Source organism: Muntiacus reevesi, chromosome 4 (genome assembly GCF_963930625.1).
Source record: "Muntiacus reevesi chromosome 4, mMunRee1.1, whole genome shotgun sequence".
Taxonomy (NCBI): domain Eukaryota; kingdom Metazoa; phylum Chordata; class Mammalia; order Artiodactyla; family Cervidae; genus Muntiacus; species Muntiacus reevesi.
In genome coordinates, this window is record NC_089252.1 from 39,852,461 (window position 1) to 39,976,364 (window position 123,904).

At 45.8% G+C, this 123,904-nt stretch overlaps 2 protein-coding genes and 1 pseudogene across 2 annotated transcripts; 2 read left to right on the forward strand and 1 right to left on the reverse strand.

The window, feature by feature from the left end:
• Positions 1-20,543: 20,543 nt before the first annotated feature.
• On the forward strand, positions 20,544-101,234 carry RAB31 (RAB31, member RAS oncogene family). Its single transcript, XM_065932585.1, has 7 exons — positions 20,544-20,743; positions 51,255-51,334; positions 55,962-56,043; positions 70,492-70,563; positions 71,477-71,583; positions 90,536-90,645; positions 97,651-101,234. The coding sequence occupies exons 1-7, from the start codon at positions 20,705-20,707 to the stop codon at positions 97,746-97,748; spliced, it is 588 nt and encodes a 195-aa protein (XP_065788657.1). The 5' UTR covers positions 20,544-20,704; the 3' UTR covers positions 97,749-101,234.
• On the reverse strand, positions 72,149-72,225 carry LOC136167946 (small nucleolar RNA U3; annotated as a pseudogene).
• Positions 101,235-103,794: 2,560 nt separating the features above from the next.
• On the forward strand, positions 103,795-106,562 carry TXNDC2 (thioredoxin domain containing 2). The gene is made up of 3 exons (XM_065934989.1): positions 103,795-103,834; positions 104,193-104,291; positions 104,650-106,562. The coding sequence occupies exons 1-3, from the start codon at positions 103,795-103,797 to the stop codon at positions 106,560-106,562; spliced, it is 2,052 nt and encodes a 683-aa protein (XP_065791061.1).
• Positions 106,563-123,904: the final 17,342 nt, after the last annotated feature.

Here is a 123,904-nt window from a genome sequence, read left to right on the forward strand (position 1 = left end):
CAAAGGATGTTCAAACTACTTCACAATTGCACTCATCTCACATGCTAGCAAAGTAATGCTCAAAATTCTCTAAGCCATGCTTCAACAGTACACGAACCATGAACTTCCAGATGTTCAAGCTGGATTTAGAAAAAGCAGAGGAACCAGAGATCAAATTGCCACCATCCGTTGGATCATTGAAAAAGCAAGAGAGTTCCAGAAAAACATCTACTTCTGCTTTATTGACTATGGCAAAACCTTTTATGGTGTGGATCACAACAAATTGTGGGAAATTCTTCAAGAGATGGGAATACCAGACCACCTAACCTGCCTCATGAGAAATTTGTATGCAGGTCAGGAAACAACAGTTAGAACTGAACATGGAAGAACAGACTGGTTCCAAATCAGGAAAGGAGTACGTCAAATCTGTGTATTATCACTGTGTTTATTTAACTTATATGCAGAGTACATCATGAGAATGCTGGGCTGGATGAAGTGCAAGCTGGAATCAAGATTTCTGGGTGAGATATCAATAACCTTAGATACGCAGATGACACTTACCCTTATGGCAGAAAATAAAGAAGAACTAAAGAGCCTCTTGATGAAAGTAAAAGAGGAGAGTGAAAACGTTGGCTTAAAACTCAACTTCAGAAAACTGAAGTTGATGGCATCTGGTCCCATCACTTCATGGCAAATAGATGGGGAAACAGTGGAAATAGTGACTGACTTTATTTTTTGGGACTCCAAAATCAGTGCAGATGGTGACTGAAGCCATGAAATTAAAAGGCATTTGCTCCTTGGAAGAAAAGCTATGACCAACCTAGACAGCATATTAAAGAGCAGACTCATTACTTTGCCAACAAAGGTCCATCTAGTCAAAGCTGTAGTTTTTCCGTTAGTCATGTATGGATGTGAGAATTGGTGTATAAAGAAAGCTGAGTGCTGAAGAATTGATGCTTTTGAACTGTGGTGTTGCAGGAGACTCTTGAGAGTCCCTTGGACAGCAAGGAAATCCAGTCAGTTCATCCTAAAGGAAATCAGTCCTGAATGTTCATTGGAAGGACTGATGTTGAAGCTGAAACTCCAATACTTTGGCCACCTGATGTGAAGAATTGACTCACTGGAAAAGACCCTGATGCTGGGAAAGATTGAGGGCAGGAGGAGAAGGGGATGACAGAGGATGAGATGGTTAGATGGCATCACTGACTCAATGGACATGAGTTTGAGTAAACTTGGGGAGTTGGTGATGGACAGGGAGGCCTGGTGTGCTGCAGTCCATAGTGTCTCAAAGAGTCAGATACAACTGAGTGACTTAACTGAACCAATATGTGTATAACTGAGTCACTTTGCTCTACAACAGAGATTGGCACAACTTTGTAAGTCAACTATACATCATAAAAACAAACCACGTGTTGTAATCTATATATTTTTCAGTAACATACACTTTTTGTTAGTAGAATTGTTGCATATATAACTTATCCAACGGCGTAATCTCCTGAAAAGTGCTTCATCCTCAGAAGACCTTGGTTCAAGTCCTTCTTGCCATTTGTTAAATATATGATCTTAAATAAGATACTTCCAGGGCTTCCCAGGTGGCGCTAGTGGTAAAGAACCCACCTGCCAGTGCAAGAGATGCAGGAGACACAGGTTCAATCCCTGGTAAGTTTGATCCCTGGGTTGGGAAGATCACCTGGAGAACAGAACAGCAACCCACTCCAGTATTCTTGCCTGGTGAATTCTGTGGACAGTGGAGCCTGTTGGGCTGTTTTGCAGTCCTTTGGGTTGCAAAAGAGTCAGATACAACTGAGCATCTGAGCGCACAAGTTACTTATGGTATGTGTTAAATTTAGTTTTTTCCCTTACAAAACAGCAAAATGTAACTAGTTTCCCTACAGGCTATTGTGAGGGTGAAGAGTGATGTGCAGACTAGTCAGGGTTATTTGTTTTCAAGTGAAGCCCCTTCCCTTCACCTCAACCACAACAGGGGGTGTACTGGCTCTTGCTGCCAAATTCAGGCCAAGGCAGAGGTGACCTGGTCATACTGTAACTAATTGCTACTGTGGACCCATGTTGGCACTTCTATTTCTCTATGACACCAAGAAAGAGGTCCAAGCTAGGCTCTCCAGGCTTAAAACCAACATTATCAATGCTGGGACATCTTGGTGGTCCAGTGGCTGAGACTCCATGCTCCCAGGGCAGAGGGCCCAGGTTCCTTTCCTGGTCAGGGAGCTAGAGCCCAGGTATTGCAGCTAAGAGTTCCCAGGCCACAGTTAAGACCTGGCACAGCCAAATAACTATTAATGACTGAATAATTAAATATTAAAAAAATAATAAATGCTGTCTCCTTTGAGAGTTTCCTAGCCACGTGCCCATGCTCCCTCACAGTAAAGACTGTGACCCTTGGCCATTTCCCTTTCTTCCCTGTGGATGTTGGCGGGGTCATCACAGCTCTTCCCCTCCTCTCTGAAATGGAGGGAGTTGAAGCAATCTTGAGCTTTCTTGGACTGACTTGGACATGTCAATTCTTTGTCTCCTAAGGGTGAGTTTCTCTCCAGCAGACACATTGCTGGCAGACTAAAATAAGGGGTGCCTTTAGGGGGGTCTTGGTGTTGGGGATTGACTTTAACCCCAGTGCACTTCAGTCATGCTCTCCTCTTTATGCATATAAATGCAAATAACCTGTTCATTTTTCTTTGTGTACATGAGAAATAGTATCATATATTTGTATTTTACATATTTATGTTTTATATTGTTTATAAATATATAGTGAATAGTTTTTCTACAGGCTCACTGAAATCCTTATTAACTGTTACTATTCCTTGAAGTATAGCACAGTATTTAAAAGCACATGCTTTGATCTAGGAAAAAAATGTGACTTTCAATCATGGTTTCATCACTGACTGCTGGTCTTGAATATTTTAGGTTAACCTCTGTTTCAGGCTTGGTTTCCCTACGAAATTATCTCATAGGTGGCATAACCAGTGACTCAGAGGTTAAAGCATCTGCCTGCAATGCGGGAGGCCTGGGATCGACCCCTGGGTTGGGAAGATCCCCTGGAGAAGGAAATGGCAACCCACTCCAGTATTCTTGCCTGGAGAATCCCATGGACAGAGGAGCCTGGTGGGCTACAGTCCACAGGGTCGCAAAGAGTCAGACACGATTGAGCGACTTCACTTTCACTGTGCTGAGACATCTGGTTCATATATGCTTGCCTATTATTTTTATTATTTATTTGTATGTTCAGTCAGGCCAGGACCGTAGTCTTCTAAAGAAATGGATGCCTCAGATTCCTATGAGAAACTAACAATATATAAAAGAATAAATCAAAATGTATCACTCAACTCAGATTGTCACAGCAAAGTACAAGAGGTGGGGGACTTAAACAACAGAAATTAACTTTCTCCCAGTTCTGGAAGTTAGGATCGGATTGGGGTTCAGCCAATTCCGATTTTGGTGAGGGCTCCCTTCCTGGCTTGCAGATGTCGCCTTCTCGCTGCCTTTCCTCTCTGTGTGCACAGAGAGAGTGAGCAGAAAGCAACCTGATATCTCTTCTTATAAGGACACTAATCCTAACAGATCAGCACCCCATCCTGTGACTTCATTTGATCTTAATTACCTCTAAAAAAAGAAAAATTACCCTTCCCTGCTGGCTCAGTGATAAAGAATCTGCTTCCAGTGCAGGAGACCAGGGTTTGATCTCTGGGTTGGGAAAATCCTCTAGAGAAGAGAATTGCAACCTACTCCAGTATTCTTGCCTGGAGAATCCCATGGACAGAGGAGACTGGAGGGCTACAGTCCATGGGGTCTCAAAGAGTCAGACACGACTGAGGGACTAACACTTTCACTTTTCACCTCCAGGAAAGCCCTATTTCCAAACACAGTTACACTGGGGATGGGGCTTCAACATATGAATTTGGGAAGGGGACAGAATTTAGTTCATAGTATTAATACAAAAATAACAAAGTTAATCTAAAATTGAATAAACTAGAAACAAACAAAAACTAACTGTACAGTAAATAATTACATAGCCACACAGAAGAAATAATTAATTGAATTAACTTTTGAATCAAGTACTCTGATTGTGTACCCTTAGTAGACAGAAGAAAAAAAAAAAAGAACTGCAGAGAAAATGTGAATTTCCTTAGTAGTTTTGTCATTGAAAAGGTATTGATTTAGTAATATTGGAACTATTTTGTGTGTATTGAAGGATACATGTGTTATGTGTTGTTGGGAATCATGAGAAAGGGAAATATAATTAAGCCATGAGAAAGAAGAGCTGTGGTTGTATTAGTTGTTCACAGGTTTATCTAGGCAAGAATACTGGAGTGAAGTGTCATTTCCTTCTCCAGTGGATCTTTACGGCCTTGGGGTTGAACCAGCGCCTCCTATGTCTCCTGTATTGGGAGGTGGATTCTTTACCATTGAGCCACCTGGGAAGCCCTGGTGTCTAAGTACTATTCCCTATTAAAAGGAATCAGGGCTGCTTAGAGAAATAGTTGACTGCAGGTCTGGGGTAGGAAGTATTATAAAAGTGAATCTGAAACCTTTATTGGGTCAGATAACTTATTAAATATAAAGAGAAAAGATGTCTTAAATGGAGAAGTCTGGTGGCACCACCTGCACTGAGTTAGCGTCACTGATAATGGGATAAATTGACGTCTGTGTCTCATGCCAGGACGCAGTGGGAAGGACAGAGCATTACCTTTGTAGTTTTCCTGCCAAAACACTTAACCTGAATCTAATTAGGAGGAAAGAAGGATTCATAGCCAGATTGTGGAAGATATTCTACAGGACAACAAGCTCTTCAAAAATGCCAAAAATCTGAAAGATAGAAGACAGAAAACTGTGGATTATGTAATAGAGGTCAATTAATATAAAGTTAGTTATCATAATTGGTGCCACCTGATATGAAGAGCCAATTCATTGGAAAAAGACTCTGATGCTGGGGAAGATTGAGGGCAGGGGGAGAAGGGTATGACAGAGGATGAGATGGTTGGATGGCATCACTGACTCAATAGACACAAATTTGAGCAAACTCTGTGAGATAGGGAAGGACAGGGAAGCCTGGCGTGCTGCAATCCATGGGGTTGCAAAGAGAAGGACATGACTTAGCGACTGAACAGTAACAACATGTTAACTACCTCTGGAACAATAATATTACTGTAATTTTATATAAGAATGTTTTGTTCTTGGGAGATACAGGCTGATGGTTAATTTACTTTACTTAAATATATATATATATATATATATATATGTATTTCAGTACTTCCAGACTCTTGGATTTCATGGGCCAAAATAAATTTAAAGATAACAATATACACACACATATAAAACAAAATAAACAGGGGAACTGATACAAAGCTGATGTAAACAATTTAAAAAACTCATCTATTATTCCATCTGTTATGTCATTTAAAATGTCATTTTAATGAAATAATGACCTCAAAGAAAAAGGCATTCTATTATCTCAGAGTGAAAAATTTTTAAGCGGCTACCTTTGTCCATGTGAACACACACATTGTTCTTGTGCACTGTGGACAAATGAAAATGGTGGTGGCTGGTGTGGCCCCTGGACAGGTGATGGGGGCTTCCTGGCGAGGAATCGCAACATCAACATTCTGGCCGGGCAGCTCTGCTTCCAGTCTCCAGGAGAGAGAGGAGGAAGTGACATCCTTCCTCCGGAACCTACCCCCCTGGACAACTTGGAGAGTATGGGTCTTGTGTAGGGGAGCTGAAAGCGGCTGCTCAGGGCTCCTGCTCTGCTCCTGTGCTTCCGAACGCAGCACATCAGAATTTAGCCTGTTCAGTGTTCCCCCTTGGATGAGGTAAGATATGAATCCAGAAAGCAGTAAGCTGGGAACTTGTCTTTCCCCCACTTTTATGAATATGCTTGTGACGTCTGAAGGCTGTCATGTTTTCCTCAGTCATCTCTAGATCTAACACGCCCATCTTTCAAACATCCTTCTTAAGCTGTGGGTTACTTACTTGATTTTTTTTTCACTTTTAAGTTTTCTTTATATAGCACTGAGAAGGTATTCACTCCATCTGTAATTTCTCAAAGTCTAGACTCTGCGATCACTCGAACTGTTTATACAGCTCTAGTTAGTGCTTGTTTGTGTGTGTTGTGTGAGTGTTTCTGTGGTTGCACACACACGTGCTAAGTCACTTCAGTTGTGTCCGACTCTTTATGACCCCACGGACTGTAGCCCGCCAGGCTTCTCTGTCCATGGGGATTCTCCAGGCAAGAATACTGGGGTGGGTTGTCATGCCCTCCTCCAGGGGGTCTTCCCAAACCAGCGATTGAACCCGCGTCTCTTACGTCTCCTACATTGGCAGGGGGCCTCTTTACCACTTATGTCACCTGCAAAGCGCACATGTATGTTACAATTATGAGGCTGAAATGCAGGTTTGTTTTCCTGGAAAATGCTTTGCATCACATGTAGATGTGATGGAGACCCTCATCTGCTCAGCAGTGGGGTTTCCCTATTCTCCGTCTTTCTCTTTCCTAGCTGAGCTCTCTAATCCCTGGCTCCTGAACTATGCAGAAATCAGGTCCTCCTGGATGTCCCAGGGTGATGCTACCAAATGCTCCTCTAGCAGAGCTTCTCCTGACCCCAGTGTTTTTACAGGCCAAAGGTGCCCAGACAGAGCAGTTAAACGAGGATATCTTATATCTGATAATAGACATAAACAACAAGGAAAATGAAAACTAAAAAATCCAAACATCTCCAGTATTACTACTGTCATTCATAAAAGAAAGGATATTTTAATATCCACAGAGTACAAAAGTCACAGTCTTGGGATAACTTAGGAGCCATGCTTTCAGCTGTGACATTGATTGAGGCCACAAGAAAATGCCACACCTGCATTTGGGAGCTCATGCCCAGAACCTCAGCCAGAGACAACCTTCAGTGTCTCCCTGGACACCGTACTTCTTGGGGTTTAGATGAAATACATTACTCAGGTGATGTCTAGTCATGGAAGCACAGTTATGACACAGTGTAAAAAGTGGAAAATCCTCTCAAAAAGGAAGGATGATTTCCAATGGGAGATGAGAGGACAGAGAAAGTAGAAAGGTTCAGGGTGCGGCCTAAGAAAGAGACTTTAAGAAGTAATGCAGTTGAGACCAAAGTTTCTCAAATTTCAGTGTACATCAGCATCACTCACAGGGCTTGTTGAAACACAGAACCTGGGCTCTGATTCAGTGATTTGGGAAGGGGCCTGAGAGCTTGCATTTAGGATGATTTCCCAGGTGATTCTGCTGCTGGTCTGGGGACCAGAGCATTAGAGATGCAGAGACTGGGGCTTAGGCAGAGGTGCAGAAGTAAGAAAGCAGAGTGGGTTGGTGCGGGTAAGACAAGCAGCAGGATTCTGCAGAAGATTCTGCCATGTGAAGGAGCTTGAACTTCTCCCGGACAGGCAATGTGGAGCCATGCAAGGTTTCTGAGCCAAAGAGTAGAATTTAAAACAGAAGCACGTGAACAGAAATGAAGTGCTGACACAGGCTACAGCAGGGACAGACTTTGAAAACATTATGCTCAGTGAGAGAAGCCAGTCACCAAAGACCACATATCCTATGATTCCATTTATGTGAAATATCCAGAGTCAGCAAGTCCATGGAGACAGAAAGCAGATTAGTGGGTACTAGGGGCTGGGGAGAGGAGGCGGTGAGGAATGACTGCTTAATGGGAATGAGGTTTCTCTTTTGAGGTGATGAAAATGTTCTGGCATTAGATCCTGGTGACAGTCATAACACTGTGAATGCGCTAAATGTCACCAATGGTAAGTTTGATGTTACGTGCACATTTATCATCATTAAAACAAAAACAGTGTCATATTTCTTAGAAAATTAGGTTATATCACAATGAAATACTCTAGATATAATTTTAACAGTTACAATATGTAAATTTGTATATATAGAATAGTTATAAGCACTTCTTTTCTCAGCTATTTGTAAGGCCTCCTCAGACAACCATTTTCCTTTCTTGCATTTCTTTTTCTTGGGAATGGTCTTGATCACTGCCTCCTGTACAATGTCACGAACCTCTGTCCTTAGATCTTCAGGCACTCTGTCTATCAGATTTAATCCCTTTAGAATTTATTTGCTTTGAATCTATTTGTTACTTCTATTGTATAATTGCAAAGGGTTTGACTTAGGTCATACCTGAATGGTCTAGTGGTTTTCCCTACTTTCTTCAGTTTAAGTCTGAATTTGGCAATAAGGAGAACATGATCTGAGCCACAATCAGCTCCCAGTCTTGTTTTTGCTGACTGTATAGAGTTTCTCCATCTTTGGCTGCAAAGAATATAATCAATTTGATTTTGGTATTGACCATCTGGTGATGTCCACGTGTAGAGTCTTCTCTTGTGTTGTTGGAAGAGGGTGTTTGCTATGACCAGTGCATTCTCTTGGTGAAACTCTATTAGCTTTTGTCCTGCTTCATTTTGTACTCCAAGGTCCAACTTGACTGTTACTCCAGGTAACTTGACTTCCTACTTTTGCATTCCAGTCCGCTATAATGAAAAGGACATCCTTTTTTTGGGTATCAGTTCTAGAAGTTCTTGTAGGTCTTCGTAGAACTGTTCAACTTCAGCTTCTTCAACATTACTGGTAGGAGCATAGACTTGGATTACTGTGATATTGAATGGTTTGCCGTGGAAACGAACAGAGATAATTCTGTCATTTTTGAGGCTGCACCCAAGTACTGCATTTCAGACTCTTTTGTTGACTATGAGGGCTACTCCATTTCTTCTAAGGGATTCTTGCCCACAGTAGTATATACAATGGTCATCTGAGTTAAATCCACCCATTCTAGTCCATTTTAATGCACTGATTCCTAAAATGTCAATGTTCACTCTTGCCATCTCCTGTTTTACCACTTCCAATTTACCTTGATTCATGGGTCTAATATTCCAGGTTCCTATGAAATGTTGTTCTTTACAGCATCAGACTTTACTTCCATCATCAGTCACATCCACAACTGAGAGTGTTTTTGCTTTGGGTCCATCTCTTCATTCACTCTGGAGTTATTTCTCCACTCTTCTCCGGTAGCATATTGGGTACCTATTGACCTGGGGAGTCCATCTTTCAGTGTCATATCTTTTTGCCTTTTCATACTGTTCATGGGGCTCTCAAGGCAAGAATACAGAAGTGGCTTGCCATTCCCTTCTCCAGTGGACCACATTTTGTCAGAACTCTCCACCATGACCTGTCCATCTTGGGCATGGCTCATAGTTTCATTGAATTAGACAAGGCTGTGGTTCATGTGATCAGTTTGATTAGTTTTCTGTGCCTGTGGTTTTCATTCTGTCTGCCCTCTGACTGATAAGGGTAAGAAGCTTATGGAAGCTTCCTGATGGGAGAAACTGACTGGGGGAGGGGGGAACTGAGTCTTGTTCTGATGGGCTGGGGCCATGCTCAGTGAATCTTTAATCCAATTTTCTGTTGAGGTGTGGGGCTGTATTCCTTCCCTGTTGTTTGACCTGAGGCCAAACTATGGTGGAGGTACTGAAGATAATGGTGACTTCCTTCAAAAGGAAAACTAAAGAGCCTCTTGATGAAAGTGAAGGAGGAGAGTGAAAAAGTTGGCTTAAAACTCAGCATTCAAAAAACTAAGATCATGGCATCCGGTTCCATCACTTCATGGCAAATAGACGGGGAAACAATGGAAACAATGAGAGACTTTATTTTGGGGGGCTCCAAAATTACTGCAGATAGTGACTACAGTCATGAAATTAAAAGACCCTTGCTCCTTGGAAGAAAAGCTATGACCAACCTAGACAGCATATTAAAAAGCAGACTCATTACTTTGCCAACAAAGGGAAGCCTGGCACCCTGCAGTCCATGGGGTCGCAAAGAGTTGGACACGACTGAGTGACTGAACTAAACTGATCTGCATATTAGGGCTTCCCAGGTGACTCAGTAGTAAAGAATCTGTCTGTCAATGCAGGAGACAAAAGAGACTCGGGTTTGATTGCTGGGTCAGGAAGATCCGCTGGAGGAGGAAATGGCACCCCAATCTAGTATTCTTGCCTGGAGAATCCCATGGACAGCGGACCCTGGTGGACTACAGTCCATAGGGTAGTAAAGAATTAAATAGGACTGAGTGTGTACACACACACACATTTGCATATTTGTTGAAAAAAATTTTAAACTTTAACACAAGGGAAATCACATTACATTCATCATCTGAAATACACACACATGCTCACATAGTCATTTCTGATCTTTTTTCTATATATAAAGTTGTAATCCTGAAATGCTTATCTTTTCTTCCAAGGAGCAAGCGTCTTTTAATTTCATGGCTGCAGTCATCATCTGCAGTGATTTTGGAGCCCAAGAAAATTAAGTCTGTCACTGTTTCTGTTGTTTCCCCATCTATTTGCCATGAAGTGATGGCACTGGATGCCATGACATTAGTTTTCTGAATGTTGAGTTTTAAGTCAGCTGAGACTTTCACTTTCATTGAGAGCCTCTAATTGCTCTTCACTTTCTGCCATAAGGGTGGTGTCATCTGCGTATTGACGGTTATTGATATTTCTCCCGGCAATCTTGATTTCAGCTTGTGCTTCATTCAGTCTGGCATATTGCATGATGTACTCTGCATATAAGATAAATAAGCAAGGTGACAGTATACAGCCTTGATGTACTCCTTTCCCAATTTGAAACCAGCCCATTGTTCCATGTCTGGTTCTAATTGTTGCTTCTTGACTTGCATACAGATTTCTCAGGAGGCAGGTAAGATGGTCTGGTATTCCTATCTCCTGAAGAATTTTTCACAGTTTATTGTGATCCATACACTTAAAGGCTTTAGCGTAGTCAATGAAGCAGAAGTCGATGTTCTTCTGGAATTCTCTTGCTTTTCCTATGACCCAAAGGATGTTAGCAATTTGATCTCTGATTCCGCTGCCTTTTCTAAATCCACCTTGAATATCTGAAAGTTCTCTATTCATGTACTGTTGAAACCTAGCTTGGAGAATTTTGAGCATTACTTTGCTAGTGTGTGAGATGAGTGCAATTGTTCATTAGTTTGAATATTCTTTGGGATTGCCTTACTTTGAAGTTGGAATGAAAATTGACCTTTTCCAGTCCTGTGGCCACTGCTGAGTTTTCCAAATTTGCTGGCATATTGAGTGCAGCACTTTCACAGTGTCATCTTTTAGGATTTGAAATAGCTTAGCTGGAATTCCATCACCTCCTCTAGTTTTGTTCATAATGATGCTTTCTAAGGCCCACTTGACTTCACACTCCAGGATGTCTGGCTCTAGATGAGTGATCACACCATCATGGTTACCTGGATCATGAAGAACTTTTTGTATGGTTCTTCTGTGTATTCTTGCCACCTTTTTTTTTTTTAGTATTGTCTGCTTCTTTTAGGTCCATATTATTTCTGTCCTATATTGTGCCCATTTCTGCATGAAATGTTCCCTTGGTATCTCTAATTTTCTTGAAGAGATCTCTGGTCTTTTCCCTTCTATTGTTTTCTTCTATTTCTTTGCACTGATCACTTAAGAAGGCTTTCTTATCTCTGCTTGCTATTCTTTGGAACTCTGCATTCAGATGGGTATATCTTTCCTTTTCTCCTTTGCCTTTGGCTTCTATTCTTTTCTCAGCTATTTTGAAGGCCTCCTCAGAGAACCATTTTTCTTGGGGATAGTATTACTTATATAATTGAAACATATTTTAAAGAAGGAGAAACAGGAGAGTAACAACTCCGGTGTAATCTCACCAAGAATAATTCAGAGGCAGGGGAAAGGGGTTGAGCCTGAGCTTTGGGCCGGGTCTGAGTCTCAGATGTGAGACTCCGGAGGGCACAGGAGTGAGGAAACGAGCCATCTTGAACAGAAGTGATGATCATCCACCACCAACCCTCAAGAGGACACACCATGATTTCCCCAGAGACCTCCTCTAGGATATCCAGCCTCCCTCTGGTACTTCTCTTTGGGTGTTTTCCTCACTGAGGTGTCAGCACGTCCTAGGATTTCATTCATTCATCCATTCATTCAGTTCAGTTCAGTTGTTCAGTCTTGTCCGACTCTTTGCGACCCCATGAACCGCAGTACTCCAGGTCTCCCTGTCCATCACTAACTCCCGGAGTTTACTCAAACTCATGTCCATCGAGTTGGTGATGCCATCCAGCCATCTCATCCTCTGTCGTCCCCTTCTCCTCCTGCCCCCAATCCCTCCCAGCTTCAGGGTCTTTTCCAATGAGTCAACTCTTTGCATGAGGCGGCCAAAGTACTGGAGTTTCAGCTTCAGCATCAGGCCTTCTAATGAACACCCAGGACTGACCTCCTTTAGGATGGACTGGTTGGATTTCCTTGCAGTCCAAGGGACTCTCAAGAGTCTTCTCCAATACCACAGTTCAAAAGCATCAATTCTTCAGTGCTCAGCTTTCTTCACAGTCCAACTCTCACATCCATATATGACCACTGGAAAAAACATAGCCTTGACTAGACGGACTTTTGTTGGCAAAGTAATCTATTCATTACTCAGCCAGTATTTACTGAGCACCTACTGTGTGCCCCAGTGCTTCATCCATGGAGTCAACGTGCAAGCATGCAGCTGTGTGAATCCAGCCAGCAGGGCTGGGTCAGCACAGCAGAGTTGTTCAGGGTTTCTCCCTTTCATTTTCTAAAAACAGATGTTTCTCTCTTCCTGGTCTGCGCTGCAGCCCCCTCTCTCAGTTCCCTTGGGTGGGGAGGAAGTATTTTTGCCTTTTTTTGTTTTCACTTCTCTGGATGATACCCCGAGTTAGGCTGGACACTGCAGGCAGCACAGGTTCTGGAGTGATGGTTTTCTATGAAGTGGTGTCGTCTATGAAGTCTCCCTAAGTGATGACTCCTCCTCCTGGGTCCATACCCTACACGGGAGCCTGGTTGGTTTACTCTGAGTGACTCTTCAGCGCTGATCCACCTCTGCATCAGCCCTTTCTCTCCAATTAGGACACTTCCTGGTCTCTGGCTTCAACCTCACAGGCCATGTCTTTTTTGCTCTGGGCCTGGATCTGTTATCTCCCACTTAATTTTTCTGTCATTATTGCCCACTCCTCACAACACTAATGTGGCCCAAATGGACATGTATGTTCATGGGTTCTGACACTCTGTTATGGCCTTAGAGGTTCAGGAAACAATCTATTTCTTCAAAGGGTCAAAGCCAGAGGTAAGTCTGGACTGTGGCCTCCTGATTCCAGGGCCTCTTTGGTGACCTTCTGCATCTTTAGCTCCTGGCCTCATGTCTGGCACACCGCGGGTGCCTGTTTTACACCTGGGGAAACAGAGTCAAGACCAGTATGTATGTACACTGGGTGGCAGACTCAGGGCAAAGAAAAAAATCAATTAAGTGTTGTATTAATTGTTGCTGTTCAGTCTCTCAGCTATGTCTGACCCCATGGACTGCAGCACACCAGGCCTCCCTATCCTTCACTATCTTCCAGAGTTTCCTCAAACTCATGTCTGTTGAACCGATGATGCCATCCAACCATCTCATCCTCTGTTCCCACCTTCTCCTCTGTCCTCAATCTTTCCCAGCATCAGGGTCCTTTCCAATGAGTTGGCTCTTTGCATCAGGTGGCCAAGTATTGGAGCTTCAGCATCAGTCCTTCCAATGAATGTTCAGGGTTGATTTCCTTTAGGATTGACTGGTTTGATCTCCTTGCTGTCCAAGGAGAAACAGAATCAATAAGATGTATAAATACAGAGAGATTTACTTTAAGGAATCTGTAGGGTTGGCCAGCAGGCTGGAGACTTGGGGTGGAGTTACAGTTCAAGTCTGAAGACTGTCTGCTGGCAGAATTTCCTCTTCCTTGAGGAGATCAGTCTTTCTCTATTAAGCTCTTCAGCTGACTGGATGAGTTCTGCTCCTATAATTGAGGGTTTTCTGCTTCAGGCACAGCCTGCTAATTGAAATCTTCATCTCATCTAAAAATACTTTCACAGAAACATTGAGAATAATTTTTAAATTTATTTTTATTAAGGTAACATTGATTTATAGCATTATATAAGTTTAATGTGTACAACATTTTATTTTATACTTCTGTGTACAACTGTAGCATGCTCACTGCTAGAATGACGTTTGACCAAACACCTGGGTACCATGGCCTTCCAAGTTGACACATATAATTAACCATCTCGAATATTATTGTTGGGTTTGCTGTTTGCTCTTTAGGTAAGAGCGCCAGGGCAGTAAGAATAACATGTGAAGTGGAAAATGTTGTGTTTCATAGACATGATCTCATTTGTTCTCCTTGGGAGGGACTTCCCAGCCTTGCAGAGAATTCTAAGACATTCCATGTTCCATCCTAGTCCCCTCGGCGCTTCCAGTCAACACTCAATGACAGCGAGTATGTAAGCATGCTGACAGCACTGCCTCTCTCATCTTTGAAGCTAATTCTTTTTATTTATTTATTTTGGCAGCATTTCACAGTGTGTGGGATCCTAGTTCCCCAACCAGGGATCGAACTGCGCCCACCTGCAGTGCCCATCTAAGGTGGGGTCTTAATCAACAGATAGCCAGGGAAGTCCCTGTAGCTAATTCGTGATTCTCTATGTCAGCCCTGGTATTTTCCTTCCTGCTTTGCTCATCATGTTTACCCACACACTCCTGTCAAAGGCTCAAACTAAAAACCAAGTACACCTAAATGCAAGATGTGGTAGTTAAATCACTAAGTCGTGTCCGACTCTTTGCAACCCCATGGACTGTAGCCCACCAGGCTCCTCTCTCCATGGAATTCTCCAGGCAAGAATACTGGAGAGGGTTACCATTTATTTCTCCAGGGATCTTCCCAAGTCAAAGACTGAACCTGAGTCTCCTGTATTACAGGCAAATTCTTTACCGTCTGAGCCACCAGGGAAGTCTGCAGTAGTTAAAGTGCTCACTGAATAGCCTGTCTGGGCTGGAATCCTAAGCTGGCCGCATGGGCACAGCTTCACAGAGACCATCTGGCTCCGTTGTAAGGTCAATAGCACCTTCTAGGCAGGAGGAAGTGAGATACTGGGCAGGGTTGCACCTGGTACCTAGCTGGCAGTTGACACTCAGTAAGTGTTCGTGCTCATTGTTAAGGGTCATTCTCCCTTCCAGACTTCCAAGTTCAAAGGGGAGAATCTCACCAGTGACCCTGACCTAATCTTTCAGGTCCCGCTTCCTCCTCTCCTATCCTCTATATAAAAATGTCATAACTTTAGCAGAGACCTTTCAGATTTTTTATCCTTCTCCCCTACCAGAATCCAAAAATAAGCTTGATGAGCGTATAAATTTGCTTATGGAGAATAACAGAGAAAATAAACAAATATTGCTTCAGAGAAACAATGTGTGACACCTCTGTGGCAGAATGACTGTGAGGATACATACATGTGTATGTGCCAAATCACTCAGTCATGTCTGATTCTTTGCGACCCTGTGGACTGTAACCTGTCAGGCTCCTCTGTCCATGGGATTCTCCAGGCAAGAGTACTGGAGTGGGTTACCATGCCCTCCTCCAGGGGATCTTCCCTACCCAGGGATTGAACCCGCATATCCTGCACCTTCTGCATGGCAGGCGGGTTCTTAACCGCTGAGCCACCAGGGAAGCCCGGTGAAGATATATAAACATATATAAAGAAAAACTATGTAAAGACACGCACACAGACATAAAGAAAGAATGTGTGACTCCAAAGGTCAAACAGTGGAATTCAGCCAGTGTGAATGGGCACTGCTCCTTCTGCCCCACTCACTGCAGCATGGAGTTCTAGGTTTTATGATTTGCTGGTTTGATAAGTGGAAAATGATTTCTTGATACTTTAATCTGTATTTTTCCTCACTTCCAGAGTTGAATACTTTCTTCATATATTCATTTTCAACTTGTGAATTGTCTGATCATGCCTGTTCATTTTTTAAAAGACTTTCTTTTTTTAAGAGCAGTTTTTGGTTCATAGCAGAGTTGAGAGGAAAATACAGAGATTTCCCATATGCCCTCTACATTGACACATGCAGAGCTTCCCCCTTATAGACATACCTCAGCAGAGAGTACACTTGTTACAACTGATAGACTACATCGACACATGATAATCATTCAAAGTCTGTCATTTACATTTTACTCTGTGCTGTTCATTCTATGGGTTTTGGATAAATGTATGACATGTATCCATCATTATAGTTTCATGCAGAGTATTTTCACTGTCCTAAAACTCCTCTGTGCTCTGCCTGTTCATCCCTTCCCCTTGACCCCCAGTGACCTTTTACTGTCTCCATAGCTTTGCCTTTTCTTGAATGTGATAATCATACAAATATACAGTCTTTTCAGATTGGCTTCTTTCACTTAGCAATATGCACTGAAATTAGCTCCATGTCTTTCATGGTTTGATAGCTCATCCCATTTTAGTTTTGAATAATATTCCATTGCCTGGATGGATCACAGTTTATTTTATCCATTTGCCTACTGAAGGACATCTTGGTTGCTTACAAGGTTTGGCAATTATGAACAAAGCTGCTATAAATAGCTGAGTACAGATTTTTTTGTGTGGATATGTTTTCAACTCCTTTGGGTAAATACCAACAAGCATGACTGTGAATTGAATGCTAAGAGTATGTTTAACTTTATAACAAACTGTCAAACTGCCTTCCAAAGTGGCTGCACCATTATGCATTCAGCGATGCAATGGCATTCTAGTTGCTCCACACCCTTGTCAGCATTCAGTATTGTCACTGTCCCCGATTTTGGCTATGCTGACAGGTATGCAGTAGCAGTACCGCACAATCCAGCAGTCACGTTCCTTAGTGTGAGTTGTAACAAACCGGTGTGACTTAACTGTTTAACATGCAGAGCCGATTCTTGCATCATCTTATACTCATGGAAACTTATTTATTGCAAACGTCTTTCTAAATCTACCTCACATATACATTTTATATATTACGTAAGTGACATATACCACTGCACATTGTTAAAGATAACTGAGTAAAGATATCCGTTTGCTTAATCATTCCAAATGTGAAGGGATTTCAGTTGTTTCACCCCTTTAATATCATGATGTATGCAGCTGTCCTCTTCCATCTCAGCAGAGATGGCTTTTTGTTTTTCAAATGTATCTGTTTCTTTGTGTGCATGTCTGTTTGTGCACAGTCAGGCTTCTATTTGCTCACTTTTCTGTGTGTTTTTCTATGTTGTTGTCTGAAGGAGGATTTGCTGGATCAAGCAACACGGTCAGTTTTATGACTGTTACTAACTAGATTTAAAAAAAAGAATGGGGCAATTTTTCCTGTCCCTTGGTAGACTTTTACTAAATCATATTTGTTGGTGAATTACTCATTTCTTTTAGAAGAAATCCCTACCCAGAACCTTCTGAGGTGAGGTCCAGGGTGAGTATTCAGGTCAGCTTTCCTGTTATGTGGACACACTGGTCTTGGGGTCTCCCAGATCTCCAGACCCACCAAACAGGAGACTCATTTGAATTACATGAGAGTCCAGAGACCCTGAAGGAAAAAGTCCTACACAGACTGAGGTGAAAAGATTAATTTCTAATCACCTTTCTTTTCTGAGGCACTGCACCATTCCCCCCCCACTGCCCCCAATCTAGTCATTTTCACATCCTGGTGACACAGAGGTGACCCCAGCTTCATCTATAGGCACCTCTCATACAGATAGATAATTCCATTATAAGTTTAGACCCTGACCAGTTGTAAAAGGGCTTTAGTGGCTAATTATGTTTGTCACCAGCAAAGTCCATTAATAATAACTGGGAAATAAAAATAGAATCTGGGTGATGAAATAAAGCCTAACCTTGTTTCTGTGCTGAGTCTAGTCCCCTGGCTCCCAGGGCACTGTGTGCAGAAGCCTGGAGCCAGGCACCTCAGACCCGGGTTCCTGGTGCAAAATGGTGGCGACGCCTCAGCTCAGGGACCTGTGCAGAAGCTCCACCCCCAGCTCTGAGTTGACATGGTGGGCGGGCCGTGTGCAAAGATGCTGCACAGGGCACTGCCATCTGCAGCGAGGGCAGCAGCTGTGCCTGGGTGCCCAAGAGAACCCCGCTCCCTCCTCCCAAAGCAGCCCAGCCCTGCTGTCGGCAGAGCGGGTGTTCTGGAGCATGACCTCCCATGTTTTGATTGAAGAGTCAAGGCTTTCCTTTGCTGCTGAACTGAACCTGGCTTCAGCTCTACTGGCTCCAAGGACACTGGGCAGGACCCTCATGGGGGACAGGAGGGCAAGTGAGCTGCTGAGTCAATGCTAGAGAGCTGTGAGTAGAGCACGTGCAAGCCCAGGCAGAGACCTCCCTGGGAGGTGCACCTGAGCACGTCTCTGGAGGTTGATGGGTTCTACCAGCAGGCAGAGAAGAGGCTGGTTTTGGCGCAGCGTTATCACAAGATGTACTTAAGAGTTCAATTGCATCTTGTAGGTGCCGCTGAGGACTTCACAGCAGCAGAAAAGCATAAATTCAAATTAGCCCAATGACCTTTGGATTTACAAAGATTTCACGGGACACTTCTGCCTATTCCATCTTTCAAAAATTTGATAAGCCCTCAGTTACATACCATTGGATTTTTATTTCTGTTTAAGTTACATCGGAACCTCTCTGCATTTGCAGAGAATTCCAGAGGAGTCAGGCTGGGCCCTTCCAACAGTCATCCTAGACTATGATAAAAACATTCCTAGGGAACAGTATACCTTTAACAAGTGGAGACCTACCCTGGACAGACACTCCCCAAATGCATCTGGGAGCAGCCACTGTCTCTCCTGCCTGGGAGAGCCTGGTGCATCACTTTGGGGTGGTCCGTGGGACCAGGGTTTCCTCAGAGCCAGTTCTTAAGCCCCCAAGGATGACTTGACCCAGGAGAGGGTAAAAATCCATGATGGTGGTCCACAAAGTGTAGGCACTTTGTGAAATGCTTGCCTGGTCAGAATGAGACATGAGTGAGGAGATTTTAATGGGGTGAGTGTGGGGAGAATAAAACATGTAGGTGATTCTCAGGGGGAAAGCCTGGGGGGGGAACCCAGAAACCACACAAGCATGGCAGACACCGAGGCCAGCGCAGAAGCAAGAGGAATGGGAGGAATGAAGGGAGAACAGGGGATCGGATGAGAAATTCTGCCAGCCCACTTGTCTGGGGTGGTCCTGGCCTTAGGGACCTAATGCAGTGTTAATGGAAAAGCCTCCCACCCTGGTTTGGCTAACTTTCAGGAAGTGAGAACTGATTTGGTTGACTTTGGGGAAGTGAGAAGCAAGGCCAAAGGGAAGCACTAGGACGTGGAGATTCAAGTTGTTCTGCCGGGGATGTGAGGTGGCCTTGCCAGAGCTGCTTGACCACGGCTGCTCTGCGGCTATGTGGCACTTATCCTCTGCTCAGTGGATCTGAAGACAGGAGGCCCAGTGCCCAGTGCTGGGAGACTCTGGGCAGGTCTCTTATCATCCTGTCCTTGCTTTAGATACTAAACCAAGGACAGGTATCGATACAATAATCTCCATGCTGAATAAGACCTGTATTTCATCCATGGCTACTTTTTGAAAAATTTAGTCCTGATTTATGTGAGTGGGTAATCCTCCAAGCCTGCCCAAGCCAGGGGAAGCTACGGCACTGGGGGATTCACTGCCAACTGTCAGGGCTTTTCTTTGAGAGAAGGGCACTATTTTGACTCCGGCTTTTTAGAATTTCTCTCTGGAGGTCGTGATTGGACGTTCCCACAGCATGGGGTCACCTGGGTGGTGGGTAGCTTCAACGTGGCCTCACTGGGAGCAAAACCCAGATAATCAAGGTGGGAGGGTGGTTCACTGGAGAACTGCAAGGTCAGGACAGAGGTCTGAGAGTTTGGTTAGGGGATAAAGTTTAAAGAAAGTTGTTTCCAATCTGAAATGCCACACCTAACTCAAGTACCTATGTCCAAAAAGCTGACATTTCTGTAGTGGATGAGGTGCGCGGGCCACTGTGGAGACAAGCCCGCAGACCCCCAAGCCTGCCTTGGAAGGATACAAAAGTTCCGCCAAGCCGCCTGTTTCTGGCCGGGGGCCTGACCCCGAGTTGCAGCCTTTCTGTGCATCAGCTTCCTGCCTACAATGCGCTTCCCCTTTCAGAGGCGGACCAGCCTGCTCTGGGGGGAGGAATAGGCCTTTGCTTCTAGAATCACTTCCGATGACATATGGAAAAGCGAACGTGGGGCTGAGGCTGGCAAGCGACCTGGGGGTACACTGAAGCCCCCTCCCCACAACACGAGTAACTGCGGGAGAGGCGGGCTGCAAGGTCAGACCCTCCTTCCGTCCGACTGCCTCTGTCCAGTGCTCTTAGGCCTCAGAGTGCTCCCCGCAGATCCCGGGTGGACAACATCCCCTTTACCGAGGGGGATGCAGTGTCCAGTCGTGGGCCGCCGCCTCCGCGGGCCAGACTGGTCCTCCCTCCACCCCGTGGCCTGGGAGCCGGGGGCCGGGGGTCGTGTGAGCTCTGCTGAGCTGGGTCCGAGGCCGGGCTGGCCGGAAGGAGGAGGCCGGGTGCCAGGACGCCAGGGGCACGCGGGCGGGGGCCCGGGGGCTGACGCCGTAAGGGGCGGTCCTGGGAGCCGGCGGGCGAAGTTCCCCGCACCCCCGGGAGGAGCCGGCGGCGGCCACGTGACCCTCGGCGCGGCCAGAGGCCCAGAAATAGCAGCTGCCGTGGATCCGCCCGCGGGCGGCGCGAGGGAAGGCGGGGACCGCAGGAGCCGGCTGGCGGGGCGCGGAGCGTGTCGGCCCCGGAGGATGCGGAGCCCCTGCCCGGCCCGGCCCCGAGCTCATGATGGCCATCCGAGAGCTCAAAGTGTGTCTTCTTGGGGTGAGTCCTGCGCCTCCGGGGCCGCGCGCCCCCCTACCCCCAGCGTCCTCTTAGTCACCCTCTTCCCCGCGCCCTCCTCGTCCCCGCTTCCCCGCGCCCCCTTGTCTTCAACTTCCCCCGCCCCGCCCCCCAACCAGCACGCCCCCCACCACGTCCGTGCGCCCCCCGTGTCCCCTGCGCGCACCTCCCTTCGCCGGCCCGCTCCCTGTCCCGGCCCCGCCGGGTCCGGTCCGAGCCTCTCTCGGGCGCTTCCTGGCTCGTCCCCTCGCCGCGCCCGCGTTCCCGGAGCCCTCGTCCTCTCGGCCCGCGCCGGGCCGGGGACCCCTCCGCGGTGACACCAGGCCAGGACCCCGCCTCCGTGGGCTTTCTCCTTCGCCTTTGATAATTTCCTTCCGGCGGAAACTTTAAGTTACTCAGCCAAGGCGCGGAATCCTTTTGCCTCCTGGGGGCAATTAGTTTATTTACTTAAAAAAAAAAGAAAACAACAAAGCTCAACTCGGGGTGAAAAAATGCGCGAGGGGACGACCTGGCGGGAATGTAGAGGGAGAACCGCCGTAGAAAACTTTTCGTGCTGCGGATCAGGGCAGGACGACAGAGTCCTCCCCGGGTGTCCCCACTTCCCCTCCCAAAGTGGGTCCTTCTGAGCCCAGAGAAACGTGGAAGAAGCCGGAAACAAAGACGGACACAGACTGCCCAGTGGTGCGGACCTGCCCCCGGGGAGTGCTCAGGGAATTGAGCTGGCGTTTTGGATCGCTCCCTCTTGGGTACCCACACCGCATTCCGGAATTGCTTCCTTGGGAAGAGCTGGTTTTCAGCCCTGGTTTTAGCAGCTTTTGGCACGGACGCCTAGTGTTCAGCCCTTGGCAGTTCTGGTCTCCCAAGAAAACAGTTTCCGAAAAAAGCAGCAAAGGTTGGACCGGTTCTGTTTATATCAAAGCAGTGCTAGCTGGTCTGTCAAGAGGGCTGTGCAGAAGCAGATAAAGAAGGAATGGTTCTAGGTTAGGACCGGATTGCCCCGGACCCTGATGCTGGGAAGGGCTGAGGGCAGGAGGAGAAGGGGGCAACAGAGGATGAGTTGGTTGGATGGCATCACTGACTCAATGGATATGAGTTTGAGCAAATTCCAGGAGATGGTGAAGGACAGGGAAGCCTGGCGTACTGCAATCCTTGGGGTCTCAAAGAGTGAGTGACTGAACAGCAACAACAGGGGGCTGTCTGGACTCCCTGGAGGCCATTCTGGAACCTGGGGAGGTCAGCCCTCACTGTCCTTTGCTAAAGTCCCATTTACACTAGGTTGTCCGGTTGGCCTTGGTCTCCTGATTCATCCAGGGGCATCAGGCAGAGGCCCTCTCTTCTCTGTGCCTGCCCCTATGTTGGGCCATGGCCTGGATCTGGTGGATACTGTCCTGGCCTCCCTCTGTTGACCTTTGTCGGAGTTGCAGGGGTAGGTGTCACCAACTGCCAGGCTCTCTAACATAAGCCAGACACAAATTCCAGGAATCGTGTGTTTTCCTCCTGAGGAGTCATTTCAGCCTCCAGGAAGCGCTTCAAAGACTCAGAAGATCTGGTCCCCAGGAACCAAGAGGCAACTTTGACGTGTGTTGTGTGTGTCAGAAAGTCAGAAATGATATGCTTGTCCCAGCACATTAATTATGTTCAATTTTTCTGCTTATAGATAAGTCTGTTTCCTTCTACAATCAGGTAGGAAGAGTCCTGATCCAAAGCAGCAAGCCTGGGTTTTTATGCTCTCCTGCTCACTGGTTGTGTAGTTCTGGAAAAGTATCTTGAAGACGGCCTCCATGATATGGACGTGATAGCATCGTCCCGTTTAAGGCAGAGGACTAGAGCAGACGATCTCCTAAGATACACAGCGCCATTTCCTCCTACCCAGGATGATGGTTAGCAAGCCTGGGAGATGAGAAAGCTGGGGGAAGCCCCTGCACTTCTTTTTGCCTTATCTCTAAGGATGGCAGGCACTTGTTCAGTGACTTCCTGGAGACAATGCCTTTCCTTGTGTGCTGGTCCTTTGCAGAGGCCCAAAGGTAGGAGGCTGGGCTTGAAAGAAAAGAACAGCCCCACAGCAGTTCAGGAAGATAAATCTGAACAGATGAAGACTTTGAAGTTTCTATCCCATCACCGTGTATCTGTGGTCTTCTTTTTTTGAGAGGCTCTAGGTTTTATTCTTGTTCAGATCAGAAGCCATTTATTTGAAATCTCGGAAAGGGCCATTGCTCTTGTTATCACACTGAGTAATGTATCTTAAGTCCCCCAGTTTGGCTGGTCCCATCCTGTTGTGTGTGACAGCTAGGTTCTCAGCTGTTTCTCAAGCAGGGTGATGCTCTGGGTGAGATAATGCTGGTGGTGATGGTGGTTTAGTCGCTAAGTCATGTCTGGCTCTTTTGCGACCCCATGGACTGTAGCCCGCCAGGCTCCTCTGTCTATGGGATTTCGCAGGCAAGAATACTGGAGTGGGTTGCCATTTCCTCCTCTAGGGGATCTTCCCTACCCAGGGATTGAACCCAAGTCTCCTGCATTGCAGGCAGATTCTTTTATCACTGAGCCACTAGGGAAGCCCTGAGATCGCACTGGGTGTGGCCAAAGCCAGTCTAACTGCTGGTTTGCTCTCTTGGCAGATCCACATGAGAGAGAATCCTGTGGATCAGCCCCAGGAAAAGAGATTCGGTGCCAAGCTCATGGTTCTCTCAGAATTTTAACAGGAGCCCTGGTTCCTCTGTTCTTTGTATGGGCAGCCTGTCTTTTGTGGATGAAGTCTTGCATATAATCAACACTCAGCTTCCTGTTTTCAGCCACTGCCACACCTTCCTGAAATCTTAGGCCCTTGCAGCCATGCCCGCTGCCAGCATCACTGTCTGTCAGCCCAATTGAGCAGGTGATGGCAGCAGGACCATTTAGCTGCTGCCTTGCTGGCTCACCCGAGAGGCTGAGGGGCTGGTCCTTTAATCACCGAGTGATTATCCCTGTCACTCGGTGATCGCTGGGGGATCTGTTTCCCATTTAAGGCCATGGTTGTGCTCAGCTTGGGTGGTGCAGGCGTACCCCACTCTGAGCTAAAGATCCTCACGTGGGTGAAGATTCCTGACCCGAGGGTCACTTGCAGCAGGTGACAGCGGGGTGTGCCAGGTGGCATGCACCTGTGCCTTTCAGAACCCTGCTGTTAGGCCCTGGGGTTCAGAACCCTGATCTCACTTCTCTTGGTGCGTGCTCCCACATGGAACCACAGCCATCTATGGAGCATTCCCCGAATGCTTTGTGCTCTTGGAAAAACAAAGGACTGAGAGCGTGGGGTGTATTTAAGCTACCTGTTAGAAATTCTTGGCTCTTGTTGTTTCCATGGGAGGACTTGGTCATATTTCTCCTGTGCCTTCTTGAGTTCCCTTCCCTGGGATAAGCCTGGCTGTCTTGGGATTGAGCTGGGCAGCAGACTGTTGGAGTTGGACTCTTAGGACCCATGAGTCTCACTCTTGCCAATTAAAGTGCCAGTCTTCCCGCTTTGTGAATCTCAGTATTATGAAACACGTAGTTAAAAAACAACTCCATTAAAAACAGCAAAGTATGTTTAAAAAAAAAACTAACAAAAACAATATTGAGGCAGCAGCTGTTCCAACCCCAAAAGTGGAAAGCGTCCCAGTTTGCATTTTTAACACACATCACCACGTGGCAAAAAGCAGGAGGGGAGAGAGAGAGAGAGAGAAAGAGGAGGGGAAGGAGGGGTAGGGCCAGGGGATGGGGAGAGGCGCTTTCTTTTCTTTTATTATTTCCTCTGGGTGTGCGCACTTAAAAACTGCTTCCGAATGGAATCCCAAAGAGATTTATATTTGGACTTAGGTTGTCTTGACAACAGTTTAGAGATTTCTGCCACTTCCTCTGCAGCCGTCAGGGACCTGGTGAGGCCTCTCCTCTGGCCTCTGTTCGAAGAGCAGGCAAGTCCCTGGGATTCGCTGTGACATCTGGGTGGTGAGAACTTCACCAGAGAGGGCTGAGGGGTCCCCGGGGGCACCAGAACCCACGAGGCTGCTCACAAGAAGCAGATCAGCCTGACCCATGGACCCTGGCCTGGCTGCTCTGGGTGAGGGTGAGCACCCATTACTGACAGTATTCTGTAAGGTGGTGTGAACATGTGGGGTCCTTGAGGAAGGAACACATGCATAGCATGGGGAGGAACCGCCCAGGCCACCATCAGCGTTGTCTAAGTCTGAGGTTCTGTTGGTGGTGCTGCTGCTAAGCTGTTCAGTCATATCTGACTTTTTGCAAACCCCATGGACTGTAGCCTGCCAGGCTCCCCTGTCCATGGAATTCTCCAGGTAAGAATACTGGAGTTGGTTGCCATTCCCTTCTTCAGGGGATCTTCTAGACCAGGGATCAAAACCGGGTCTCCTGCATTACAGGCAGATTCTTTACCATCTGAACCAGCAGGGAAACCTACTCCTTAAGGTACCAGGATGTGAGGAGATTTGAGCTCAGGCATTAGAAAAGGTCTTCAAGTTCAGTTGTGTTTGACAGGTTAGACTAATGTCTAACTAACTCCACTTCCTTTTGTCTGAGTTTGTATAATTTGTCGCATGTGGTAGAAATTGGAATAGGCTTTCCTTCCCTCGGGGTTCCCTGGTGGCTCAGCTGGTTAAGAATCCACCTGCAATGAGGGAGACCTGGGTTCCATCTCCAGGTTGGGAAGATCCCCTGGAGAAGGGAATAGCTACCCACTCCAGTATTCTGGCCTGGAGAATTCCATGGACTGTATAGTCCATGGGGTCTCAAAGAGTCGGACACGACTGGGCGACTTTCACTCATTTTCCTTCCCTCAGTTATCCGCTGATTATCGACAGCTTCTTTCGTTCCGGGAGCTGAGGGTGGCAGCAGGTGGACAGGACAGCCACGAAAGTCACTCAGTCGTGTCCGACTCTGAGATCCCATGGACTCTATAGTCAGGGATTGCGTGTTACATTGTATTCTCACCTCTTTCATCTGAGACAGTCCCTCTCTTGTTTTCCCACCATGACACTGGCACCTCTGAAGCATCCAGGCCAGTTGTCTTGTACAAAGTCCTGGTCTCAATGTTTCTGTTTTGTTTCCTCGTTGCTTCTTCTGGGTTCAGGTGGGAAGACCATGTAGGTGATGTTGAACGGCCTTATTTTTTTCTGTGCTCATGTATAATGTGGAAACATCTTTCTCGTTTAGCTCTATGACTCTCTCCCAGTGAACACTCCTGGCCTCTCTGACTGTGCAATGGTGTGTCTGAACAGCACAAAGGGCCTTGAGCTTGTGGGTCTGGCGCTTTAGCAGGGACTGAAGGTGTAGACTGAAATCTACTGGGGGTGAGTGAGATGCCGAGCCCGCCCAGTTCTCCCCTCGGGGCTCTGGGCACAGTCTTTTTCCGTGAGCACTGACCACCTCCTAACAGACCAGATGATTTATTTTCCCCACTTGAGTGCTAAAGCTGCTGAGAGTCGCAGGTGTCCTGAGGAGTTTGTTGGCAGAAATACAGAAAAGTGGGATTTAACATTAGAGTCCCCTGGAGAGCTTCTCCCCGCGGAACCTTCGGACCCCAGGAGTCTTTTCTGATCAGTTTCCTTGCTCCTGAGGCCCAGCCGTCTCCCAGTTCACTGGAGGTCACCGCTGTGCCTTCTGCTTACCCTAGATCTAAGCTAGAATGCAGCCTGGGCCACTTTCAGTCTCCTTGGAGGCGTCTGGATGACCGGGCTGGTAGAACCTAGGGGAGGTCACGTCCCTCCTACTTTCTTTCCTTTGAGCAAGATCTGGGGAGCTGGTTCCCTTTGTATCAATAGTCTGTTTTTCTAGAAGAAACAGACACCTGAGTTTTCCAGAATAACTTCCTTTCTGCTCTCATGGAGTCGCTAGCCTAATGAGGACATGCAAATGAGATCCCTGGTCCTGAAAAGTGCCTCTTCACCAGCCAGCATTGGAAGGGGAGGAGGAAGGAGGGATGGAGGGTGGGGGAGGGGATGGGGAGGAGAAGATAAGAGGAAAGACATATGAGTGAGGGAGTGAGAGGATGAAGACCTAGGCTTACGCACACAGACACACACACAGTGTCACATAACATTTGCCCTCTGCTGGCAAGAGAAGAGAGCAAAGCCTTTCTTGTTCTCCTTCCTCCCTTTCTTATCAAACAATTGGCCAGGGCATTTACATTTATAGCAAGCTTAATTAAGAAAGTCTCTTTGTGTGTTTTTGAAGAACATCTCATAGCATCAAAGTTAAATACTTCACAGACCCCTTTCATTTTAGGAGCTAAGATAGTTTCTAAACTTTTTCATAACAAACTTCTGAAAAGCTACTTTTTTTTTTTCATTATCTGAGTTCTTCATTGAATTTTGAACCTAATGATGAGGTTGGGGAGGGATTGGGGTGAGATGGCAGAGACAGGGTCCTCACCAGAATGACACCTTGAACTTCGTCTCTTTGTTAGGACATGGAACTGTACTGCCTTGCCCGGGTCTTGTTGCCTCAGGTACGATGGAAGTCCCACAGACGGCTGCCCTCCTTCATCTCACGGCCACCTCCTGATGGTTCTTCTCTTCCTGTCTTTCATGTTCAGATGACTCCTTCACTTTATGATCAGCATCCAGCCCGCTGTCCTGCTCCCTGGTTTCCTCTGTGCTTTTCAGCCCCACAGTCTTCCATCATTGTGTTTCCTTATTCTCTCCACTTCTCATGGGTGAATCATCAGTCTGTCCTTTATAGAGACATCAGGGTTGAGCTCTTAGAGGAAAATGTTTCTGAGTCTGCTTTCCAACCCTCTGAGCAGGGGGTGTGCTGAGTCCCAGCGAGTGACCTTTTCTTCTGCTGCCAGTATAGACCAGAAACCCGGCCAGCTCACCCTGTGGGGAGTAACGCAGGCATTTCCCGAGGCTTCTTGTTTTAGTTTTTAAAAAGGGATCTGTATAAAGTAAGCGGGGAGTTCACTAATGGGAAGAGTGCTGTGGGGTTGAACAGAGACCCTTACAGCTGTGTGCAGGTATGAGGACTTGCCACAGAGCTGGGATGCTGAGGGAGGCTCTGTCCCTGGGTTTCAAGCCCATCAGGGTCCTTGAGCTGATAGAACTGGAAGGGGAGGTGAAGTAACAGCACCAGGAGACCCCTGAGATGTCACATGACATCATGTCACATGATGCTCAATTGCCAGGTAAGGGAATGGAGCTTGTAGAGCCTTAAAAGGGCCCCAGAAGCACAGTCCAGAGAATATTTTTTTTAAAGAAAGACATTGCTTTAAAAAGATGGAGTGTATTATTTCTAGATCTCCACCTCAGGTTAGGTTAATCTTAGTAAGATAACTAGTAGAATCTTTTTTCAGTAAGGATAGAAATATTTTTGAAAGTCTTGCTAAAGTTATAATAGATATAATTTATGATTTGAACATGTTGCTGTATTGGTGTGAATTGCATGATTGTGCATTTTACTCCTGTCAGCCCTGTGCTTACAATTTGTTAATGGTAGTTATTGTGTCACAACTAACCACGTGCACACCCTTAGTCTTGCTTGAGAGCGCTGTAGTTACAGATGCTCTGCTGGTGTCTTCTCTGTACGTCCTCGACTTCTTCCTTATTAAAATTATCCATGGATAGAAGAAAAACAGTAATTATAAACTTACAAGCACCATAATAATTTGCAGTTGCCCTCAGCCCTGATCACAGCAACAGCGACATCAGTAACAGTTGAGGAAGATTGAACACAGGCCTGGAATTGAAGCCAAAACTTACTCTGTTCTTTCTCAGGCAAGAAAGTGCTTTGAGAGAGTAGCATTGAAATAAACACATTACCCTGTGTAAAGTAGCTAGCTAATGGGACGTTGCGTATAACACAGGGAGCTCAGCCTGGTGCTCTGTGACAAACCTAGAGGGGTGGGATGGGATGGGAGGTAGGAGGAAGGTTCAAGAGGGAGGGGACACATGTAACCCTGTGGCTGATTCATGTTGTTGTATGGCAGAAACGAATACAACATTGTAAAGCAATTATCCTCCAATTCAAAATAAATTTAAAAATTAAAAAGAAAAAGAAAAAAAGGAAAGCACTTCAGAATGCCTTGGATGAAGCGGGATGTCTTGAAATTACTCTAGTTTATGAGTATTTCTGTAATCAGGACAGCTGACATGTACCGAGGGTGACTCACACGCCAGATACCGTGCTGAGTGTTTTGGCTTTCCATTGCTTTGCACCCCAAACTTAGTGCTTAAAACAACAGTTTATTGTTCCTCCTCTCCGACTGCTCTGGGGGCTGACTGGGCTCAGATGGGCAGTCCTTGCTCAGATGGTGGCCGGGGCTGGAGCCGAAGTTGTGGTCGCTTGGGCTGGGCTGGCTGCACCCAGTGGATGACCAGACATCTGCCTTCACGTGGCTTCTCCATGCCGTCACGTGGACTTCCTCACAGTGTGGAGTCTCAGGGCAGTCAGACTCCCTCCACGGTGGCTGGTCATCTCCAGGTCAGGAGTTGTGTTGTGAACTCAAGTTTTCAAACATGACACAGTGAGGCCAAACAAACTGAAATGTCACAGTTTGCAGCAGAGAAAGGGGTATTGCAGGACTGAGCAAGGAGAACAAACAGATCATGCTCAAAAAAGTCTGCACTCCTCAATGGTTTGGGGGGAAGAGTTTTATAGAAAAATTTGGGGTAAGAGCAGGAAGCAGGTTGTGCTCCAGGAATCTTGTGCTCAACCTGAAGTTAGCATCCTCCACTGGGGTGAGAGGATTTTGAGCATGACCTTGCTAGCATGAGAGATGAGCGGTAGTTTGAACATTCTCTGGCAATACTTTGGCTACCTGATGCAAAGAGCCAACTCCTTGGAAAAGACCCTGATGCTGGGAAAGATAGAAGGCAAGAGGAGAAGGGGGCGACAGAGGATGAGATGGTTGGATAACATCACCGACTCGGTGTGTTTGAGCAAGCTCCAGGTGATGGTGAAGGACAGAGAAGCCTAGTGTGGTGTGGTCCATGGGGTCTCAAAGAGTGAGACACAACTGAGGAACTGAACAGCAACAACAGCCTGGGTAGAGCCTTACTTCCTGCAAAAGAGCTCAGAGATATTTTCTGGGCATCCCTTGAGGAGGAACCAGGACCCTGCCCCAAGGCTGGACTACTATTTCCTGTGTGCTTTTCCTTTGTTTCTGCATCTCCTCCCTCCCACAATTAGAAACTGCTTGAGTCTGCCCTTTGGAACGCGGGGAAGGTCTAGGAGGCCGAAGCCTTTTTCCTACAAACAAGAAACGAGGGACAAAGAAAGGCTTTTGTGCCCACGAGGGCCCCACAGGGTCCTGTTCGGCTTCTGTTCCATGAGCTTTGGGTGGATGCTAACAGGCTCCTTGCTCATAGATCACAGAATGTCCTTTCTGTCACATTTCACTGATCGGGTCGGACGGCCAGCCCAGGAGCAAAGGGAGGATTAGACTCCATCTCTTTTTCAGTCTGTTGCACTGGACCAGCGTTTCACCCGCATCGTGCATTAAAGGAAACTGAAGCTCGGGGCCAGATAACAGCACAAAGACTCCCAGCTGATAATAATAATAATAATAATAATAATAATAATAATAAGTGAGCTTTGGAGGATTACAACCAGCTCCGCATGGCCCTGGAACCAGCGCATGCAGCCTCTTTGCTGGGCTGCAGACTTTCTCAGTCATAAATTACTTGTTCAGATTGGCATGTGGCACAGTAGAATGGGGTCACAAAAATAAAGAAATAAAATAATTCATCAAATTGAACCAGGTTTGAAGTACTTCCCTGGATAAGAAAGTGAAAGTGCTAGTCGTTCGGTTGGGTCCGACTCTGGGCGACCCTATGGAGTGAGTATCCTCCCTGAAAGAAAAGGGAAACACACCCAACGTCAGGGTTCTGGCCAGGGTGGGGGAGGTGAGATGACTGGCCTGAATGAGCCGTGAAGATGTGAAGTGGTGTCTGCAGGGAGGCCGGGACGCGTGCAGGACACCCCGTGCTTGCGACAGTGGCGCCGGCCTGCCCTGGGTCCCGCTAGCGCCTCGCAGGGGCAAGTGTGTGGTCTGGCCCCTGAGTTGTTGCATTCGGTCCTCGGTCAGCCCTGCGTGGCAGCCCCTGCCCTTGCTCTGTGGTGTGAGATGAGCTTTGTTAAGTCCCAGGCATCCCGGACATCACAGGGCTGTGTGTGCAGGGGGACCTTGGGCTCAGCTTTTTCCGTTGCCCCTTTTCCAGCTCGTGTTCAGGAAGCCCTGGATTCCAGGCCTTTTTTCCTTCACTCCCTCAGGGGATATGTGTTAAGTGCTATAATTGTTTCAGAAAGTGTTGGTTCGCAAACTGTGATCAACCTGCTGGATGGTGGAGTTGAAGACATTAGGAGTTTCTAGGGCTGCAGTTCAACTGTCTTCACAGCTAGATGGGCCTCCTGCCAGCTGAGCACAGTGGACACTGGGTCACCCTTGGGTCGGCAGACGTGGCTTGCTCTGGCTTTGTCACGTCCTAGCTCGATTCCCCTGGGAGATCACATAGCTACTGGCATCCAGATTCCCGCTTTGTAAGATGCTGGCAGTTTTCACAGACAACCCCTCTGACCCGGCCTGGCGTGTCATGTTGAAAATTCCTCTTCCGAAAACTATTTTACACCTGATAATCTTGAGGCTTAAGAGAGTCTAAGTAGATTCTTTGCACAAAACAATCTCCAATTAAGTTTTATTTAATCTGCTTAGCCATGGGATCTGGCAAGGCATAGGTGATAAGTAATAGCTTTTGATTTACTGTGTGATGTTGTAGAACTTCATCCTTTTCATGAATTTGACCTGATTTGTAACATACTCTTTAATTTAAAAAATAAATAAATCTGACATTAACACTGGATAAGTTTAAGGTACGAGCTCAGTCACTCTGTTGAGTCCGACCCTTTGCAACCCCATGGACTGTAGCCCACCAGGCTCCTCTGTCCATGGGATTTTCCAGGCAAGAATACTGGAGTGGGTTGCCAGTTCCTCTTCCAGGGGATCTTTCTGACCCAGGGACTGAACCCGAGTCTTCTGCGTGTCCTGCCTTGGCAGGCAAATTACCACTGAGTTTAAGATTAGGTGTGTATACACTTACGTGTTGTAATACGATTGCTGATGTAGTCGTATATGTCACATTGCATAATTATAGTACAATTTTTGTCTATCCGTCATACTGTGCCTTAAATCTCAATGGCTTATTCACTACTTGTTACAACTTTGCGCCCTTAACAATAGCAGTCTTCCCCCCCCAACCCTGCTGAACCCCCATCCCCTGGTTACCACCATTTTACTGTTTTTTACAGGTTTAATATATAAGTGGTAGCACCCAGTACTGGTCTTTCTCTGACTTATGTCGCATAGCATCATGTGCTCAAGGTCCATCCATGTGGTCACAGATGAGAGGATGTCTTCCTTCCTCATGGCTGAATAATACTCTCTTGTCTGTATGTACCACATCCTTTTTAATTCATTCATTCATTGATGAGCGTTTGGATTGTTTCCATATCTGGGCTCTTGTGAATAATATTGTGGTTAATATGGGTTACAGATATTTCATTGAAATCCTGTGTTCATTTCCTTTGGGTATAAGCCCAGAAATGGAATTACTAGATCATATGTTAGATCTATTTTTAATTTTTTGAGGAACCTCAATATTATTTTCCATAGTGTTAGACCAATTTACATTCTCACCACAGAGCACAAGGGTTCCCTTTTCACTACAACCTGTTGTCTCTTGTCTTTTTGGTGATGACCATTCTAACAGGTGTAAGGTGATATCTCATGGTGATGTAACATATTCTTTACATTTTTGTACTGAAGTGTCATGTTCTTGCAAAAAAACTCACAGATCTTATAGTATGCATGGATTTTTACAAATTAAACTGACCTATGTAAATGTCCAGATCTCAGAGCAGAATATTCCTGGGAATTCCCTGGAGGCCTTATGGCTAGGACTCTGTGCTTCCACTGCCAGAACCCAGGTTCAATCCATGATCAGGAAACCTTAAGATCTCACAAGCTATAAGGCATAGCCCCCCAAAATTAAAAACCAGAATATTCTCAGTAAGTGTTTATGAATGATTTTCTGCACCTTTACCAACACTGAATATCATCAAAACTTTTTATCTTTGCTGATGTTATAGATAAAAGATGATAACCTGTTCTGGTTTGATTTCTTTAATTATGGATGATTCTGAGAATCTTTTGATGTTTATTGACTAGCTATATTTCTTGTTACCTACACATTCACATCATTTACCTAATTTTTATTGGGTTATTTTTCTTATTGACTTGTGAGAACTCTTTGTATATTAAGAAACCAAACCCTTTGTCATTTGTATTGCACAAGCCTTTCTTCAATTTGTTGCTCTCTAGTTTACTTTATTTTTACTGAATTAAAAATCATATTAATATTTTAAAATCTTTATTTAGTCAAATATGTCAATATTTTCCTTTATGGTTTTGGTGTTTATGTCTTGCTTAGAAAGTACTTCCATATTCTAATGTTGTAAAATTTTAACTTGTATTTTAATTTTTCTCTTGTTCATTCATAGTGTCTTAATTTTTTTTTTTTATCATGTGAAATTTATTTTGGTACAAAGAGTCAGATTGAGATTCAGATTTTTTTTCTTTACTCCAAATGTCTAGGTAGTTATTTTAATGCTGTTTATTGATTAGTTCATCATTATTCACTGGTCTGGTATGTTATTTTTTTTTTATCATAAATGAAGTCCCCGTATGTATTTGGGTCTGTTTATGGACTCTGTATTGTTCTATTAAAAAAATGCACTGATTTCTGAATCTACCAGATTCAGGAAAACTTAGGAATCGTGTGAAGGAAGCTGCTTTTGGGGACTGAATGGTACACGGGTCTTGGGCATCCAGGGCTGCAAGTATGATCTAGTTGATTGGTTTGCTCATGGAACAAATATTAATATTAATGAGCACAAGCTTTCTAGGTGCTGAGTGTATTGCGAGTTTTGTTCATCTGTGCCAATATTCATCTTACCAGGAATGATGATCTGGAACATTGTATATATGGAATTCATTCAGTGGTTAGTGGAAGATGCTTTAATGAGTGAAAGATTTGAGAGGAGCTAAAGGGAAAGAGTGATGTTGTGAAGCTGAGCCTTAGTGGGGTGGTACCCATCTCTCAAGTGCGGTGGCTTCTGTGTTTGAACCAGTTTTAGAAAAATAAGTAGGCGAAATGATGAGTTAACAGTTTCCACCATCTACAGCACTGGGGTATTTTCCATGCTGTGTTTCTTTATTTTTCACCCTTCAGTATGAGTGGGATTACTTCTACTGGAGTTAGTCCAGAAAGTGCTATGTCAGTGGGAAAGTTAGTGATACAGTGAGCTTAATGTGTAACACAGTCCATTTTAAATGATCCTGGGATCCTGGATCCTTCATCTCCCACAAATAGAGCAGGGCTGGAGTCCTTCTTGTGACAGGCTGAATCTTTCTGATGCCTGTGGTGATGGACTGTAGGGCATACTCTCCGGTCAGTGAAGCGATGACCCTGAATCCCAGCGGGTCCAGCACTGCTTGCTGCCTCTCAGGAGGGGCAGAGGCTACTTTCAGAAGGACACTCTTCAGTATCAAGTGTGAATCCAGAGGCACAGGTTCTTCTTCTTTCTAGAAGTCTGATTCCTCCTCTCTGCCAGGAGTCCCAACCTGAACCCCAAGTGTCATCCCATTCTCCTGGGCTCCCATCACTTCCTGGAGTCGCCCAAGAGGGGTATGGACAGAGTTCCTGGGGCCGTGGGCTGCCACCTGCCTCCCAGCTGGCAACCCCTGCTCCTGCTCTGGGGGCGGATCCACATGTCCTGGGTGCTGTGTCCCAGCCTCTCTGCCACCGGCCCCTCCTCTGTCTTTAGACTCACCTTCCCTCCCATGAGCCCTCATAGGTGAATCCACGCACGTGACTGGTGAAATCTCATGGGTGTGAAATGGGCTTATTGCTCTCTGATGGACAGAACTCCCTTTGACTGGAATGTTAACACTTCTGTTGCCCGTAATCCTCAAATATCACGGGATGGAAGACTTCTTTGGGGTAGTTTCCAGGTCACATGTAGGGTGGGCAGGATTCTCAGAGCCCTTGCAAAGTGCCTGAGGAAAGAGCTGCCTCTACCTGAGAACTAAACTGAGTTTTGTCTGGAGTTGGGTGTGGCGCCCAGTCTGAGTTGTAGAAGCCACTGAATTAGCTGAAACAAACGTGGTCGGTGTTTGTGTGTTATTTTAGGAAATTCTTTAAAGTCTTAATTTTGGAGGGAAGCAGATCATGCCTCTGAATAGACTCAGAGAGGCCGAGTATCTCTCGGGCAGCTCGGCTGTGGGCAGGTGACCTAGTTTGAACAGCCTGAGGCCTGAGCCCCAGACCTGGTCTGGGAGCCAGGCGACAGTGGGGAGCTGTGCCCACAGACTCATGGTTGGCCTGGGGTTGAGGCGTGATTTCGGCCGTGACCACGGCTCTCCAGTTTCCTGAGAATCCCGTGAGTAATCCGTGCGGCTCACCGCGCCCCGCAGTGATGCTCTTCTGGTCCTGAGGTCTTAACAGAGCTCACGCCTCACGGTGCCAGGTGATGGAACTGGCGGTCTCACAGCAGCAGCGTGTGCCGGGCGACTTGTGTGTGATCTTATTCTCACAAAATCTATTTCTTCTTTTGAAAAGGGGCACTTTCCCTCACTCTTTGCCATCTCGGTGTAGAGAGTAAACAACATCTTCTTTGCCATTAAGATGTTTAATTTTGAGTCTGGACTTTGGATCTTGAACCCAGAGCTGAAGCTGTGGAAGCTGGCTGCCCACTGTTGTCACCGCTGTCTCCCTGTCGGGTCTGCAGGGGGACCGAGCTGGCCCAGGGCCTCCCCATAGGCGGTGCCCTGTGATGCTGGAGGCAGCGGAGCCTTTTCTGTGACTTGAGAGAGAGTTCCTACTTGCTTATTCATAGTCAGAACTGAAATTTGTTCATTTATAAATTTCTTGACAACTCAGAATAAGAAAATAGTGGCATTCAACCTGGGAGTTCTTGGTAAATATTTACTGATTGTGTTAACATGATATCGGGTGTCCAAAGGCAATTCGACAAATGTTAATAATTAATTAGACTTACTGAAGGCAAAAGAAGTCTCCAGTGGGTCACGCTTTCAGTTTCTAAAAAGCCTTCAGACTCCAGTGGTGATAAATTTGCTTGAAATATATAATCTGTGTTAGAATACACAGATATATTAAAAGCAGAGTACTGTTTTATGCGAATTTCCAAAACTTTCCCCTAAGACTAAAAGGTAGTGCTTTGAAATATTGGATAAGAAGAACCAGAGGTCATTATTTTGTTTTTAAATCTGTGTGGTCTTCACTTTACTCTTTCAAGTGTCTATTAAAATGTATCACCTATTTGCACTTATGAATGTTTTATATGCCAGTTGTAAAAATGGATCAATGGATTTATGTGTCTAGCAGAAGATCAGTTAATTGGTTTTGAATGGTGTGCCAAGGTGACACAGTCAGTTTTATGATTTCCACAGATGATGGATTTTGCTCCCGTGACAAGGTCAAGCACATAAAAAATCCAATCAAATGCCGTAAAAAGCATAGTTCCGTATGCCAGTCTGATTCTGTAGGAGTCTTTTTGTGGCAGGGCTGGCAATTCCATCTCTCCCAGCTTAAGGTCAGCCCCAGACCTGTCTCTGTAGCAGGTGATCACACACAGAGCTTCCTGATACATATAATATAGTGAAAATACATGGATAGTATGGATTTACATTATAGGCTACTTAAATCTGAGAGCGTCTTTATTTCGATTGTAGTCGAGGGTGAGTGGGAGGTGGAGTGGAGTGTAGCTGCCATAATTCAGGAGGGCAAGGGCGGTGTTGGTCTCCCTTGGTGATAGTCTATTTTCCCTCTCCTGCTTGGTATCCCGGCGAGGGTAAATGCTGCTGTTAATTACATGCTGCTCCCAATGGGCAGATGTCTGTCGTCCCCGACTGCAACTCTTGATCAAAAATGGAGTAGCCAACGCGAATAGCTTGTGTTTATTATTCTGGTCATGGAAGACAGCAGGTGTCACAGCAGATCAATCTCAGATTGGTAATAGGTCGTTGAGAAGGCAGAAAATGGCAGGCTAGGACAAATTGACCCGTACCTGTCATATAATCTCAGGGAACGACGGTTGGTTGGTTATGTGTGCTGCAGCTGAAATATATAGCTCAAGGCATCTAAGTCAGGGTCAGGGGGTTCCAGCAGATACCCCACCCCCTTCTGCTTCTTTCAAGGGCCCCTGTTAATGAATGGTCTTAAAAAGAGTTTTGTCTGCCCTAATGGTAACCAGCAAGACAGGATTACCAATGACTTGATCTTGGCAGGCAGCCAGCGTGTAAAGGATGCTTGCTGCCGTGGCAACCCTGCTGGGCCTTATGCGGGGAAGTGGATGCAACTGCTGAAGAAGGGCCAGAGCTGCCCTGTAGGGCAGAGAGTGCAGCCCAGGTCAGATGATGTCCTGCCAGCCCCTGGTGATGGGACACTGGGTCTGGGCAGGTAGAGCATCTGCCCAATAACTAAATGTGGCTAAGTGGCATTTTCCAAAGAAGGTGTAGTCTAGAAAGAATATGGGTTTAAAGAAATGGTATACTGTCATACTTTTATATAGATATACAAGTAAAGCTTATAAATTTAGATTTGGAAATTGTGAGATTTTAGACACAGGGCCAGAATGAATATACCTTATAAATGAATGAGGAATAAGCAGATGATGAGGTCTAACAAGCTGTAAGGATAATTTTCAGCCTGTTTAGAGGGATGTGTGGATTTTTTAATTCTTTAGATACACTGTGTTGGTGAGGATACAGGCTGAGATCCCAAAGTCCAGGGACTTAGGCAGGAGAGAAATCATTTCTTTATTCTTGGTCAGCTCTGGTAGCTGATTCAGGACTGCTCTGATGGATTTGGGGGTCAATTTATTGCCTCTACTTCTATCCCGTTTGCTGGAACCTAGACTCCTGACCACCTCGACAAGCAGGGGTGACCTGCTAAATCTCAGGGCTCTTTTTCCAATGGATAAATGGCAGCAATGATTCTCTCCCATATGCCCCTTTCATGTCTTAACAAGGTCACTACTGGCATATGAAATTTGAAGACAGCGGGTTTATTACTTGACTGGATCTTTGACATGAGCCATCTCTCAGACTCTGGATTCTAAGGAGAGAGAAGCAAGTGGTAAGCTGCTTTGTGGAGCCTCTTAGACTCAGATCCCTCACTTGTATGATGTTGGTAACAGTGTCTGTCCCAGCAAGTATCAATCACGAAGCACAGGTAACATGAGACCACGGGGGCCCCTGCCTGTCATGTGATAACTTCTCAGTAGAAGGAAGTTCTTCCTCTCCAAGAGGACTGGTAAAGGTCATCTACTTCCCCGATGCTTCTGGAAAAACAAGTTGATTTGCTCAAAAGTTGCCTTAATTTGCCTTATTGCACCAGGATTACACCATGTTACTGTAAAAGTGTTTTTACTTCTCCAAATGCAAATTTAAAAATTCTGTGATGAGCTAATGTTCACCCAGAGGCAATTCACACCATCCAGACACATCTTCTGGCCCCACTGCACCAGTGCTAGAAAGAAGGGACAGTAGAGCAGGTGTCTGGAGCGTGAGGCATGCCCTGTGAGCTACAGTCCCCGAGGCAGAGTGGATATTCTCCACCTGGCCTGTAGCCCGGCTCCCTAGCTCTCGAGCCCAGACCCTGTCAGGCGAGCTGCTGGTCCTGGGCAGGCCTCTGGCAGGTGCTGCTTTGGGGCAGGTGTGATTCCTGCTGGGGAATCTTGTGCTGGAAATGTGAGATGGCCAGGGGCACCCTGGGACATGGCAGCTCCAGATTTAGAGGCACATCGCTAAGTGATTTATCACAGGGACTGAAGTCCTGAGGTCGGAATGGATGAGGCTTTAGTGGGAGGACCTGCCGTTTGGGAAGCCACGTTCTTTCCCATCACTGCCCCTCCCCAGCCAGGGTCCCACGTGTGGGCTCCCAAAGCAGCTCCCCCAGTGCTTTGCTGGCTTCACTGGGCTGTGCGAGGGGATGTTGCGGAGCATGGCCTTTAGGCGTGGGCTTCAGTAGTTGCAGCCCCCGGGCTCTGGAGTACAGGCTCAGCAGTTGTGGTACATGGGCTTAGTTGCCCCACCGTTTGTGGGATCTCCCCAGATCAAGATCTCCCCGTGTCTCCCATGTTGGCAGGCGGATTCTTTACCGCTGAGCCACCAGGGAAGTCCCTGAATTGTTCACTTTAAAATGATTAATTTTGTGTTACGAAAATTGCACCTCAACAAAAACAACAAGTGTAGACAACTTCCACATGTGATATGGTTTAAACGTGAGTAGTTAGGAGGCAGAGGGTTTAGATCACGGTATTAACATTTTGCTGTCAGAGCCATGTGACACACAGGATGTCAGCAACGGAGTTGGTTTCCAGCTATGTTCCTATAATCCCACCTTTGTTTCGCTAACTCTGATGAACACAGTCCCACGAAGCACACCCCATAGAGGCCAGAATCTGTGACTTGGGTGATGGCTGTTTAAAATTTGGATAACACAAAGGAGTGTGGGGAGAACATACTAGTGGAAAAAGTTACATTTATACAGAAAAGCTTAAAGAAGAAAACAGAATGTGTATGCTGATTCCTCTAAGTAGAAGCACATCTGTTCCTACTTAAAAATAGATCCAAGGAATCCTTTGTGTAGAATTACAAAGTTCAAAGGCTACAAAAAGGCACAGCCTTCCCAATCTTTGTTGTTGTTCTGTCGCTCAGTCTTGTCTGACTCTTGGCGACCCCATGGACTGCAGCACACCAGGCTTCCCTGTCCTTCTCTATCTCTTGGAATTTGCTTCCAATCTTGGATGGCCACTGTTAAGGTATCTGTGTGATATATTTTTTTTTAAGGATGTGTTTCAGGTTTGTGCTCACACACCTAGATATTTTTTTAAAATAAAGAAGCCATCACAGATCTGTAAACAGATTATTTCAATCTATAGATCTTGGAGCGCTTTCCATACGTAGCAGCTCTTGCAGGTGGACTTCATTCTTTTGAATGGCTGCATGATCGCCGCGATGACAGTTGGCCAGCTCCGTTCTCAGTGCTGTGGGTGTATTACCTTATTTAATCTTTGCCACAGTCCTACTTGGCGGGCCCTGCTACTGCTCCTGTTTCACAGAGGAAGGAACAGAAACACAGAGAACTAGTAAGAACATTAAATCTCATGTGTCAGACCCCAAACACACACTCTGACCACCCCCAAATTCTGCTCCCCTGCGCAGTTAGTTTGTGGGTGGGCGGGGGGCTATCATGAGTTCCGGTTTCCCTACAGGCCACCTCCTAACAGCTATTGTCCATTCTTCCTTTGTCACAGCATCTCCTAGGATGTACGCCCCATGTGTCTCACATGCTGGGTTGTGATCTCTTGGGATCTCTGTTTCCTTGGAGTTCTCTTCATGTTTTCCTCCAGTTAAAAGAGACAGGGAACAACTCAGAAGAGCAAAACAATTATGATTAGGGTTTACAAAATTATTCTCAAATAGCTATCAGATTTGGATCTTTTAGCCCGGAAAAGAGAGCATGCATAATTTCTGTGGCTTGGTGTGCGCACAGGCAGAAATCTCGGAGACTCATCTCCTGTAGGGGAGGCAGGTCCTGGGTGTCCCCCTGGGATGCTGTCTGGTTGAGAACCACTCAGATTTTCTGGGTGCCCCTGTCTGCCCTGCCACGTGGTGAGTGGACTCCAGGGTATACAGCGGGGCTGAGGAAGCCCCCACTCCGGGTGCCAGGGCCCTTGCTGTTTATTTCTTCCTTTTCTTGGCACTGGGTCGTTGTCTCCCATGCTGAGCTCCAGACTGAACAGTAGCTGGTAACCCAGCCCATGGAACAGAGGGTAGGACGTCAGGTACTTGGTTCATGGCATTATCAGATGGGGGATGTTGCAGAGAATAGATGTACGCTGGGCATTGGTGTTTCACCCTTTTTAGAGAAGCTAATAGACACCTGGGACTTCCCAGGTGGTGCAGTGGTCATGAATCTGCCTGCCAATGCAGAAGACTCAGGAGATGTGGTTTGAACCCTGGGTCGGGAAGGTCCCCTGGAGGAGGGCATGGAAACTCACTCCAGTATTCTTGCCTGGAGAATCCCAAGGACAGAGGAGCCTGGCGGGCTACAGTCCATGGGGTCACAAAGAGTCGGCCATGACTGAGCAACTGATCATGCAGGCAAATGGACAGTACAGTAATACTGGCCAGCCTTGTGGCTACTGTTTTGAGGAAGCATGAACATCGAGCTGGTTTGGATCTAGAGTCCAGATCCAACGTCATGAGAAAACTCAAGTTCCAAAATGTTTTCATTCAGTCAGCAGAACGGCAGAATGCTGCCGCTGTCTGCTTGTCCTGGCTGACTCCGTGTTCCTGGTCGCCAGATACAGTTTGCTGTTTAGAACCATTTAGCAGAAAAGGATTCTGTCTTGTAAAAACACAAGCTTGACTTGCGCCGGCACTCAGGAAGCTCAGCTAAATATTCGAATCCTTTTCTGGGATAGAGACAGGCACACAAACGGGATCGTGTCACAGATTTACCCGTGTGTTTCTATACGCGCCAGACCTTGGGCAAATCTCTTTTGTGCTAGATTGGGTAAGGCACCAGATTCGTGGGTAGGAAAGCAAAGTTTGAAATGAGCTGCTTGGGTCATGTGGTCAGGTCACAGTGGAACAGAAGTTTGTGCGCTCAGGTCAGAGAAGGTCTTTAGTCCCATCCATGACCCCTCAAGCTGTCCAAACCACAGAGTGAAGAAACACACTTCCTTTGGTTCTTCTGACCAAATTATTATCTGGCAACTTCTGGCCTGGTTGCCGCAATCAAACTGCAATCTTCCTGCCTGCTTGAGAGAAAGTCCAGTGGGGGAGGCGGGGGCAGCGTGGATGGGTCCCCTGAGTCAGAGCCTGAGTGGGCTGAAGGGTCCAAGTTGAAACCTCAATGGTGAGCTCACCCCAGGAACAAGTCATCATCTTTCCCAGGCCATTGCTTTTTCTTCCTTATTTTGTTTTTTAAAAAAGTCAATCAGTTGTGTTTTTGTAAAGCTAGAATGTAGAAACGGACATTCTCGTTCTGTCACTTGGGATTCTGAGTGCATGTGTAGCAATGCTTTTAAGCCATGACCGTGACCTGAGATGCAGATGAAATATACCCGAGGTTCATGAGTGGCCGAGGGGGTGCTCCGGCTGGAGGCAGCCAAACTTAGCTGCTGATCAGGCCCAGACATCAGGAGACATTTTCCAGCCCCTTATTTAATGGGAGAGCAGCACTTGAAGTTACAGTTTGGTTGTAACTGCCTGCAAAAAACAGTGGGTGTGATGATGTGATGGCCTAGTCCAGGGGCGGGAGGAGTGGGCCTGTAGGTGGTGGGAAGTGACCGGGGTCAGCCGTAAAATCGTTGCAGATGCTTCCTCCTGGGGGTCCAGCTTCGGAAGGGTAGCCTTCTGCTGTGCTTCCCGTGGCCGGTGGGGGAGGTTCCAGTGTGCCCCGTGCTAAGTCACTTCAGTCACGTCTGATTCTTTGTGACCCCATGGACTATAGCCCGCCAGGCTCCTCCGTCCATGGGATTTCCCAAGCAAGAATACTGGAGTGGATTGCCATTCCCTTCTCCAGGGGATCTTCCCAAGCCAGGGATCGAACCTGAGTCTTTTGGGTCTCAGGCAGATTCTTTGCCAGGCGGGTTCTTTGCCACCAGTGCCACCTGTAGCCTCCTGCTGCTTCCCGTGGCCGTCGGGGAGGTTCCACATGCCCTGAGACCCAGTTAAATAAGAAGAAAGACACAGAGCGTCCCACAGAACTCAGAGTAGGAATGCAGTTGGGCCTCAGGAAGGTACCAGAACTGGCTTTGGGCCACTTGGCTTAACTTCTCTCTGCATAGCTGGTTCCGCTTTCTAACCCAGGGAGTTGAAAGGTGACCACCTCCAGCCTCCCAACCACACGATGTGGTTCTAGCCTCCAGGGGCTTCATCCCTGTGTTTCCCGGTCTCTATGTGTCAGGGAGGTGGGAGGGGACACTGAGATCGAGTCCTGCCCCCCAGTGCTGAACTGTATTGATTGTAAATCTGTCTGTGACACGGACGAGGCTATTTGGTTGAACAAAGACGTAAAATCTGGGAGCTGGGGCAGTAGCAGCTTACGCCAGCCTCAGCGACCAGGGATTTCTGTATTTGGTGGCACAGTATTGAGAAGATCCTAGTAGATCATTCTTTAAAAAATTTCTACTCCTGGTTATGTCTTACGAGTTGTCTAATATCTTAGTACAATGTTGCATGTGTGCAGTTTGTAAATAGATACACACCTATCAGAGGATTCTCAGCTCGTTTTCTGCAGTCAGGGATATGCAGTCAAAGCGGCCTGAGACTCATCCTTTATGAGATGTTCACAGTGCGTGGAAGGTGTTTACCCCCAGCGTCTCTGGGAATATTCTCTTCTGGGAACAGTTCCTATCTTGGGAAGCATAAACTACATATTTTCTTTCTTGACCCTAAAATAAACTTCTTAAAGAGTTGTATGTCCACAAATCTTGATTTACCACAAGGACGACTTCACGTTTTTGGTATGTGAAGTTCAAGCACGTTAATCCCCTCCTATCAGCGTGAAGAGGTGGGGGTTCTCCTGGTAGCCGTGATGCGGGCAGCCTTGTGTTTCCTGGTCGAATTTCTGAAACCGAGTGTGCTAGTTTAGCATTTATTCCCAAAGAGCATAGATGGAAAGTGAGGGGGGCAGTATTAATTAGCTTCCCTCCCAGTGGGAAATTCACTGCTGCCTTTCCTGTGTGTTTTGTAAAGTCTCTGAAATGCTCGCAGAGGTGCTGGATGACCGAGGGACTGAACCGTGAGAAAGTCAAGCCGGAGTGATGGCTACGGGAATGGCTCTTCTTGCCCTCTGCAGGCTCAGCCCCCACCTTCTGATGCCAGCCCCCCTCTAATACATCTCCTCCCTTCTGTGACCTCCCCTCCTGAATCTAGCATGGGCATCAAGTCTGGGTGGAATCCAGTTGACCCTCAGACGTATGGGATGATTCCTCACCTGTCATGGGTCAAAAACTATCACTGTTTATGGGGAACAGTGACAGTCAGGAAGGTGGGTGAGTTGCGAGCAGAGGCTGGTATCTCGGCTCATCACTACCTCGCAGGTATGCTGACTGTTTGCGCCTGTCCAACGAGGGAGCGTGTGTAAGCGCTGCAACCTAGTATCATTATCCTTATCATGACTAAGGATCACAGCAGCTAACTTTCTGCATGCCATAGGAGCTCGGCTTGGGGTCAGCAAAGTGTTTAGTGTTAACTCAGGCCAGTGAGTGCTCTGAGGACAGCAGCTGTCAGGCTTGTCAGGGCTGGGATATAGGAAGGATTCCATCTGCCCTCCCTGCAGACCTAAGCGTGAGTGCCTGTCGAGTCTCTGTGGAGTCTTACCTCTGACATGATAGACTGGCCACCACCATCTGTGAAAACACCTGGCACGTAGTAGGTGCTCAGTAAAAAGGCAGCAGATGTGTGCAGTCTCCTGAACGCCTCTGTTTCCTGGTTTGGTTTCCTTCTGGTCCTCTTAAAGTTCCGCCTGGGCTGGGTCTCCTTGGTTCCACTGCCCTTGGGATGAAGCCCAGGCTCCAGGGGCTGGAGGGGAGGAGGGCCATGCCTCCTCACCCAAGTCCGAGAGCCCTTGGGGTCCACGGCTGTGCTTTCCACTTGAAGGACAAATTCACGGTGTGGCGGTACCAGCTGATCCTAAGGATAGCAGAGCGCCCTGGATGGTCACCGAGTGCTGTGGCTCCGACATTTCTGTTTCCAGGAGCCCTAGGCTGGGGGCGGGCAACCTGGTGAGAAAGGGGGACCAAGTCTCAGTGTTCTAAAACCTAACATGGGGGCTGACGTCTGTCACTGTCACCATTTTTCTGCTTTTTAAGAGCAAGTTGTTAGGTCCAGGCCACATGTCTGTGCTAAGTCGCTTCAGTTGTGTCAGACTCTTTGCAACCCCATGGACTGTAACCCACCAGGCTCCTCTGTCCATGGGATTCTCCAGGCAAGAATACTGAAGTGGGTTGCCATGCCCTCCTCCAGGGATCTTCCTGACCCAGGGATCGAACCAGCGTCTCTTACAACTCCTGCAATGGCAGGCAGGGTCTTTACCACTGTGCTACGTGGGAAACCCCCTAGCCTACACACAGGGGACCAAATACCAGGTGTCAGGAATCATTGGGAACCACATTAGAAGGCGCAATTATGATCATTCTGTGTCCTTATTTGCTAGACCTGCAACTTGGGAGGAGTGAATATTGGGTGTTTTGTAAGAACGTTACAGAACAATAAAATCCCGCGTTGGTGCAGGAAGCCTGTGCAGGCCGGCGGGCTCCCCACTGGGTACAGGGTACTGCCATTTGTCTGGAGAACTTGGCTTGCCCAGTTGCCACCCCACACGTGCGATGCTTGAGCGGAAAGAAGGGTGACAGAAGAGCAGGTGGTTCCTCTGGCAGGAAGTGAGATTAAGTAAAACACCAGATTAGAAAAATTTTTAAACAGTTAAGGTCACACTTTGTAAGACTCAGACACACAGAAATGTCTGCCCGGCTGCACAGTCTGTGCGTTGGGATGAAGGGCTCTCTGAAAAAGCCGAGAAGCAGTGGGGCTGCTGTGTCGGAAGTGGAGGGTGATGGGACTTGCCCTTCTTCCCCTTTTAAGAAGCATCTTCCTTGTTCTTTTCCTTCTTTAACTTGTCTGAGGAGTGAGGCAGAGGGAGGACTTCTTTCAGAGCCGGGCTGGTAGAGGGATGGAGCCCCTGGTGCTCACCTTTTCCCACGCCAAATACTCGACTTCAGTTTCCCTAGAACTCCTAGGACATGCCTTTGCCACCTGCAGGATCGAGAGGCCACCACCTGCTCTGGGGCCAGAGCTCTCAATGATTGATGGAATGCTCGACTCTGGAATCCACTAGATCCACCAGTGTTGGAACAACAAGAGGCAGATAGATGTAACGGCAGTAGAACGGGACGGGATTTAAAAATAGCATAAATATTTTACTAGGAACAGTTTTTTGGGGGGTGGATGACATCCCAGAATCGATGCCACCTGTTCTTTTTAAACACCACCCCAGAGTCAGAGAAGACCTGGGGGGCATCTTGTGCTCGGAGACCCATATCCCTGGACAGGCTGCTCTAATTCCCTCTCCTTGGGTGATGCTTCCAGGACTTAAACTTGACCAGTGATAGGAGGAGACAGGGCAGTTCGACTGAAAACTTTTCCACAAACAATAGAAACCAAACTAGAATCTAGATAATGTACTTTAAAACTAGAAGATCCTCAATGATGCCACGAAGATCCATCATGCTGCAGCTGAGTCCCAGCACAGCCAAATACATAAATAAAAATAAATATTAAAAAATAAAATAATAATATTTGCATGTTTATTATGTTCAAGGAAATAAAAATCATGATTTCAGACTGGCATGACATCAAAAATGGTACTGTGAAAATTTTATGGTGGAAAAAATGCAATAACTGATATCAGAAAATCAGTAAGTGGGTTTATCATCATGTTCAATACATCTTTAAAAAGAACTAGTAGATAGGTCGAATAATTCCAAACTGAAACTCAGATGAAAAAAAGATGGAAAATAAAAGAAGATAAAGACGTACATTGTACGGTGAAAAAGTATAGTGTAGACACAGCCGGAGTCCCAGATGGAGAGGAAACAAAGATTCAGGAAATGATAGTGGACATTTCTCCATAGAAAATGCCCGGCTGGGTGCGAGAGGTTTTATGAGCTCAGCTTTTATCATCATCGCTGTGAATGTTTAGTCTGCTCCTGCTCCGAAGAAGGGTTGGGATTATCGGCAATGTGCCTGGAGTCCAAATGCAGGAGTTCCCCAGGGTGCGGGGGCGACAGAGGATGAGATGGTTGGATAACATCACCAACTCAATGGACTTGAATTTGAGCAAACTCTGGGAGATGGTGAAGGACAGGGAAGCGTGGTGTGCTGCAGTCCACGGGATTGCAAAGAGCTGGACACAACTTAGCAATGGAACATCAAATGTTCCCCAAAGATCTCTTCATTCCTGGGGTGTTCTGCTTGGACTGCAGGCCTGAGAGTCTGGTTGGCACTAGCTGAAATCCCCAGTTTGAAAGTAGAATAAAGCTTCCTAAGGAAATAATATTATAAATGGATGTCGCGGTCTTCATTGTAGAGAGCTATAGTGCAGGGGCAAGCTTGGGAAAGAATCATGGTTTGTCTAGAGCATTATGTCAACAGAAAGATGCACGCCTGAGTTTCAAAAGTTTGGAACCCAGCCATCAGCCGTCCTGTTGACGTGTTGGGGTGGCCTGTGCAATCTTGGTCACCCTGACTCTTGATAACCGGTCTGATTCCTTTGAAAGCTGAGGTCTGAATGTGTAAGTGACTTGGGAGCTTCCCAGGCGGTGCTAGTTATAAAGAACCTGCCTGCCAGTGCAGGAGATGTAAGAGACCCTGGTTGGATCCCCGGGTCGGGAAAATCCCCGGGAGGCGGGCATGGCAACACACTCCAGTATTCTTGCCTGGAGACTCCCATGGACAGAAGAGCCTGGCGGGCTGCAGTCCATGGGGTCTCACACAGTCAGACAGGACTGAAGCAGGTTAGCACCCAACCCAGCACAACCTATTAGGGAAAAGACTCTGACCAAGAATAGATACAGACACAGATGTACGTGTGTGTGTGGCTGAGTCTCTGTGCTGTACATCTGAGACTAACGATGAATGGCATTTTAAATCAACTATACTTCAATAATAACAAAGGGAAGAATCTATGCTGACACTTCCTCGGTAGTTGGCACTATGACCCCCTCTCATTCGGGCAAGACCTAGCCGATATGTGTTTAGGAAGGATGACTCTCTTATGGGTGGTGAACCTGGAAGGCAGTAGTAAAGGCCCTCCTCGTGGGTCCGAGAAGTGGACTTCTTTTAAGAAGACATTTACATCTGTTGGGGAGTTGATTTACCTGGTGAGAGCCTTTAGGGGTTTCACGGGACTCGGAAAATTGTGCTCTGACCCTCCAGCCTGCTGTGTGACCTCAGGGAAGCCACGCAGCCTCCTTCCCTGCAGACTCGGGGCTGGATGGGCTGTGACAATGTCCTGTCATCTCAGGAAGCAGAGCCAGCTTCCTTCCAAGGGCATCAAGTCCCCCGGAAGTCACAGGGCCGAGGAGAAGGGGTGAGCAGCCTGTGCCTCCTGGCCCTCCTCTTGTTCCTCTGATGCCTTTATCCACCCAGGAGTTGCTGCATCAGAGCTTTGCAATTTCCTGTGGGACAGGCATGATCCGGGGCGTTTCCCTCCTGCGTGTGTGTGTGTGTGTGTGTGACCGTCTGAAAGAGGTCCTGCAGGAAAAGGAAGTCACCCAGCCCAGTGATTCATGACAACTGCCCTGCATCCTGCTCTGCCATCCTCTGCCATCCGCGGGCAGGGTCTTCCCCTGGTGGCCGGCAGGGGAATGGCAGGCCCGGGAGCAGACCGTCCCCAAGTTGTCACAAAGCCTCTGACCCTACAAGGTGATTTTGTTGTCATTCAGTCGCTCAGTTGTGTCCAACTCTTTGGGACCCCCATGAACTGCAGCATGCCAGGCTTCCCTGTCCTTCACTATCTCCCGGAGTTTGCTCGAACTCATGTCCGTTGAATCAGTGATGCCATCCAACCATCTCACCCTTTGTTGTCCCCTTCTCCTCCTGCATTCAGTCTTTCCCAGCATCAGGGTCTTTTCTAATGTGTCGGCTCTTGGCAGCTGGAACCCTTGGGTAGAGCAAGTAGATGGGCTCTGAAACTTGCACCGTGGAGCAGAGTCCTGCCCATGAGAATGCCCCCTCGGGCCAGAGCCCTGGATGCCAGCCTCTCCCTTAGAGGACAAGGGTTCTGCTGCTGGGGGGAAGCTATCAAGGGGCCATTGTCCCAGCTGGGTATGGGGGAGGCCTGGGTGCAGCCCAGTTCTTCCTGTCCAGAGTCACTGGGGCTTCGAGGACTGCAGGGTGGCAGAGGTCTGCTCTTTCACAGGGCCTTTAAGCTCAGCTGAGATGGGAAGGACGGGGCTGTGGTTTGGGGACACTGAGAAGCGTTAGCTGGAGTCTCTCCTGGGGATGCAGGTGGAAATAGCAGTTGCATCGATCTGGAGTCCGAGAGGCTGGTGTTTCCTTTCCGTCATCACCTCTTTGAACTCTGCACATCGACCTAGCGCTGCCAAGATGCAGCGTCTGGTGCGGCTTTTTCCCGGAGCTCAGAGCCAGCGCCGGCCACGTGCTCCGGGAGGTGATACCTTCTGGACAGTGACCTTCTGATGAGGATCCCAAGCCCGAGGCCCTCCCGCCCTGGGTTTGCTAGGATTGTCCCCTGAATACGGGGGCGAGAGGGGACACCCATAATTCAGATGCTGATGGTGTTTCAAATCTCATTTCATATTTCAGTGTCTGGAGAAAAACACCTTTATCTGAGTTGCAGCAATTTCTCCTTGATCTGTGGGCTTTTAACATGAAACTTTGAAGAGAAGCTCATCACTGTCTTTTCCTTCTTGGGCTAGGTGTGTCTCTTTCCCCTGTCACTTCTCTGTCTTGAGTTTCCGCAGTCCTCCCAGAGCAGATCTTTCCACGCACCCTGCATCTCCTCGCTGTGCGGCCGGTCTCAAAGGGCAGGGGGGGCAGGAGCTTTGTTCTCCTTCGTCCTGCTTTCTGGGAAATCTCTGGACTTCACCCTGAAACTCTTCCTTTGAAATATCCATTTCTGTCATCATGTTTTTAGTTTCTGAGGGTCTGTCTTACTTTCTGAATGATCTTTTAAAAATGCATCTTGCACTTTTCTGTGGGTGTAAATCTCTGGTATTTCTTAGATGAGTATTTCTTTCTAAAAGTTTAAAATGCATCTCCAGGTACTTCCCTGGTGGTCCAGTGGTTCGGAGTCCACACTTCCAATAAGTGGGGCATGGTTTTGATCCCTGGTCAGGGAAATAAAACCCCAGCATGCTGCATGGCTTGGCCAAAAGAAAAAAATAAATAAAAGGAGAATGTTTAAAAGAATAAAATGCCTCCCCAAAGCTCTGTTTGCACAGGAGCTGGTGGGTGGGGGCACACGTGGCCTCTAGTTGGGGAACTCCACGTGTTTATAACTGGGTCTGCGGGGGTGGGGGGACACACTTGCCTCTTCCATCTGGGCTCGCATAGGGCAGGGTGGGGTGGGGTGAGTAGCGCCCCCCCACCACCACCACGAGCTGTGTGCAGGGTCGTGGGCCAGCCTGTGTCTGACACAGGTTTTCTGGAGTCAGCCTCCAGCATCCTCCAGCATCCTCCCGGAACATTCCTTCTCTGGTCCTGTGGCTGGGGCGCCTAGGTGTGATTCTCTGCAGTCTTGCCTCTGATTCCGATATTCTGATTCCAGCGTTGCCTCCAGCTCTTGGTACCTTTGGGGAACGTGGGCGGGACTGACTTGCTCTCCCTGCTGCAGGCCCTTAGGCTCCAGCTCCTTCTTTCACAGTGACCTCACCTTCCCTCCCCAAGCTGTTCCTCTCTGTCCTCACTTGTCTGATGGGTTGTCTTTTCTCCCATCTCTTGACCTGAATGTGTTTTTTTTTTTTATTCCTTAAGCCATTTGACAAGGGATTTGGAAAGGACTGGAGAAAAATGCACTTGGGACTTCCCAGGTGGCACTGGTGGTAAAGAACCCACCTGCCAATGCAGGAGACTAAGAGATGTGGGTTCGATTCCTGAGTCAGGAAGATCCCCTGGAGGAGGAAATAGCAACCACTCCAGTATTCTTGCCTGGAGAATCCCTTGGACAGATGAGCCTGGCCGGCTACAGTCAGGTTGCAAAGAGTCAGACATGACTGAGCAACTTAGCACGCACACACAGAGAAAAATGCATGTGTCTGTTTCCTGTGTGTGAGTGGACCCCTTTCCTAACAGCTTTACAGAATTATTTAACAGAGAAAGAGCTGAGATGAGACCTTTATACAATTGAGCAAAACTGGAGGTTCTTATGCAGCCATCAGATTCTGGAGAGAAAATGATAAACACGCAATAATTAGAATTTATCGTTCTTACAGGATGATACCTAGAAAAATAGGTTACGTCTTTTTATTTTTTTATTTTTATTTTTTTTTAGGTTACGTCTTTTTAGAGTGCTAAAGGTTTGAATAAAATCAGTTTCTACCAAAACAAAGTGATGTGTCGCCGTACTTCTTAAACCCCTCCCCAAATTTCCAAATTTCTGGAAGTAAATGTATTGGAACATGCCAGTTCTAGGTTAATTATTGTGTATAGATGGCACATGTTTCTGAAACTTACTTTTAGCATACTTCTTTTATGAAGGCAATACAACTTCATTGTCAGAAATTCTGGTATGAAATAGAAGGAAATATCCCATGTCCCCCCAGCTGGAAGTAAGCTCTCCTGTACTGGGTTCTGTTTATACTGGGTCAGAATCCATGCCCATGGATTCATGGCGGTGTTCTCGTCTTCTTTCAGGACACTGGCGTGGGGAAGTCCAGCATCGTGTGTCGATTTGTCCAGGATCACTTTGACCACAACATCAGCCCGACCATTGGGTAAGTTCTCATCTGTTCTTCCAATTCACCTTTCACCCTTTCTAAGTACCCAGAGAGGTCACAGTGTCGGAGCCTCGGGGGTGTTCATCCCAGCCAGGGAGACTCAGTCCCGATGATGAAGACTTGGACACATCTCAGGGACTTGGGCGGTGTGTCCAGTCCTCCTGTCCCCTGCAGTCCCCTCCACCCAGCACCAGCCGCCCTCACTGCCGCCTCAGGTTGTTTCCTTGATCTCTGAGTGCGTTACTCTGCAGATCATGCCGACTTTATTTCCAGATGGAAGTCGAGATCTGGGACGAATCCCTGAAGGTCCTGCTTGAACTTGCCTGCCAGGAAACCTGGGAACGCGTCCACTCACAGCAGAGCCGTCTGCATGGCTCGTGGACAGATTGATTTTCCTTTCCTGGCTTAATTCAGTGTCGGCATCTCTGTTCTGATGCGTGGGAGGGGAGGGGAGGGTTGCCCTCCTACCCCCTGCCCTGCCCAGACCCCAGCCTTGGGACGTGAGAGCACTTCCTGTTCGCTTTCTCCTTGCTACAGATGCCTTCACCAGATGTGCTTCTGCTGTGCTGTTTTGCAGGTGGTTAATTTTTCACCATCTTAGTACTTGGCCCAGTGTGTTTTTCTCCATGAAGACAGCATGCATTCTGCAGAAAGCAAGGTTTGGTTTTCCTCAGCAGGGAAACAACGGGTATATAAATTTGGGGAACTGGGTAGGATGGATGAGGTCAGGGCAGCGGCCTCCATCAGCCTTGAGTGGAGAAGATTCACGGCAGGGCACATGGCAAGCTTCTGACTCACAGCCATCGAGTCCACTGGGAGTCCACCCGCCTCCCACGGTGATCACTGCCTTGGGAAAGACCTCAGGCTGTGAAAGGGCATCGTTTCTGCACTGAAAGTTCATCCTTGTCACCCGGTGACTCATGAAAAACCCTGACTGTTCAAGCAGATTGTTGGCATCATGAACAGACGTGTGCACCTCTCTTTCTAGTTTGACCTTTACAAGGACATCATGTTTCTTCTCTGCCAGATTTCTGCTTCCCGCAGGTAATGAAGCCAGTTCAGCATTGCTCACCCCCACCGCTCGGGAAGCGAAGACGCCTGAGAGTCTGAAGTTGAAAGCTAGCAAGGAGGCCGAAAAAAAAAACACAAGAAAAACAAAAACCCAACCAAAAGAGCAACGGTTGTTAGTCTTCATTTCAAACAGTAATCGTCTTTCTCCTAGTGGCAGGAAATCAGGAACAGAGAGAAGTGTGTGCATGTGTGCACACGTGTGTGTCTGCATATATAGGTATGTGTGTGTGTGTGTGTGTGTGTGTGTGTGTGTGTGCTCAGTCGTGTCTGACTCTTTGTGGCCTCATGGACTGTAGCTTGCCAGGCTCCTCTGTTCCTGGAATTCTCCAGGCAAGAATCCTGGAGTGTGTTGCCACGCCCTCCTCCAGGGGATCTTCCCGACTCAGGGATCAAACTTGCATCTCTAGCATCTCCTGCATTAGCAGGCAGATTCCTTACCAGTTGAGCCAGCAGGGAAGCCCCGCATATAGGTGAATACATACATACGTATGATATGATATGCGTTGCTACTTTCACTAGAGCTGTTTCTCGCGGGCTCACTGTGTGTCAATGGGGACCTCAAAGCTGTCATTTCCTCATTTGACCCTGATGCAGCCCATAGATCACGCAGGGTGGATTTGGGGCCTATTTCACAGATAAGCAAATTGAGGGACTGTGACCCTCATCCCCCAGGGTGGCCTTGGGACTCTGTCTTCTCCCCTGACTGTGCCATCAGATTCTTTCTTGACCAGGGTCAAGACCGTCTCTCCGGTCTCAGGCTTACCTCCGTCTTATCTGTAAAGTGAAAAGCGTAGCCTGGGTATATTTTTTTCCCTAGCTCATAAAACTCTTAAGATTTTAAAGGCATGAACTTAGTTTTCTAAACCTGAGAACTTTTTCTGAGCAGAGTTGCTGTATTATTTACCCCATTGCCAAGAATATATTGAAGAACGAATGAAAATATAATTTGTTGTTTAGTTGCTAAGTGACTTGTTTAGTCGCTAAGTGACTTGTTGTTTAGTCGCTAGGTCGTGTCTGATTTTCTGCGACCCCATGGACTGTAGCCTGCCAGGCTCCTCTGTCCTTGGGATTTCCTAGGCAAGAATACTGGAGTGGGTTGCCAGTTCTTTCTCCAGGAGATATTCCTGACCCAGGATTGAACCTGCATCTCCTGCATTGTCAAGCAGATTCTTTTCTACTTTACCACCGAACCACCTGAGAAAATCTGACTTACATCAATGTAAAGACAAAAATAAGCATCAAGACAAAATGTTGATGTAGCTGTCTACATACAATTTTAAAAAGCATTTTTGGAAAATGTTCCATAAGCCAAGTTAAAGGGCAAAGGTTAAACAGGAAAAAAATTTTTTTAAATACATTGTTACAAAAAGTTGGTATAAAATAGTCAAAAAGGACACAAGAAGCGGGATGACCATTCCTGCTAAAAAGTAGGCAAAGGTCATGAACTAAAGATTCACAAAAGGAAAACAGCTGAACAGTAAACACTAAAATGATGTTCAGACTTAATGATAGCCATGACCAAAAACCAGAAATGAAATACCATTTCCTATGTGTCATCCTGGAGCAGATTCGAAAGGCTCTTGTTTGGGGAAAAAGTCATCTCATACATTTCAGTGGGTGTATAGGTACATACAAGCTACCATTCGGTGAGCATAGCAATGTGGAGAATATATGCTTCTAAGAAGTCCAAAGAGTAGTTGTACGAGAACACGAAGATTCAGGTACAAGGATATTCATTTAACCATTGTCATAATAGTGAAAAATAGGTGACCCTGACATGGTGTGTAATATGCAGTCACCAGGTAATGATGCTGACCTATAGTCACAGAAATAGAAAGATGTCCACGATATATCAACGAAATCTATGTACCATCGACTTGGGGGATAAAAGTTGTGTCAACACCATTTGGAAGACAATACCAATTTATTAGCAGTGATTATGGCTGGGTAGTGAAATTTTGATTTTTGGAGTATATTTGCTCTGACGAGTAAGCTAGGACGTACAGTTTAAGAACTCGTAAAGAAATGAAATGCCATGTGGCAGATGCGATTTTGATCATGTTAGGTTATATCACTTAGAATATAAGTGATATTGCTTAGAATATCGCTTAGAATTTCCATCTAATGCAATTGTGTGTTGATAATTAGAGCTCGCTGACTATTCACCTTGGTGTTGAGTACATTGTGGGGACAGTCATGGGACCTGCAGGGACTAATATCTTCCTCCCTGGAACTTCTGTGGTCTCCCCTTAGTCTCAGGGAAGAGTAGAAATTGAGGGCATTTTACCAGGATGAGCACTGAGTGGTTGCAGGCTTGGACTCTCGTTGGACCGGGAGGGCCCTTGGGGTCCATGAAAGTGAGGGAAGACATCCTAATGCTTTACCCCTGCAAACTCCAGTGTGCATCCTGAGAAGAACAGAGGAAGACACCTTTATTGTCCCTAGAAAGTGAATTTGGTTCAGTGATCATATCTGACATAGAGTCTAAATTTCCATTTTTCCAGTTGTCCTCAAAACGTCTTTGGAGTGCTTTTCCCACTAATCCAGGGTTCAGTCAAGGTTCATACAGTGCATTTGGTGGGTTTGTCTCTTTCCTCTCTCTTTATCTAGATCCTAGAACAACCCCCCATCTTTGGTTTTGTTCACTTTTCATGACATTGACTTACACCAAGCATCCGGACCTGTCATCTGGTAGAATGTTCCCTATTCCAGATTTACTGGATTGCGTCCTCACAGTTATATTCACATTAAACATTTTTTGGCAGGAACTCTGCACAGGTGAACAGGTGATGCATGTACTGACCACACCACGTCAGGAGGCTCCTTGTGTCTGCTTCTCCCACAATCAGAGGCTTGCTGTTGTTTAATGAATGGGAAACTTTATCACACAGGAAAAAAACACCAAAACCAAGGCTACTCAACATTCCTTGTGTTAGACTTTTACATCTTTTCTGAGCACTGAGGAAAAGCTTAAGAGGAACTATGCAAAAAAGAAAGTATCAAGTGTTTCGTTATCTACTGAGAGTTTCAAATCCTCCGTTTTTCGTGGGAGAAAACAAGTATTTGTTCGTCTACCCATCTTTATCCCTGCACTTGCACAAGCAGGATGAGGGTGAGACAGTCTTGTAGTGGTTGCTGCCAGTGCTGGGGTCATAGAGCAGGGAGTATGCACCACTGTTTACACCTCTGCAAGGCCCACACTCTCATGTGCCTGGATACAGCCGCTGTTTTCACTCTTAATTGTGGTGATGATACATTTTTAAAATCTAAGGTTTTCTGTCCTGATTTCAGACATCTAATGTGTTAGGACTGTTGAAGATAAGTGTTTTGAAACACAGTGTTCTGAATACACTTTTTGCCTCCCCCCACCCAAGCACCCTGTTGGACTAACAGAAGAGGTGGGATTTCTTCTTTGGGGTAACAGGTCCTCTTGCCTCTCCGTGGCCCCTAGAGGAGAGCCGATGGGGTCCTGCCAAGGCCCCGCCATCACAGGAGTCTTTGTGAAGGTCGCAGGGGTGATCGGTAATGTGCCAATGTCGCTTCTCTTTTTCAGGGCGTCTTTTATGACCAAAACTGTGCCTTGTGGAAATGAACTTCACAAGTTCCTCATCTGGGACACTGCTGGTCAGGAGCGGGTAAGGACATGCTGCTGTTGGCACCTGGGGAAACGATGCCAAACAGCACTGGTTTCTTTGTATTTGGCAAGACTTGGTGACTAGTGATAGAAATCCAGCTTCAAATGAGTTAAGCAGGAAAGGAAAGGCGCTCTTTAGACATGAGGAATAGGAAGGGGCCGAGTCCCATCCCTGCCAATGTGCCGGCAAAGCTGCCCAACTCTATTCCATGTTCTTCGCTTGCTGACCTTGAAATTGACTTCTTTTTAGGCGGACCCCCTGGCCATCAGCAACCCCAGAAATAGAGCAGCTCTTCCCAGGCCTGCCCTGGGGGCTCCTCCTCTACGTGGTCTGAGCCGCGTGCCCAGGGGATGTGGCGCCCCTGCTGGCGAGGCTGGGGAGTGCACCTGCCCCTGGAGGTGGCTGCCTCAGTTCCGCCTGAGCCCGGTGGCCTGGGAGCTGGACAGGCTTTGTTCCCTGAAGTCTGGGATCCCATCCTGGGAAACGGGGGAATGGGTACTGGGTTACCAGGAACAATGGATGACGGCTTTCTTATTCCTGTTGTTGTTGTTCAGTCGCTAAGTTGTGTCCAACTCTTTGTGATCCCCCTTGGACTGCAGCATGCCAGGTTTCCCTGTCCTTCATTATCTCCTCCCATCTCTGATTCCTAATTCTTTTTATTTCCTGAAAATATTTATGGAGACGATGACTCAAGAAGCTCACATCTCTAGATTTTAAAAAGTGAAGTAATAGATACCTACAGACTGTCTCGAGCAGGGAATGTGTGTAATAACTAGGGCATATGTTATCAGAGTTGAGAGGAGTGGCCTGGATGGGTGAACACAGGGCTCACCAGTACCTTCTCTTAACCAATCAAAACTGGCCCCAGAGCTGGTTGTCGCAGAGTGAGACAGGTTGAACTTGCCCTGGTCTGTTCCTAGCTCAGATGTCACCATCGCTGCCCACCCCATTTAGAATGTTGGCACTCCCTCACTCCCCACCCCAACTCGCTCCCTTCTTCTCCACAGCCCTTGCTGTGTGTGTTCAGGTGCCCACTTGTCTTTGGGACCCCATAGACTGTAGCCTGTCAGTCTCCTCTGTCCGTGGGATTTCCCAGACAAGCATCCTGAAGTGGGCTGCCATTTCCTTCTCCAGAGGATCTTCCCAACCCAGGGACTGAACCCATGTCTCCTGCATTGGCAGGCGAGTTCTTTTTTTTTTTTTTGGTGGCAGGCGAGTTCTTTAACCACTGCACTACCAGGGAAGCCTCTTCACAGCCTTCACCACCCTCTAATACGCGCCTCAGTTCGCTCATCGATTCTGTCAACCGTCTCCCTCTCACAGGAGAATCCAGGACTCAGGATAATCCATCGTTTTCATTATCAGCTCCTCACACAGCAAGTGTGTGTGTATACGAATTTCATTTTCTATAAATCCCCTCTTAAAATGAACATTCCAGTGTTTGTAGATGAAGCTGTCTCAGAGGTTTCCTTTCCTTTAATGAGGATGAATCTTCTGGCTTCAAATGCTACCTACCCTCGTTAGAACATCTGCTACTTCTCTGTGGAATTGAGAACTCAGATTAGCACACAGGAAGCCCTTCTTTCTCTCTGACCATGGGCCATACCCACTCCCAAAATTAGGGGGCTGGAGTCCAAGGGAAGTGACAGCGTAGGGGTCTCTTCTCTATGTCCTTGTATGTTCTCTTGTAGCAATCGGCTAGATTTCTGTTTTTGGAGTTGGGGGTTTGTTCCTTAAGCAAAGAGGTTTTCTTCTTCCCCATTTTACTTTTGCTCATGAAATAGTTGCTTTTTTAAAGTTGCTTTTTAAAAAAAAATTATTTATTTGTTTTTGGCTGTGCTGGGTGTTCCTTGCTGTGCTCATGGGCTTTTCTCTAGTTGCAGTGAGCAGGGGCTTCTCTTTACTTGTGGTGCACTGGCATCTTATTGCAGTGGCTTCTCTTGTTGCAGCTCCTAGGCTTTGGAGCACAGGCTCAGTAGTTATGGCCCGCAGGCTTAGTTGCTCGGCGGCATGTGGGATCTTCCCAGACCAGAGGTCGTAGCTGTGTCTCCTGCATTGGCAGGCAGATTCTTTACCACTGAGCCACCAGGGAAGCCGCTGCGGCGGCTCTTCCCGAGTGTCATAAGTCAGTTTTACACAGAGGCAGCGTTGCGGCTCCTCCTGCCGCTGCATGTCCTCTAGGCTGTGCCTCAGTCTTGTGCTCGGGGCCTTCTGTACACTAATGCGTGTGGCCCACTCACGGCACTCGGCTGGGGACTGTCTATCGCCATTTACAGGCGAGGTCACCCAGACTCAGAGAGGTTGAGTAACCTGGTCAAGACCACACAGCTAAGAAGGTATAAAGCAGAAATTTGAATCAAGCAGTGAGGATCCTGTGACTGATAGTTCTGTTTTGATGGAAAAAAATCGCACAAAACCACACAATTAAAATTATCCCAAATCCCATGGCCCAGATATTATTTCTACTGTTGACATTAGGTGGCCATTCTCCAGATAGCTCACTGTGTGTGTGTGTGTGATTATTTCTTATCAGTGGAATCCTGATTCTTTATAACCTGCCGTTTTCATGTGTGTTGAAGTGTCCCTTGAGGGAGATTTCTGTGTGATTGAAGCAGGGCTCTTGATACTGACTGACCTATTCTAATAGTCATGAGATCAACTACTTTGGGTGAAATTTGGCTCTAACGTGACTATCAGAGTTTGGAGTCTGGCCCACTTAGCATTTCAAAGCAAAATCACCGTAACATTTCTTTCATAGGCCTGTATTTTTAATTATTCTAATTGCCTTTCTAAAATTTATCTCTTAGGTTGTACATACCTGTGATTATATCACTGTGTCTATAATTTAAAAAACATAAACCTCATATTAGGGCTTCTTCTTATACTCCAGGAAAGAGGGCTTGGGTTTGGGTGGTCATTTCAAGTGAATCCAGGTTTGTGGAGCGTGAGTGGACAGAGTCCACCTGACCTCGTGGCTGTGGATCCCTCTGGCCCTCGACAGCTTGGCGTGTTACCCCCGGGCTGACCTTGTCTCGTCCCTCCATGCAGCCTGCTCTCGCTCCAGTGATGGCAGTTTTTCAGTCGTTTTGGCAGCTTCGTGCTGGACTTAATGGTGCTTGTAATGACGTTGCCTCATGTTTGAGCTAAAAATAAATTCCCTGCTGTTGCTGGTGCGGATTGCAGTCGGTTCTCTCATTAATCGTTGGAGTCCAGTGCATTTTATTTTCCCTCATCATTGTAGAAATCTACTGCTGTTCTCCTTAGTTTTCACAATGCTAAACCCAATCTCTTTGGATTTATGAGTTGACCGTATCAAGACAGATTTAACTGCTCAGCCTGGTGCTCTGCATGTGATGATTCCTCAAAATGGGACCACGTCTGCGTCTGCCTGGCACACATAGCACTCCTGTCAATGTCCTACTTACTATGGTGCTGAGTCTACACTAGATGTGGCACAGATTCGTACTCTCCAAGGATGATTTTTCCCTCTGAGCGCTGAAGATGTAAAAGGATCCTGGTCTCCTCTTCTTATAGAAGAGTGCATTCACTCTTTTTTGTTTGTTGTAAATTTTATTGAAGTGTAGCTGATTTACAGTGTTGTGTTAATTTCTGCTGTATAGCAATGTGGCTCAGTTATACACACGCACGTATATATTCTTTCCATTTTCTTTTCCATTATGATTTATCATAGGATATTGAATATAGTTCCCTGTGCTATATACAGTAGGACCTTGTTGTTTATCCATCCTGTGTGAAATAGCTTGCATCTGCTAATCCCAGACTCCCAGTCTATCATCCGTCTTCAGCCCTCTGCCCCTCTTGGTTACTACAAATCTGTGCTGTGTGTCTGTGAGTCTGTTTCATAGATAAGCTTACTCGTGTCCTGTTTTAGGTTTCACACATAAGTGATAGCATATGATATTTGTCTTTCTCTGTCTGACTTACTTCACTTAGTATGATGATCTCTAGGTTCATCCATATAGCTGCAGGTGGCATTGTTTCATTCTTTTTTTATGGCCGAGTGATATTCCACAGTATATAACTACTGCATTTTCTTTATCTTTTCCTGTGTTGATGGACACTTAGGTTGTTTCCATGTCTTGGCTGTTGTGAATAGTGCTGCTATGAACATAGGGGTGCATGTTTCTTTTCCAGCTAGAGTTTTGTCTGTGTATTAGAGTGCATTCCTTCTTGACATGTCGTATTTAGCTTTTAGTTCAGTCCTATATGATGGTTATCCTCCGATTCTTGCAGTGGCAAATGGTAATCCATCGAGTGCCTCTGTAAAAATAATGGTTAAAAAAATGTAACCATTTCCAGTTGATTGTTGAATCCAGTTTTTTAAAAGCTTACTGTTTTTGAGATTTGTGAATTGACTGCGCTGCTCCCCAGGGGGGTGTTTCAAGAGAAGAGTGCCCTGTTGGGGCTCAGAGGCGGCTTCTGGGGTGTCCGTCTGTCCTGTTCGCGGGGGTTGTCCTGTTGGTTTCTGCTTCATGCTGACCGGTGAGGTGGGGCAGCGGTAGGTCAGCAGAGCCTGTAGCAGGATGCTCTCAGGGACTGGAGCTCAGAGAGAGCCCCAGGGAGAGAAGGGAATTTACCTGCTGAGCTCTGTCGTCCCAGCTCCCATTGTCAGGATTTGTGAGGGGAAATGAGACTCCTGTGCCAGGGTGTCAACTCATTGCTTCCTTCTGAGTTTCCTATGATTTCCTCCTTTGTTCTTTCATTTCACCTGGGGACCGATGTATCCTCATTGCTACTGAATGTCACAATGTGAGATTTACCTTTCTAGATGTATACTTCCAAATCTTTCTGTGACTGCTTTAAAACACAACCACAATCTGTAGAATAACTCTATTAAATATGTCAGCATCCTGGGAAAATGTCAGGCTCCCTTCTCCTGGTCTGATCCATCAGAGCAGCATTATTTTAAGAATCTAACATGGGGAAGAAATGAACATCATCTTATCCTTTTGTTTCCTTTGGTTAGAGGCATCATTGTAGTTGTCTGTCTTTCCTAGTGGGCTTGTTATTTAGTTGCTAAGTTGTGTCTACTCTTTGTGATCCCATGGACCATAGCCCCTCAGGCTCTTCTGTCCATGGGATTCTCCAGGCAAGAATACTGGAGTGGGTAGCCATTCTCTTCTCTAGGGGATCTTCCTCACCTGGGGATAGAACCCGAGTCTCCTGCATTGCAGACGGGTTCTTTACTTGCTGAGGCACCTGGCAAGCCTGCTCATTCCCCTCCTTGGGCTCGTTTCCTCCCATCTCCCATAACTTGGAAGCTTGGGTAATGGGATCATAGATGCTAGCATGCAGCTGAGAAAGCCGTGGCCTCAATATCGGGTCTGAATGGGTCCTTGAGTAGGAAAAGAGAATCGAAAACAGCAAGTTCAAGGTCAAGTTCAGGCTCTTTACAAACATCAAAAGAAACTTCTGCTCCGTTTCCTTCTTTCTTAGGGCCCTGAAGTTTGTGGTCAGGAAAGTGTTTCACTATTCACAGGCTGTGGCTAAAGTCAGAGGAAAGTTTGACCTTCAGGCGTCCTTGAAGAAAGAGGCCTCTTACAGGCTCTGAATGAGCTGCTCTTTGTTTTCTCCCCGGCTTGCCCTATAGCCCCTGGAGAGCAAGGCCAGCTCCCAGCGCTGCTGGAGGGCGGGGGCTTCACCCTCAGCACCTCTTCACAGACTTCCATGGCAGGGGTCTGCCTTCAGTGGGAGGAGGTAGGGTCCATGCAACGCCCCTTCTTAGAGAACAGTGCTTCCACAGTGTGGACTGAGGTCTGAATTAGGGAACTATGCCCTCCCTCCATTGCCCCCCACCCCCGCAAGAAGGCTCTCAAAGGAAAAGTGGGTGAAGGTTGTGTGTGAAGCTGATGGCTCAGAGGCCCGCAGATGTGCTATTAAATGAGAGTAGCAACTGTCGATGGGGCCCAGGAGCCTCAAGAGTCACCTTTTAGTGACAAGTCACCCAGAGGGGCAGAGACCCGGCGACAGAAACTGAGGAAGAGTGTGACAGTGGTGTTTGGGCTGGGGCAGAACTGGCTGCTCACCGACCTGGCTGCCAGGGTTTGTTCTGTGTGGGGGTGTTAGCGTCATTTAGGAAAATAAGATTTTAGGTGCAGAATTGTCCTGCGGGGAGTCAGAATGTTGCCAACAGGAGAGAAAGAGGAAAGACACGTCCGTGTACTGGAAAAAATAAATCCAGTAAGTCCTTCAGGAAACACTGCAAAGTCTCTGCCCTCCGTGGGTGGGATGGGAACGCTGGGAAGGGGGAGGGGGCGGGGAGTGGGGACTCAGGGGCAGCGGTGGGGTGGGAGGGTTTCAACCCTGAGCTGGTCTGAAGGGACCCAGCCCCTTCCTCTGGCATCCTTCCCACCACCACAGACCTTCTCCCCCCCAGAAAGCATCTCCCCCTCCTGGGGACTCATGTGGCTCCTCTGAATGAAGACTCTTGGCTTCTAGTGCTTTTTCTGTCTTTAGTCTGGGATGTGATGCCATAAGGTCTTCCCAGGTGGCGCTAGTGGTAAAGACCCCACCTGCCAGTGAAGGAGACGTAAGAGATGTGGGTTCAATCCCTGGGTTACGAAGATCCCCTGGAGGAGGGCATGGCAACTCACTCAGTATTCTTGCCTGGAGAATCCCATGCACAGAGGAGCCTGGTGGACTACAGTCCATGAGTCGAACACGACTGAAGCGACTTAGCATGCATCCACATGATGCCATAAGTGACTTCTCATTGTGAGGCAGGGTCTGCACCTCTTGGCTAAAGGCCAGTCTCCTCCTGTGACTCTCAGGGGACCTGGGGCAGAGAGCCCAGTGGTGGGGCGGTAGGCAGGACTTTGGGGCCTGGCTGGGGTTGTGCTTGTTAAGAACCTGAGATGCCCTTTACCTGGTCGGCCTTCTCTCCTCCCCCGCTTTCCCTCTTTTCCTTTTACACAGCTGATTTCATACGTCTGGTTAAAATACAAGCAGTAAATGTCATTCCTAACAAGGAAGTTAGACAAGGAAATACCGACTTTGTGTAGCATGGAAAAGCATGTCTGTGAGCCCCTGTAGGTCCTGTTATGGGGACAAAGGCGTGTCCTCCGAGCGGGAGCTTAATCTTCAGAGCAGCCCCTCCGAAGGAGCCACCTCCTCCGTCCACTCTGAGGAGAGTGAGTGCTTCTGGAGGACAGGGATTTGTAGTCGTCTTCACCGTCTCTGTTTCCTGTGGCTGTTGTAACGCACATGTGAAGTGAAGTCGCTCAGTTGTGTCCGACTCTTTGTGACCCCATGGACTGTAGCCTACCACGCTCCTCCATCCATGGGATTTTCCAGGCAAGAGTACCGGAGTGAGTTGCCATTTCCTTCTCCAGAGGATCTTCCTGACCCAGGAATCGAACCTAGGTCTCCCGCATTGCAGGCAGATGCTTTACTGTCTGAGCTACCAGGCAAGTCCTTAACACACATATAGTGCCTTCTAACAACCTGGGTTCACACCCTCCCAGGTCTGGAGTGTGGGCTGGCAGGTTTATTTTTGGAGGCTCTGAGAAGAGTCAGCCCACAGTCTTTGCCTTGTGGCCTATTCATCCATCTTCAAAGCAGAGCATCTTCAAACTTCTCTGACTCCCCCGCCTCCCTCTTCCATCTGAGAGGACACACGTGGAAGACACTGCGTGATGCCACTGCCCCCACCTGGTAACCCGGTGTAACCTCCCTTCCCGGGACCAGCTGCCCACCTCCAGCTGCCCTGTGCTGTCACAGGTCACAGGTCCAAGCGTGAAGCTGTGGACATCTTGGAGGACTATTGTCCTATCTGCTGACCCTCTGTCCCCATCGCTTAGAACGGCCCTGTCATGTACCAGATGTCCAGTAGATGGGTGTTGAATGAATGAGTAAAGTTAGTGCCAGCCCGTGTCTTCATTACACCTCTGAAAGTGATGCTCCATTTCAGAGAAGAAGCTGAATAGTGGAAAAAGAGTGGGATTTGGGGTCAGAAGACCTACATTTAAGGACTTTTAAGAGCTGTATGTCTGTGGGCAGTTTGCTTAATCATCCTGAGCCTTGCTTTTCTCATTTGTATAATGGGACACCCCACCACCACCACCATCTAGCCTGCCCATCCACACAGGGTTATTGGCTCTTTCGTTGCTGAAAGTTTGTTGAGTTCCTGCTGCTGCCCAAACAGGGGGTCACAGAAGGTTCTGGGTGGAGTTGGCGCTGAGAAAAGGTGTGAATGGAGGAGGGGTGAGCTCTGTGGATGTGATTCCTGAATGCTGAGGAATTCCTTTGGCATTGGCACTTTAAAAGAAAAAAAGAGAAGGGGAATAAAAATTCCCTTTCATTGCAAAATATAATGTATACAGTTAACATTTTAAAAGAGTTCTTTCAGGAAACGTGAAAAACAAGTGATGGGTTTGCCTGTAATGGCATTATTCAGAAATAGCCATTTTGATAGGTTTTTCTATTCAACTTTATGTATCTATTATTGGGTTTTTAGGACATCTGAGTAGACATATTAAATAGGCCTCTGCTTTCTGTGCAGAGAGAGGGTCTGTGTAAAACTCAGAAACCTGAATGGCACAGAAAGTACATTCAGTGATGGTTTTTCCATTCAGCCTCTGCCAGCTGGGAATGTCGGGAATGTCAGGAATGCCCTTCCCCCTCTTCCCCCTTTGTTTGAATCCTGAGGGACCTCGGGACGTGTTCTGGCTTCTGCCCCAGACTGCCCACTGCCCTGGCATTCTGGGGGAGGCGGAGGATTTCTGCTTGTGTGCTGCCCCTGCCCCCACCCCGGGACAGACTGGCGCTGGCCCCTGCTATGTGAAAGCATCTCACAAGGGACCAGCGCTCTCTGAGATCCTCAGACAACCAAGCCCTGCAGCTCGCGGGCCTGATGCCAGTGCTCTTGGCTGGGGTGACTCTCACCGGGGAGGCAGAGCCCAGCTGGGGTTGGTCCTTTTTAGGAAACTTCATGTATTTTCCATCACTGCTCCTTCTTGACATGCAGAACATTGCTGCCGTGGAATTTATGATGCCACAAACCTGCGTGTAAGGAATTTTGCCCGAAGTCGACTGGGTGGTCTAAAGGACTGGGTTTCCTGGAATGGTACTTTCCACTGTGCACTGACTGTGTGTGTGTGCGTGCACACACAGGATGCTGTGGGATGGGATGAAGGGAGCCTTGTGGTGCAGCTGAGGCAAGAGCAGGGTGAGAGTTCCATCCAGAATCTGTCTGACCTTGACCATGAGTGTCCTCACAGAGCTGGGAAAACCTTAGCTGTCACCACCCACCTACCCCCACCCCAACCCAGACTGGTACTGAGCCAGGTGCAGGTCAGCACCCTGTCTTGAGTCGAGATCTCTTCATCCTGTGCCCCTAAAGTGGTTCTCAGGATACTCACTAGGTCCCTAGATGTTAAGAAATATTACTTGAATAAAGGTGGAAAATAAAGAATTCTGAGGGAAAGCAAAATAAATACGTTTCTTTACTATAGAAAATTTCAGAACCTTTCATGTACCAATAATACGTTGTGAACTCCATGGAAGCATTATAATATGTTATTGTTCAGTTGCTAAGTTATGTCCTACTCTTTGCAACCCCATGGACTGCAGCACACCAGGCTTCCCTGTCCTTCACTGTCTCTTGGAATTTGCTCAAACTCACGTCCATTGAGTCGGTGATGCCATCCAACCACCTCATCCTCTGTTGTCCCTTCTCCTGCCTTCAATCTTTCCCATCATCAGGGTCTTTTCCAATGAGTCAGCTCTTCACATCAGGTGGCCAAAGAATTGAAGCTTCAGCTTTACCATCAGTCCTTCCAATGAATATTCATGGTCGGTTTCCTTTAGGATTGACTTCTTTGATCTCCTTGCTGTCCAAGGGACTCTCAAGAATCGTCTCCAATACAAGGTTTGAAAGTTTTAGTATGTAGTGGTTCCTGAAACTTACTTGGCCAAGAAACCTTTCTCTCCAAAAAGCACTTCGAGGGCATCCCCCCCGTGGGAAATACTGAGCCATCTTGCCTTCTATGCTGTTTCATATTTTTCAGAAACTTGAGTTTAATTGCTGCCCAGTATTCCAGCAATTAAACCAATTAATTATGGTTTCTTTGAGGCCACCTCTGATCACCCCCTTCAGAAGTGAAACTGTTGAGTCAAAGTGAAGAAATGTTTCAAGACTTTTTTTTAAATTTTAATTTTATTGGAGTTGTTGATTTACAATGCAATGTTAGTTTTAGGTGTATCGCAACGTGATTCAGTTATATTCATTCGTTTTTAGATTCTTTTCTCATGTAGCTTATCACAGAATACTGAATACTGTTCCCTGTGCTATACAGTAGGTCCTTGTTGGCTATCTCTTTTATATATAGTAGTGTGTGTGTGTTTATCCCAAGCTTCTGATTTATCCCTCTCCCTCACATTTACTCTTTGGTAATTGCAAGTTTGTTATCAATATCTATAAGTCTGTTTTGTAAGTCAGTTCATTTGTATCTTTTTAAAAAATTAAATTCCACATATAAATGATATGATATGGTATTTGTCTTTCTGTGTCTGACCTACTTCACTCAGTATGATAAACTCTGGGTCCATCCATGTTGCTGCAGATGGTATTATTTTGTTCTTTTTTTTAATAGCTGAGTAATATTCCATTGTGTACCCCAGGGATCAAACCTTCATCCCTTAGTCTCCTGCATTGGCTGGTGGATTCTTTACCACTGGTGCCACTTGGGAAGCCCATATATATACACCACATCTTCTTAATCCATTCCTCTGCCAGTGGACTTGTAGGTAAGCCTTTGCAAATACATTGTCCAGATGCTTTCCAGAAAGGCCATGCCCATGTATCCCTCTGCTGGTTGCTGGAAGTGGGCGGCACCTGTGAAAGCTGAGGGTCTAACACACTCAGAGGAGGGCAATCCCTTCCCCTCACCCTATAGACATCCAGCAATTACAACACAGTCACACACACACGGACATAAACAGTCATTTCTTTCGAGCGAACACATTGTCTGTTCACAGCGCCCTGTGCTTCTTCTAAATGATTAAATGTCACCTGAAAGTTATCTGAACTATTTAACGTGGCATTCTAGATATAGTTAGGAGGAAGGGATTTCGAATTGGCCTCTATTGTGCTGATTTTTCGGAGAAGGCAATGGCACCCCACTCCAGTACTCTTGCCTGGAAAATCCCATGGACGGAGGAGCCTGGTAGGCTGCAGTCCATGGGGTGGCGAAGAGTCGGACATGACTGAGCGACTTCACTTTCACTTTTCGCTCTTATGCATTGGAGAAGGAAGTGGCAACCCACTCCAGTGTTCTTGCCTGGAGAATCCCAGGGATGGAGTCGCACAGAGTCGGACACGACTGAAGTGACTTAACAGCAGTAGCAGCAGTGCTGATTTTTAAATAACCTTTCAAGGTGAGTTGTTTTGATAAGTTTTGTCAACCTCCTGTGATTGTGCACTTTGTTTCTAGAAGAATCTTTTACTCAAGTGTTTCATCAGTCTTAACTCTGATCTCATGGATATGGAATGATGTCATGTTGAATACTGAGGCTGTTTGTGGTGCTTTTGTTTTATATTTGTGGGGGAAGTATACACGTTTTAGGCAAGAGGTGATTCATCTTTCTGTCCTCCACAAACATCCTTTGGTCAATGCGTTATTGGGTTTTAGAACTGAGACTCGAACTTTAGCTCATTAAAACCCCCAAGTCCCTGGCAATAAAGTTGAAGTGGCTTCACCCCCGGATTTATTTCAAAATGATTCTATTTGGAGGAAGGAAAGAGCAAGTAATGCATTATATAGAAAGCTCTAATCAATAATTCATGAGACCTGTAGACCAGTGACTCTTCCAGATTCACTTCATGGTGTTACTGCTGAGAACTATTTTAGAATATCCATAGTTTGTGTCTGAGTTCACAAGTATCTCGATTTTTGGGATGGACATTTGGTACTGCCTCTCCTCCTTCAGGTGTTTAAGTGGACTTTTCTTAGATGGAAGCTGTTTTGGAAAAATGGGCATTTTATGTAATTGGACTGCAGGGACACTTTATTCCTTTCCATTAGCAAAGCAGGAATGTCTAGCAAACACATGGCTTTTTCCTCCTTTATGGCAGGAATTCTGATTTTGGTTTCTGCATCTGGAGTGGGTTGCCAAAAAAGGGACTAAAAATAGATGTTTGAGGGCTGACAAGGATAGCCCAGAGCTGGGTAGTCAGTGCTGATGGAAAGCTCTGTCCTCAGTGAGTCATGGTCAGTAGCCAGGAACTCCTGTGTCCATCCTGAGCTCCATGTAACACGTGCCCCCTTCTGAAAACCACACGGGAGCAGGGCAGCTTCTCATGGAGCGGAGACTTGCCCGAGGGCCAGAGGCTGGGACAGGGACCTGCTTCCTTGTACACTCTGGTGAGGCCGTGCTAGCATCCTGCAGTAGCGGGGAGCCTCGGGGCTGGACATGCGTCCAGCTTCCAGATAGGATCATTTCAACTTGGCCGGTGTTGGTTCAGTGAAAAGCATTGCACAGGAAGTAAACGAATGATGGTTTTATTGTTTGCCAGGAAAATGTCCGTCCTTCCTCCCCTCCCTGCTACCCCCCACCCCAACTCTCTAGTAAATATGGCTGCTTTTATTTTTATTATTTTAAATTTGATTTTTATCTCATATTGGAGATTTACAGTGTTATGTTACTTTCGGTGTACAGCAAAGTGATTTTTATACATATATATAAATCCACATAAGAGACATGGATTTGATCCCTGGGTTGGGAAGATCTGCTGGAGTAGGAGATGGCAACCTACTCCAATATTCTTGCTGGAAAATCCCACGGACAGAGGAAGCTGGTAGACTATGGTCCATAGGGTCGAAAAGAGTCAGACATGACTGAAGCGACTTAGCAAGCACATATCCCTCTGAATCTACTGTTTTATGTGTAGTAGTGTGTATATGGGGCTTCCCAGGTGGCGCTAGTGGTAAAGAATCCATCTGCCAATGCAGGAGACACAAGAGATGCAGGTGTGATCTCTGGGTTGGGAAAAGCCCCTGGAGGAGGAAATGGTGACCCACTCCAGTATTCTTGCCTGGAAAATCACATGGACAGGGGGACCCTGGCAAGCTACAGTCCATAGGGTCACAAAAAGTCAGACATGACTGAAGCAACTTAGCATGCATGCACGGTATGTATATGTTAATCCAAAACTCCCAATTTATTCCTCCTAGCTTTCCTGTTTGGTAACCATAAGTTTGTTTTCTATGTCAGTGAGTCAGTTCATGTTTTGTAAAGAAGTTCATTTGTATTATTTTTTTAGATTTCACATATAAGTGTTATCATAAGATGCTTGCCTTTCTCTGTCTGACTTTCTGTAAGCAGTTCTTTTTATTTTTTTCTCCTTTAAATATTTATTTATTTATTCATTTACTTGGCTGCGCTGGGTCTTAGTTGTAGGTTACAGGATTTTCGTTGTGGTATGCTGGGTCCCTAGTTGCGGCATGTGGGATCTAGTTCCCTGACCAGGGCTCGAATCTGGGCTCCCTGAATTGGGAGGGTGAAGTCTTAGCCACTGGACCACCAGGGAAGTCCCTCGGTAGTCACGTCTTTAAATACATTGCTGTGGATGAGTGAGTGCCTCCCTCCCCAAAGCCACACCAACTCCAGTTATGATGTCTTTTTTAATACTTAATAAATAGCTCATCATTGGTTTTGTTTTCATTTCTTTTATTATCATTGAACATGTTTAAAAATATTTATTGGCAAGTTATAACTTCCTCTGTGATTCATCTATCTATCTATATCCTTTGTTCATTTTTCTATTGAGCTGTTATGTTTTTCTCATTGTCTTTCAAAACTCCTCCATGATGTATTCTTCAAATATATTCAAATATGTTTAAAGGTATATTCTTCAAAATAGACATAAAATCTGTGTGTGTCCCCAGGATAAGTATCTATCCTACTTGGGGATAAGTGGTTCTGGTGACCAACGATGGATGATTGCTTTGTTTACATTTGGAGTGAAGCTCATCATCTCTCTCACCGTTTGTTGAGAATTTGCAGGAATTGCCCAGCCCCGAGAGCAGAGGCCGAGGTGCCCCAGCTGCGGTGTTCCGCCCTAGAGGCTGGCCCCAGATTGTGTGATCTGTGTCCTTAATAGACATCTTCTTATTGTTGTATCATCCTAATGAGATTGTCCTGGTTCACCATATCAGATAAACAAAGAGCAGTAAAGAAAATTCCTAGAATAGCCACACTGATAATAACGTTTACTTTTGGTCAGGCCTAAGAGTGAGTTTCATGGTCTGTGAACCACAAGGGTATGAGCTGTGGTGGAGGAAAATGTATTATTTGAGTCCTGGGGAAGTCCTAGGGGGCGAATCCAGGCATTCTATGGGGCTGATATAGGACGATAATTTTATGGTGATGTGGGATTGTATAAAATATGCTTACTTTGGCCTAAAACTGTCCCTTGTTCCTCATCAGTTCCATTCACTGGCCCCCATGTACTATCGCGGATCTGCGGCAGCTGTCATAGTGTACGACATTACCAAGCAGGTAGGAACGCCCCCTTTAGAACTTTGGTGCCATTTATGGCCTCTCTCTGTTCTAGAAAAACCGAAGCAGGGACTTCACTGTCTGAGTCCTGCCTGGAGCCTGGGATGAGGTTGCACAGTATGGTGCAGTGGTGGTTGCTGGGAATGAACACTAAATGCTGAGTTTGTCTTGTCTATATGCAGCAAGTGGAAAAGGAGATGGGAGCCCACACAAGTATTCTTACCTGGAGAATCCCATGGACAGAAGAGCCTGGTGGGCCACAGTCCATAGGGTCGCAAAGAGTCAGACACGACCGAGCAACTAAACAACAACAATATGTAGCGAAGCCTTTCAAATATATTTGCTAAATTAAGGAACAGTCATCATTCATTTTTAAAATTGATTGTTAGTAGGGGTAAGGTCATGCCTGCTAATACTGTTCTCCAGAATGTTTAATTTTTTTAAGAAAAGGAAAAGTATTTTTCAGTTTTGCATCTTTGGTTTTTGTTGTTGTTTAGTCACTAAGTCATGTCCAACTTTTTTGCAAAAAAAAAAAAAGATATATATATATATATATGTTTTTGCTTTTCTGATAAATCATGAACAACATTGTTTCAGTCCTGTAGCTTCATCTTATTCATGTTAAGGCAAGGCTGTAATTTAAAATTAATGTTATTTGTAGAAGGAAATTACTAACATGATTATCTTGACTTCATCAAGTTTATGTTTTAGAAAAGGAACCTTTTACAGCCTATGTGAGTAAAACTTAGCTAATACTAAATTTTGTGCCAAGATTGGACTAGTATGTTCACCTCTGTGTGTGTGCCCCCTGAAAATATTTTTCTTCAGTGGATTATATTGGGTTTGTATTTCTATGTGGTTGAGATATTACGTTGATGGGTCTTTCCCAAGGTTGACTCCACTTTTGGTTTAGGATTCATTTCATACCTTGAAGAAATGGGTGAAAGAGCTGAAAGAACACGGTCCAGAAAACATCGTGATGGCCATTGCTGGGAACAAGTGCGATCTCTCGGACATCAGGTGAGAGGAATTTAAAAGATGTGTGTGGGGCTCATGTCTTCCACCTTGAATGTCTGTACTTGAAACGCTGTCATACCCATGTAGTTAAGTCTGTTCTGTCATCATTTAACCCATGTCATCCATTTGTGGTCGTCAAGGTGTTATTTATTCAAGCAGAGTAGAATTGAGGGGAAATAATTGTGAAATGCAAATATGAGGGAGCACTCACTCATGAATATTACCATCAAGCCTCCTGTAGAGAGCACAGTTACACTCCTGACTCTACGTGTCTTTGGGCTAAATGGTTTCATTATTTTTTTAAATAAATAGATTAATTTATTTTACTTGGCCTCACCAAGAGGCTTGCAGGATCTTAGTTCCCCAACGAGGGATGGAACCTGGACCTAGCAGTGGAAGCTCGGGGTCCTAACCTGTGGTCCACCAGGGAATTCCCTTATTATTGTTTATTGTTACCTTTTCTGTTGTTTTTGTCATTATTACTACCATTACCATTTTAGTAACATTTTCATATGGGAAGGAGTGTTAGAATTCTTTACATTTTCCATAACGTCCTGTTCGTTTTCTTTCTAGACTTTAATTTACATGATCAGAGAAACTTCTCTAGTAACAAACTATAGAAATGATCCTTGAAAGTATAGTCTTTAGACTTTAATTTAAAGGATGTGGCCGGGTCAGTATGAACTCACTGTTTTGTTCCAAGATCTGAATTTGGTGCCTCATGTGTGAACACTTTGGCTTCCCCCAGAGAGAGTGGAGTGTCTGCCTTGGCTATTTCTGGGCAGTCATTATGAGTAAAGAGCAGATAGGAAAATAGGACCCTAAAGCACATGTGTGTGTGTGTGTATGTGTGTGTATACACATATGTTTTTTTCTTTTCTGAAAAATCATGAATAACATTGTTTCAGTCCTGTAGCTTCATCTTACTCATATTAAGGCAAGGCTGTAGTTTAAAATTAACGTTATTTGGATATTGAACTTCTGCTGGAGGAATGTTTGTAGGAACCCAAACTATGTAGATGAGAGCTGTGATGGTGGCTTTATCTAGCCTGATAAGCAAACTATTTCTACTAAATAAAACTGAAATAAAAAAGGAAACGGTGAATTTGCATTGTCTCCCTCCCCTGGTTAATTTAATTATCAGCAATGCGAGTACTTGATTTTCATAAAGACCACGACCCACGCCTCAAGTTTTGCTAATCTAGACATGATGAAACCAAAGTGTGATGAATGATGAAAACAGACCTTGTGGAAACCCTGAAGGTAGTCTCTGCCAGGTTGCTATGTTTCTTTGGGATTTCAAAAGCTTTATATCACATTGCATCACGTTGGTTTGTAATCACACCCATAACCACCACTTAATTGTTTGTTTTTCAGGGTACAAAGCTTTAAACTCTCTAGACTTAGTTTAGGTCTCTGCCTTCTTTACTGTAATCCTGAGACAGCCTGATCATCTAGAATGCCCAGCCGAATGGCTTTCACTTCTGTTGTTGGAAGGAGGTGGGGTGGGCAGATGGAGGCGGGCTCTGCTGAGAGAAAGCCTCTTTTAGCCGACACAATGGATTGTGGTAAAGGTGTGACTTTCCGTGAACTAAGCCTTGAAGATCGTGGGAGAACTGATGGGTGACAGTTTAGGCAAAAAATGATTTAAACGTGAATGAAGTTAGGACTCTTGATTACAGAGAATTGAAACCCAGTTGAAATTAATTTCAGCAAAACATGGAATTTGTTGCAAGGTACTCATGGCTCAGACAGTAAAGAATCCACCTGCAATACAGGAGACTCGGATTCGATCCCTGGGTCGGGAAGATCCCCTGGAGGAGGACAGGGTAACCCGATCCAGTATTCTTGTCTGGAGAATTCCGTGGACACAGGAGCCTGGTGGGTTATAGTCCATGGGGTCGCAGACAGTTGGAAATGACTAAGCGACTAACACTTTCAGTTTTCACTGGTATCCACATGGTGAAAAAATAGAGGTGCCTTTAGCTCTGGTATTTGGTTTGTTCCATTTTTGGTCTCTAGAAAGATCCTGGCCTGATGCTCTATCTATTTCTAAATTGCCGTGGAAGGATTGCCCCACTTCATAACACAGCATTTGTGGCCAAGGAAGAGGATGTGATTGGGACGTGATTTACATGAATATAAAACTCTGAAAGACAGTTGGGCAATTTCTTTTAAAACCAAGCATGAAATGATTGTGTGTTTAGCAATCGCACTCTTGGGGCATTTATCCCAGAGAAATGAAAATGTGGGTTCACAGAAAACCAGCACGTGAGTGTTCATAGAAGCCCTGTTAGTGGCAGAATCAGTCTGCCTGTCCTTCAGTGGACACAGCAGGCGAGTCACACTGTGCAATACTTCTCAGCAATGTAAAGAAACAGAACAGATGCAAGCCACCTGGACGAACCTGCAGGGAAATACAGCCGAGTGAGTAAAGCCAGTACCAAGGGTTTCATGGTGTACGATTCTACTTGTATAATGTTTGGGGAGTGAAGCCATTTTTGAAACAGAGGGGGATTAGCAGCTATGGTTGGGATGACTGTGGGGGGCGGGAGGAGGAAGGGCCTCATGGACATCCTTGTGATGCTGGAACTGTCTCCTCTCTGTGGGCGGGGGGGGACACGCAAACCCACACGGGTGATAAAACTGTGTAGAGCTTAATTCATACAGAGGAGCACCAGTAAAACCAGGGGAATCTGAACGAGATGGAGTGTGGGTGTCAGGATTCTGGGTGATCTTACAGTTTTGCAAAATGGTGCCGTTTGGGAAAACAGAGCAACGTGTACAAGGACTCTCGGTATTATTTCTTGTAACTACGGGTGAATCCACAACTACTCCAGTAGAAGTTTCAATTCACCAAAAACTGGATTTAGATTAAAAAAAAATTAAGTAAATCTTAGGCAGTGGTGTGTGTGTGCATATGTATATGTGCACATACCTGCATATTATATATATTGTATACGATGAATTAAAGCTTTGTAAACACACTGAGCCAAAGAATGAATTTAACCACTCCCCGCCCCCCTTCATGCACACACATGCTGTACAAAACAACTGAGGAATTATATAAAAACTCCCATTTAGGAAAGCCTGGAGGGGGAAGCCTGGTGGGCTGGTCCTTGCCCGAAGGATAAACTTTCTCCCTCTAGACAGAAATAGTCTGGTAAGTGATAGGCCTGTGAATCTAGCGGGCACCTGCTGTTGATTCCTGTCCATGGCAGCAGAGTCGAGTTCTTGGTCAGCCAGTCCAGCTGCTCCGGATTCCGCCTGCTGGTACGACTTTTCTGGGGCATTAGCCAAGTATACACTCGAGACCTTATTTAAAGCTTGACCTTCTTTTACTTTAATCTAAATTACTTGGCTTCTTCTGTAATTGCCAGAGACTACAGTTTGGTTTTCACTGGGGATTGGAAAAGGAGCGTATATAGATTTGGGGTGTGTGTGTGTGTGTGTGTGTGTGTGTGTGTGTGTAGGAGGAACCAGGCTCACTAACAGATTTTGGTTGGTTGTGTAAGCCTTTTAATCCTTGTGCTGAGCTATGCCTGGCATAGTTTGAAAGTGCCCTGGAATTGAATTGGGATTAACTCCCTGACTCGACTCAGCCCACTGGAGGCCCTGTGGGAAGTACATGGAAAGAGAAGAAAGTGTCTCCTTAGAGCTCTTTCCTTTGTTTGGGGAGCCAAGAGGGCCACACGGTGGGAGAGAGGGAAAGTGCCTAGTGAACAATAAGAACTATGTTAATAAAGTTCCACGTTCCGGTGCAGGAAGGACAAAGGGATTCGGGAACAGGTGAGCCCACAGTCACGGAGGTGATGGGGAAGGCTCATGGATACCACGTGTCGCACACTGGGCTGTTCAGGAAGAGCCGGGTAGGAGGCGATTCTGGGAAGGGAAGACAGTGGACAGAGGCATGCACGAGCGAGGGCCTTTGACAGGTGTCATGGGGGCCTTTGACAGGTCTGCGCTTGGGAATGGGGAGAAGATGGTGGGTGGTACGTGGACAGTCTGTAAACAGCTTACAAGTATGTGGAGCGTTTGGGTTGATGCGTGTGGGGTCCTGCCTCCTGCTTGGGTCTCTCATACCCGGGGCTCCATTGTCTATCAATCACGACTCTGTCTTCTCCTGAGCCTCTGTGGCCTCAGCTTCTCAACACAGAGCTTCATGGAGTCACCAGTAACTAAAGCTGGGGAGCTTACCTGCCAGCCTCAGGGCAGGCATGGGGGCAACTATGGTTCCTGCTGTTTCCTGGGTAACAGCCAGACCGAGGGCCTGGGCTGAGGGCTGGATGGTGCAGACTCGGCCCCCCATGCAGCTGCCCGAAACACACACCAGCCCCATCAGAAGTCACCAGGCACCAGTGATTTCAAGTTTGGGGAGAAAGTCAAGGGCTTTAGCAGATAAGAAATATATTTGGAAATACATATTTTTGACTAAGAATACACAAATTGCTTTCACTTCTTACATGTGACTTTAAAGCTCATTCCAATCTTCACAGTGGGCCAAAAATGGTCTAAGTGTTTCTTTAAAATTATACAGACCAAATGATAGGACTTTAGATGTTGGGTGATAAAAATCCAATTTATTCCAAATACCGAAAAGCACAAAAGCCAGTGAACCAGTACAAAAGCCAGTACGGTAGTCAAAAACCGCTACTGTACAAGGTGTGGAAATATGCTGCAAGTTTTAAAACCCATCCAGGGAATTCCCTGGCAGTCCATTAGTTAAGGCTCTGAATTTTCACCGCCCTGGGTTCAATCCCTGGTCGAGGAACTAAGGTTCCACAAGCCTCAAGTTGCAATACAAACAAGTAAATGAGTGAATGAAATCAACGGACCCAGCATTTTCCTTACTTGAGATAAGAAGGCGTAGAGTCTGCCCTGTTACAGCGTGTGCTCTGAGCCCTGAGATGCATGATTTTCTGTGCTGTGTGGGGGCCAAGCCTGCATCCCTCATCCAAGCAGGAGGAAGGAGCTGATGATTGTCCTTCTCAGGCAATGGTCTGGGATTGCTTTCCATTTCAGTTATAAAGTACTCAATGAAGAGACGGGAGAAGGGGGCGGCAGAGGAGGAGATGGTTGGATGGCATCACCAACTTGATGGACATGAGTTTGAACAAACTCTGGGAGATAGTGAAGGACGTGAAAGCCTGGCGTGCTGCAGTCCGTGGGGTTGCAGAATCTAACAGGACTTAGAGGCTGAACAACAGCAACAACTTAATGAAGAGCCTATAAAACATTTGCGTGTATCTTAAAGGATCATATGAATTTTAAAGAACAAAATGAACAGTTCTGAACCTACGAGTTCTCCAATCACATCCCCTTCTCTCCCTGCAGAAGTCTCTGCTGCTGACTTCTGCGATAGCCATCATTTTTTCCTTTGTACTTTGCCGCCCATGTTTGCCTTTCTAAACAATAGGCTTAGGCTTGCCTGCTTTTGAACTTTGCACAAATGAAATAACCTGTGTGTCTTAGATGATGTCTTGTCTCTAACCCTGGGAGATTCCTGACAAAAGTTAACTGTACTTTGCCTGTTTCCAGTACATGGTTCTGTTTGAACTGAGTCCCCATCCTGCAGTGGTGGGTATTTGCGTGATTTCTGGCTTGTTGTTACTGTGAACAGTGCTTCTTGAATATTCTTGCACGTCTCTTAGTGGCAAGTGTAAGCATTCCTCTAGGCTCGAGTGTGTGAGGGCCTAATTGCTGAGTCATGAGCTCAGTTTTACCGAGGTGAACCAGGGTTCTCCAAAGGGGACACAGGCTGTGCAGGAGACACCTGGTGCTTTCTGCCCTTAGTGCTGCAAGACGCCAGGGCGAGGAGAGAGAGCTGACAAGAATTTCAGTTTGCTTTTCCCCAGTTACCAGCCAGGTGGCACGTTTTTGTTTATTGGCCATTGAGATTTCTCCTTGTGTGAAGAGCCTGTTCAAGTCTTTGCCATTCTTTTCTGTTGGGATGTTTGCCTTAATCTTACTTATTCATAGCATGTGGTGGCTCAGGGGTAAAGAATCCACCGACCAATCAGAAGACAGATGTTCCATTCCTGGGTTGGGAAGATCCCCTGGAGAAGGGAATGGCAACCCACTTCAGTTTTCTTGTCTGGAGAATCTCATGGACAGAGGAGCCGGGGGGTCTACAGTCCATGGGGTCGCAAAGACTTGGACACGAGTGTTAACAACATTTGTCTATCTATCTGTTATCTATCTTTGATAGTATATGCTGAAATATCTTCTTCAAGTTTATGTCTTGTATTTTCACTGTCTTTATGTTTTTACATCATCGGAAGTCTGTAATTCCTACCTAAGAGAATTAATCAATTTTTTTTCCTTTATACTTTTTTTGGCATGGAGGGTGGAGGGAGGATGAGTCATTTAAGAAATCTTTCCACACCCCTAAGATCAAGAAGATAGTCCCTGTGTTGATTATCTTTGAAAAGCTTTGCAGTTTTGTTTTCCCGTCTGTCCTTAAGTCACTTGGCCTTGATTTTGTACATGCTGCTTAGGTTCTCCTATGTAGACATCCAGGTGTCTCAGGACTGCTGGTTGTAAAGTTCGTTCTCTCCCCTCTGCAGTCTCTCCATCTCAGTCCTAGGTCGTGTGCCCTGGTGCACAGGTGTGTTTCTAGGGCTCTCGGTTCTGTTTTACCAGCCTGCTTAGTCATCGTCACACCTATACTCCTCTGATTTAATTATCACAGCCTTATCGTGAGTCTTGATAAATGGTCTTGGACTTCTGATATGATCTGGAATCTCTGTAACCGATACTTGTTGGCCAAAGGAGGTTTCATGAGAGTGTGTGGTGTGACTGTAGATTTGTGTGGTCTGCTGGAGATTAGGAGAGAGTTGGGGTCCAAATCTACATGTGTATATTGGGGAGTGCTTATTTTTATAGCTAATCTTAAACTTAGTAGCGTGTGTGTTCAGTGGTGTCTGACTCTTTGCCACCTCCTGGACTGTATCCCACAGGCTCCCCTGTCCATGGACTTCTTCAGGCAAGAATACTGGAGTGGGTTGCCATTAACTTCTTCAGGGGATCTTCCTGATCTAAGGATCAAACCCTGGTCTGCCCATTGCAGGCAGGTTCTTTACCATCTGAGTCACCAGAGAAGCCCAGTCACCAGGGAAGCCTAAATAAACTATTTTAGAATAGTCTTATTATTACAGAAATGTTGCAAAGTTAGTATACAGTTCTCATATACTCCACATCTAGTTTTCCCTATGTAAAAAATATTTGTTTATTTATGACTGCACTGGATCTTCCTTGCTGCATGAGGACTTTCTCTAGCTGTAGAGAGCAGGGGTTACTCTCTGGGTGCGGTGCAAGGGCTTCTCAATGCAGTGGCTTCTCTGGGTGCAGATCGCAGGCTCAGTAGTTGTGGCACACAGGCTTAGTTGCCGCACAGCGTGTGGGATCTTCTCAGACCAGGGCTCAAACCAGTGTCCCCTGCATTGGCAGGTGGATTCTTATCTTCTGTGCCACCAGGGAAGCCCCATTCCCCTACTTTTAACATCTTACAATGATTACTGTGCTACATTTGTCACAACTGAGCAACCTATCAGTTCAGTTCAGTCACTCAGTCATGTCTGACTCTGTGACCCCATGGACCACAGCACGCCAGGCCTCCCTGTCCATCACCAACTCCCGGAGTCTCCCCAAACTCATGTTCATTGAGTTGGTGATGCCATCCAACCATCTCATCCTCTGTCATCCCCTTCTCCTCCTACCCTCATTCTTTCCTAGCATCAGGGTCTTTTCACATGAGTCAGCTCTTCTCATCAGATGGCCAAAGTATTGGAGTTTAAGCTTCAGCATTAGTCCTTCCAATCAACACTCAGGACTGATCTCCTTTAGGATAGACTGGTTGGATCTCCTTGCACTCTGGGGGACTCTCAAGAGTCTTCTCCAATACCACAGTTCAAAAGCATCAATTCTTCAGCACTCAACTTTCTTTATAGTCCAACTCTCACATCCATACATGACTACCAGAAAAACCATAGGCTTGACTAGATGAACCTTTGTTGGCAAAGTAATGTCTCTACTTTTTAATATGCTGTCTAGGTTGGTCGTAACTTTCCTTTCAAGGAGCAAGCGTCTTTTAATTTCATGGCTGCAGTCACCATCTGCAGCGATTTTGGAGCCCAGAAAAATAAAGTCTGTTTATTTTCTTACTGTTTCCACTGTTTCTCTATTTGCCATGAAGTGATGGGACTGGATGCCGTGATCTTTGTTTTCTGAATGTTGAGCTTTAAGCCAACTTTTTCACTTTCCCCTTTCACTTTCATCAAGAGGCTCTTTAGTACTTCACTTTCTGCCATAAGGGTGGTGTCATCTGCATATCTGAGGTTACTGATATTTCTCCCAGCAATCTTGCTTCCAGTTTGTGCTTCTTCCAGCCCATCATTTCTCATGATGTACTCTGCATGTCAGTTAAATAAGCAGAGTGACAATATACAGCCTTGATGTACTCCTTTCCTAATTTGGAACCAGTCTGTTGTTCCATGTCCAGTTCTAACTGTTGCTTCCTGACCTGCATACAGGTTTCTCAAGAGGCAGGTCAGGTGGTCTGGTATTCCCATCTCTTGAAGAATTTTCCACAATTTGTTGTGATCCACACAGTTGAAGGCTTTGGCATAGTCAATAAAGCAGAAATAGATATTTTTCTGGAACTCTCTTGCTTTTTCGATGATCCAGCAGATATTAGCAATTTGATCTCTGGTTCCTCTGCCTTTTCTAAATCCAGCTTGAACATCTGGAAGTTCATGGTTCACATATTGCTGAAGCATGGCTTGGGAAATTTTGAGCATTACTTTAACTAGTGTGTGAGATGAGTGCAATTGTGCAGTAGTTTGAGCATTCTTTGGGATTGCCTTTCTTTGAGATTGGAATGAAAACTGACCTTTTCCAGTCCTGTTTCTGGTCACTACTGAGTTTTCCAAATTTTCTGGCATATTGAGTGCAGCACTTGCACAGCATCATCTTTTAGGATTTGAAATACCTCAGCTGGAATTCCATCACCTCCACTAGCTTTGTTCATAGTGATGCTTCCTAAGGCCCACTTGACTTCATATTCCAGGATGTCTGGTTCTAGGTGAGTGATCACACCATTGTGATTATCTGTGTTGTGAAGATCTTTTTTGTACAGTTCTTCCTTGTACTCTTGCCACCTCTTCTTGATATCTTCTTCTTCTCTTAGATCCATACCATTTCTGTCCTTTATTGAGCCCATCTTTGCATGAAATGTTCCCTTGGTATCTCTAATTTTCTTGACGAGATCTCTAGTCTTTCCCATTTTATTGTTTTCCTCTATTTCTTTGCACTGATGACTGAGGAAGGCTTTCTTATCTCTCCTTGCTGTTCTTTGGAACTCTTCATTCAAATGGGTATATCTTTCCTTTTCTCCTTTGCTTTTCACTTCTCTTCTTTTCACACCTGTATTCCTTAGTTATTGATATTTCGTTATTGATACTCTTATTAACTTTATTGATTGTATTGATACTTTATTATTATCTACAGTCCATACATTACTGAGATTTCACTACTTTCCCCTCATATCCCTTTTTTATTCTGGGATCCCATCACCTTCGGTTGCCAGGTCTCTTTAGGATCTTTGGGCTGGGACAGGTTCTCAGACTTCCTTTGTTTTTGATGACCTTGACAGTTTTTAGTACTGGTCAGGTAGTTTGGAGACTGTCTCTTCTTTGGGGTCTGTCTGCTGTGTTTCTCGTGATTGGACTAGGGGCGGGCGTATGTTTAGGGGAAGAAGACCACAGAAGGGAAGTGCTCTTTTCGTGACTTTATTACAAGTTAAGCAAGGGTTCGTGTTATCAACATGATAACATCCCTGGTGAGGTGGACCTTGACCTCCTGGCTGAGGTGGTGACTGTAAAGTTACCCTCCCCTGCTCTTTGGAAGGTGGTCCCTGGGCACAGCCCACACTTGAGGTTGGGGACTGTGCCCCACCTCCTTGAGGGAGGAGTCCCGATGTAAATTATTTGTAATTCTTCTGCAGGTGAAATTCATCTCCCCTCCCTGATTTTTATATTTAGTTATTTATCTGTATCAGTGTGAACTCACAGATATTTACAAGTTTAAGTTATAGTGCAATATTGTGTTACTTAATTTGTTGCTCAAATTGCTCCAACTTTGGCCACTGGGAGCACTTTCGGTTGCTCCTGTGTTCCTTTAACAAACTCCTATCATTTTGGTTCTTGAGCGTTTCCTTACTTTTTGGCACAAGGAGATGTTCCAGACTCATCTTGTGTGTTTTAGGCTACAGCTCTAGACTCAGCCATTTCTCTAAGCAGCTCTTGTCACTTCTACTGGAAAAGGGTATTTAGAAACCAAGATCTGGGATGCGTGTGCTCATTGCTACTGGAATGTCGTTAAGTCTAGGTAAACAGACCTAAGAAATATGTGTATGGATGCTAACTGGAGTATACACTCACGTGTATCTATAATTGTTTCTATAATCATTCATTTGTATCTGTATTAAGATAAACGTAAGTTTATACTGATGCCTCTGACTCTAATCCAAAACCACAGGACTCTTTCTAACCTTCTTAAGGGGTTGGGGGAGAGATTTTTTAAAAGTCAGCAACTAACACACATTTAAGCAGAGGGACAAGCTTTTGTTCCTGGAGATTTTCTTAGAATATACTAGTCTTTCGTCTTTCACTTTACATATTACCCAGACCTTTCAGAGTTCAAAATGTAACTTCTGTGAAGATTTATAGCCATGTCAGTGGTTACTTTCAAATGGCACAATATTTACTTAAGTACTGTTCACTTAGATCGTGGACTGAGTCATCACAGTTAACCTGAACTGAATGCTTACTCTGTGCCAGAGACTGTTATGAGTAGTTTATCTTAATCTTCACAGCCCTGCCTGTGAGAGTTACCATCATTCTCCCAACTTACCAACAAGGAAACAGAGACACAGATTGAGGAGCTTACCCGGGTCCTGTGGCTGAGAAGGTGTGGGGTCCAGCTTCAAACCCAGGTATCCGTCCCAGACATCACTTTGCCGACTAAGGTCCGTCTAGTCAAAGCTGTGGTTTTTTCAGCAGACGTGTATGGATGTGAGAGTTGTTCCATGAAGAAGGCTGAGCACCGAAGAATTGATGCATTTGAACTGTGATGCTGGAGAAGACTTCAGAGTCCCTTGGATAGCAAGGAGATCAAACCAGTTCATCCTAAAGGAAATTCACCCTCAATATTCATAGAAGGACTGATGCTGAAGCTGAAGCTCCAGTATTCTGGCCACCTGATGGGAAGAGTGAACTCATTGAAAAAGACCCTGATGCTGGAAGATTGAGGGCAGGAGGAGAAGGGGGAGACAGAGGATGAGACGGTTGGATGGCATCATTGACTTAATGGACATGAGTTTGAGCAAACTCTGGGAGATAGTGAAGGACAGGGAAGCCTGGCGTGCTGCAGTCCATGGGGTCACGAAGGGCTGGACATGACTTCGCGACTGAACAACAGTAGCATCTGTCCCAGAGCTGATGTTCATGCTTTATTCATCTCTTAAGAAGTAAGAATAGTATCCAGGAGAGACAGTGATTTCTGAATTACCGAGAGAAAATAAACGGTAACCGATTTGATAGAGAATTTCAAGCTAACGACTTTTTCCGGTGGTTTCTCTGGCCTCTTGGGACTAGCCTGTTTCTGTCTGGAGAAGGCGTGTGAGGAGGTGGAGGAAATGGCCAGGCCCCCCCTTGAGACCCTGTGTTTTCTGCTCAGTCTTCATTCAATTCAAATTGTGACATTTTCATGAGAAAACAGTTCGTTTAAATCTGTGGCAGGAACCCGACACTGGCTTGTTTGAACTTGACACCAGGAATGTGACCCAGTGGATAGCATTTACAGACACATATTAACGAGCAGGCTTGGCCCCCTGGGAGCAGAAATCCTTCCCAGGGTACACATGCCAAGTGCTTTAACTGTTAAGTGCTTAGAATCATTATAAAGAGTTATTGTCCAATCAGATATTTATTGCAAAGATAGTAATTCTTTTTTTTTAAAGTTCATTTAAGTTTTAGTTCCACCTTACAAATAAGCCAATCTGAGAATCTAAAAGTACTGGCATGTTGAGCAAAGATTTTGTGGCTTCACTTATTGCTTAAATGGTTGCCTCTCTGGGTGTTACACAAATATCTTGGATATTTAGATAAAGTACGAGCTGGCGGGAGCACAGTAAGCCTTGATTATTCATTTCAGTGGCTGCTCGAGGGAGCTGGGGAGACGGAGACCACTTCAGGTGACAGACAGCCTTTGCAAACAGCCTGCAACCTGCCTCTGCTGGGTCTTGATGGGATGTTGCGATTTCCATTGCTTTTGGCTAGAATGCCTTAAACACATGAGAGGTTTTGACAAAAAGTAATGCCAGCAGACAGTCAACAGCCTCTCCCACTCATGGTGCCGTGTTGTGTCCTCATGGCCAGCTGAGTCGGTGGTATAAACTTGACCTTGGAAGGGGGCTATGATTGGAGGAGAGAGTAAACTTACAGGGCAGACATTTTTCAGTGAAATGGTAGCTGTCTTATCCCAAGTGGTTGGCAGAATATCAAATGCTTGCTCAATGCTGGTATGGTATTTTAGAAATATAATGTCCACACTAGAACATACCAGAACCACTAGCTCTTTGGGAATAGCTCAGGAGTCCATTATTCTTTCATCACTTATAAAATGGTGTCTGATAAATGTATACTTTATTATGTCCTGTGTATATAGTCATCATCTTAATATAGATATCCAAACTCTGGACTTCATAGGGTCAGATTATGAATTGCATAGACTGCAAAAATATCAAACTCAGTATCTTACCTTCTACCTTCTATGAGAGTTGTTCTCAAGCTATCAATAGTGTAAGAAGATATTCAGAAGTTGCTACAATGCCCATTTCTGAGATGAGCCCACTAAACATTCTGGTTCAGTAGGTCTGGACACAGGGGTCTTCATTTCTAATAAGCCCCGAATTATCATGGAATCGGAGGTCTGTAGAACATACCTGACACTGATGCCCTTCAAAGTGCCCGGTGGCATCCTCTGAAGACATCTAGAGAAGCTTTGTGACTATTGTCATGAGACAGGAGAAGAGCAGGAACCTTGGATGTTTTGTCATTTCACTTCTTTGTTTTTAGCATCAAAGTGTTTTGTTTTTTAACATATGTGTTTACTCTTCTGGGAGAATGGAGACTTTTGTGCACTTTCTCTAAGACACCTGGGAACATCTTAGAAGATGTGGTTGTGTTGTTCTGCAGTTACCCACGAACTCTTTGGAATCACATGGTGACCCTGCCTGCGGACTTTGAGCCTTCCTCTCTCTCACATGCTAACACTACAGATAGTAGTCATTTCATCTTGACCAGTCTGATGTGTGAATAATGTGATCCTCATTTTCATGTACATTTCTTTCATTGCAAGCAGGATTAGGAAAACTAAGATTATCAACTGAAGAACTATCCTTTACCTATATATAATAAATATAATCAATTAGGAAATCAAGTTGAAGTGAAAACCCTCTTTAAATAGCAATGTATATCTGAGTAATAGACTTTTTTGCTGTGTGTGTCATTTTAAAAATTTGAAATATTGTTAATTCCTAGGAATGAACTTAGCAAGAATTGAGCTAGACCTATATAGATAAATGTTACAGTTCTAGGTAGGATAAAAAAGGTGCTTTTTCCTTGGATAGTAAAACTGAGTAGTATTATAGAAATGTCAGTTTGTTCTAAATTAAATCATGAATTCACTGAGATTCCAGGTAAATTAACTCAAATAATTTGAAGTAACATTTTAGAAAGGATTTTACAAAATTATCCTAAAATTCACCTAGAAAGATAAATAAGCAAAAATAGTTAGTATTGGAAGGACTAATCTCAGCATATATTAAAATATATTTTAATGATTCAGTAATAAAACAATATAGCATGTCACAGAAATGGACAGAAAATCAATGAGCAGACTACAGAATCTAAGACATAGGGTGAAATATGTAGGGATATTTAGTATACAATAAAGGTGATACTTAAGTGCAAAAAAGGGGCTAGTTCAGTACATGGTTTGGGGATAATTAGGAAAAAATGAGAGAAAATAAATTCAAAATGGATCAAGGATTTAGGTGCAAAGTAAAAAACCATAAAAGTTAGAGAAAGCAGTTGAATTTTTAAAAATAGCCTTGGAATGAACTATTTAATAATGATACAAAACTCAGAAGACATACAAGAAAATGATCAGTAAGTCTGATTATATAAAAACTCCTGTATGGCAAAAATGCCACAGACAACATCTAAATACAAATGGTAAGCTGAAAGGAATGCAGAAAATATATTACAAAAGGCTAGGTTCCTTAATATGGAAAGAGCACTTACAAATAAATAAGAAAAATCCAAACAATCCAAACCAAAATGTGCAGAGAACAAGCACAAGAATTTCATAGAACAAGAAGTATCTGTGGCTTATAAAAAGTTATGTTCCATCTCTGAATAAAAGTTACTCTGAATTAATGTCAAATTTTTCTCATGGAGAAAGAACTTTATAATGTAATTTTACTCTTGGAGTGATTTATGAAAGTTAGTATATCCAATATTTTGGGCACCTGATTCGAAGGACCTGGACCTTGGAAAAGACCCTGATGCTGGGAAAGATTGAGGGCAGCAGGAGAAGGGTCAACAGAGGGTGAGATAGTTGGATGGCTTCACCGATTCAATGGACATGAGTTTGAGCAGGCTCCAGGAGTTAATGATGGACAGCGAGGCCTGGCATGCTGCAGTCCGCGGGTTTGAAAAGAGTTAAGACACGACTGAGTGACTGAATAACACCAAGAAATGTATTTAATGCTGTAGCCTGTGTTCCCTGTCCTTCTGTGGAGTAGTGACACGTTGCCTGGGAGCCTTTCAGGGCGATTAAACAAGGGTCATGAGTCAGATAAACCTCCTCGGGCTCGGACGTACTTTGAGCCTTCTGTTTGCCTGTTTCCTCCACTTGATTCATTTCCTCAGTCTTTGGGACCTTTGCTAAGAAAGTGGTACCATCTTTGTAAAGATTTATTCTGGAAACTTTAGTCTATCTTATTTATGTGCCAGGCACTGTTTTGAGCACTTTATGATATCAACTTATATTTAAAATGGAAAAGTGTTCATGCCATCTGGCAGCAAAGGGGGGCTGAGACCTGAGCAAGGGAGACGTGAAGAGGCTGGTCACTGAAGGAGAAAATCTCACTCCTGTAAGCAGCAGGCTGGGCTGCCTTTCTGGCGTGAGTGCTGTCCCGTGACACATTGTGAGCAAGAGTTCAAGGCCAGAGCCTTGCACTTCGGCATGGGAGGCCCACGGAGGTCACCGCTCCCTGCTGTCAGGAATGGCACCCGAGGGCTGGGTGCTGGTCTGCCCCGGCCTGCTGACTGGACTCCCCTCCTCACGGGCAGGGCCCCCGGAGTGCCTTCTTGGGGTCCCTGCCCTCCCTCCCCCGCCATCCATCGAGGAGGCTCGCGGGGAATTAAATAGCCCAAGACTGGAATGAGTCAGCTGCTGCGTTGCCGGGTTACACCCGCCAACAACAAAACAAGGACCCTCGTTGGGCAGCCCGGCCTGTGGATAAGTCTGGAGCCACAGGAATGTGGGTTCCCGCCCTCCTCCCCCGTGGGGAGCCTCCCAGAACTGGTGGCCTCTGCCTGGATGGCTGGTGCGTGGACCTCCCTGCAGTGTGACCTCTGAGGACTGTTGGAGCTTGGGTCTGGGGGAGATGCCCCCTGTCGTGTGTTTTTCAGCCCTAAGTCTCCCTCCTGGCTGGGTGAATCTTCGCTTCTTCCCTGTCCACACTCCCCATACTTCCCCTGAAGGCTGCTTGGACCTCCTTTACCTGAGTTCTTCTCTCTGCTGAAGGCCACTTGCGGTGACGGTCACCCTGACATTCAGCAGGTGCTGACTGATTGCCTCGTAGGCGCCCGGCTCTGTTAGGATTCCTGTGTGTGTCCTCAGGCACTTAGTCATGTCTGATTCTTTGTGATGCCATGGACTGTAGCCCTCCAGGCTCCTGTGGCCATGGGATTCTCCAGGCAAGAATACTGGAGTGTGTTGCCATTCCCTTCTCCAGGGGATCTTCCTGACCCTAGATTGAACCTGGGTCTCCTGCATTGCAGGGTGATTTCTTATCATCTGAGCCACAAGGGAAGCCTCCCCAAAACAAACTGTGGTCCTGATCCAAAAAATCCACAGTACGTCCAGGTGACAAGTCTCACCAGGGCTCTGGGCTCTCAAGGAGGGGATGCTGCGCTGCACTGTCTAGGAGGCCTCGTGTGAACGGTCGTCAGGGAGATGCGGAAGGGTGGAGGAGAGCAGAGGCCCAGAGACAGACGTGAGCTCTGGAAGCACCCAGAATGGCTGTCGCCTGGGCATGAACAGGGAGGTCTAAGGCAGGAAGCCAAGGCAGTGGGTTTTACAGGTTAGAAGACATGGATGAATTCTGTTCACAGAAACATTTGGTGGATTTGTGTGTTGACCCCCTCGATGGGCCTGGGGGTGATGACTGCAAGAGCTGGAGGACCAATCAGAGGCACCCACAGGAACCTAGCTGAGGCACAGAATTTCTGGAAGTCCTGCCTTCCCAGATGTAACTTCATCTTGAAAGTCTAAAAGTACTCTTTCTCATCAAAATCGACCTGCTGTGTCCTTATGCCTTGGCTTGGGTGGACTTGTTTCAATTTACCTATTGAAAGCATAACAAAGCACCCAGCCTACGGCAGACACTTGGTAAATGTTTGTTGAAAGAACTGAGGGAAAGTTACGGATGCCGTGGTCTTTTGTGAGGGTGATCACAGAAGGCCTGTCTCCGAGGTGCCCTCCAGCCCCCTCCCTGGGCTGTGCGTGACCTCTCCTGACTCAGCTGAAGGGCTTCCCAAGGCCACCCGTTGGTCACACGTCTGCTGGAGGCCCGAGGCAGCACACGCTCACCTTCCCAGGGTCTGCTTTCAGATTGTAGCTGTACTGTTTGTTCCAACAACAGTTCTCCGACACCCATTGGGTGTCCTGCAGTCCAGCTCATTTCTGATGCTAATCTCAGTTCACTGATGAGGGAGAGGGACGCCCCTGGCCCCCCAGGCTCCTAGAGCGGGAACCTGTTCTTCAGGACAGTCTACACTTGGCCCCTGCCCCCAGCCCTGCCTGCACCGTGCCACACTCTGGGGACATTTTTTTGTAAAGACTGAAGGAACAGCCTCAGGAATGTGGGTTCCTATTGGGTGGTTGGATGGGAGCAGCGTGAGCAGAACCTGCTGGGCTGGCCCTGCCTCCGCCCCGAGTCACCACGTCACCTTGGCAGGTCATCTGTTTAACGAGACCTGTTTCTAAACCTGGGGGATATTGGAGGACACGCTTGTCCTCTCTCCACCTTCCAGGGCCCAGCGTTGTCAGCTGTGAGAGCATCTGCCCTTCTCGAAGTCTTCCTGTTACCCTCAGGGTGGGTGGTTTGGATTTTGTCATGAGTGACTTTGTTCTCACCGTAATCCTGGTAGACAGTATTCTATTCCTCTTGGTCCCCCGAGAAGGACACACTGAAGCCTGAACTGACCTTCCCTCCCTTGAGGGGAGGGTTCTCCGCAGCTCCCTTGTGGCCAGAGGGGGGCCCCCCCACATCTGTGGGCACACACAGTCTCCTCTGCTCCACCTTAGGGCAGGGAGGAGCCCCATCCTTTGAGCTTTGGTTTGATAAAGACGGCCAGGAAGAAAAAGAAAAAAAAGTAGAGTGACTTGCCAAACTGAACCTAAAAAAGCCCTCTTCTGGGATATTTCATCTGTAAAATTCATCACCACCAAAAGACGGAAGAGTTTGGGTTTTTTTAAATAACTGAGAGGCCTGGGGTTTTGTCTGTTAGAAACGAGGAAGAGAGTAGATTCAAAAGGGTCGTTTTGCCCGGCGTGTCCTTGGTAAGAATGATGAGGCAAGTGTAGAGTCCAGCTGACATGGCTCAGGTGTCCACGTAGCAGTGGGTCCCGCACCACGTGGGGGTGAGGGCGCACCCCACCTGGGGGACCATTCTCAAGCTCTGGTCCGTGTTCTCGCTGCCCCTGGTGGCCACACTTCAGTGGCCTCCTCTGTGGCACCTGCCCAGGTTCTGTGGATCAGACACTCGGCTCTCCCCCCCTCTGCTCCTGAGCACTTCCTTTGTTATCTCCGTGTTGCAGACATTGTAATCGTGTGGCTTAGTGTGTCCGTAGCTGTGTTTCTTTGCTCTCAGGTGTAGGTTCCATAAGGCAAGGGGCTGCCTACAAGAAAGGGCTGGCATCCAACCGTTCTCCCTAAATATTGGTTGAATCAGTGAATAAACTTCTGGAGAATAGGAACTGTGTCTTTTTTAATCTTTCAATCTGTTCCAATATCTTCACCTGAGAAAGTACATCAATAAATGTCTTTTTAGATTATTCATCTGGATTGAGTTCATGTCCTAAACCTTTGCAGTAACAGCCTTTTAAAGGAGAAAGTTCAAATACGCCGTTGGAACTGTAAATGTGTTCACTGCCAGTCTTCCAGATCACGTCATGTATTTTCTCTGATTTGTAAAAGGCAATATACAGAAAGTGTTAGAAAAGCACATATGCAAGTGTGTGCACATGTGCAGTTTTTAAAAAACATTGAGTCATTATTATAGGAAAAAAATTTGGAACCAATCCTAACTCTGAAAGCTGGCCTTACTTGTAATGCCTTTCCTACTGTTATGGAATTCTCTCCTTTGGTAGGACCAGGGACAGTAGCTTATACATGCATGTCCTGTCTCAATGGATGCCAGAGACTGGGTTTCAAGCTTGAAAAAGCTTCACCCATGTTTCTAATACTTACTGGGCGACTGAGTTTTATTCTGCAGGCCCACGAGGGAGCTGTTTGCATGTGAGTTGTTTGTTTGCTCTGCCAGGTTATTTATTCTGTACAGATGGGCACTCACCTCTGCTGGTCTGTCCTCTTTTCTAGGGAGGTGCCCTTGAAGGATGCCAGGGAGTATGCAGAGTCCATCGGTGCTGTCGTGGTTGAGACAAGTGCAAAGAACGCGATTAATATCGAAGAGCTCTTTCAAGGAATCAGTAAGTACCTGGTTTGTGTTTTCAGCATAGTTTGCATCTTTATGCTTCTGGGGCTCAGAGGATAAAAGTCACAGAGCTCTGGAGCAGAGCGTTTCCTCTGAGTCAATTTATCTGATGCCACAGATGCTAAACCCTGCAGCCTTGCCCGGGTTCCTGCAGACCCACCCGACCCCTCTCTGATCTCTTTCTCCAAGAGTCTATGCTTTCACCTGTCCAGTCTGTGTTTCACGACTCAGAATGAAGTAACTCTGTTGCAAAATAAAGTTTATTTTACTTACAGAATTACGTATTCTGTAGCATTTTATGTTCCTGTGTTGAGGGGAGGAAAAAGAAAAGAGAGTGAGCAAGATATGGAAAACCAAAGTCACCCATGAAGCTGAATGACTCTGGGCAAAGGAGACAAGAATAGCTTGTAGTCATTTTTTGTGTCTGGTGATCATCAACAAGAAACAGTGTCTCCCTCCTACATGACCTGTGGGTAAAGAGTAGATGTGGAAAGGTTTTCCTCATTTCTGATCTGTTTTTTTTTTTTTAATTAGAGTATAGTTGATTTACAATGTCATGTTAGTTTCAGGTGTATAGCAGTCATTCAGTTATACACGTGTGTGTGTGTGTGTGTGTGTGTGTCTATCTATGTATTATGTATCTATATGTATTCTTTTTCAGATTCTTTTCCCTTATAGGCTATGACACCATATTGAGTAGAGTTCCTGGGCTATACAGTAGGTCTTTGTTGCTTATCTGCGTTACATACAGGTGTGTTTATCTGTCACCCTGCCCCTGTGCAGCTCCCCGTATTTTCCAGAGCTCTCTCCCAGCATCAGTGCAGCTCTGTGTACCTGAAATTCACCTTGGGATTTCTCCAAGAGCTAGGAAACCTCCCAAGGTTTATGCAAAGTCATGCTTTCAATAAAAAAGGACGTAATGACTTCACAGAAGAAAACAAACCTAAATCCAAGCATTAGTCTCTTAATTCGAAAGATATTCCCTTGCACGGCTCAGCCAGTATAAATCTCTTCATGCATATGAGGTTTTTTTTCTTTTCCATTCCATGTGGCATGTGGGATTTTAGCTTCTCAACTAGGAACTGAAACTGTAACCCCCCCAACCCCCCGCAGTGGAAGCACAGGGTCTTAACCACTGGGCTGCTAGGAAAGTCCCTTTCTTTTTTTTTTCTTCTTTTTTTATATGAGGTCTTTGTGGCTTAAAGTGATGGGACTTTGCATACGGAATTCCTGAGAGCCTGGTGGTCTACTTCATTTCGGAAAAACAAATGTTTTGCTTATGTAGTGTTTAGTCAGTCAGTCGTGTCTGACTGTTTGTGACCCTTTGAACTGTAGCCCGCCAGGCTCCTCTGTCCATGGGATTTTTCAGGCATTTTTCTTATACTGGGTAATTATGTCTGAAATAAATAACTGCTTCAATGTTTACTAGCTCATTAATGCCCCGTTTATCTTATGAAACTGTCTCTGTTATCATCCCTTCTTTACATGAGGACATTGAGGTGTGGAGAGGTTTGCAACTTTCTCCCATCACAGGGGGTCAGTCCCTAGAGCAGGACTCCAGAACCCATGCTCTGAGCCACCAGTCTGTCCACTTCTTATTGCAGATGGCAGCTTCTGGTAACGTTATTCATGATGGTGAAAAACAGGAAATGACTTAACTGCCCGAAACTTGGGAAATGATTTTTTAATAATGCTGGAACACCAGTATAAACTAGTGATTAAAAACAAGGATGTAAATCTGTCCTTTCTGACATAAAAAGATAAATTGTTGTGTGTGAAACAGAAATTACAGGGCACTTCGTATAATATCCTGATTTTATAAAATGTGAACCATAGACTACATTCCCTGGTGGCTCAGATGGTAAATAATCTGGCTGCATTGAGGGAGACTTGGGTTCGACCCCTGAGTTGGGAATATGCGCTGGAGGAGGGCATGGCAACCCACTATAGTGTTCTTGCCTGGAGAATCCTCATAGACAGAGGACGCTGGAGGGCTGCAGTCCATGGGGTCGAAAAGAGTCAGACACGACTGAGAGACTTAAGTACATAGACTATGTAATTGTAAATATATGCTTTTGGGCAGAGTCAAAGGGAACACACTTATTAAAATGTTAACAGTGGTTGTTTCTCGGTGTTGAGGTTGCAGGGGCCTTAAAAAAAAGACTTTGTTATGGAAAAATGTAAACATATACACCAGTAAACTGAAGAATGTAATGAACATCAGGTACGGTCATCACTTGGTGCCCTTGGAGGATTGTTTCCAGGACCACTGACACCAAATCCGAAGATGCTCAGTCCCTTGTATAAAAGGGCATTGTATTTTTGTATAACTACGCACATCCTCCCATATACTTTAAATCGTCTCTAGATTGCAAATAATGCCTAAGACCATAACAATGCTATGCAGTTGTAAATACAGTGTAAATGCTATTCAAATAGTTGCCAGTGTGGCAAACTCAAATTTTGCTTTTTGGAACTTTCCAGAATTTTTTTCTTGACTATTTTCAGTCTGAGGTAAATTGGATCCGAGGATACAGAACCTGCAGATGTATGGGGCAGACCATACTCATAACCAAGCTGCCTTCATTCCTACCCCACACTTCCCCCAGCCTGCCCCTCCCCCCACACCTGTATTATTTTGAAGGGAATCCAGGACATCATTTCATCTGTAAATATTTTCAGTATGTAACTTTTTTTTAACAAAGCAATTACATGGTGGCATTCATTGTCATAATGCTATTATCATATTAATGACATTGAACTTGTGATGTTCAAATTTTTAGTAGCTTATAATTATCAGAAATGATTTGTTTGCATTTAACAGTATGTTTGGGTCAGGATGCAAATAAGCTCCATGTACAGTGATAAAATTAGCTGGTGTGCCTTTTAAGCCTCTCCTTCACAGTAGGTTCCCTCCATGCAGTTTCTTTATTTGAGCAGTTAGGTCATTTGTCCTGATCCAAGTTTGTTATTCAGTTGCTAAATTGTGTCTGACTCCTTGTGACCCCATGAATTGCAGCACACCAGGCTCCCCTGCCCTCCACTATCTCCAGGAGTTTGCTCAGACTCCTGTCCATTGAGTTGGTGATGCCATCCAACTACCTCATTCTCTGTTGCCCCCTTTTCCTGCTCTCAGTCTTTCCCAGCATCAGGGTCTTTCCAGTGAGTCAACTCTTCACATCAGGTGGCCAAAGTATTGGAGCTTCAGCTTCAGCATCAGTCCTTCCAATGAACATTCAGAGTTGATTTCCTTTAGGATTGACTGGTTTGATCTCCTTGCTGTCCAAGGGACACTTAAGAGTCTCCCATGGCATGCCATAGCATGAGTAAAAATTTGTTAATCCATTCACCTACACATTTGGGTGGTTTTCAGGTTTTAGTGATTACAGGCAAGGCTGTGACGAGATTTCACGCACAAGTTTCTGTGTGGATAAACACCTAGAAGGAGCGTGGTTGGCTCCTCTCATAGGCAATAGTCCATATTCTAAGGGTCCCCCAGCCTGTGTCTCAAAGTGGTTTTAGCATTTTTCATCCCCACCTCTAATTCCGCAGAGCTCCAGTAGCTCCAGTTCCTTGCCAGCAGGTGGGACGACCAGTTGTTAAATTTCAACCATTCGGATGGGAATGTGATGCTCTCTCCTTGTGGTTTTGACATCCATCTTCTGATGACCGACAGTGTTGAGGGCCTGTTCATCAATCCTTGTGTCTCCTCTGGTGAAGTGTCTGTTCAACTTTTTCCCATTTTGTATGGATTTGCTGTTTTTTTAAAGTATTGATCTCTCTTGACTGTGCTGGGTCTTTGTTGCTGAATGTGGGCTTTTCTCTAGCTCCAGCATTCGGGGGCTCCTTTTCGTTTCAGGGCTCTGGCTTCTCACTGCAGTGGTTTCTCTTGTTGTGGAGTGCTGGCTCTCGCAGCTACCGCATGTGGGCTTCAGTAGTCTTGACTTGTGGGATTAATTGCTCTGCAGCATATGGGCTCTTCCTGGACCAGGGATCGAACCTGTGTCCACTGTGTTTGCTGGCGGATTCTTAACCACTGGACCACAAGGGAAGTCCCTTGAGCTGTTTTCTTATTTCTTCACTTAATGATCAGCAGTGGCTCATCAGTTGTAATAAATGGTCCCCACACATGACAGGTGTTAAAATAGAGGACATTGGGGATGAGGGGGAGGAGTGTATGAAGACTCTCTGAACTTCATGCTTGATTTTTTCTGTAAATCTAAAACTGCCCCTCCCCCCAAATATAGTCTTCTCATTTTTTTTAAGAAGGGAAATGGTGTCTTTGAATAGCAAGGAAACCTAATGATTTTAAAGGAACGTAAGCCCCTCCACATTGAGGGGTTTGGTGTTTTGGATTCAAGGTCAGTGGTGATCTCGCCCCTTACTTTCTTCTTTGCTGGGGCACCACCATTTCCACGGCTCCTGGACTTGAACTTCAGTTTTCTTCCTCCCTCTCTCACTCTCATGCCTCCGATCAGTTGTCACGTCTGCCAGGTATCTTCCTGCAGTCCTCCTTCCAATCCCTATTTTCTACTTCTCTCCATGGCACTCTCATTATCCCTGACCAGGATTTCCTGCCAGCATCCTGGCTGAATCCACTTCCTGAATCCTACGCCATGCTCATCCTGCACAGAGTGTTAGCGCCTTCCTAGGTCTAGATGCTAATGTTCCAGGTTATCTCGCAGTCCCAATGTTGTCTTCTTGATGGCAGCAAAAGGACAGTTCAGAGGATGACCTCAGGTGTCACAAGTGTGGCGCCAGCCCCATTCTGTATTCCTGGCGCAGGGCCACCTGATCGTGAGCTCTGCAGTGGGTCAGAGAGGACCCCCCGCGCCAAATAGAGAGACTGGGAGATCGTGCTTAAGAGCAAATGCTGCTGAGTCCTAGTAAACAAAGTCAGTTTGTTAGTGTGTTAGTCACTCAATCGTGTCCGACTCTTTGTGATCCCATGGACTGTAGCCCACCAGGCTCCTCTGTCCATGGGATTCTCCAAGCAAGAATGTACTGGAGTGGGTTGCCATTTCCTCTACGGGATCTTCCTGACCCAGGGATCTGCTGATTCTTTCTTGCAGGCAGATTGTTTACCATCTGAGTCACTAGGGAAGCAGGTAAGCATAGTCAGTCTACTTCTCTGGATAATTCAGAAAATAAGAATTGAGAAATGGAAGTGACAGGCAGGTACCAGCCCCTCTACCAACCATCCAACCAAAGTGGAGCCTGGTAGATCCTGGGGCCGGAGTGAGCAAGGGAAGCACCCAGACAGCAGCTTGGCAGGAAGAAGACACCAGGCCGGAGCAGGAAGCGGCTGGTCCCCAGGACAGCTGCCGCTGAGTGTGCTGTTTTATTTTTGTTGTGTGTAAAAGCGTCACAGCCCCAGTCCAGAGCCACCACAGTTTACAGGCTTGGAATCGGTTTTCTCCCATAACTTTGTTCTTGAGGAATCATTTACAAAACCTGCTTTTTCTCTGGGCTGTCAACTTTCAGGAAGACAGAACTCAAAAAAAAAAAAAAAAAAAAAAAGTCTTTTAGCTTTTCCTGAGCAGGATCTTGCACAATCCAAACCTTATTAAAATAAACACCCTGCTGTGGGATTTATCCTCCAGAGGACCTGTGTGGAGACTGTGCTCTCAGAGGACATTTTGTAACAGCACAGACATGCTCAGATGCCCAGAGCCTTTTCAGATGTGTGTGTGTGTGTTTGCCCTATTCTGTGCCCATGTAATTAATACTGATTCAACAGGGTTCCAAGGTGATCGCCTTGGTACCGAATGCTATGGCATTTTCTGGAACTCTTCTTTTGTGTAAGTATGTTTAAGCTTTCAGTAAGTTTCAGGTAACTCAGACCACAGGATCTGAGTTTTCGGTGTGTTTCCACAGTGCTGGTGGCTTCCTGCTCTTTTTAAGGGACTTGCCTTATTGTTGTTGTTCAGTCGCTTAAGTCAAGTCTGACTCTTTGCAACCCCTTAGACTGCAGCACACCAGGCTTCCCTTCCTTCATTATCTTCTGGAGTTTCCTCAGACTCATGTCCATTGAACTGGTAATGCCATCCAACCATCTCATCCACTGTCACCCCCTTCTCCTCCTGCCTTCAGTCTTTTTCCAGCATCAGGGTCTTTTTCAGTGAGTCAGCTCAAGTGACCAAAGTATTGAAGCTTCAGCATCAGTCCTTCCAATGAATGTTCAGGGTTGATTTCCTTTAGGGTTGACTGGTTTGGTCTCCTTGCTGTCCAAGGGACTTTTAAGAGTCTTCTCCAGCACCACACTTTTATGACTTAAGAAATCGTAAGTGTATTGCAGTACTTCCCCGATGGCTCAGCAGTAAAGAATCCGCCTGCCAATGCAGGAGACTCAGTTTCGATCCCTAGGTCAGGAAGATTGCCTGGAGAAGGGAACGGCAACCCACTCCAGTATTCTTGCCTGGAGAATCAGTCCCATGGACAGAGGAGCCTGGTGGGCTACAGTCCCTGGGGTCACAAGCAGTCAGACACGACTGAGTGACTAACATTTTGCTCTGCTTGTTTATGGTATTAAGATACTGTTTCCTGTGAAACATGTCTCTAGAGGCTTTCCCGTTAACGCTCTGAGTGCGTTGGCAGGATGAGGGATGGAAACCCAGTGTTAATACGCAGCGTTGCTCGGACCATCGCAGTTCCCCAGCCAGGTCTATTTTAAGAAGCTGAGGCCTCACTGTTGCTGTTGAAACTGAGAGGCGGTCGTTCCAGTGGGCGGATGGGGGAAGGCTGGGAGCGAGCAGTGTGCTGATGCCTGTGTGGAGAAGGCCGATGCAGAAAGCTGGTTTTACCTTTCCTTTACTGTCTATGCTTGACATCACACAGCCCAGGCCGGGGGGTGGCATGGTGGGGGACACTGGGAGAGGTAGCCCCTCCACCTGGTTGCAGCCCGCAGGTTGTGCACGTGACCTGGGGGTGCGGGAGCAGGCCCCCATCTGCACAGGGGGTCAGCTGGAAACAACTCACCCTTGGCCTCCCTTCCTTACAGGTCGCCAGATTCCACCCCTGGACCCCCATGAAAATGGAAACAGTGGATCCATCAAACTGGGGAAGCCAACCTCGCAGGCCGGCCGGCGGTGCTGCTGAACCGGGGCTGGGTCCCCTGTACTTGAAGAGGCCGGAGCTCCCTCCCTGGGCGCTGCCTCGGGGCCTCCCACCTCGATGGTCTGGCCCCTGGCTCAGAGGGAGGAGAGCCCCGCAGAGAACAGAGCAGCAAGTGTCCCTGGAAAAGGATTCTGGGAAACTCCGGGAACACCCACCACCCCACCGCAGAAGGGCCTTTGGTGTGTGAAATTCACTCAGAGGGAACGAATTTTAGGTATTAAGTAGAGTTGAGGTTTTTTTTTAAAGCCTTAAAATATTCTTAAATTTGTACAAAAGTTTTACTGGCTTATGTGTGTGAGATTCTAAAGTGGTGTTCCATTCTGATTTCCTGTGTTTCTAATCAAATGTCAGGAACTTCTTCAGTGCTATTGCCTTAGTTATTCCACCAACCTTTTCTGAAAGGTCCCCTTAATTTTCCTTTCAGTGAGGTGTAACTGGACCATCTATGGTAGAACTCGAGCTTATTATGAAAGTGGAGAAAGATGTATTAGGAACTGTTGTCTACATCTCTGACCTTTACTCCATGAACATTTTTCTAAGCCTTGGTCATATAAACCGACTAACCGAACCCGACTACAGTATTTCATGTTGTGCTGGGAGCTGGAGGCCTGGTGTTGGAAATCATTTAGAGTCATTACCGTGTAAGCAGTGACAAATGCAGGATATAAATGTTATTCCAGAGACCACCTGGTTTGCATGACCTGCAGGGTAATAAATCCCCACTCTCTTAGGGAAGTTTCGCACAGAGTGTTATTTTACTAGGAGAGTGTGACATAGTGCCATATCCCTGGAACAAATTACCTGGAGGATGTTTGAATCTAAATTGTAGGGCAAACTTCTTATATTAAACAATATCAATGAATAACTGATTACAGGAACGCCAGCCAGAGGAAGTACCGGCACAGTAAGATTCTAGACACCGCCCCCTCACCCGGCCCCATGCCTGCCCCTCCTCCCTGCCCCGCCCAAAACTACGAAATCAGAGGGTCTTTAAAAGAGGCCAAGCTTTGGTGGGGTGGGTATTAAGGTTGAACAGAGGTCTACCCCTGGAATGCCTGTTAGCTGCAAACGGGCTCTGATGAATCTTCCCTTTTCAGACTCCCTGTCAACTTAATGAATTGTTTTGTGCTCATAACTGACTCTTTGCGACCCCATGGACTGTAACCCGCCAGGCTCTTCCATCCTTGGGATTCTTCAGGCAAGAATACTGGAGTGGGTTGCCATTTCCTCCTCCAGAGGATCTTCCCGACCCAGGGATTAAACCAGCATCTCTTATGTCTCCTGCATTGTCAGGCGGATCCTTTACCACTGAGCCACCTGGGAATCCCAGTGAATATCTTTAATTCTGAATCCAGTGGAAGGGAAGAAAATTGTCCCTATTGAAAGTTCACATCCTGTTTTCTTTCTAATTTTGATAAAAACCTGGGATGGACAAGTGGTTGTTTTCCTAGGAAGGCTCAGGATAGGAAGTGAACCTTGGAGGAGATTCAGATTGGTGCCTTTTGTGGGGTAAGATGTGGCTGACCAGGTAGTGCGGTAACAGGGCCAGCTGATACCTTCAAGGCTCAACAAATATTCATTGAAGACCTGCAATGTAAAAATCAAGAACGAGATCATGAGCCAATGAAAAACCTTGAACTTTCTGTAACTTGGTGTGAGCCATTCTTGAGCCCTGCCATGCTGGTCCCACCAGCCCTTGATCGTTGGGGATACTGAGTCTACCATCAAAAAAAGTGAGGGTCCTTGTGAGATCAGGGCCCCGTTCACTTCTTCACATGGGCTGCAATGGAGAAAACAGTTTGAAATCTCAGACTTAGGTTTTTTTCAACTTGAGAATATGTTGTCAATTTGATGCTCTTACCACTTCACTCAGCTTGCGAGAATCATTTGACAATCTTAGGGCATGGAAGCTGAAAACACTTACTTTTGGTTCAAGAGCTTAAACTCCAGACAGGTTCCCCTAAAGCTGTTGTCAAATTGGAACTTGGACACTTTGGTAGGGCCTTTGCAGGGTTTTAAGGATTTTGTGCACCTTGTCAACATTATGGGCTCCATGATTCTGCTTGCAGGCTGAGCCATTGTCTTGCCTCTTAACAAAGTTTAAAAAAATATGGGTTGCACATTCAAGTGACCTCATTCCAGGTGGCATGCAGGCTTATTTTGGAATCTTTCATCATCTGGCAGTCCCCAAGGACCAGAGCTTGTATCTAGACAAGGTTGCCTAGCTAAGGAGGTACATGGCCTGGAGGAGTTTGCAGCTTCAGGCTGGATGTTCAGCACTCCCATCTTGCATAAAAGAGCTGGCCTTAACCATGCATAGCAGGCTACCCACCCGTGAGCCTATGGCTTAGTTTCAGAAGCCCATGTGGGTGGGAGTCACTTGTTTGCCTTTCTCTGCAGCCTTAACTTTTCAGGGCATCGGCCGGCCACGTGCCTATAGTCACTCCTTGGAGCAGTTGTGGAAAGAGAAGACAGCCCTCGGGCACATAGACATTCACAGGAACGCGGGGTCTTTTCTGAAGACGGAGGCTCGAGCCTTGCCCACAAGAGCCTTGCTTATCTTCCTCTATTTTGCCTTGAGATTACTTTCTGACTGTGCTAATCTCTGAACCACAACTGTGCGATGTGATGTAAAGGCCTGGACATTAGTGTTCTTCCCAGTTGTCCAGCAGCGTCCTTCCCCCAGTTTCCCCAGATGTGCTCTTCCGTTTTCCTTTCTCTCCCATGTGGTACATATGCACACGTGTATAAATACAACTTCAGATTTGTTTCAGTGACATGTGATCCATTTCCCTGGCTGAGTGTGGCTCGTGACTCAATCGTGTAAATCGGGCATGGGCTCTCAGGGGGATTGTCTCCCCATGGGAATTCTCCCAGGTGGCAGTGGAATTGTGCCAACGCTGCATGCTCGTAATTGAGCTGCCATCTTTATAGTGGGGAGCGGTGTGTCAGGGGACTTTGGCAGACCAGAGAAGTCTGGAGAGCTGAAGCCAGTCTTTAGCCAAGCAAAGGGCTGGACCCCGTGGAGGACCCAGGGGGGCTCAGGTGACCGAAATGGGTCCCCTGAGGTTGAGGAACGTGACCTGTGTTGGCCCAATAGGCTCCCCTCTGGGCCCTGCTTCTCTCTACTCTGCGACGCTCATCACAACTTGAATAATGAGTGAAAGAAAGGGCTCTGAGCCACATTCAGCCCCGTTAGGTTCTGGTTTAACCTTCGTTACTAAAACCAGACCCAGAGATCCAGTGTTAGCACTTGATTGTGTACACTGCCCCCTCTCTCGTGTTTTCATAAGGGGCCTATGTCTGGGCTGGACCCAGTTCTCACGTATAGAAGACACTGCTGCAGACCTTAGGACCTATCTGTCCACCTTGCATTCTGTCGTAAAGCACTGCCTTCCACATCCAATTGTATCTGTTATTTTTGGTTTAACGCACACTGATTCATACTAATAAATATTTTAAGTTTTATGAAGTTTGTCTTTTTCTTACTATAATGTTGGGTTGAATAATTGTAATTTTTTAAGTCAGTTGCTGGCAATGGGTGGAGGGTTTGGAAGACCTATGTCTCTAAGCTTCAGTTTCCTCATAGATAAGATGCAGAGTGTAATTTAAGTGTACCCTTACCCACAATTCTGGAATCTCAAAAGCCTCAGAAGGGACTTTTTCCCTGAAGTTTGGTACAGACTCCTCTGGCTGTAAAACCAGAGCTGAACAGATGTGATGTTCTTTGTAGTTATTCATCCGACCAAGGAGAAGGGCAATGTCTGCATGTCCTGTTGCAGAATCCTGCTGTTTGCTCATCGGTTGATCCTTGGCTCTGCTGTATGCTCTATGATAGATGCACCAGATTGCTGTCAGAAAACCCAAGCAAGATTCTGAGTTTCCAAAACCCCTGCCCCCAAGGTGTCACACAAGGTATGATATCCACCATATTCGTGAGGAACTGTCCATGGGGGCTCTGGGCAACCAGCGGGGCCATGTGTACACAGACTTCGACACCCGAGGGGTCTCCTGAGTGGGCTGCACAGGTTTCACTCGACAGAGAACACGTCTTTGAGTCCTGGCACAGAGCCGATGCTCATAAACAAGACACTTGAGTATAGTGACCTGCTTTGCCTCAGCTGCTGCAGCAGGTGTTTTATATCACACGACCTTCTGTTTTCACAATCCCTTTATCACGAGATACCACGATTGCATCCATTCTACAAATGAGGAAACCGAAGCCCAGGAAGTTAGTAAGTCACATAAAACCATAGACTAGGAAGAATTGTTGTTTAGTCACTAAATTGCGTCTGACTCTTTCGTGACTCCTTGGATGTAGCCCACCAGGCTCCTCTGTCCTTGGGACTTCCTAGGGCAAGAATACTGGAGTGGGCTATCATTTCCTCTCCTGGGGATCTTCCTGGACCAGGGATCAAGTCCGCATCTCCTGCATTGGCAGGCGGATTCTTTACCACTGAGCCACCAAGGAAGCCCAGACTAGGAAGAGAGGAGGAGCCAAATGTTAGCTTCTGTTACATGTTTTTCTTTTTCAATTAAGATTTTTAAAAAACTTTTAAAATGGAGATATAATTAATACATATTAGTTTCAAATGTACAACATAATGATTCTATATTTGTGTATCTTGTGAAATGATCACCATGTAAGTCTAATTAACATCTGTCACCACACATAGTTACAAATTTCTTTTTCTTGTGATGAGAACTTTTAAGATCTCCTCTCTTAGCATGTTCAAACATACAGTGTGGTATTATTAATGATTAATTACATATTAATATATTGATCAATTGTAGATACCATGCTCCTGAGGGATTTTAGCCTAAGGAACACGGTTTTACTCTGGTGACAGCTCTGTCTTCCGATTCCTGCCCTTTTTCCATAATATGTGGGTATCCAGGGCTGTGCGAACTCTGGCTGGTTGTGGGTACACAGGGCTGTATGGACTTGCTGTTCCTGAGCCCCCTGCCTCCTGCTGGTTCCCAGGTGAGGCAGTTGGTCTGGCCTGGTCCTGGAACTGGGAACGGTTAAGGATGGAGGAGGCTGGCTGGGGTTGGGGCCCACTCGTCAAGCCTGTGCCTCTGGTCCTTGCCTCTCGCAGCAAATCCCCCTGCACTGTGGCTTCTTTGTTCTTCTTGAGCTTCTCCTGTTTAGAAGAGAAGCTCAAGTCTTAGAACATCACAGCCCCACTTGGAATGTGAGAACCTCCCTGGCCCAGCAAACTGCCCATCGCCCCTGCTGACATAGGCACATGGAGCCCACATGGTTGTGGCATTTCCTAGCCTTCTAGTTGGTGCGGGAGGCAGATGCTCCTTCGCTTCCAGTTTTCCTCTGACCACATCCGACCTGGGTCCTTGCTGAAGCTTCTGCCTGGAGAGGGGAGGCCAGGCTTCTCTGTCGAATGGATGGGGGGCCATGTCCTCACTACTGCCTCTTCTCAGTTAGGGAACTGCTCCGTGTCGTAATCTCCCTTCCCAACATCCAAACCGGACATCTGACCATCAGGTAGGACTTCTCAGAAGAGGGTGATGTAGTTGAGAGGAGACCTTGTTGTTGTTGTTTAGTCATTCAGTTGTGTCAGACTCTTTGACTCCAACTGCAGCACACCAGGCTTCCCTGTCCTTCACTGTCTCCTGGAGTTTACTCAAAGTTATGTCCATTGAATGAGTGATGCCATCCAACCATCTTATCCTTTGTTGCCCTCTTCTCCTTCTGCCTTCAATCTTTCCCAGCATCAGGGTCTTTTCCAATGAGTTGGCTCTTTGCATCAGGTGGCCAAAGTATTGGAGTTTCAGCTTCAGCGTCTGTCCTTCCAATGGCTATTCAGGGTTGTTTTCCTTTTAGATTGACTGTTTTGATCTCCTTGCTGTCCCAGGGGCTCTCGAGAGTCTTCTGCAGCACCACAGTTTAAGGAGATCACAGAGGAGACCTTAGTAGATGGTTGTGGTAGCCGAGTCATAAAGAGAAGGCTGGGACTGGGGAGTCCTGGAGGAATGGGATATCAAAGGTGGTTTCAAGTCATCCCCCTGGATGGGGCACTCGGCAGGCAGCCCAGCCCAGTATCAGGAGTGTGGGCTTGGAACCTGCCCCACAGATGAGCTCTGTGACCTTGAGTGGGTCCCATAACTTCTCTAAGGCTGAGTTTTCTCACTTGTAAGGTGGAGATCACAATGGGACTTACCTCAGTGGTTTGTTGTAGGGAATAATGCCTGTGAATTCATTTCAGGGACTGGGGATGGTCCCACACACAGAGCAGCCCCAAAACCCAGAGTGTCATGAAACTCTCAAATGGGACACTTGTGAAAACAGAGAGGGCAGGCCGGCTGTAGGTTCCACCCCAGTACAGGTTGTTACTCGATGTATGATGTTTGGTTGGAGAAGTTCGAAGGGGATGGCCTTGCTGGTGCCATGAGGCACCTGTGAAGTAGGGGTGGGTAGAGACCAGGAACTGGAAATGGAAAGTGATGAAGCTGGGGTCCTGGAGGAACCGGAAATGAGGTCAGACAACCAAGCAGAAACAAATGAAGGTGAGGATAAAGGTCAGGAGGAGGGAAGGGGGCTGCTTTGGGGACCTGTGTGCTTAGGGGGTCAGCTGCACTGTCAAGCTAAGCAGAGAAGTTTGTAGTTAAAGGAAAAACAACCTAGGTGAAGATTACATGTAATCACATGCTGCTTGGTTTGTGTGGAATATGAGTATGCAAATGACTGTATCAGTTAGAAGACTACCTTCATGCGCTCTAAGAAGGACGCCTGCCCATCTTCCTTGGAGTAGATGATCAGAATGCTTTTGTTTCTTCTCTGACATTTTTATTTTTTTTTTACCTTTTTCTTCAGAAAGCCCATTATTACAGGTTATGTCCAGCCATGTGACTCTCCAGGTCCCAGCACACACCCTGGAGGCCTTTGTCCACGAGGTCAGCAATGTTCAACGTACACATGTGGGGGCATCCGAAGCCCTGCAGGCCGTGCAGACACTCCCACCTGAGCAGAGCGTTGACACCCCCAGCTCTCCAGCCCAAAGTGCCCTGCCCAAGCAGGAGGACTTTCTCAATTCCTCAGCAAAAGCCGTCCCATCCGAGCAGGCTGACACTCCGAGTTTCCCAGAAAAGATCATCCTATCAAAAAAAAGGGAAATTCTCAATTCCCCCCAGAAGAACATCTTGCCCAAACAGTCTGCCACCCCCAGTTCCTCAACCCAAACCATTTCACCAAAACAGGGTGACATTCCCAATTTCCCAGAAAAAACCATCCTGCCAAAAGAGGGTGTCATTCTCAATCCCCTCAGTAAAACCACCCTGCACAAGAAGGCCAACACCCCCAAGTCTTCAGAAAAACCCACCTCGCCCAAGCAGGGTGACACCCCCAAGCCCTCAGCCAAAACCATTTTGCCCAAGAAGGCTGACACCCCCATCTTCCCAATCCAAACCATTCTGCCCAATCAGTCTTATGCCTCCAAATTCTCAGAAAAATCCATCTCGACAAAAGAGGGTGACATTTTCAACTCCTCAGCCAAAGTCATTCCATCATGGCCGGCTGACTCCCCCAATTTCCCAGCCAAGATCAATCCATCATGGCAGGCTGACTCCCCCAAGTTCCCAGCCAAGATCATCTCACCTAAACAGGCTGACTCCCCTAGCTCCCCAAACCAAATCCTCTCACCCAAGCAGACCGATTCCCCCAATTTCTCAGGCAAAATCATTTCATCATGGCAGGCTGACTCCCCCAAGTTCCCACTCAAAACCACCCTGCTCAATCAGGTGGGCATCCCCACTTCTTCAGAAAAAAACATCTCACCCAAGCAGGGCAATACCCCCAATTTTCCAGCAAAATTCAGTTTGCCCAAGAAGAGTAAAACCCACAAGTTTACAACCAAAGCCATTCTGTCCAAGCAGGGTGACACCCCAAAGTCCTCAGACAAAACCATCCTGCCCAAGGCGAGTGAGATCCCCAAGTCCTCAGCCGAACCCCTTCTGCCCAAGGAGGGTGAGACCCAGAAGTCCTCAGCCGAACCCATTCTGCCCAAGGCGGGTGAGATCCCTGAGTCCTCAGCTGAAACCATTCTGCCCAAGGAGGGTGAGACCCCCAAGTCCTCAACCGAAACCACTCTGCTCAAGGAAGGTCAGACTCCCAAGTCCTCAACCCAAACTATTCTACTCAAGGAGGGTGAGACCCCCAAGTCCTCAGCCAAAACCATTCTGCCCAAAGAGGGTGAGACACCCAAGTGCTCAGCCGAAACCATTCTGCCCAAGGAGGGTGAGACCCCCAAGTCCTCAGCCGAAACCATTCTGCCCAAGGAGGGTGAGACCCCTAAGTCCTCAGCCAAAACCATTCTGCCCAAGGAGGGTCAGACTCCCAAGTCCTCAACCGAAACCATTCTGCCCAAGGAGGGTGAGACCAGCAGGTCCTTAGAGGACACGGTCTGGCCCCCAGGAGGCAATAGCCTGCAGTCAGAGGAAGACACAGAGTTCCTGGATGAGGACCTGGTGAAGGTGATTCTGAGCAAAGAAGACTTTGAGGTGGCGCTAAAGGAAGCTGGGGAGCGGCTGGTGGCCGTGCACTTCTCGGCCACATGGTGCCAGCCCTGCAAGACCATCAAGTCCTTCTTCCAGACCCTGTCCCTGAAGCATGAGGATGTGGTGTTCCTGGAAGTGGATGTCGATGAGTGCGAACAACTGGTGAGGGAGTGCAAGGTCGATTGCCTTCCAACCTTTCAGTTTTATAGAAAAGAAGAAAAGGTGGGCCAGTTTTCCGGTGCCCTGCATGAAAAACTTGAGACACTCATTACAGAATTAAAGTGATCATGTGTTCCAAAAGCATTAGAAATAGTTGGCTATTCATAGCTTCTGATCTTATTTATGAAAAAAAATGAGGGGTGACGAAAGTGTGTATTTGAGTGGCACCTGCTTGTAAATCAGAAACATTAATTCTATCCTTTCTGAAAAGCCCTAATGTCTGTTGTGCCCATGTTCTTGTTGATGGAATGGGTGTGAAATTATAATATCATTTCCTCTGATGTAGATGGGAAGTCCGGCTGTCCTACTTCTCCCCACCTTTCTTTTTTTTTTTTTTTGGCTGTACTGCATGGCATGTGGAATCTTAGTTCCCCAACTAAGGATTAAACCTGTACCCCTTGGACTGGAAACCCAAAGTCTTAACTGCTGGACCATCAAGGAAGTCCCTGTCCCCTATTTTTTTAATCTTGATTTTTTTTTCACTCACTCTTGAAAAAATTGTTTTCACTCACTTATGTAGTCTTAGTGGCAACACTGGAAATTTAGATAATTCTTTTGTTGTTGTTGTTCAGTAGCTAAGTTGTGTCCAGCTCTGCCACCCTATGAACTGCAGCATGCCATCCTTCCCTTACTTCACTATCTTCCAGAGTTTGCTCAAACTTACGTCCATTGAGTTAGTGATGCCATCCAACCATCTAGTCCTCTGTCGCCCGCTTCTTCTCCTGCCCTTGATCTTTCCCAGCATCAGGGTCTTTTCAAATGAGTCAAACAGGAGATGGCAAGAGTGAACATCAACATTTTAGGAATCAGTGAACTAAAACGGACGGAAATGGGATAATTTAATTCAGATGACCACTATATCTACTACTGTGGGCAAGAACCCCTGAGAAAGAATGGAGTAGCCCTTATAGTCAGCAAGAGTCCAAAATGCAATTCTTGATAGCGGTCTCAAAAATGACAGTGCTTTTGGTTTGTTTCCAAGGCAAACCATTCAACATCACAGTAATCCAAGTCTATACCCAACCTCTAATGCTGAAGAAGCTGAAATTAAATGATTCTATGAAGACCTACAAGACTTCCTAGAACTGACACCAAAAATACTCTTCTGTAGAGGGACATGATTTAATAATGGGTGGGAATTTCTTTTCTGATGTTCATGAACCTTTGGGATTTCTGATAAGATATAAGTAAAGAATTTGAAAGAGGCACGTTATCTAACCTCCTTCATGTGTAGGAAGTGCTATGGAGATGTCAGGGAACTTCACAGGCTCTGTAAACCTCTAAAGGGTTCATTGGTGTCAGAGCTGAGATGGAGGACATGGTTCCAGATTTTAAGTTTGAACCTCTTTCTACTGACCCATACTCACACAATCTGAGACAACGCAAAACTTGCAGTTTGCTACTACCAAAAGCTTTATGATTCAAATTTCAGTTAGTGTGACCCTTGCTGCCATTATGACATCAGCACCCTAGTAGTAAGTTCCTGCTTTGTCATTCTGGCAACTGGGTTTCCGACACCTGCTCTCAGGTGTCTCAGAGTATGTGTGTATGTACATATATGCATATGTATGTACTCATATGGGCTTCCCAGGTGGATCAGTGGTAAAGAGTCCACTGGCCAATGCAGGAGACACAGAAGATGCAGGTACTGTTCCTGAGTCAGGGAGAGATCTCCTGGAGTAGGAAATGGCAACCCACTCTAATATTCTTGCCTGGGAAATCTCATGGACAGAGGAACCCGATAGGCTGTCCATGGGGTCACAAAGAGTCAGACACAGCTGAGCGCGCGGGCGCGCACACACACACACACACACACACACACGTATACATATATGCATGTGTATGCATCTGATGCTGAAGCTGAAACTCCAATACTTTGGCCACCTCAGGCGAAGAGTTGACTCATTGGAAAAGACCCTGATGCTGGGAGGGATTGGAGGCAGGAGGAGAAGGGGACGAGAGAGGATGAGATGGCTGGAGGGCATCACCGACTCAATGGACATGAGTTTGAGTAAACTCCAGGAGCTGGTGATGGACTGGGAGGCCTGGCGTGCTGCGATTCATGGGGTCGCAAAGAGTCGGACACGAATGAGCGACTGAACTGAACTGAACTAATACATGTAGTTAAGGGAGGGGTACACAACTCTGGGAAGGCAATTCTGGGGGCCTGAGACACCGGGAGCAAATGAGTGGCTCTTGAGGATCTAGTTTGATCCAGGGAGGAAATCTACACTATAAGAGAATTGGCCCATGCTCCTCAAACCACCTACCTCAGCACCATTCTCTTGACTGGATGATAATCAGACAGTGGCCAGGACAGAGTCATGTTCTCTGTACTCAGAAGACTCAAATATGGACACTCCATTTTGCTAAGAATCATGTACACTAAAAAATGAGTCAAGCAGCTGTTGTCACCTCTAATCTTTAGCATGAAGGAGAAATAAGACACACTTCTAATTAGGAGCATGATTCCAGATAATCATCTAGGCTGTGAGTGATGATAAATCTAACCAGAGTCTTTGTAAGAATCAATGGAAAACCTGTTTGAGTTGATAAGAGAACTTGACAAAATGGTGGTATTCAGAGAATATCCAGAAGTCAATAGTGTCCTTTTGATTCAGTGATAAGTGATTGGGAATCTTCATAGGAAAATAGTGATGAAAAAATAAAATACCTGGCAACAGTCCTAACTAGAATGGTAAGGATGATTAAGACTAAATCTAGAAGTTTGAAGACATAGTCAACAAGTAGGTCTAAATGAAGTGAGACAAGATATCGATTGTTTCCACTTAATTAGTAGACTATAATTACCAAGCAACATTTCAATAATGAGTCATTGGGAGAACCTGAAAAAATACTTAAAACTCATAGATAGGAACAGACAGGAAAAAGTCTAAAAAGAGAAGTAATGAAAAGAAATTCGCCCTATAATTAGTATACAGTATAATTATACTAATATAATACTAATATACATATAATTAGTATAGTCATTGTGTATAAGTGTGATGATACCAATAGTAGTATTGAGGAAGGAAGAAAAGAGAGCAATGAATCATAATAATAACCAAAAACCAGAATTTGATGTGTAAATAGTAATATAGGAAAAAGAAAACATTTCAGTTCAAAGGACCATGACTAGATTATTATATTTTTAATTGTATAGCAAAATTCAGATCTTTGGGAAAAAAATCAGTTGACATCCTTATTCCCATGCCAGATACCAAATAAATAAAAATTGGATTAAAAAATTAAAAAATAAAACATGAAATCATTTAAAAATTGAAGATTTAGTTAAATCTTCCACCCATCTGATTCATGTATGGAAAAGAATTTTTCAAATATAAGTGCAATTAAAGACTTTTGAACATGTAAAACATTTAAACGTTCCCATGCCAAATTAGAAACACAATAAGATAAAAACAAAAAATATTTGCCAAATACATGACATAAAATTCAATGTTTTTACTCTACAAAGTACTCCAGCAAATCAGTAAGAAAAATGGAGCACCCCAACAGTAAAGTAAGCCAAAGACACAGTTTATATTAGAGTAAGAACAAATGGGTGATAAACATGGACATTTTTTACTGATAGGAAAATACAAGCAAAAGTCACCAAGACTTTGATAGCACTGGGATGCAGAAAACAGCCACTCACCAGCTGCCAGGAGTTAGGATTCTGCAAAGCCTTGGGACACAGCAGGATAGCAAAGGTGCAGCCCCTTTGTGAACCTGAGCCTGTGCACCCATCTGCTCCAAGTGCCACGGCTGCCGGGACACAGCCCCACACAGTGTGGGGTTAGACAGACACGTCTCTCTCACAGCCTCGGGGGCTGGAAGTCCGCGGTCAGGCCGTTGTCAGGGTTGGTCTATGCCGAGGCCTCTCCCAGGCTGGAGATGGTTCCTTGTCACTGTTTCGTCTTCACGCACAGGCCTGGCATCTGTGTGCCCAAATCTCCTCCTCTTATGACACCAGTCAGATTGGCCTAGGGTCCACCTAACAGCTTCAGTTTAGTTTAATCAAGTCTTTGAAGAGCTTATCTCCAAACACAGCCGTTTTATGGGTACGTGGGCTGGGAATTCAATGTGTGGATTTGGGGGAGGACATAATCTAACCCTTAGCAGCTCCAGCTGAGGCTCAGGGTCTGGCCTCTGGGCTGCATCTCAAAAAAAAAAAGGTCATTTCCAGGGAGATGTAGGAGCTCACATCTGGACACTCCCAATCAGGGAAGGGGGTGTCCTAAGAAACTCTGCCTCAGGGCCCCGTGGAGTCAGCCCAACAGTGCCAGCGGGGGCTTCTCCAAAGGCCTGGGAGGACATGGTGCCAGTGGTCTGTGGTCCCCCTGGAATGCAGGCCTTGAAGCACAGGCCGAAAGACCATGACGCTGAGGCCACAGGTGCAGTGAGGCCAGTCAGTGTCCATTGCTCCACACGATTCCTCCACCTTGAGAGAAGCCTCGGGGGCTGGGAGGGCCCATCACCAAGCTCCCATACTGCAGGGCAAAAGGCCTGTGCTGACCTCTTACCCTCAGGCAGGCTGGCCAGGGGGAGGCGGTGTCAGATCCCCTTCTGCTCCCTCTGCAGGAGGGAGGGGAGTGAACTCAGGGTGGGCAGAACCAGGTTAAACCAGCATTTCTCAAACCACCGGTCATAAAACCACATGCAGAGCTGCTAAACACCCAGATGTCCAGGCATCTGTTCTTGAAAAATCAGATTCAGTTATACATCCAATCAGATTTCCCCTGTAACTATAGGCCTTAAAAATGAATAAACTCTATGCTTTATTCAAATGACAAATTATAACACTCAAGTTTCACAAAAGACAGCACATGGAACACAAATCCAGAGAGAGTAGGAAACATTTATGAGCTAAGCACTCAGAAACATGCAAAGGATACGAACAGGGTGAGAGAGTTTGGGGGTCTGCTTTTCAAAGTGATGCTTTAGAAATGCATTTTTCTCCAAGTGTGAACAATTTAATTTCATGATGGGGATCCACATAGAGGTTGAATTCATAGGGGATTCATCCTGTTCCTCGGATGCTTAACATGTCTGTCTCTTTGAGGCAGAAATGTTCAAATGTTTTAAATAAATTATACTCAGTAAATATGTAAAAGATATTGGTAGATTGTTGCTTAGAGAATCCCATTGTGATTTGGGCAGTTTTTTATGATCTTACAAAGGAATTATGAAATGGTACATTCTGTGGAGATAGAAGTTAACTAAAAAACAAAATAAACCAAAAAGTACAAGGAGACGGTTGCTGCAAATTCTAAATAATAGTGGCACTTTAATCAGGAGCTCCTTTAACACCCATGGTGAAAACAGTCAGCCACAGCAACAATGATAAATATAAGGATCAGTGTAGCAAGGAGCCAGGTAAAGCTTCACGGTTCAGGAAGATCAAGATTTTCAGATTCTAGAGCAGAAAAAACTGATTGATTCGAATATATGAAAGCATAGAAAGTGGTGAACATGAGGTTAAGGTTGGTAAAGAGAGGCAGTGACTGAAATGAAAGTAGGTGAATCGTTAAAACTGGGAGAAAATGTGATTTTTCTCTTGCCTATCAGTAGGAATTGTGGTGCTTTTATGATCAAATGTCGAGTCGGCTTCTTTTAGGTTAAGATGGTGATTTCAAGCAAGAGTGAGAGGTGGCCTGGGAAGATGGGAGAGGAGCAGGGCATTGAGCCTGTCCATGATCTTGATTGCTTTCACTAAACATCCGGGGGCCTCTGGCCTCCAGAGACCACTTACTGGTGGGGTTTGAGAGTAGACAGGAGGGCAGCTTGAAAGACAAAGCTAAATGCAGCTCTGATGACTCATAGATCAATATCTTTCATGGACATTAAGATGGCTTGGAGGAAGTCACCAGCCAGCTAACGATTCTCAGAAATGGCAGACGAAGCCAGTGGCCTCCCAGAGGTTTTACGGAGATTCCTTTAAATCACGCCAGTTAAGGAGGGCCAGGCTGTGGTGTGTTGTTACACTCGCACGGACAGCCAAGTAACTGGAATCGGAGAAGCTTCTTAGTGAACCAATTCTACAGTGGCTTTTGGGGCTCTTGTTCCTATGTTCATCTCCTTAAATAATTTCATCTCTCCCTCTGAGCTCAAAATCACTCCTATGATAAAGGTGATTACTTTCAAATAAACTTTGTTTTTGTATCTGAGATTTTTTTTAAAAAGCATTTACAAATCTGAACAATAACCTCACTTCATTTTGGATTACTACTTTCATATATGCATTTAGATGTAAAGATGCTAAAATAAAATTGGGAGTTTTGCACACTGAATAAGAGCTGCCATCATTTCTCTTCTTTAAGCCCCACCCGTGGTACTGATTCTTTCCTTACAGGCTTTAAAAAAAGGGCCAAGATTTATTATATATGGTTCAGACACTACATATGTTTATTGTTGATATGTGGGTTGAAGGCAGAAAGACGGGTGCATATGTCAGAAATGAGCTCTATATAGAGTCAGTCGAGAAATTATTTTGAATACAATGAATACTTGGAAATCACAGGCTCTCCTCTGGGAAAATTGTTTAGAGGTTCATAGGACACTGAAAACTCCTCTGTTTCCAATTAAAATAAATTGATTTGTAATTCTTAGGACTTTTCTATACCTCATTGACTTGCTTAAATGTGAGATCTTGATAACCCTTGTTTATCTCCCGGATGGAGATTCCATGTCTTTGCAACATTTCAAGTGAAGTGTATCCAAAGGTCCCCTCTGTAGGAGGGAAGAGTTCAGCTGACCAGCAGGGGCATGGGGACTTCCTGCAGGTCAAGGGTGAGTCAGGTCTCTCTCCTTTCCAGCAGCAGAGGACGCCAACAAGCAGAAAATGAAGCAGTGAAAATGAGACCCAGGAAACTGGGAGGGGTCTGCAGAAGTTGCCGAAGTCACAGGGGTGATCTGTGTGTACAATATGGAACCTGGTTACTGGCCATAGGAATAAGATGAGGTCAGGGGAGATGACGGGGGAAAGGACGAGAAGCGGAGGAGGTGGTCACCTGGGACAAGCAGCGATGAGTGGGGCAGAGGTACAGTGCAGAGCTGGGTCATTCTGGCTTCAAGGCCACAGTCAGGACGGACAAAATCTGCTACCGCTCTTTTAATACATTTGTTGTTGCTCAGTCATGTCTGACTCTTTGCTACTCCATGGGCTGTAGCCCACCAGGCTCCTCTGTGCATGGGATTTCCCAGGCAAGACTGCTGTTTCCTCCTCCAGGGGATCTTCCCCACCCAGGGATCGAATCTATGTCTCCTGCATTGCAGGCGGATTCTTTACAGCTGAGCCACCGAGGAAGTCCTGCAACACACTCATGATTTCTTAAATAAATCATTGGGCGACACCAGAAATCTAGAATTGTATTGCTTATGAAAATGTGAGAAACTGGATGGCTGTAACTAGAGTGTATTTACCAGTCTTACTCTAAACTAGGTAATAGCCTGGGTGGCCAAAAACTCAATCTGAAATACAATATGTTTAATCCTGTAATGGTTTGCCATGCCTGATGAAAGACAATACAAAGTTTGCTAATATGTGGGGGAAGGAATGAGCTGGGTCTGAGGCGGCCTTGGGTATTCTGTGTACTTCAACTTCAGATAATTTTCAACCCTATTATTTAAAAAAGAGAGAGACACCTAGATTTGTTTAGTAATCACTGGCGAATTTACACATAACTTAGGTAAATGTTACTTTTCACAATGCCTCAGTTATTTTTATGAGAGAATTAGAAACAGGGAAATAGTTTTCACATCATATAAAACAATTGGTTGATTCAATGTCTTTTATATTTTCAATGAGTAGCAATTATGCCTTTTCCTGTTATTACATTTCTCTGCGTTGTGCTATTTGTCAGAGATGATTTTAACCAAATTCTGAAGTTGATGTGAAATTTGTTAGTACGCATAGTGGTGGACTAAACAGTGGCTCCAAAGATATTAGAGCATAACCCCAGGAACCTGCAAATGTTACCTTAATTGGAAAAAGGGTCTTTGCAGATTGTGATTAAATTAAGGGTCTCGAGATGAGAAGATAATACATAATTATCTGGGTGAATCTTAGAGGTCTTTAGAGTGGAGATATCCAAGAGAGGTAGAAGGTGACTCAACACACACACTCACACATGGACACACACATGCACAGGAGAAGGCCATGTGAACATGGGAACCAGGTAAGGACTGCCAGCAACCACCAGAAGGTGAAAGGATTAAAGAACAGATTCTTCCCTAGCGTCTCCAGAGGGATTGCAGCCCTGTTCACACCTTGCTTTTGGACTTCTGGCCTCAAGAGCTCTGGGAGAATAATTATCTGTTGTTTTAAGCAACACTTAGTGGTAATTTGTTACAGAAGCCACAGGAAACTAATATGCTGCTGCTGCTAAGTCGCTTCAGTTGTGTCCGACTCTGTGAGACTCCATAGACGGCAGCCCACCAGGCTCCTCTGTCCCTGGGATTCTCCAGGCAAGAATACTGGAGTGGGTTGCCATTTCCTTCTCCAGGAAACTAATATACTAATGAATAAAACAATTTTCCTGTTTGCAGTAGATGCATAAACGTAAAAGAGCAATGAGAGGTTGCTGTTAGGATACACTGAGGATCAATGTGTTCCTGCACCTGAAATAAGCATTTCTAGCATGATGCTTTCTTTAATGGTCTAAGAAGTTTGTATTCTGTCCAGTTATAAGAATATTATTCATACACATCTTTTAATTATTTTCATTCATCATAGAGTCAGGTAGAATGGACATGTTGGCTATTTTTTCATAACCCACAAGCCATTGCATGCAAAATACAATTGCATGTTTTATTATATTTCTTTTTTTATTTAGCTCCTATGCTAGTTTTCTGAACCAAGAGGATGGTCAATATCACAGGTCGCACATGAAAGATGACCTATGAATAATTTTTTTGACAAGGAGATTTTAAATTAAAAAATTTAGTTTTATTCAAGTTTGGTTGATTTCTATATATATGTATGTATATTCTTTTCCATGATAGTTTAACACGGAATATTCAATATAGTTCCCTGTGCTGTACAGTAGGAACCGTTTAGCACAGTTTAGGAACTGTTTATCCATCATATATATAATAGTTTGCATCTACTAATTCCAAACTCCTAACCCACCCCTCCTCTGACCCCTCTCCTCCTTGGCAACCACCAGTCTGTTCTCTACGTCCGTGATTCTTTTTTTATTTCATAGATAAGTTCATTTGTATCATATTTTAGATTCCACACAGAAGTGATATCATATGATGTTTTTTTTTTTCTTTCTGACTTACTTTACTTAGTATGATAATCGCTAGGTCCATCCATGTTGCTGCAAACGGCATTATCTTATTCTTTTTCATAGCTGAGTAGTGTTCCATTATGTATATGTACTGTATCTTTATCCATTCAGGAAGATGGCCTATGAACGTTAACACATTCATTGGAAGGCAAACAAAGCTATAGGGAAACAGTGGTGTTGGAGCAGGAGACATTTCTAGGCCTTCCCCCTGGATGGGTGAAAGGGGTATGTGCAGGAACGGAGGCGCAGTTAGCCAAAGGACCTGCCCCAGTAGGAAGCCATGTGCCGGTGCTCCGTCCAGGATCCATCGATAAAGGGATGCTGAGTCCCCAGGAGGAAGGAAGGGAACGCTGCAGTGATTCCCTCAGGGCTACCCCCAGAGGGACCTCTGACCTTTAACTCGGGTCACTACAGGGAGAAGGAAAAACCCAGATTTTCCAGTGTTTTGGGCACAGTCTTAGCTAACTTGTATGCTGCAGATCAGAAATGCCACCAGACGTGTATCCCTCAGCCTGCCCCCTGCCATGGGGTGCTTTACCAGTGGCCCCCTCACTGCCACATCACCCACCCGATGGTCGTTTTCTTGGGCCCTGAGGGTAAAATGCGCATCTCAATGATTTCCTGAGAGAGAACGTACAGTCAGGGACCAAGCACCTTTTACTGCACTGCCAACATGCAGTAATTTATGTGTAAATATAAATTCTGGAACTTACATAATCATTTTCAAAATTGCACCATTACTAGGTCATCTAGGTAGGCACACTCTAATTTCAGCTTAATATATTTCTTCTGAAACTGAACCACACTATAAGCTGGATCAGTGATAAACCCCATGTTCTCCGGGCTGGACTTTACATGGAACTACAGACTCTTAAAGGACAAGTCATTCACTTTAAAATCCACTGCTAGCATCTGAATTGTGATTTCATTCCCACTCTTTAGCCTGACAATTCTTCAAAATTCATGTTTCTATTGATCTTTGGCCAGATTAAAAATAGGAATAATTATATCTTGGTTGCCACATGCTTGTTTTATTTCTCTGAGCTTGACAGCTCACCCTCCTGGGCAAGGACAAAGGGCAAGAAGCAGTCTAGCAGCTCAGCCTGCTGCTGACTCCGGTCAGGGCGCAATGCGGGTAACCCAGGCCACCCTGGAAGGTGAAACCGGCCAGAGGAGGAATCGATGCTGCCGTGGAGCCCGGATGTGTGTGTCACTTGTCTTTGCCAGCAGGCTCCAGCCCTGGGCTCAGTCATTTAAAGAGAGCTGGGAGGAGGTAAATGGTGTGTGAAAAAGATAGGCGTGTGTGTGTTTTCAAGAGTTCCAGGCTTTTTTTTTTTTTTTTTAAATCACCTCTGGAAGGAAGTAAAACCTTGAAATCACTGAGGCTAAGATAAATTAAATTTCTCAGTCTTTTTTAAAAAATTGAAGTATAGCTGATTTACAATGTTGTTTTAAATTGTGCTGTCCAGCAAAGTGATTCAGTTATATGTATATACAATATATTCTTTTTTAAAAATATTCTTTTCTACTGTAGTTTATCATAGACTATTGAATATAGTTCCCTGTACTTCCCAAGTGGCACAGTAGTAAAGAATCCACCTGCCAATGCAGGAGACATGGGTTCGATCCCTGGGTCAGGAAGGTCCCCTAGAGAAGCAAATGACAATCCACTCCAGTATCCTTACCTGGAGAATCCCATGGACAGAGGAGACTGGTGAGCTGTAGTCCATGGGGTTGCAAAGAGTAAGACAGGACTGATCATTAAGCCCATTGAATATAGTTCCCTGTGCTATTCAGTAGGACCTTATTTATTCATTCTATATATAATAGTTTGCATCTGTCTAAAAGCCCTTCCCACTCCAGTGTTCTTGCCTGGAGAATCCCAGGGACGGGGGAGCCTGGCGGGCTGCCGTCTATGGGGTCGCACAGAGTTGGACACGGCTGAGGCGACTTAGCAGCAGCAGCAGCAAAAGCCCTTTAGTTCCAAGGAAGGTCTTCCATCTGAAGAAGCAGCTTGGTGAGTTTCTGTGATACAGCCATGTGATTGCATTGGAATAAAATTAAATCTACGTACTTGGCTTTGATTTCTATTAAACATATAACCAGTAGACAAGGGCTAAAGCCAATGTACCAAATAAAGTGCTGAGGATATTACAGTGTTAATGCTTCCTCTATCAATTCGATGTACTTCTTTCATCATACAAACCTGCCAGATGAGTTCATGGGGGTCAGCAGGGTCTGGCCACACCTCCAGATCCACTCAAAAGATGGTTGACTCCAGGGTTCCTGCCCACCTCCCAGGGGTTCTGGTGGTGCTGTGTGAACTCATTCCATCCACGTTTAGAGGGGTTCCTGGTTGTAACTGCTCAGGCCCCACAAGGCTGGGTTTCTACTTAACCCTGGGGTCACCCAGGCCTCACTTGGGTCACAGGCTCAACGCACATGAGTACAGGCCCTTACTTATCTCCGTACTGAAAAGTGTCCCGCAAATGCATTCTTATTCCTGTTTTTTAATGTCATGGTTAGAAACTTACTTAATGTGCTGATAAGATATATCCAGACTTGGGTAACACATAGGGATCAACAGGAGAATTGGACAGAATTTCTTTGGAAGTAACTATTTGTCAGAGTGTGCTGTTGAGTCTCTAGTGGTGACAGCTTCATTTTTTAAATTATTTTTTTCAGATATATTTATGATTCTAAGGAGATAATGCAACTATATAACCTCTAAAAAGGAGCCGAAAACGAATGTTTACCCCTGCCTGAGAATGAGCAATTATAAAGTAAATAACAGCAATAGTGACATTTACTATCTTACGAGTGCCAGACATTGTATTCAAATGTTTACAAGGCTCCTCTCCTTTAATTTTTACAACAGTAAATAGTTGTATTATCCCCTTAGAAAGTAAAAGGCCAAGAATTGAACCCAGACTGGAGTAAGTCTAAGCGCAGATCCCCAGTATTGCTTTTAAAAGGCCAGGAAAAGTGATGTAAAAAAAAAGTCATTGAGAAGGAAGGAGATGGCCAGGGCTCTGTTACAGAAGGACCTGATTAACTGTGTGCACTGAACAAAAGAAATGCTTTCATTCTTTTATTTTATTGTGATAAAATATATCTGACATGAAATTTACCATTTCAACCAATTTTCCAGTGTGCAGTTCTGTGGCAGTTTGTCCCAAACAAGACCTCAAGCAACAACTGAAAACAATGAATAATAAAAAACAAGCAAACAAGGTTTTATTTTCAGAAAATCCTACAAAATTATCTTCTATTTACGAAGTATCGCATTAAGAAGATGGCATCTAGTTGTGGATTTAAATGTCTAACAACTTATATATGTGTGTGGCTGATATTTCAAAGGAGCTATCAAACTGGGGGATCTATCTTATAACAATCATTTATTAAATGCTCAGTGTTTGCCAGGTATCACACTGAGCAGTTTGTATTCATCGGCGAAAGTAAACAGAAGTTGGAATGTTGCCATATTATAGATAAGGTCATGAATGTAATTGCACAAACAGGGCAAAAAGTGATGGAGCCTGGATTTCAGTATCAGTTCAGTTCAGTTCAGCTGCTCAGTCATGTCTGACTCTTTGCAACCCCATGGACTGTAGCACGCCAGATTTCCCTGTCCATCACCATCTCTCAGAGCTTGGTCAAACTCATGTCCATCGAGTTGGTGATACCATCCAACCATCTCATCCTCTGTTGTCCCCTTCTCCTCCCTGAGCACCCCAAGAACAGTATGAAAAGGATTCTGGTATGCTGATAAGCAAATATGTGCCGTCTGCCCTGGGTCCAGGTTTTGGAAGTCTCTGCAAAAAGCCTGTGTTCAGAGATCACAAGGAGTCAGATAACATCAAATGTGAATTTATTGTTCATAGGCATCTCTGGATTTCTTCTTGCTTGCTTTCCTTTATGAATAAATGTATCTGGGGACTTCCCTGGTGGTCCAGTGGTTAAGACTCTGTGCTTCCAATACAGGTGGCATGGGATTGACTGCTGGTCAGATAACTAAGATTCCACATGCTGCATGGAGCAGCCAAAAATTACTTTTAAAAAGAATAAATGTATTTGTAGGAGAAAACACATTATTAACTGTAGAGAATCTGGGCTTACAGGGCCTTTGGTCTTTGTAACCTAGAGAAAGAAAATGGAATGAACAGGAGGAGAAGACAGATTCAATGGGAAAGGATGGATTGAAGAAAGTATACAATTTTGGAGGCCAAAACTACTGACCCAAACAATCCAAGGAGACATACATGCCTCTTCTTTAGTCCCTGGTGTGGAGAGGGATCTAGCATTTGGTGAGGCTGGGGGCGTGGTGGGTGGGGGGGAGATGGACACTGTCCTAAGTTCCTGATTGGAAATGTGAACTGCTACAACCCTTTGGATGAAATGTGTGCCATATGTATCAAAATAGGAAATAGGCCTGATCCAGAGGTTCCCACCCCTGGGCTTCTCCCTGTGGAAATAAAAGCATCTTGTGGTAAGGACACATGCTTATTGCTGTGCTGTTTGTTGGGATAAAAGCCTAGGTCAATTTACATGTTCATCAATAAGAACAAGTGGTACCACAGTAGGGTCATCTATTCTGTGGATCCAGCTATTAAAAGACTGAGTTAGATCTTTGCCAATTGACCTGATTAGACATCCATACTAAATTGTCAGGTGAATAAAGCAACTGGATATGTTTTTATATATTTTATAAGAATTCTTATTTAAAAATCCCCAAACAAACTAGCCATATTTTTCTAAGTCTGGATAAATTTGGGGAGTGCCACACAACCCAGACAGTTACACGGGTCACCTGAAGTCAAGTGACAATTGAGAGATTCAAGAGGAAGCTTCTTATTCATGTGCTTCTTGGATTGTGTCACTTGTTACAATAATCACATATTGCTTTTACAGAACAGAAGATTGAGAAAACAGTCTTCAAATTGTTTCTCATAAACAAAGATTATTCCTTATAGTTTTAACTGCTTTCCATAGTCATACAAGGGGCTTCCCAGGTGGCACAGCGGTAAAGAATCTGCCTGCCAATGCAGGAGATGCAGGTTTGATCCCTGGGTCAGGAAGACCCCTGGAGGAAGAAATGGCAACTCACTCCAGTGTTCTTGCTGGAGAATCCCATGGACAGAAGAGCCTGGCGGACTATAGTCCATGAGGTCCCAAAGAGTTGGACGCGGCTGAGTGACTGAAATGTATCCTGGGATACGTTCTTTTTTTCTAACTCTTCTTCCAGCATTGATTTTATCTGGTGAAGCTTCCTCCTTTCTTCTCTTGGAAACTCTATTTCTCACAGAAGTCTGAAAAATAGGCTACAAGGAGTACCCCCAACACACCCACACTTTCATCATGGCTTCCCTGGGGTGCTTCCTGACCTCCTGCTTGTCTGAGGTGGTTCTCACTCTCCATCATATCTGAGTGTTTTAGCACGAGTCCCTCGTGCGCAGTGACTGTGTTCGTCTCCCGTTTTACCCCAGCGCCCCCTTTTACACCCTTAGGTGGATGGTTCCTGGTCTTTGCCTTTTAAGACCGCTCAGCAGACTTCTACACTTCTCACCTTTCTTGGTCCACTCCTGGCTTCCCCGACACCTCCCTCTCCGCAGCCTCTACTGTTATCACAGGCAGGAAGCAGCGCAACTAGGTGCGCTTACACAACGTGGGGGAGGGGCAGGCTCTCCAGGGCAGCTGCGCCTAGGAGGTTGCAGGTCCGACCTCTGACCCCGGGAGCTGGACTTTGCAGTCAAGCAGGAGCCGCTGCCTCTGCTGACCCTGCACTACTTACTGCCTCTGGAGACCAGAAAGCCAGAGGTCTGGGCACTGGAGCACTGCTGCAGACAGCGTCAAGTCTCCCCACTGCCTCCCCAGAAAACAGATCGGGGCGGAGAGTTCGCCTCCATCTCACTTTCAGATATCCCAGGAGCCTAACTGACTGGTCGAACTGATGCCAAGACCAGAATCCTAGCTGCAAAGGAGCTATTTCACGCTTGTCTCTTCAGATGGAAGGGCACAGGCCATGTCTACTGGCTCACTCCTGAATACCCACCACGTGCTGGGCAAGGCAATAATTTAACATTGATAAAGTATTAACTCATGATTCTCATGAAAAACCTCGGATAGAGCTTTTGTTATTCTTTCCAACTTACAAATGTAGAAGGGGCACAGAGAGGTGAAGTCAGTTGCTACGACCACACAGCAGACAATGGTACTTGAACCCAGCCTGTACTCTATACACTTTACTGCCTCAGTATCTGTTGAAGATATGCTCATTTAACTGTTTACTGAAATAAATTATGCAGAGAATTGTCCATAAATTCATAATTATAGAGCATCTCTATAGTAAAGGTTAACATATTTAAAGATGGAGAAGACAATTGTACTTTGTTATCATTTGTACTGGAAATTGGTGGTGGTGTTTTTTTTTAAATTCTTACCAAACTCCTAAGAGATAATTTGTACAAAGGTGAGTATTACTCACGATTCAAGTGGGCTGAAGTAATATTCGAGGACTTTGTACCTCTTGGACACCTGAAAACTTGGGAGTTAAAGAATATGTTTGAGTATATTTTTGGTTATTACCTTAAGGGATCTTTGGGAAGCTGTGTGTCAATATAGAAACAATAGAAGTCGATTACACCTAAAACAATTGTTGCCTTAATCACTTTCGAATGTCATTTTATTGTGGCTTTGGGAAGAGCGAAAATGCACAGAAGAGAAAACTGGGCAATTCCTCCCCTCCAGTTTAGGTCTATTAACTGACATGAGGTGGCTGTCACCTATGTTTTCATTTCCATATTTAACAACAAAAGTAACACTTGCAAACTGTTATGAGGTTGTTCTGAGTAGCCTGTGATGTTTGTAAAGTTCTTTGAAGTGTAAGAAGGAAGGTATTAAAATACACCAAAGCACAAACAAGACTTCTCTGGTGGTCCAGTAGTTAAGACTATGTGCTTCCAGTGCAGGCGGTGTGATTCAATTTCTGGTCAGGGAACTAAGATCTCACACACTGTGTGGCAAAAAAAAAATAAAAAACAAAAACAAAGCACTTAAACAGTGCACTGTTGAATGAGGGGTAGGTGATTCAGGGGGACTCTGAGTCATTCACAGTGCGGTGCTCTAAAATAGTAATAGAAGAATTCTTCCAAAGAAGTTCCATGTATTCTTAGACTACCAGATATGTAGATTCTTATGGGTTTAGACTCTATTCCATTTTTGAAGCTATACTGCAAAGAGAAAATCAGTTGATTGCAGAGGCGATGACTGAAATAGGCAGAGGTTTCTGAATAACACAGATGTGGAAACTGGAATATAGCCATTTCCGGCTTCCTCCTGAACTCCCAGTGAATTTGCCAACCTGCCCCACAGCAGGGAAACTGGCAAAGCCCTCAGCCTGCTAGGTCTGCTACCTGGGGTTCCCAGTCAGCTTGCTGGGAGACAAGTGTTCACCTAGTCATGGAGGGGCCAGTCGGCCAGGCTGACTTACCCATGGATTTGACTTCTGCAGCAAGCTGAAAAGGAACTTGACTTTGTGAAGCTTAAGGGTCATCAGTTCACGACTAAACATATATGGGACCACATACCATGGGGAGATTGTCAACCTCAACTATTTTGTTTTTAAATCTTAAAGCCTCTTGAACAGATTTTCTGTATGTTCCTTTAAAGAGAATTGAAATTTCAAAATAATTTTGTGAATAGAAGAAAATCAAAGGATAGGTAGATTTAGAAGATGCTTTTCAAACAACTGGCTCTGTGATAAAAAATCTGCCTGCCTAGGCAGGTGACATAGTTTTCATCCCTGGGTCCAGAAGACCCCCCCCGGAGAAGGAAATGGGAACTCACTCCAGTATTCTTGCCTGGAGAATCCCCTGGATAGAGCGGCTTGGCGGGCTACAGTCCGTGGGGTCGCAGGGAGTCGACAGGACTGAGGACGCACGCATTTCAAACAAATTAAGCTCTGGCATTCTGCTGAAGGTACACTGCTTTCCTTGGGCACAGCCTACAGCCTAGTGCGCATGCTAGGCTAGTTACTCCAGAGAACTGTTCCCAAGTGGGCTCCGATGCCTGGACTGCAGTGAGGACGTGGACTCTGGGTCCACGGCTAGGCCACTG

Excerpts from the sequence above, each read along its gene's own strand:
- TXNDC2 (XM_065934989.1), top strand. The coding sequence starts at position 103,795 with ATGGGGCACTCGGCAGGCAGCCCAGCCCAGTATCAGGAGT. Across the intron at positions 103,835-104,192 it reads CCCAGCCCAGTATCAGGAGT|GGGTGGGTAGAGACCAGGAA; the intron begins GTGGGCTTGGAA and ends CCTGTGAAGTAG. Across the intron at positions 104,292-104,649 it reads CCAAGCAGAAACAAATGAAG|CACACACCCTGGAGGCCTTT; the intron begins GTGAGGATAAAG and ends TCCAGGTCCCAG.
- RAB31 (XM_065932585.1), top strand. The coding sequence starts at position 20,705 with ATGATGGCCATCCGAGAGCTCAAAGTGTGTCTTCTTGGG. Across the intron at positions 20,744-51,254 it reads TCAAAGTGTGTCTTCTTGGG|GACACTGGCGTGGGGAAGTC; the intron begins GTGAGTCCTGCG and ends GTCTTCTTTCAG. Across the intron at positions 51,335-55,961 it reads AACATCAGCCCGACCATTGG|GGCGTCTTTTATGACCAAAA; the intron begins GTAAGTTCTCAT and ends TCTCTTTTTCAG.